Consider the following 144179-nt stretch of genomic DNA (forward strand, 5'->3'; position numbering starts at 1 on the left):
CCCAATTACGTCACAGGAATCGCGCTCGTCGAAATGGAACGCAGAACATGAACCCAGGAACAATGGGATAAAATTATGTTTTCCGATGAGTTGCGATTCGGGTTTAGGCCCGATACAAGAAGGGTGCGAGTGTACCGTCGGCCCGGAAATACTGAAAGGCTCAGGTGCATTCAAGATGTTCATACATACAGCGGCTCAACAGTTATGGTATGGGCGGGTATTATAAAGAACAGGCGAACTGAGCTCGTTTTTGTAAATGGAAACATGAACGCTCAAAATTACATTGAGGATATTCTCAGACCTTATGTCCATCCATTTGCACAAACCTTTGGCTCCAATTTTACGTTAATGCATGACAATACGCGTTTACATACAGCTCGGCGAACCAGTCAATACTTGGCAACGGAGACCGTCCGGGTATTGCCCTGGCCTGCACAATCACCAGACCTCAACCCCATCGAGCACACGTGGGCCATGCTCCAGAGACGTGTTTTGAAGGACTTGGACGGAGTGACAACAACCCAACAGCTGAAGGATTTGCTACAATTCCATTGGGAGCGAATACCGCAAGATGACATAAACAGTCTATTTAATTTAATGAATAATGGTTGCCGACAAGTTCTGAATAGCAGAGGAGGCCATGCTTTGTATTAAATTATGCTATTCTTTCACAATAAATTCATTTTCTTTAGAAAATTCATTTTGTTAAAAAAATGTTTAGTTGCTTATGTACCTTAGTTTTTGCAGTATATTCTAATATTGTTAATTTCAGTTATTAAAAGAACTTATAAAGACAACAGCTGTTATTTTTAAATCATAGGACCCTAAAAATATTATTTTAAAAATAAAATACAACGTTATAATGTGAAAAACCATCCTAAAATTTAAATTAGTACATGTTACTTAGACTTTTTTGATGTGTGTAGTTATGATGTGAAGTTGCTATCGACTACTCTTAAATGGATATTATAATTACACTTAACTATACAGTTACAGGATAGTAATTATCGTTATGAATTTCTACTTTATGAACTCATAATATATCGGCGCTGTTACAAGTGGAGTGGACACAGCGAATGCATATGAATGTTAAACTAATATTGCCAATATGAGCAAACATTTCTATCTACCCTCACTTTGATGTGAATTCGAGTAACAGTTTAATGAACATCCATGAAACCTCAAAACCGGTCATTTCGATGTTGACTCACACATGAAAGATTACATACCATTGAAGTACATTGTGTGCTTTTAAAATATTATTGTAAAAATGAATTAAATTAATAGTAATATTTGCAATACGCACTCTGTTTTTATATCAGTAGAAAAGCAAACAAATTCATAATTATAATTGTGATATCTATTATGATGCTTTGGGTTAGCCTACTCAGTGAAACAATTAATGTTCAATTAGTACACTACACCCGGAGACGTCCGCTCCAAACCAATGACCTCATGGAACTGACGTTGACTTCGGTACTGTGACAGTGACAATGATTGTCAACACACATTTTGAAACTGTTAAGAAATACATAAAGGGATAAATTCATATTTGTGTTATAATACTCTCTTAAATGTCATTGCTTGTGGGGACGTCGTGGGACGGATTGTTTTCTTCCCTAAGACATATCGTTAATTTATAATTTTTCTTTTATTATCACAGTATATACGAATTTTGTCGCTCTAGCTTTCAATATTACTTATTTATTTCAAGGTAATGTGATTATAATTGTTGTGGAATAAAAATATATATTGTGGCCATTTTTTTAATTACGTCTTTTATTATACTAGTTTAATTCTTAATTAATTCGTTATTCTCTCATTTTTACCCAAATAATTTGTGACAACACCTTTTAAGTACCTCGTTCGACCTCAGCCTTGGCCCACTTACTTTTAAGGTAAATCTTGATTCATATACTTATTATAATATACAGTTTCGCAATGTCATTGAAATATAACTCACATAATTAGTAGGTATATAGGACACAGTGTAATATGTTGAGTAGGTATTATTAAAAATTTTACGCTGTAGGCCAATTAAACGGTTCACTTGTGAAGAGAAAAGCATGTGCATCTCTAGCTAGATTTAGAATACAATAAATTACAAAATTTAAAGTGAAATAACAAAGCAAAATAAATATTAAAGGCTGACTGTCTTATTCATATTGACTTAGCGGAGATTTAAAACATCGCTAATATACGCTTATTAAAAATGGTATTCATAATCGCATATTAGAGCTAAAAAGCTCATTATCTCTTCGATAAAGCTGACGTGACTTATAGTAGCTAGGACCCTTGGACTCGAACGCAAAAAAACATGGCCGACATCGATCAGCTGTTCGTTAAATAATATGTTAAATAGCTTCCCGCTCAAACTTGTTGGATATCCGTCATAGATTAACAACCGACAGAGTTCAAAACGTTGATTTTGACCATTGACATTGAAAAGACTGTTTCCATTGACAGTTCCTCGTTAATTAGTTAAAATCATGTTTTTTTATTTGCAACATTGCGTACTATAGTGACATTTTAGTTATGGGAGATTTATGTAACTAATATGAATAAGGAATTTTATCGAAAGTTCGATAGGCTTAAAACACGTCTTAACTAATATAGCTTTATACCTTCGAAAAGCGTTTATTATGAATAAGGCAGTTAAAATAAAACTAACTTAATATAAAATTAATTAACTAATGTATATGCATACTGTTGCGGCAATGACGGTCATCAGATGGCGCTAACTCAGTGCTCAGTGTTAGCTGAACTGGCGTGGCACCAATGTAGCACTGGTTTTCAGAAGCCCCTACAATTGACTCCTGAAGTAGTAACTGATCGTCGTTTCTTTAATTTATAGATATCATTAAAGTACATAATAAATATAATGAAAACAGTGAACGAAAATAAATTAAAACCCTACGTAATACGTCCTTTTAAATATTTTTTGTTTTATATTTAATAATATAAAACATATATATCTTCCATCTATATATATAAAAATGAATTGCTGTTCGTTAGTCTCGCTAAAACTCGAGAACGGCAGGACCGATTTGGCTAATTTTAGTCTTGAATTATTTGTGGAAGTCCAGGGAAGGCTTAAAATGTTTGAATTAACATGAAAATCCTCGGATTTCAATAAAAACAACAATTTTGGTTTTCCTTTGACGTGTCCCCCGTCGTTCAGAAATCAAATAAAAATAATACTTTAAAATGAATTCTTCTTCTTCTTCGGCGTTACACTCTTGTCAGAGTGGTCGTGGTCGTCACGTCGAGGTTAGTGGCCTGTTTCACAATGCGACGCCACTCGTCGCGAACTGCCGCTCTTCTCGTGCATTCATGCAGAGTACCGTCGACAGCTTGCCTCACTTGGTCCGTCCACCTCATCGGGGACCTGCCTCTTGGTCTAGTGCCCTCGACTTTACCCTGCACTATTAAGCGTTCTATGGAGTCGCTTCCACGTCGCGATACATGCCCGAAGAAAGTGAGAATGCGAGCTTGTACGGTAGTGGACAGTCTCTGTTCGATGCCGAGCTCCCGAAGAATGGACTCATTGGTTCGGAATTCGGTCCACGATATACCGAGCATTCTTCTCCAGTACCACATCTCAAGAGCATTGATCTTTTTCTTCTCACTTTCTCGTAGGGTCCATGTCTCAGCAGCGTAGAGGAATATGGGGAATATGAGAGCCCTTACAAGTCGTATTTTTGTGGTTTTAGTGATATTGCGATCCTTCCATATTTTCCTCAATTTATCCATAGCCGATCTGCAGATTGCCATGCGTCGTTTGATTTCGTCTATGCAGCCGCCATTATTTGAAATCAGTGCCCCCAGGTATATGTGAGTAGGCACTACCTTGCAATTTGCTACTTTCTTAACCTCTGGCGAGTTGTTCTTAGCACGGTCGACAATCATCACTTTGGCTGCGTTTAATTCTGAGGCTAAAATCAAGACTAACGTTTTCCAGCCTGTGTAGTAGCTCTTCCATATGAGGGATGCTACTTGCGAAGAGGGTGGTATCATCCGCGTAGCGTAAGTTCGATATGTTTTGTCCTCCAATAGTGATACCGTCTGTCCAACCATCCAAAGCAATTCTCATAATCAGTTCTGTGTAGATGTTAAACAGTATTGGAGAAATTATACATCCTTGTCGGACTCCTGCACTGGGGTGGAAACTGATGGATAGAACCTCATCGGTTCGTACTGAGGCCGTACCATTTTCGTAAAGGTGCCTAAGAAGTGATACCAGATGTTTTGGGGTACCCATTTCTAGGAGAGTATTCCAGAGTTTCGCCCACTTGACAGAGTCAAACGCTTTGGAGAAATCAACAAAACAGATATATGTAGGTTTATTGAATTCTCGGGATTTTTCGATTATCTGGCGGATGGACAGTATCTGCTCCCGTGTACCCTTTCCTTTTACGAACCCAGCCTGCTCAGGCGATATTTCTCTAGATAAATAGGATTTCAGACGCTCATTCAAGATGTGAAGAAGGATTTTGCTAGCATGGGGTATCAGAGCAATCAGGTGGTAGTTGCTGCAGGATTTGGTGGAGCCTTTCTTATGTAGAGGGATTAACACGGTGTGCGCCCAATCGCGAGGCCAAGCGCAGGTCCTCCATATGTTGTTGCACAGCGCGTGGAAGATTTGTACACCATACTCTCCTGACGCCTTGATTGTCTCTATAGGGATAGAATCTCTTCCTATTGCCTTGCCATTTTTGAGATGTTTAATGGCTGCTCTTACTTCATCTTCCAGTATGTCAGGCTCCAGTTCATCGGTATTAGGCTCAGTTGAAGGAAAAGAATGCGATTACGGATGACTAAACAGAGACTGACAGTAGGCCCTCCAGGTCTCGGAAATAACGTCCAGTTCTGTTACCGTTTCTCCCCGGGCATTCTCCATAGCCCACGTTTTGGAAGAGAGGGTTTTCGTGATGGACTTGATCTTGTGGTGAAGGTCTCTGGATTCGTGCTTATCAGCATGAGCTTCTACTTCGTTACATATTTTTTGAAGATGAGTGTTCTTATCTCTCCTGCATGCCTCCTGAATACGTGCTGACTTTGCGTTAAGGTCCCTCACGTTAGCTCCTGAAGCCTTCATCAACCTTCTTTCCTCAACAAGGGTTAAAGTACTGTCACTCATCCAGTGCTGTCGTTTACGTATCCCCGCAGGTGTTTTTGATTCCTTGACAGCTTTGGATATGAGAGATTTCGCCTGATCCCAAAGTATGTCTGAGCTCTCTGTATGGGGATTCAACTCCGTCCATTGACTCCAGTTTTGCTCTAATACAGCTGAAAATTTTGAGACATTGTCTACTATTAAGTTTCAGCTTTATTTTGGAGATCAAAAGTTGGTGGTCAGATCCACAGTCAGCTCCAGGAAGCGTGTGGGCGTTCCTGATTGAGGTTTTCCATCGTGACCTGATTAAGATATAATCTATTTGATTGCGATAATTCCCGTCTGATGAAGTCCAAGTATACAGTCTCCTAGGGTGGTTTTTAAAGAAACTGTTCGCTATAATCAGGTCGTTTTCTGCCGCGAATTGCATCAGGCGTTCTCCTCTCTCATTGCGCTTACCCAGTCCATACTTTCCGGCACAAACGCTTAGTTGATGGGCATTCATACCTATCTTTGAGTTAAAGTCTCCCAGTATAAGCAGAAGTTCTCTTTTGGGTATCTTAGAGGTAGCCGATTCCAGCTTTGTATAAAAGTTCTCCAGATCTTCTTCACTCGCAGTGCTAGTAGGAGCATATGCCTGTATTATGTTTAAGTTCACAGGTGAAGCTTTTAGCTTTATGGTTAGGATTCTGTCACAAATGGGTTCATATCCCACTACACAGTCTTTTCGGTCTTTTGGCAGGACAACAGCGACTCCATTCCTGCTGTGCGTGTCGTTACCGGAGAAATAAACGACATGGGTGTCCGTTGTGAAATGGCCATTTCCTTTCCAGTGGGTTTCACTCAGACCACAGATACTGAGTTTGCAGCGAGTAATTTCTCTTTCAAGAATGTCAAGCTTTCCAGGTTGGAGTAATCCGCGCACGTTCCAAGTACCTATCGTTTGGGTGTGGCACATCTTTACTGAGTTTCCAGTAGTCCATTTTCCATGTGTTGCCTGGTTTCCTACATCCACATGGCCGGTAGCCCATTTCCCACCGACTGCCCCGGACGCAGCACGGCGCCGGTTGGCAAGCGGGTCGCATGGCCACTTATTATTCGTTACTTGTACTGACATGACGACTTTCATGGGAAAATAATCCAGTGGTTTCCCGTTGCCTTCTGCATCAGGCATTTCAGGAGTTATTTAAACTCCTAGGCCGCTGTCACCTCTTCTGACCGGTTGGCCGATCAGGCCCGTTGTGGTTTAAAATCAGAGTTTTCCTTCTCCTAGGCGAGCTGCCTACCATGGCTGACGAGGCCCATCTCCCCGAGCAGTGGTGCTTATATTAAAGGGGCGGCTCCAACTCGCCACTGTCATCTACCGCTTACGAGATTCCGCGCCATTTGTTGGGGTACACCCAGCCACTGGCTCCCCGACGCCTCTACGATAGACCGCTCCGTTGTCCGCGACTGCTTATTGGTTATTCGCAGCTAACCTCCATATCTGAAGGCCGTTCGCTATCGGCAACCTGCGACGCGTGTGGTGGCAATGAGCTCAGCCACTGGAGTGATAATCTCCCCAGAACCACATGTTGATTAAAATGAATAACTAATTAGAATTTTTATATTTTTCTAACATTCTAAGGAGGTAAAAAATAAACTTCCTTAAAACACGGGTAACACTTAAAAAAAGGAGTCCTTTTGTTTATTTTAAGTTTATTTTAAGTTTATTTTATACAAAAGTTTAGGTCTGTTATTTATCGATTAAGGTAGTAGGTGTGGTAGTAGTAGTAGGTGAAGCCTGCCGGGTCAACTAGTAAAATATAAAATTCTCGTGTCATGGTGTTAAACATTGAACTCCTCCAAAACGGCTTGACCGATTCTCATGAAATTTTGAATGCATATTGGGTAGGTCTGAGAATTGGACAACATCTATTTTTCATCCCCCTTAATGTAAAGGGTGGTCCACACGAAATTTTTATTTTAATTTTTTTGACATTTTTTTTTTTTAATTTTGAGTCAGCATTAAAAAATACATTTAACTTCAAATTTTCACTCATCTACGATCAACAATTACTTTTGTATCGCGATTTTAATATCGGCAATACAACGTTTGCTGGGTTAGCTAGTATATACATAACTTAAGTATCTTTTGCGTCATGAATTATATTCTCTCTCTTCTCACTTAGGAAATAATATACTTATAGCCTCGTTCTATAGTCCGGTGGGCTTGGTTGGACGCCTCGCACCAACCAGTCCGGACGATATATCTCTTGCGCATGAACTATAAATATACAATATTCTTCCTCAAAAATTAACAGAATAAGTAGCGCTAGGAAAAGTGTTAAGGTCTTAGTTCTAATATGAAGAATCCACATTTGATTCTTATTTTTATAATGATAATAAGGGACGAGACAAGCAGGACGTTCAGCTGATGGTAATTGATACGTCCTGCCCATTACAATGCAGTAGCGCTCAGAATTATTGAAAAACCCAAAAATTCTGAGATTCACCTTGAGACATAAGTTGTCAAGTCTCATTTGCCCAGTAATTTCACTAGCTACGGCACCCTTCAGACCGGAAAACAGTAATGCTTATACAATACTGCTTCACGACAGAAATAGGCGCTGTTGTGATAACCATAATCTAGCCGGTATCCGGTGCAAAGGAGCCTCCCACTGGTAAATAAAATCGTATCTTATAGTATCGACGACGTGTATAGCCGAGTGGTTAGTGATCCAACCTACTAAGCTAGAGGTCCCGGGTTCGAATCCCGGTAGGTGCAAGCATTTATATGATGAATATGGATGTTTGTTTCCGAGTCATGGATGTTTAAATGTATTTATGTATGTTTATATGAATTTATGTATATTTAAGTAAGTATATTGTATTAAACTTACATTGTCTTGTTACCCATAACACAGGCTATTTATGCTTAACTTGGGGCAAGATAATTTGTGTAAAAAGTGTGTCAATATAATTATTATCTTATAAACTCAAGCTCAACATGAAATCAGATTATGACCTCAGCTTAAATGCTATAGTTAACAATACCATATCTGATATAATTTATATAATTAAGCGACCTAGTAACGCTATCATATATCAAAGGCCGTAACTCGAAATTCAGTTTACTCATAAATAGCCTAATGAAACATGCAAATGTGTGAAACGGTGTATGTACACACTACACTTGCTTAGCAAACGTTGCTCGAACAGAGGCTAGATTATAAGCACACGTGTTCAATGACCGAACCTTTTAAATGAACCATGATCATTGTCTCTCGGCGTGTAAATTTGTAAATCGAGTTTCATTGTTAGAAAAAAACGAGCTTCACTTTGGGATACGTAATAAAGTTGGTAAATAAAACGTAAAAAATCTTCTCATACCAAATACCACAGCGCCTAACAATGCAATGCCACTCAGAATTCTTGAAAACCCCAAACATTTAGAGCGACACTACAACAATTGCGCTCGTCATCTTGAGAGATAAGATGTTAAGTCTCATTTGCCCAATAATTTCACTAGCTGCAGCGCCCTTCAGACCGAAACACAGTAATGCTTAAACATTACTGCTTCACGGCAGAAATAGGCGCCGTTGTGTTACCCATAATCTAGCCGGCATCCTGTGCAAAGGAGCTTCCACTTGACTGTCTTTCAATGCTAGTTTGTCCCGTTCAAATTTAATGGATATGAAACCAAAACTAGCTGTAATTAAGTAAGGTTACTTCGTAGCAATTTGCTTCAAGAAAGCCAAGATTACAACGACCTTTGTGCTAGCAGTGAGCTGTTAAATACTGACTTTTCAATAAACGATTTTAAAAATCCTATCTGTACATTAAATTTAAATAAGCGTACATTAGATATACTTTTCTCAAATAAGTAATTTATAGATGTACGTAAGTACAAAAAAAGGATTTTAGAATTTTTGTCGACTAAGCCGATTTGAATATAATTGGATATGTTGAAGCAAGCTTTCAATTGGTTCACAAGTAAAAAAGATCATCATCATCAGCCGGAAGACGTCCACTGCTGGACAAAGATCTCCATAATGATCAGTCCTGGGTTGCCCTCATCCAACGTATTCTGGCGATCTTGACTAGATCGTCAGTCCATCTTGTGGGGTGCCTACAAACACTGCCTACCAAAAAGGGTCAGTTAATGGAAATTATGCGTATATTTACGCCACCCAATTTGTTTTTTCTGTTTGAAAGGAATATAATAAAATATATAAATACTTTATAGGAATAGGTATATAGGAAATTGTGGTACTATTTCCTACATACCTATTCCTATAAATACCTACCTATACCTACCTAAATCTACGCTAGATTTCAATTGATTTCTGTTGTGATTTCAATTGTCTCCCTGTTGTTATAATGAAATTGTTTCACAGCGGAACTGTCAAACCGTGCGTCACTAAATTCTCTATTAGAAAATATATCCATACAAAACAAATATTGAAAATAAAAATAATTATGGGTCCCAAATCGAAATAAAAACTATCCTATCTCTCAAGTTGGACCAAACTGCACTCCATGAAGTTATCCCCATTAAAATCCGTTCATTAGTTTAGGAGTCCATCGCGGACAAACAACGTGTCCCGTAATTTATATATATTAAGATTATATACTATTCTGCTTGAATATTTGTACGCAATGAATGATCCAGTTATCAATCAACCGATGTAGATACGGCGCGACTAGTATATTTTAGTTATTTTCATAGTATTATGTGCTATGGTATATTGCTATGGGGCAATGCTGCCAATACCATATTTGTGCTGCAGAAGAGGGCTATTCGTGCTATTTATAACCTAGGTCCTAGAGAATCATTGAGAGCAAAATGTAAAGAATTAAACAAAAGAAACATCTTGACTGTTGCTTCTCAATATATTCTAGATAATATTATGTACATACGTAGGCACATAAGTGAATTCGCTAGAAACTGTCATAACCATAATGTTAACACCAGGAAAAAACATAAACTTATAATGCCTACAACTCAGCTAAGTCGAGTAAGTAAGTCTTTTGTGGGGCATTGTATATGGATTTACAACAACATCCCAGAAAATGTTCAAAACAAATGTATTATGCAATTCAGAAGAATTGTTAATTATGTTACGTTACGTTTTCGTCAATTATGTTATAGTTACCTAAAGGTACCTATAACATAATTATCGTTTATTATAATAGTTTCTTAATGATACCATAGAGTGGGAATGGAGCGACCGCTCACAGGCTGATAAATAATACATTTTACATTGAAACCATATTTAACTCTTATCCGCTTGCCCCCTCTTACCTACATATATTCGTTGAAACCATAAATAAAGTATGCGAGAGAGAAGAACATCTATAAAGTGGCAGCAATCGCGTCGCTTGAAGTTTTGTTTATTATATTACGTGTCTAATTTTATTTTTGAGGCATGACGTCATTATGGGCCTCCGTGACACTAACGAACATTTTTGTGCGTAATTTAATAGATAAAGTAATGTTTTTTTTTTTTTTTCGAAAATGTTAGACATGTATCGACATTATAAATGTTGAATCCAAAATCTGTCATCAATTTACCGAACTTTGACGGAGTGAAGTACAGTCCACTGATAGACTAGTTAGTTGGTTATTCCTTGTATATATGATACCACAAATTAGAAATATAATATTACACAAATAAAATTTGAAAACAAAATCTTATGAATCATGCGGGACTCGAACCCACGACCACTCGGGTTCCGTGCGAGCGCTCTTACCAACTGAGCCAACCTTTCGAGTGACGTATCGTTGATAAAGACTTATATGCTTTGTTCATTGTATCATTCTATGATAATATTGGAAATAATAAGTTTTGTTGTACGATAGTACATTGTAAACATATTTAAAAAAAAAGAAGGCTGCTGAGTGTGTTGCGCTCGTTCTTCAGGTCTGAGGCATACTTTTTCGATGGGGTCCTTTCTATAAGTGATATCATATCCTATTTTGAATCATAATATTTAAATTTGAAAATACGAAACTCTAAAAATAAGAAATTAAAGACCTAATTGAGTTTTGCTAAATAATTCCTTGAATTTTTACTGATTTCTCTTCTTTATATGTTAAAAATTTGAGCATTATAATATTATGTTAATTGAATTACTACGGGCTTAATGAAATCTCGTACAAACGTTTCTACACACAGAGATTAAATAAAAGATCTCGCAGTGAATCGAGGCGTAAAATGAAGTTCCATCCATAGATTAGCCTTTTGTCGAGTAAGCTAGGAAATCGCTAGGAAATTGCCTGGAACTATACTCGTGTGTGTGCGCCAGGATTCCTAGTAGTGAAATGCTTATTAAGTTCAATTTAGGAAAATCTAGAGCTACTTATTATTTTTACAGGCACGTGGCATTTGAAAATATATACAAATTAAATTTGTAATCAAAATTTATGAGTGATGTGAGACTCGAACTGTTTCCTTTAAAATTACAATTATATAGATTTGAAAGAGAGACATCTCAAGTTTTATCAGTCAAAATTTCCAAATATGCAATTATTGGGGTTGAGCAGGTTATCAATTCTGTAAAGTAGGTCCTGTAGATGGAGCCACAACCTGAGAGTTGAACTAGACATACCAAAATTTATGAACCATACGTCACTCGAATGGTTGGCTCAGTTCATACGAGTGCTCGTACGGAACCCGAGAGACAAATTTAATTTGTGTCTCTGTATTTGTTCGCAGATTTACGTTTGTTTAAATCATAGCATAGACTCGCCTGATTCAAGATGAAGTAATAAAATACTGCCAATTGAGTATAATATTTTTAAGAACAGTCAGAGCGAAGCATTAAATTACCAAATGCAATTTCATATCTTTTAAATTACTAATTAGGTTTTAATAACTTTATTCTCATTAAGACCTACTGTCACTTACATGAGAAATTAATATTTTAATAATTACAGTAGGTACTTAACAACAATTAACAGAATGCAATACAATGTTAGGCAAGCAGATAAGACAATAAAACAACCTACATAATATTTTATTGAAACATTTAATAATTATTGAGTTTGTGCCTTTGAAGGCTCGCTTTAAAAGAAGTCAATGTTTTGGCATTTCCTATTTCTGAGGGCAGGTTGTTATATATCTGAATTCCCTCAAAGGTTATTGTCTGTTTTCCATAATTACTTCTCACCATTGGCAGCTCAATATGACTAGATCTTCGTGTAACAATTCTGGTTAAATTCTTTTTTTAAAGAAGGGTGTGTTAGTGTGAATTTTTTTATTTAAAACCTTGTAAATGAGTAAGCATGTAGTGTTTGTGTATAATTGTCTGATTAAAGGTAAAAAAGCGGACATTGGACAATCAAAGTCTGTTTCGCAAACCAAGGAGTATGTATGGATGATGTAATAGCAACAACGATTTAGGAAATCATTTATTCATTTCATCTTTTAAGTTTCTGTATCCCTTAGTTGGGGGATTCAAAGTGCATCTCCATCGCGATCGGTCCTGAGCATCTCTCTTAATTTAACTCCAGGTCTTTTCGATGTCTGTTGCTAAAATGACAGTCCGCCACCAGGTTGGCTTTGGAAGAACACATTTGCGTTTTACTTGAGCGTTCCAGAAACAAAAGATTCAGAGAATATGCCTTTTGGAAAATGGTAGTAAGCAGCATAATGTAAGTTTTGCTATTAATTTTATTAAGGCGCTATAATCATAATAACACTCTTCAATATTATTTGGGATGGGTTTAAAAATACTGGTCATTTTCGAAATTTAGTTCAATGCCAAGTACCCGAAGCAAGTAGATTAGGTTAGGATAGTAAATGTATTCAATGTAAATATAATAGTTAATGTTTCAATATAAATGGCTGCTAAATTATAAGACATATGATCAAAGGAGTAAATGGTCATAGGGTTCTATTGACATGTCGTAGTCAAGAACGTCGAGCCACGAGCATCTACGAAGATCTTTCGGTAGGTACTAGTCTTGGCTCGGATGTAATCCGCGTGCGGTACGGGTGTAGTCAACTTCGGGTGCCGGTGCAGCGAGGCAGTCAGTGAAGAACTATCGAGCATTGACTTCATCTACAGGATTGTTTAGATTTGAAAGAGCAAAATCTCAAGTCAATATGCAAATATTGGGGTTGAGCAGGTTATAAACTCTAAAGTCGATCCTGTAGATGAAGCCACAACTTGAGAGTTGAACAAGACGTACAAGATTTATCAAAGATACGTCACTCGAACAGTTGGCTCAGTGGAAGAGCGCTCGCACGGATCGCGAGAGGCCGCGGGTTTGAGTCCCGCATCGTTCATAAACTTTGTTTGAATACTGAGACGTTTATTATTGAAACTAATTGTGACAATATCCCTTACACGAGACCATTTTGCAATTAATTAATACAACGATATCGTTTGTATCAATTTGTGGAAGCTCATAGCAAATCAATTGACTCCCACAGGAAATATAATAGATATTTATCACGCATATGCTGTTGTTATTCAAACAATTGAATGCATACAAATTTCAGGCTATTCTATACTTTAAAGTAGTCGATATTTATCGAATATAAAGTATTGAATTGCATGAAAAGAATTATTCATGTAGGTTTAAAATGACACTTATTAATGTCAAAGCTAAATGACATTTTATGATTTATCGCCACTTCGGAAAAGTTGGACATTAGTGAAATGGCAAAAAACTCACAAGTAAAAATATAAATAAGTAAATATACCTCGAGATTTATTGAGTATTAGTAGAACACACCATCAACCCAAAAATTGTCTAATTTAAAAGAATTATACCATTTTATGGCATATTATAAATTGAATTTGTACCTATATAATATTATTACATACCTACGATCTTACGATATGGCCTTAGATTAAGGAATAGTATCGCTGCTCTCCAACCAGATACCGCAGGCGTAATTGCAACTTGCGGCTACTAATACTACGCCCAAGTGGGCGTACTCGAGCATGTCTTGAACGATATGTGACGTTGACGTGCCACATGTTCTGTTAAACTTTGCTAATAATTGAAACTAAAACGCCGGGTTGCAACTCGCAACTATGGAAAGTAAAACTTTGTAAAATTAATACTACAAGACATAAAAAAGATATCACATATCATCAGTAAGTATTTTGTATTTTATTTTCAATGTAAAATAATACGAAGCGTATGTTACATAATTTGAGAAATGTCATTGAGTGTCAAGATGCCACGCACACAAGCATCTTATAGTTGCCGTAATATAACAGCTATTGTTCTTAGGTAGTGCGGTATCTATTTGGAGCACAGCGGAGTTCAATCCTTAATTAATCTATAAATATGGCATTCATATTTTTTCCAATATATTTTTCTTATTATGGATTATTTGGTAGCATAATTTTTTTGTGTCTGTCTACTTCTCAAGCTGTTGATTGTGAGAGCCACAGGTTGATGTAGGAGTTTTTACTTTACTTAATTTTATAAAACTATATTGGAGATACTTAAAATATAAAATTTAATTAATTTTATTCAAAAGTGGATATTTGTATCACTAATCGCCACCCATTAAAAGATATTCAAGAGTTGAGGAAAATGGGCGCAAGAAACACAGCGGACTCATTTTATATGAAAGGGAAAAATAATATTATTATACTGTGATGAAAATTTTATTTCCTCTTCTTTTATAGCATAATAATAAACGCTAACTTTTGGTATTGTTTACTAAGACTACTTTAAAAGAAATTCCATCCCACGACATATTTTTTTTTAATTTACTTACCATACTTATCCCAACGAAACAATAAAACTCGCCATGAAAAGGTCACGTTCATTCCAGGTATTAAATATTGCTAGAACTAGAATTTCTGGAAAAAATCATTATTGCACAAGCGTAACACGAAAGTAATTATAGTTTTACATATTAAGTAGAGTTTCTAATCTATTTATATATACATATATAAATTAATTACTGTTCGTTAGTCTCGCTAAAACTCGAGAACGCCTAGGACCTATTTGGCTAATTTTGGTCTTGAATTATTTGTGAAAGTCCAGAGAAGATTTAAAAGGTGAATAAATATGAATATGCTCGGAATTAAATAAAAACAACGATTTTGATTTTTCTTTGATGTGTCCCCCATCGTTCAGAAATCAAATTATATACCAGTGGGAGGCTCCTTTGTGAAATTACTAAGCAAATGTGACTTAACTATCTTATGTCTCAGGGTGACGAGCGCAATTGTGGTGTTGCTCAGAATTTTTGGGTTTTTCAAGAATCCTGAGGGAGGCAGGACGTATCAATTACCGTTAGCTGAACGTCCTGCTCGTCTCGTGCCTTATTTTCATAAAGAAAAAAAGTAGTTTAAAATGCGTAACTAATTAGAATATTTAAATCATTCTAACATTCTCAGGGGGTAAAAAATAAACTTAATTTTAGGTAACTGAAGGTAGATTAACTACAGTTGTTAACTATCTATCAGATTAATTTTATGTACATTGATAAATCAATCTTAAGTTTTATCCAAATATAAAATTTCTCGCACCAACAAAATAAAACAAAAAGTTTATCAGAAAGCTTTGAATTGATTAACAGAATGTATCATAATGTGTCTATCAATATCAAATTTAAACCTTATAAATAGTCAGTCTTTCAGGAAAACTCTGTTTTGTAAGTAAGTTATATCGTGTGTGAAAATAATAATAAAATTTCATTCGTACCGAGCATTTTTTTAATTTGTTTTTATAAAAAAGGATTGCTTTTGTTTGTTTTAAGTTTATTTTATACAATAGTTTAGGTATATTATTTGTCGATTGAGGCAGTACGAAGTCTGCCGGGTCAGCTATTAATTAATTAAAATAATTTATATTATTTAAGTTGTCACTAGCATTAAACTAGGCCAAGCCATTTTAATACTAGTATACACATATACTACATTTTATCAAGGATATTATATTGTAAGTCAACAATAACTTTTTTTACGATTTTTAGGACCAAGATTAGACGTAGCGGAATTTTCCACTTCTACAAAACTCAATTGTAACATTGACAGCTTCGCCACATTACGGTGTACTATAAGAGCTTAATATATTATAGTTTAGAATAGTTATTTGTTAAACAATTAATTATAATTATTTTTTGCTGCGAGTGCTGAATTTAGATAGTGACTTGCGGTAGTGAGTTATTTAAAGGCACGAGAAAAAAAATTTGCTCTCGTGTGAAACATACAACTTTTCATCTCGACTAGCGAGAAAAGTGTTATAGGTAAAAGAAACAAATAAGATAATATTACTAGTATTTATTTTAAATATTAAGGCTTTAAAAAGGCAATAGTAAAATTTATAAAACAAATATCGTATAAATTTTTGTGACAATGAGATTATACGTAAGGCTAAAATGAGTTTCGGAACGCACCGGATCGCATTGTTTATTTTTTTCACGCAGAGTAATTCCCGGATGTATGGTCACACAAAACCGCTTTTTGCTGCGAGTTTTCAAGTAGCAATAGCACCTTTTTCGTACTGGAGAGGTGAAAAAAATATTACTAAATTCAAGAAAAAATTGTGATTTGAATTAAATCAGTTCAAGAAGAAAGAATAAATTGTACGTGCCCTTTAATAAGTTAGCTAGAGTAAAGGGCTCCTTCATAACAGTTGGAGGCTCCAAGGCACTTTCTGCCGTGAAGCAGTAATGGTAAGCATTATTGTGTTTTGGTCCGAAGTGGCTAGTGAAATTACTGGGAAAATGAGACTTAACATCTTATGTCTCAAGGTGACGAGCGCAATTGTAGTGCCGCTCAGAACTTTTGGGTTTTTCAAGAATCCTGAGAATTACCATCAGCTTTATTGACTGATTAACATTAATTGACAATTTTGCTTAAATTTGAAATAAATATTATATATTCTTTTTATTATGCCTACCAAACAATATACAGTCCATTTCTTATATCGAACAACTGTTGGTGTTAAGGACGATTGGCTAACAATTATAATCTTTGAAATGTGTTTTAATGTGAAATGTTTTGAAATATTCGTGAAAATTTAATGGAAATCTGTCTAGAGTATAACGTGTACAAATAAACAGATAAAGGGACAGGTTTTTTCAAATTTGTATACTTGTGTTTAGCTACACTTCAACTCTACATTTTTACTACAGTAATTGTATGTACTGTGATTGTAATTCTAATAATATTATAAATGCGAAATTTTGTAAGAATGTATGAATTTATGTTTGTTGCTCTTTCACGCAAAAACTACTAAATGGATTTTAATAAAACTTTGCAATAATATAGCTTAAACATTAGAATATAGGCTATATTTTTTTTATTAAGTTTTGTGTTCTTGACGTCCTAACACTAACAAATGTCTTATATATTCGGCAGATATAAATATCTGAATCTCAAATAACATAGAGAGTAAAGTTAACCATAAAATAAAAAATGGAAATGTTTGCAGAAACTTATAGACCGCAAACTTTTTAAGTGCTGATACATTTTAAAGTGGCGAAGCAACTCTGAGCATAAGAACTGCCAACTATTGTGTTAAGTTTAACCTTAATAACTGCTGTTACTTAAGTAAATAGTTAACTTAACGTAGATTTTCTTCTTGAAATAACAATAGTTCTTATAAATTCAAACTGTACGAAATAATATTAACAGCAAGGTTTCATAAAAGACGAGCGGTCGTCGACGAATTCAATTGTGTAGTTTTCATTTTGTTGGCAATGTGATCATTGATTCGGATTTTGTTTAAAACTTCATTAAAATTAATTAACACACCTTTTATCATTTCCTAAGTAGCTACCTGAGTTACTGGTGGGCCTATGTAATGTATAATATGGGCTGTCTGCCAGTGAAAGTATCGTCAAAACCGGCTCAGCTATTTTGAAGTTCGTTAGCTGTAACAAAGAGATACGGACATAAAGGGTTTTTCTAAAAGAGGCTGTATAAGTATTTGTTGAATTAAACATGTAAAACGAAATATATTTCAAAAGTAATTCAGACCGACTTGTAAGAAAGTATCTCATATATATTATGTATATATAATCACTCCTATCAATTCAATTCTATATATTTAATATTTTATATATAAAATTCTCGAGTCACAATGTTAGGTAACTACCTTACTCCTCCGAAACGGCTTTACTGATTTTTTCCAAATTTTATATGCATATTCAGTAGGTCTGAGAATCGGCTACTTTCTATTTTGCATACCCCTAAGTGATAAGGGTTTTTCACCCTTAACATTAAAAAATACATACGACTTCAAATTTTCACCACCTATTTTTTTCTACGATCAACACCTATTTTTGTGTCGCGATTTTAATGTTGTTCTCTTCCACCCACAGATACGCAATAGAGTTGCAAGATGGCAATCGAATATAATGATTATTGTAGTACGATAAATTTTATTTACGATATATTTAGTAGGTTAAAAAATAATTATTATTGATTTTTTTATATTACTTTATATGGCAATACAACGTTTGCTGTGTCAGCTAGTTTTTATTTAAATTAGAACTCTTTTTCAATTAATTTTTCGTTACTGTAATTTATTTCCTAATTTGAAAGAATCATTAAGAAACTCATTTATGTTATATATATATATATATATATATATTAATTTTCATAGACTAAGTTAGTAATGTAAGTGGTAGTGTTAGTAGTTATTGCACAGAAAAAAAAATGTTGCACTCGTCACCTTGAAATATAAGATGTTAATTCTCATTTGCCCAGTAATTTCACTAGCTACTACCGCCCTTCAGATTGAAACACAGTAATTTTTCTTGCTTCTTCTTCACTGCAGAAATAGGCGCCGTTGTGGTACCCTTAATCTAGCCCGCATCCTGTGCAATGGAGCCTCCCACTTATAAATTCGTTTAGTTCATACTACATTATCATCCGTCCATTCTACATGAATCACCCCAATACTTTATTATTCTTCCAAAAAAAATTGTAGGCAGATTATTTTATTCTGGAGCTGCTAAGATTGGATTACATTATTTATACACACTTGAAGAGCGTATGGTATTAACATTAAAAACAATTTACAAGTAATTATTGTCGAACTTCGTTAGTTAACAACATTATACATGACGAGTGTGGGATGTGAATTTACTAAACAATGCCTGATAATCAATTATGTTAAGAAATGAATAATGAACTTAATATATTTGAAGCTCCATAAATGCTATATATTTATATGAAAATCATTATCTATTCAACACCTAATATCACAAAGAAAGAACCGAAAACTGTCAAAAGAAAATAGTCATGTATGTATATCAACAATTGTAATTACTATGACGGATACTCACGATATATATTTTATTAATTTGATGCCGATATTTCGATCCAAGTGCATGAATCGTGGCCACGACGAAACTGCGGAGGCAGTGAGAAACACTTGACACTTGACACTAATAGTACATCAATCTGTCCACTTGGCGCCTAGTTCGTTTTGGTCTTTGATTCCCAAATTCACGACTGACAACGTCCATACTTTCGGATCATTTTGTTGCATACGTACTGCAGAGAGGGACCACGATATTCCATGTTTGCGCTAGCCAAAAACCATCCTCACTATTAAAATTGTTAGGATGCCTTTTAATTTCTATAGCTTCTCTAACAAGCCGTGGGATCACTCGTGGGCTGTGCAGCTCGATCCAATGGTTGGTACCGGCTTTAATCAAGTGTGCGACTATTGTGGATTTTTTAGGATGGTTATTTTTTACTGCGCTGATCGGTTCCCGCGTTGAGAAATATCTCGTTTTGTTTGTCCGATATAAGAGCTTCCGCAGCTGCAGTCAACTTTATAGACCCAGGCACTGCAATTGGATCGAAATAACGGCATCAAAATTAAAAAATTACACCGTGAATACCCGTCATAATAATAACAATGTTAAAGTTCTGCGATGATAAAAGTTTAAACACATATATATCAACAAATTGCCAGTTGCATATTTTTTTAGTTTACAAATTTAACAAGATTCTAATCACACACGAGAACTCAGTGTACCCTTCTTAGTATTTAGTGACTCACATTCAAATCTAATGGACGTGGAACCAAAACTAACTGTAATTAGCATCCTTTCAGAGGGTTGCCAAGGAACACGACACGGTAGACCTGCGGTTTTCGTAGCAATTTACTTCAAGAAAGCCAAGATTACAAAGTCCTTTGAAATCGCAGCGAACTGAGTAAATACTGACTTTAAAGGAATGTAAACGTAAGTTGTTAGGATATTACATTGTGTTACAGCTCACTGGAAATTCTCAGATAAGATCAGGTATCATTCAATGTTTTTTTTTATTTCAGCTTGATTTATATTTACATGGAGGTCTAGTGTTTTTTTATGAAAATAAGGGACGAGACGAGCAAAACGTTACGCTGATGGTAATTGATACTGCCTGGTAATTAATATTACAATGCAGTGTCGCTCAGGATTATTGAAAAACCCAAAAATTCTCAGCGGCACTACAACTGCGCTTGTCACCTTGAGACATACAATGTCAAGTCTCATTTCCTCAGTAATTTCACTACCTATGGCGCCCTTCTTACCGAAAAACTAATGCTTACACATTACTGCCTCACAGCAGAAATAGGCGCTGTTGTGGCACCCATAATACCCTACCCGGCGTTCGGCTCAAAGGACACCCCACTGGTGAACTGGGCTGTTATTCTATGATTATCAATCCTTTTGAACAAAGCATCAGAAAAAGAGATGATTAGATTAATATATTTGCAATTTTGATCTTAGAACTATAATATTTTCAACATTGAATCTATTTGTAATAAAGTGAAATATTGCTAGCGAGTATTTGCAATCGAAACCTCTAAAAAGGAGGTGAAAATACAAACATGATTTTTAACCGAAGTGCCGGCATCATATACCAATCTGAAATAGTTTTCTACGCATTTACAAGTGTTTTTCTTTCCAAGTGACAATCGTAAAAAAGTATTTAAAACAACTTTTATTTATCCTAAGTCCCTCTGCAAATTCATTTAGCCGTTCGTATTGAGGATTGCTAGATTTATAAGAATCAGTGTAAAGAAATCCTTATCTTCAACTTCTTTTGTAAATACTTTTTCGGTATTTATTTTGTAAACAGAATACTAATGCACACTAAATAGTGATTTTCATTATTATTATTGTTACTAGTAACAAGGGATTGCTCGAAACTAGTTCTAGTAGGCTTCATTAGATACATAATGGCTTTAAGTGTGTATACAGTTTTATAATAAAGTCCCAACCACTATTCCGCCATTATCTATAAATGAATTTAAATATTTTATAAAAAAATGGCTCTGTCGTAACTCCTATTACTGCCTGAGACTAGGTTATGATTATTTTATAGCAATAACAATGTCAGTACAATATTGTACATTTTATTAATAGGAGCGCAAAAAAGAATGCAGGGCGTCATTTGTTTCCGAAGCGGTAGTAGTGTCTATATTAGAAACGACATCAAAAAGAATTCTAAAGGAATCAATTTTGAGAGAATAAATGCTTTTTATGCCTTTTAATATAATCCATTCTCTATTTGTTGAAATATATAATATTATGTGTATTATGGTTAATTTTGATTATAATGAAAAATATTAACAATTGCATATTTCTTGACACACATTGAACAAAATATCATTCATGAAATTATTTTTATCAGTATTTTTTTGTACTGAAACTTCTTTGTGATGAATCGTTGTGATTTGAAACACGATGAAACGAAAAAGCGAGACGAAGAAGCGGTAGTAGTATTTAAAATGACATAACAAACCTTTCTGGACTATACATCACTCACTTATATTATCGTTCGAGATGCGGTTACTGGACAATCCAGATCTGCAAATACTTATAAAACTCAATTACCTTTGTTTTTTGTATTGTTATCTTGTTATGAGTTATGTTTATGTGTGTGATAATTATTTTTTTTTTTCTCGGAGACATTACTGATAATATTTGCTACCTTATCAATCTAAAAATTTCGGGAATCAAGGAAGTGACACAACATTACTAATTAAAAATGTATTTATTGCTTTTCGAAGTATTCTCCGCGAAATTTAACACATTTTTCCATTCGATGGAATCAATCATTGAAGCAACCATGCCATTCGGAAGTTGGGGTCTCCAAAATGGCCGTTTTGTAGGCGTCCACAGCTTCTTCAGGTGATGAAAATCTGTGTCCACGCAATTTATTTTTTATTTTAGGGAAAGTATAGAAATCATTAGGGCTTAGGTCGGGGCTGTACGGTGGATGGTCTAATAATTCTATGTTTTCTTGCTCTAAAAACTCTTTTGTTCTGTGCGCGGTGTGAGAACTCGCATTGTCGTGATGGAGGATGATGCGCCGGTTGCAGTTCTCTTAACGGAGTTCAGGAAAGACCTGTGGCAAACAAATGCTAGCATACCATTCTGTATTAACCGTTCTTTGTCCCTCAAGAGGAAAAGTCGCATAATAACACAACATAACACTCCGTGAACGAACAATTTTTGGTGGCTTTAACTCATTTTCGAACACCCAAACTCGTGACTGGTTTTTTGTTTCGGGTTCGTACGCGTATATCCAGGATTCGTCACCTAATACGATGTTGTATACAGCATTTGAGGATCCTGCGTGGAATCTTTCGAGAGTTCTGACGCACCAAGTAACGCGAGCCGCTTTTTGCTCTTCACAGAGCAAATGCGGTATCCATCGGGAAAACAACTTTTTTACACCTAATTGTTCATGCAAGATTTTTTTTTATTTGGCTCATGCCAATTTCTAAAGTTCCATGAATTTCGTGGTATGTCACATGTCGATTTTCCTCAATCAGCTTACGCACAGCATCAACGTTTTCTTTGGTGACTGCAGTTTTTGGATGACCATTACGGGGATCATCACTGAGCTTGACACGTCCACGTTGAAATTCAGCAAACCAGCGATAAATTGTGGTTTTGGATGGGGCTTCATCACCAAATGCATAAACCATCCGGTCAACACACTGTTTTCATGTTAAACCACTTCGAAAGTCATAATAAATCATCGCTCTAGAATTTTCTAGAGTCAATTCCATTTTCTCAACGACTAAACAAGTTTGACAAGACCTTGTGACAAGACCGAGATTCTTTTTTAAATAAATAAATGGTATTCGATTTTTAAAACCAAGGAGTTTTCAATTAAAAAGATTTTAATATGACAGGAACAGTGGAAATATTCCATTCCCGATAGTTTTAGTGCAGCCTATGTATAGCGGATACATCAATTCACAAACACTGAATATAAATGAAGATATTATGCGAACGGGTTAACAAACATTTGAACTATTGAAGAAAATAAAGCCTTAAATTTAATAACAAAATCAGGGTTAACATGGCAATGCAATATAATGATTTATGAATAAAAAAGATGAGTGCAATTCACACTTGGTAGAAGGGAAAACTTTAAAATCATGAAGAATTTTATTTTAAAAATGATGAAAAAGTCTCTGCAAACGTATATTGCGTACATGCATACAAAACACAACGGTTGTTGTGATGCGTTTTCTCATGCTTTGTACTACGCATGCGCACACAAACACGTATTAACACACGTACATAACGAGTGGAGGGGGTACCAGAACCACGAACACCTACGAACAACAACAACAACGTGTTAGCACTTGTATAATAATTTTGAGATGTGCATTGTGCATGAACCTCTAAACTAGATATGAGGTCCTAGTACATGTTGCTAGGATAACACGTGATTTTAACCGCTATCAAAGACATTATTACTATCACCCCTTCTATATTAATATATATTGTATTATTTTCATTAATATATTTATATATATTGAAACAAAACAAATCTTAAAACCATATTCACAATACTATGACTACGTAAAATTAAAACTATCATTACGTGAAAGCGTACCAAGAATACTGGCAGCATTACCGCGTTGGATAGCAAGTCTGATCCGTTGACCGAAATAGCTGCCAGCGCTTGGGTTTCCAGTAGCCTTATTGGGGCGCGAAGATAGAATTATGAACATTCTCCACGCCTCTGGGCCCCACGAGCCAAGTGTCGACATCAAACGGCACAAAGATGTATGATTCAGTGAGACCAACATATTTGCGACGCTTGCTGTCTTCGGCAGTCGAAGCAGCAGCCCCAGCACCAACTGCCGTAACTTGGACATAAGAAGGAGCCAGAGTGTCGACGCAAGTAGCGTCCCACACCAGCGCCCTTCCCCGTGCCCAAGCCACCAGCGTCATTCCATCAGGAATTGTATTATTGTATATTAATATATATATTAATATATTCTCCCACATTAAATCTCATGAATATATATGTCTATCTCTTTCTCTCACAATGTTACCATTTACCTGTTTGAATCTCTACAGTCTCGATTTTTCGTTTCATCGAGTTTCAAATCACAACGATTCTAAAGAAGTTACACTTCAAAATTTTTAAGTCTTGATTTTAATATCTCTCAATTAAGTCTTATTATCATAATTATTTCACTACCTACGGCGTCCCTGAAAGGTAACGTAGTAAAAAGAACGCTTAAATGCTATTTAACTATTTATATTATTTCCACTTTATTTTATTACAATTTTCTGTATTTATTTAAACTAATTTATGTACTGCATTCAATATGATGCCCATAGATATCTAATGAAAAAGTGTTAATAATAAACTAAATAATTAAATCTATTTAAATTAATTGAATTTTAAGTTTCTGAATGCCTGAAAGTTGAAAAGATAGAATCAAACAAAACCATCCTGCATAACTAAAACGACCGCAAACTCTGTGAAACACGTAAAATTGTAAAAGTTAAACGCCTCCCCTTTCAAAGAAGCTTACGAAACATAAACAGTTCGAAAGTTGTTAATGAAAACCGCACCACGCCTTTGTGAGTGAGATCAATATTGTTTTAATAATATTAAATGACTCCATTACAGTACTTTAAAACTAATTCACTAGAAGAATTTTAATTTCAGTAATGGCTTTGGACTAGCTTTGGAATTTCATTATCTATAATCAAACAGAATTTCTTGCAAGTTTTTGCAATTGGCAAAATTCTTAACGCTATAATTATATTACCATGAATTCCAAATGTGTACAAAATCTGTGCTTACTTGGATCAAAGCACATATATGACTGAATAACAGATTCTCTCATTATACTATTAAGGTGTTAATTTGACAACCCACATAACCCAGTGGTTAAAGACCCAACCTACTGAGCAGCCTACCACTGCTGCAAATATATCATTGATGAATATGTATACTGGAAATCAGAATACTGGGTCTCGAAATATCGAACGATTGCCAATTCCGTGGTCACCTGGAGGACAAAGCCAAATTAGCTACGAAGAAGCTGGGCGTTATAAATACAGCACGGTAATACTTCAATGCGGCCCACATTCTAACGTAGAGTGCTAAAAAAAAGTGCTGTCATCGCTGGTCTGGCGCACCCCAGTATCAGCTCGATCCATTTGACCGCGTGCAACGCTGCATGCGCGGCTGGATCACTTGGCGTTGCGTAGAGACATCGCTTCAATGTGCGTTTATCACGGGGAGTGTTCCTAATTCCACCTTCGCACGACATGCCACAAAATAAGATATCATCCCCACCATCTGGATATGTGACGGTCCTCCATCGTGCGTTTCAAGGAGCTTTCTTCCACGTACTACAAAGCTGTGGAATGAACTTCCTTGTGCGGTGTTTCCGGGACAATACTACATGGGAACCCTCAAAAAAAGCGCGTACACCTTCCTTAAAGGCCGGCAACGCTCCTGTCATTTCTCTGCTGTTGCAAAAGAATGTGGGCAGCTGTGATCACTTAACACCAGGTTACGTACGCTCGTTTGTCCTCCTTTTTCCATAAATATATGTATGGATATTTGTTTCGGAGTCGTGGATGTTTATATATTTAAATATGTATGTAACATTTATTAACAACAAAACGATGTACTATAATGTATATAATTGTATTAAACATATCATTGTTTTGCACCCATATATCAGGCTGTGCCTGCCTAGCTCGGTCCAAGATAGATTTTGTAAGAGTATGCCAATATTTTATTATTATTAATACAAGCTATCATGTTGTACAAGGTGTTAACTGTAAATGTAGTCAAATCGATTTCCATTTAAATGCTAATAAATCATAATATGTCCAATAATATTTATCCAATTATAATGATTGGTTTATTTGTTTGGCGTAGAATAAAAAAAAAACTATAAGAATTCGAATAAAAATTTTAAAACTTTGGTATCCAAAATGATGTAATTTATCTTTTTTTATATATTTGATTTTGAAACAATCAAATTGATTAAAGATAAAACTCAGCTTAATTTACACTCAACTAAAATGACAACATTTGCATATTTAAATAAACTAATTCAATAGAAAAAACTTTAGTAGGCACCCATTTCCAAAGAGATGTTTACGTAAAACATTTAAAAGTTTTTAAAACAAACTACAATTTATGCAGTCATGAAATAAGCAAAGCATGTCTCTTGCAAGGATGAGCCAATTTCATATTTGCAGCTTTGTACAGAGTTCGTGTAAAAGAAGTGTTTGTCAAAGAACATAAAAATTGAGTTTCAATTTTAATATTCGGTTATTATATTCAATTATTAAAAAAAATATAATCAAACATACATTTCGCATCAGTTACGTGTACAACTTGCAAAGAGGATGTAAGTACTACGTAATAATGTAAATACTAAGTAACTTTTTTTTTTTGGCTCATGGCTCCATCTACTGAATATCGACGATTCAGCCAACGTCAAGGTGGAGAGATTTTTATTTAGCTGTTTGAAGTACATAATATAGAACTAATTAAAAGGAAATGATCGGTTGATATAGCTGTGGTTTCCTTTTTTGAACTGAAGAAAACGTAACAAGTTATATTAGCTACCTTGTTAGTATCTAATGGAAATTTAAGGGAGAAATGTGTGAATGCAAGTGGCAATATGTGCCTAATAGAAGCGTAGAAAGTATGGAGGATAGAAATTACAAAGTAATATTATTTCCGGGAATAAATTTGTAAAGAATCTTTATGAAAGGGGAATGTCATAAAATAAGAAGGTCATATAAAGGAATTGACAATTTGTGGCAATAGAAAAAATATGTTCAAGAGTACCTTCCTCAAGACCGCATTCACTAAGGAAAAATTGAAAATTAGTTTAGTGTGAAACGTGCAGTCATTTGACATAAGTTTGAAAAATTAGTAACTACAGAATGGCGATTGGCGACGAAGTATAATCCAGCTAAGTTTGAAAGCGCACAGTTGCTTAAAACGTAATGTATTTCGACTATAAGATTTCCCCCCACAAGATGGTCCGACGATCTGGTCAAGTTCGCCGGAATACGTTGGATAAGGGCAGCGCAGGACCGATCGTCATGGAAATCTTTGGGGGAGGCCTTTGTCCTGCAGGACGTCTTCCGGCTGATGATGATGATGATGATCTATCCTAAGTTTAACTTACGGATACTTCCACCATTTAATGACAAGATGTCAATAGGTTATTGAAATGTAAGTAAGCGTAAAAGGATAGATTTGTCTACCCCTAGTAAATTAAACTAAGGATAGATAGGTTATTGAAAACGGCCGTTAGAGAGCTTCGCTAGGCTGATCTAGCTACAATTCGCTGTTCGTTGTTTTTATAACATTTTCGAGAATATAAGTATTACCCATACAGTCTTTCGGCCAATCGAGATTGGGTAGACTATATCGTTTTTGTAGTAGAAAGTAGCAATGTAAATAAATACTAACTAACGATAACGAACAAATTTAACTATATCAAATAGTTATTGGCATTATTCTTTCAAGCTTAAATAAAATTGTATTCTTTATTGTTAGTATTAAAAATTCTTCATTTAATTAAACGATTTCTTTTGCTTCAACCTAGAACCGCTATACTAACCCTACCCTCGCGTAATGTAAATATCTTAACATGTATTTTTGTGTCTCCAGTTGTGGCTATATTAACAGCATCTAATTAACAGTCTAATAACCTGCTCAACCCTAATTATTGTATTTTTTTTTAATGAAAATAAGGGATGATACGAGCAGGACGTTCAGCTGATGGTAATTGGTACACCGTGCCCATTACAATGCAGTGCCGTTCAGTATTCTTGGAAAACCCAAAACTGTTGAACGGCACTACAATTGCCTTCGTCACCTTGAGACATAAGATGTTAAGTCTCATTTGCCCAGTAATTTCACTAGCTACGGCGCCCTTTTGACCGAAACACAGTAATGTTAACACATTACTGCTTCACGGCAGAAATAGGCGCCGTTCTGGTACCCATAATCTAGCCATACCGGCTGTGCTAAGGAACTTCCCACTGGTATATATTTAACTGGTGCATATTAAGTTATTAGTGTTACACATTAGAGTAAAACACTTTTTAAAGGATTAAAACGAGTGTAATTGTTACTTTGTTTTTACATTAGATTTATGCGTAAAAGTTAAATTTTTGTTATTATTTAAGTTAACCAGACGATTCAAGACCTTTCCAGATCTCGTTTTCACGGGGACTGCAGATGAAATGAGTCAAGATAGCATCTATATATAGCAAATACCACTTCCGAGGTAATAAAAACGCGCTAAACTTATATTGACAACTACCTATGACAAATACTTTTACGCAAAAATCTAACGTGAAAGCAAAATTACGATTACAGGCCTTTTAATCCCTTAAAAAGTGTTATATTAAAATTTTTAGGTTATTAATTTTCCTCAGAACGTTAACTTACGTGTAATTATGACAGAGGCATCCAATCTGCAAACACAGTTTTAAAAACCACGTCATTAAATTTTGTAATGCACCAAATTTTTTAATTTAGAAGTACAACTATGTTTATATCTACATAAAATAGTTTGTTCTATGCCCGAGTAGTTATAGTAGGGGTTCGTGGTTCGAGAGGTTAGTAAATAGAGTGCATTTGCAAAGTTATTTTAAACTCACGCCGCCCCGTACGTTCTTGCCTGTGATAGAAATCGCTTTTTATACATTTCCTGTTAAATTAAGTATTTCAATTGCTTTCCAAGGAGGTAAGTGGAAATTGGAAATTTTAATCAGAACCAAACATATGTATACGCTTTACTGATTAAAAATAAGAATTGTTTCTGGTCAGTGCAAGTCTATTGCGCTCTTTTAATGTACGAAAAGTAAGATATTGCTGTACATTAACTATTTTTTTAAATAACAAATAATACTGGTTGTTATTATGTACCCGAGGCCTTTAGAATTCTTTCTAGATGCTAATCTCAGAAACACCTAAAGCGATTCGAATGCAATTTATGCAAAAGACTGCAAAGTTGCAATAAATCCGTGGATGAAGTATATACCTGGATGTGACAGAGAAATAAAAATACTGTCTATGAACGTGATCACAACGTACAAATTCTGTTAAGTTTATTGGTCACAGTATCCAATTATGACTAAAACATCACACAGTTATTTACGCGGTGACGTTATGTGGTCATTGATAATACGTGATAAATGATTCCTGAATATTAGACATAATATTATGTTAAATATTACCTGAAAAACTTCCGTCACAAAAACGCCTGCCATGCTGCCTCCTATGAAAGCATAATAATAATAATAAGGAAATTTTATTCCGAACTAAAAAACATTTAACATTTGAATAACCAATAATCTTAAACTATAAAGTATAAACTATAAAATGTCTCTTAGTTCGGCGTGCCGATTGGCAAAGGCCTCCTCCGACGATTTCCACTCTTTTCTGTTTTGAGCAACTCTTCTCCAGTTAAGTCCTGCTGTCAATTTTATTTCATCTTCCCACCTTGTGTGCTGTCTTCCTCGTTTTCTTTTGCCATCTCTTGTGTACCATTCTCTAAGTCTCTCGCTCCATTTCCCCACTTTATCTCGCATCATGTGCCCTGACCATCTCCACTTTTGTTGGTCGATTCGTTTGGGTACGTCGGTAAGTTTCGTAAGCATAGCTTCTATCAATGACTGGCTGAATTTGCTTAGCTACCGTAAGGCCTCCGCCCAGGTACTGCATAATAGGTCGAAACGAAGACATGTTAAGAACAAGTGCTCTGCATCTTCACTTACTCCTGGGCAGGACGGGCACATTGGAGATACCTCTTATATTGATGTGTGTGTAATTTCTTGTTGTGTTCTGATTTCATCGCGGTTGGCACCGTTCGAAAGTATGGAGTTAGCGGGAAATTGCAGGGATGGACTTTAGGGTCAACCGTTTTCCTATTTTTTTTAATTGGAGTTTGTCTCTTTCGGGTGAATGCGCTTGGCAAATCCAGTATATACTTCATCGAAAAGTCAACCTAACTACAATTTTTCAAATTGCTTCTGATGGGAGTTCTTTGACAACAACCAAAAACTTTTTTTGCAGTAGGGTAAAAAATTTTAGCTGATTTTAAAGCTAAATTTTAGAGTTGAATGTAAGCATATCAAAGGCTTATGAAATACGTGTATCTATATAATTCATGTTTGATTCTTTATTTATTTCGTTGAGAGAAGACTAACATTCTATTTTATGTAGAAAAATATAGCTTTCATGACATTTTACTCTTTGTTGTCGAAATGAAACAACTTCAAAGTAAATTTGATGCAAGCGTGAATGAAATAATGAAGAAATTGCTGTCGAGACAAATGAAATTGAAATACCTTTGGACTTAACTCGATGTATAGGGTTTTGTAGAACGAAATTCAAGCCGTATTAATGCAATAAAGTCCTTACATTGCATTGTTGTTTTCAATGCTGATAATATTATGCAAAGAGATTAATGTATATAAATAAAATCTTTTTTAGTGGATTACGCGTGTAATTGTAGCTGTACTTATTATTAGTATTATTATTATTATTATACATAAGTTTTTGCGTGACAACAATCCCTCTGAAAACGTGGGGTTAAGAAAAATATAAACGCGTTATAAACCTTAAATAATGTATTTTTTTAATAAATATGTAACACTAGCTTTAAAAGAAAACACTGCATACAAATTACTAATTCAAATATTTTTATTCAAAATAGTGTGCCTCAAATCTAAGATCAACGGGCGCAAGAAACTCAGCGGGCTTTTTTTATAAAAAATATGGATTATAATGTAAGACCGTACAATAATAATTTATAATTAAAGAGCCTGAGTGTGTTTGCATTATTATCATTTATATCATAATACTTATACCACACAAACGTTTTTTTTAACAAGTCTTTATAATCTCGTAACACATATTTTGTTTTGTACATTTTCTGGGATCATGTTGTAATAGTTATTTATGCAACTGTTGTGTAATAATAATAATAATAATAAAGCCTCGTTTAATCCAAAACTCTTTTTACACAAGCGAATTATTAGTAGTATTAGTAGGTAAGATATATTTCTAATAGTTTGGTGTTAGTTAGATTAGTTGCGTATACTTCTATTTATTTGAGTTGTGAATCTCGTTAGAGTAAAGGCCTCCTCCATGTTTTTCCATAGTGTTCGATTTTTGCTTTTATGCATCCAGTCTTTTCCTGCTATCTCTATTAAGTCGTCAGTCCACCGTTTATTTGGTCTGCCAACTCTTCGTTTGCCTAATGTTGGTCCATTCCATCTTGTGGTTAGGATTGTCCATCGATATCGTGAAATATGCCCTGCCCATTGCCACTTAAGCTTCATGGCTCGTTTCAGTGCATCTGTAACTTTTGTTTTTTGTCGTATGGACTCGTTTTCAATTTTTTGTTTTTTGTTTATTTTGAGAATGCTTCTTTCCATTGCTCTCTGCGTAGAAAGTAACCTCTGTTTCACTTTATTTGTGTATGTCCATGTTTGACACCCATATAGTAAACTCGGCAGGAGGCAGGTATCCATTACAGTTCTCTTTATGTTCATACTAAATTTTCTTTTTCCATGTAATATTTATTCTTCTTTCTACCTCTTCTTCGTTGTTTGTTTTTAAAAACGATATTTGTTTTCCTAGATAGATATAGTTAGTTACATATTCCATAAAGTTGTTATTTATCTTGATAGGTATTTTGAGGCTGTAAGTCATTATTTTTGTTTTAGTTTTATTCATTTGTAGGCCTACTTTTTGACTTTCTTGATCTAGTGTACACAGCATAGCTTGTAGTTGTTTGGATGTTTCAGCAAAAATAATTATGTCATCTGCGAACCTGAGGTGACACAATCGACTATCATCATAGTATTACATGAGTGTTTTAATACCTAATTATCAACAGTTGCATACAAGACTTTATCTACACCCAGAATATGAATCCTCTAAAAGATTCTGAAACAGTTAGCTTACTGCTAACATTAAAACAGCCAGTCCTAGTAGTAACCATCATCCATTACTGATTATATACAAATAAACTAAGTATTAATGAAACAATTATTTATTTTAGTAGTAATTTACATTTTGTATAGTGAAATAATTAAAATTCTTTTGGAAATTAATCGCTCATTTTTTGTAAACAAAACAATAAAAATATCGAAGAATAATGGCGGGGATTCGAATAACCTACTTTTTTTACGGCGCGCGACGTTCTGGTAGTGTGGAACGCGCGTAAACCAAACGTTCTTTTTTTGAAATTCATACAGATGCCACGCATCGAGCAATAAGAATGTGGCTGTCTGTTAAAACTCTTTGAGCATGAAGGGAATGAAAAAAAATAGGAGTGTTGTTACGAAATTCAGTACAACATTACAACACTCTTTTGGATGATGAAATGGTTATTAGAACATTGAGTGTTTTAATGTTGGCAATAAGCTAACTGTTTCAGAATCTTTAATAGAGAATTTAAAGCATGGGTGTAGATAAAAGCATATACATCGCCCTATAAAAGACTTACTAACTCGACTTATTATAATCGTAATGACGTAATTGGGTTTTTGAAAATAAAAATTATTGATTTTTTTATGTATTTTCAAACTTTGTTATTAATAATATTGATATTTAATGCAAAAATCTTCAAAAAAAAAATTTCTCAATTCATTATAAACAATTAAAAATTGATGAAATTTAAATAAAAATCACGTGACTATAAACGCGCCATGATTGGTCACCATAGTTGTGACGTCTTAATGTTATAGCTATTTACTAACAGTACAGCGTTTACGGCTAATACACGTGACCAGACAATAATATTTAGTTGAGTTATTAGAGTTGTTAGTTGGTTCCGATTAGCCATGTGTGATAAAGGATTTATTAAGGCAAAGTCTGATAATAAACCTGATGTTGATATATTTATGATCACCGAATTTTAAAAAATTACTTTCGGCTTAATTCTGCTGAAGTTCGAAGTGCCAAGGCATCAAGGTAAGTCTGTTAAAAAATAATGTAATAAATGAAAATATTTAAGTATATTTAATTCTCCAATACATTTAATATAATTATTTATTTCATAAATTGTAGAGTTCAAGTTTAGAGAGTTCAACTAAGTCGTAAAAATAATATTTGTATTGTATAAGGACGGGTATATCCAGAACACCGAGTTCGGAGTAAAGCTTATTCAGTTACTTTAACTATTAATGAAGAGTCAAGAAAAATTCAGAATTTAAGTTTTTTGATGTTGTAAGCAATAATAATCTTTTATTTTGTGTCTACAGGTGGTTGCAAACATGCATTAGCATTACTTATGGACCCATCGTAGAAGTGAAGATCCGACACCAACAAAAGTCGCTTGCTATTGGAAAAAATCTCGATTATCAGGCATTGGTACAGTTATAAATAATAGTTAATAATAATTAATAACAATGGTATTAAGAAATACTTTCATCGAAATGTTCTTCACAACAAAAAAACGTTTCGACGTTTGTCATCTTGGAACATTTAAATATATTTTGTCAGGAGTTGTTTTTGTAGTATTCGTACATAATGGTACAAAACAAGAACGTTAGCTTTTGAGGTTCGACATTTTTAATATAAAATTAAATATTTAACAATGACAACAAAATTAAATAGATCAAAACACTGTATTTATTATTTTTCTATCAACTGCAATGAGTGAAAACTAACATTATGACGTCACACGCGCTCGGGTTTGTTCGGGAGGTGTCGGCGTGTCTTCGGTACTGGATTCAAAAATTAATTTTTATTTTGAAATAACCTTTGAATTATTGCGACTAAAAAATAGTCACACTTTCTCATTCCCCAGCATTCGGATCCATAGAGCAAAGCTGGTCTCACTGCTCGTTTGTACACGGTGCCCTTAATTTTAATTTGCATTGCAATGCATTTTTGCGTCACATAGAACACCGGTAAGAGATCTCCACTTCAGCCATCCTGTTTTTATTCTATTTTGAATATCACTTTCGATATTGGCTTTAGTGTTAATAACGGACCCGAGATATTTGAATTCGTCTACTTTATTCAAGGGGTTTCCCTCGATTGCGGGTGGTGGCTGGGTATATGTGTCGCTTTCAGAGAAAGTTTTTAAGAAAATTAACAAGCGCGAGTTTGACGTACATGATACTATCATTTATTCGGTCTAGTCGATGAGCCATGGTAGTACAGTTGGTAATTTTGAGCAATATTCCTAGATTTCGAGCCTCTCCATTTTATTTCTTGAAAACAGCATATGTTTATATTGCGTCTATGTAAGGTCTGTGCCAATTATTGGCTACGCGCAGTCAGTGAACCAATGTTCCAAGTCCTCGCTTAGGGGGACTGCCCTAGTATGTTTAGCATTCTTCGTATGGGAACTCTGACCGTCGCTTCGGGGGGACACCCTAGTATGTATCTCTTTCCTTTTATGTTTTGCGTTCATTTTTGTATCAGGAGATTGTGTTTTAGCTTTATGTTTTACGGCCGGTTGCCACCTGACGCAAAGACTGTCACCTAAACTTCAGGTGCGAGTGCTGCCGTTGACCCGCTAGGGGTTCATCCGCCGCCAACGCTTCTGCATGCCCCAGTCTAGACATCCAACACTACCCACGACCTCTACTCTGAATACGTCGGAAAAGCCGGTGCAGGGGTTTGTTGACACAGTGTCCTTCTTCGGCCTTGTGGTCCGCGGGAGGTATATTATTTCCCTCCTACCCTATGAAGGTTTGACCTACCATCCAGCATTCCCCTATCCGCCACCTGGGGACGCGTCCTCTAGGGAATTAAGCTACCCCAAGAAATGCTATTACTATTTATATTTTTTTATGTTCATAGGACTTTTTGAAGTGAAAAATTCACTAGCCACGTTGGGTACTTTTGAAAACGTTACGGTTTCCCCTCGCCGACATGATCATGACTGCAGCACGCGATAAATAAATAATTAAAAAAAATGTTGTGTCCACAAAGTACACATGTCAGAAGTGAAACTACTTTTTTGGAAAACTAATTTTTAAATCTCGTTTATATTAATTATCCTTATCTGTTCTCTAAACCAATTATTTTTGTTAATATTAGTAATTATTAGATGTTCTATAAGGTCTATACGGTTTTCGCGGCCGTGCGCTGAACCCTTGAGAACCTCGGATACGATATCAATATTGTTGAAATGATAATTTTGCTCGGCGGTCATCTTGGATTTGAAAAATGTTCCCAAATTCGTTCTCTGCACCCTCGAGAACCTCGGATACGATATCCATAATTTTGTAATCATAATTTTGCGAGGCGGCCATCTTGGATTTAAAAAACAAAAAGACGCGTAACCGAAAATCGTTATGATTTGCTATAAAATTGATAAAGAAGTTTCACTTCAAAAATAAATATATAAATATTTATAATTAGGCACATTTTGCATGGGTGAAATCTCGTGAGTTCGTGTGACCGAATTGTTTATAGCAGTATATCTGTAGCTATACAGCTGACATATTATGGAATATTAGTGCTGTGTATATCTTATAAGTGAAATTTAATGTGTAAATACTGTGCATTGTAGAAATAGTAAGAAAAAGCTTAAAAAAATAAATTTAAATTAATAATTTAATTATTTTCATGCATTATAAAATTTCAAATTTTGATACTGAAAGTTCGAACTTTTCACTTATATCGGCAGTCCCTACAACTACCATTTTTTAAACTTTGGGTCTAAATGATACATACAAATGGATTTCTTGAAATTTTAACCAAAGTCATAGAAAACAGACAATCATATCACTTCACCAATAGAGTTGTCAAGTTTAAACAATATGAAATGAATGCAATAATTCTAACAAAAGATACAATTCTAGAGATTTCCACCGCATTCAATGTCACATACTCCTATAGAATACACAATTGAAACAATCCCTCTTCAGTCCGGGAAAAAACTTGATTTGTGCGAGCTCTCTTGAGAAATTAACAATTTCTTTTCCTGTCAGATAAAACGTACTGGTATGAAACGAATAAGTGAAATAACGAAGAATAAACTTTACTTTTCTTTTTTTGTAAATATTTACAACAACTCTAATGTAAGCTTTAAAGCAAATTTTATAAAACAAGAGATGATTAACATGAAGGCATTTTTCGCATTTTTATTGCGATAATTCGGATATACTCGATGCGTTGTAGTAAAGTACGTCATCATCATCAGCCGGAAGACGTCCACTGCTGGACTAAGGCCTCCCCCAAAGTTTGCCGACGATCAGTCCAACGTCCGGCGATCTTGACCAGATCATCAGTCCATCTTGTGGGGGTCTTCCGGTACGTGGTCAACATTCGAGGACTTTTCTGTCCCACCGGCCATCTATCCGTCAAACTATGTGCCCTGACCACTGCCACGTCAGTTTCGCAATTAATTACGGTACAACAGATGCAAATGTATTCGAATCCAAATATGATAACAATGTACTCACTCACGAACTAAATATCATTATTAGATTAAACGGTAACCTTCGACATTTATCGATGACGTGGTTGGTGCAACTCACCCTAAATACTAGATTGTTATTGTTAAAAAATATAAAAATATATATAAAAATTGTTCTTGTTCCTGATACCACTTAAAAGCACACATACAAAACTGAATCACTGGAAATACGCTCTCAACCAGACAGAAGATGTCTGAGTCGTAAGACCTTGGTAGCATCAGTTCAACATAATCTGGATGATCACATTTCATTATATTCGCTTCATTGTGTGTCTTCTACCGCATTTATCAGTGTTTCGAAGAGCTGTTTCACCTAATTCCTGCCACCTAATTCCACCTTTGCACGACGCGCTACAAATAAGAATATCATCCCCACGATCTGGACATGTGGCGTTCCTCCACAGTGCGGTTTTCAAGGAGCTTTCTACAACGTACAAAGCTGTGGAATGAGCTTACTTGTGCGGTGTCCGGGACGATACGACATAAAAGGTTGGCGACGATGTCCTTTGATTTCACTGGTGTTACAAGAGAACGTGGGCGGCGGTTATCACTTAACACCAGATGACCTGTACGCTCGTTTATCCTCCCATTCCATAAAAACAATATGAATTGAATTGACAAAGACCTTGGCGATCTCTGTCAAGTGCAGCGTATTTCATCAGCGTATATCACACCAGGCCGTCAAACTTCTGCTTATCATATCCACATCCACACATAAAAAAACAGTGCTCCTGTTTTTGGATAGTATAGTCGTAAATAACAAGAATATAAAACACCTCTTATCCCACTACCATTGATAAAGATGACCTCTCGATGAGAAATACTGCTTTACTGTTCTATTTATTTTTATATGTCTACTTTTATAATGAATCATTGCATTATTATCTTATCGTATCATATGATGTGCTTTTGTTTTTATTGATAGTAAAATTAAATTCACTTTATTATTATAACCTACTGAGTAATCTCTACTAAGATAAGATTTATTGATAAGTGTCAAAACTTTTAATACTACTTTGATTGGAGCTTTTAAATATTACAATTTTATCTACATTATTTTATTGTCACGCTGAGTTGTGCTATTTAAGGGCATGAGAACCAGAGCAACCTAAAAGTTTTTTGTACGAAACTAAGTTTATAATTTCTAAGTTAGTTAAAATTAATAATATTGGTAGAACAAAGGATAATTATAAAAGCAATAGGTCGCAACAGTTAGCACTGTTGATCACACCACGGATCCTCCGGTTTGATCCTAGCCACGTGCCAATGCGTGTTTCGGTTCTAGAATTCATATTTTTTTATGAAGATAAGGGACGAGACGAGCAGGACGTTCAGCTGATGAAATGTCCAGAATTCTTGGACAGAGCGGCATTACAACTGCGCCAAAATTATTGCATTGTAAATCGTGTAGTTAGACCGCCATGATTCTCATGGCCATATATTTTGTCGTCGATATTTTACACTGATTAAAATGTAATTATAATTTTTTTCCATCACGAAAGACTCCGTAAATCAGTATTTTCTTTGATTAACGAGAGTATAGCACAATTAAATAAAACAATTTTTAAGGATTTAAGCATGTGTAATTAATTAAAACTGTGTTTTTTTAAAGTAAACGAAGTTAGGTAATTGATAACAAACAAATAAAAATAGTACATATATGACACACTAGCTGACCCGACAGACGTTGTTCTGTTCATAATTAAAAAAAAATTCGTTAAATAATATTCAGTTAAAAGAATATTCCTACCAAATTTCAAGTCTTTAGCTCTAATGGTTCCAGAGATATCGTGATGAGTAGTGATGATGGAATGGAGGATGGATGGATTACGTGGAAATCTCTTATATATATAGATTATGAATTATGATTTGGAATGTATATGAAACAACAAAATGCATATCACTTAACCAATAGAGTTATCAAGTTGAAATGGTAATTAATGTAACAAAAGATACAATTCTAGAGATTTCCACCGCATTCAATATCACATACTCCTATAGAATACACAATTGGAACAATCCCTCTTCAGTCCGGGAAAAAACTTGATTTGTACGAGCTCTCTTGAGAAATTAACAATTTCTTTTCCTGTCAGATAAAACGTACTCGTATGAAACGAATAAGTTAAATTACGTACTTTTCTTTTTTTTCTGAATATTTATGACTACTCTAGGTTTTAAATCAAATTTTACACAAAGTTAATAACAATTTACGTTGCAGCTGATGCAGATGCCTTCGAAAGCAAATATGAAAATTAAATACTTAATCACAAGCTCAATCTCCACAAGAATCTTATAAAGGAACTCTATATCCAAATGAATAATTGAAATAACATGTTATATTTTGCAAATAAATATACAATTGCCAAGACTATTTCAAAGTAATTTTAATTTAGTATTGGGGTGGTTGATACATTTTTATTTTGGCATCGAGGAATGTACTAAGCTGGAGTTACGGTATATATTAATTAAGAGCATAAAGTTATTTTGATAAAGTTCTTTCCCTCGTTATGTAACCGTATAATCAAAATGTATTTTTTATATTTTAACTTTATTCTTTGGGGCCACATTTCAGAAAAAATATATCTTTTATTGTTGTTTATATTATTTATAGCGGTAAATACTATACACTGACGTAATCTTTTTTTTAATAATTTTATCGTCTCGTTTGAAATAAAAATAACAATATGTTAAGACATTAGATATATACGGGAAAAAGGGCTAAAAGAAACTACATACGCATACATTGTTAATATTACATCTCCCAATTGTATATCGGAGCGCCCTGCATGTGTTATGGCACATAAGAAGATCACAATATAGTCGTCTAGATTCACTGTACAACTCTACCATCTTCACCGGACCTCCAACTGCGGGCGGGTCTTGTACGACGTCATTATCTGAAAAAGAAATAACATGAAAAATAGTTCAACATAACTTTGACTTAAATATTTTCATGATTTCTAGACACCCCAAGATTTACACCTTTACTTTGTTCATTGCGAACCGATTGTCCAGATGGTTTGGACACTGGAGTGGCAGTGGACAGGGCACATAGCTCGACCGACAGTTGGCCATTGGGGCAGTAAAGTCCTTGAATGGCGACCACTTACTGCAAGACGTAGTGTTGGTAGGCATTCCACAAGATGGACCGACGATCTGGTCAAGATCGCCGTAATAGGTTGGATGAGGACAGCGCAGGACCTCTCGTCATGGCGATTCCAACAATTACTACAAATAGACAACAATTTCACAAAATTCGATATAAAATTTATTAATTAATATCGAAATTATTTAGAACAGTGAACCTCCACAGTGCGGAAATCAACGAACTTTCTTGAATGTAGAACACAGAACGTGGAATGAACTTCGTCGACGATACAACATGGGTTACCTTCAAAAAAAACACGTAAACCATCCTTAAAGGGCGGCAATGCACCTCTAATTCCTGTGGTGATGCAAGTGAATGTGGGCGGGGGTGATCACATAACACCAGATGACCAGTATGCTCGTTTTTCCGCCTCTTTCATAAACAAAAAATAAACTGAATATGCGATTGTTTTTGAAGTATATCTACTATTCTATACTGAATATAAAGCAGTCCAAATGCAAAACACCATATTACAATAAATAGATACAGGAATAACAGCTTATTTATTGAGTATACTACACAATATTGCACTTATAACTGTATTTACAATACTATGACTGCATTAAATTAAAACTTTCATTACGTGGAAGCGTACCAAGAATACTGGCAGCATTTCCGCATTGGATAGCTAGGCTGATCCTTTGACCGAAATAGCTGCCAGCTCTTGGGTTTCCAGTAGCCTTTTTGAGGCGCGAAGATAGTACTTTGAACATTCTCCGCAAGGCCAAGTCTCTCGATACGAAACGGCACAAAGATGTATGACTCACTGAGACCAACATATTTGCGACGCTTGCTATCTTCGGCAGTAGAAGCAGCGGCCCCAGCACCAACTGACGTAACTTGGACATGAGAAGGAGCCAGAGCACAGGAATTAAAAAATTAGCAAATTTATAAAACAATTATGATAAAATTATTCCACCTTCGCACGACACGCCACAACATAGGATATCATCCCCACCATCTGGATGTGTGGCGGTCCTCCACAGTGCGGTTTTCAAGGAGCTTTCTTCTACGTACTACAAAGCTGTGGAATGAGCTTCCTTGTGCGGTGTTACCGGGACGATACGACATGGGTACCTTCAAAAAAAGCGCGTACACCTTCCTTAAAGGCCGGCAACGCTCTTGTTATTCCTGTGGTGTTGCAAGAGAATGTGGGCGGCGGTGATCACTTAACACCAGATGACCCGTACGCTCGTTTGTCCTCCTATTCCATAAAAAAAAATACTTACCAATAGGAGAGGTGTATGAGAAGCACACACAGGCAAAAAGAACAAAAATAGTTAATACTGTTGTTTTCATTCTTCTGTTCGATACGTTACTTATATGATAGTTCTGGATCCTATTCACTGAACATGTGGAAATGAAAATTTTCGTTAATATATACTTATTTTTATCGATCCATAATCAAGAACATTTGGTATCTAATCGCAGTGCCATAAACAAAAATTACATCGGGGATTCACCTTTTTCGAAGCGTCTGGTTTTTAATTAGTTAATAGGCCATGTACAGTTCAAGCGATCTTACAACCTGATGGTATCGAAGTCACACCTCTACGACTCATAATCTTTTTGACACCAAAAGAATCACTAGGGCGTTATAAAGTATCGAGTGTGCTAAAACCGAAAACACATTTTTTTATAAAATTAAGAGATGAGACGAGCAGGACGTTCAGCTGATGATAGTCCTGCCCGTTACAATGCAGTGCCGCTCAGGATTCTTGACAAACCCCTGATATTCTGTGAAAGATGTTAAGTCTCATTTGCCCAGTAATTTCGCTAGCTACGGCGCCCTTTAGGCCGAAACACAGTAATGTTTACACAGTCATTACTGCTTCACGGCAAAAATAGGTGCCGTTGTGGTACCCATAATCTAGCCGGCTTCCGATGCAAAGGAACCTACCACTGGTAAAGATTTACTTCTTATCTCATTTTTGTTATATAAATCTCGTTTGAGTCAACTCCGTGGTGTGAGACAACGGTTCTACCTCGTGCGCTATTGACGTTTCAAAGTCTATCAAACCTCATGATCAAAAAGTGGCTATTTATTATCAGATGACCGACACAGTGATGTTTCCTAGAATAATCCTTTTTATTATGGTTAAGTAAATACTAGAATATTATTGTAATAAGTCATCCCAAAAGGTGACGGATGCCCTTTCATACATGATCGGGCCTAGTTGTAAAAGGATGAATTTTTGTCAATTAATAACTTATAAATTAACAAAGGATCAGCAAATTTGAGAAAATTCCACAATCTGAAAGCAGAGTCATAGGAGGTTTTGTAAAAGTGAGGTTATGCAATATATTGGCAACAACCTCTATTATACAGCTTAATCGTTAATTTTATGTTAGTGAAAATTTAATTTTAAGGTTTCTCGCATTCTAGATTGTGGATTTTTTAAACCATATCTCACCATATTACATTTTGGCCCAGAAATCCCCATCTCCTTTGAAATTACTGCCTAATGCCTAAAAGAAATAAATATGAAGCCTAATATAATTTAAAGTTTAATATAATTAAATAAGAAGGTACTAATATCTCTTGGTATCACTGAAAATTTTTAGAAAATGAATAACGGCCTAATGTAGAAAGTTTCCAATACTTTTATTGTTTTTCGAAGTAATCTCCGATCCTCTCTACACATCGTCGAATTAGATGGAACCACTGAGAAAAGCCGTGGGCGCATTCTTCCTTAGGGGTCTCTTCTATGGCATTTTCGTACGCTTTCATAATTTTATCTTTAGTTCTTCAAAATAAATAAAAGTCGCAGGGCGCCAGGTCAAGACTGTTAGGCAGATGACTCATTATCTCGACACCTGCCATAGTCAATATTCAACAGTCCGTTATGCGGAGTACGCTGAAGCATTGTCGTGGTGAAGGATGATCCTGCTTCGAGGGCGCTGCTGTCGAATTTTTTCCAAGACAACAGGCAAACACCGATCGACACACTAGTCTCCAGTAAATGTCCTTAAATCTTCTAGCACAACTGTCGCGAAATGACCTTTTCAACCAAAGAATGAGATCTTTTTCCTTGACTTATTCCTTTCTTTACCTTAGTTGGCCGATCCTCGAAAGGAAACACCCACTGAGCTGATTGTCTTTTGGTTTCGGGTTCGTACCATATATCCAGCTTTTATCACCTGTAACGATGTCAAATAAAGCATTTGAGTCACCGTCGTTGAAAAGTTATCTAACATTTGGCGACACCAGTCCATGCGAAGGTGTTTCTGTTCGTCAGTTATAGTATGGGGAATCCATCTGGTGCAAAGCTTCCTGACGCTTAAATATTCGTGTAATATTTTTTTAACTTGACTCATACCAATGCCTAGGCTTGCTCGTATCTGCTGATAGGTCACTCTCTTATCTTCCTCTATCATGAGTCGCACAGCACTGATGTTATCTTTAGTAGTCGCTGTTAAAGGACGTCCCTCACGCGGATCATCATTAAAATTGCTACGTACACGCTTAAACTCGTTAAACCAATTGTAAATACTGGCACAAGATGGGGCTTCATTATGAAATGCTAATCGCAGCCTATCATAGCTTTGTTGTTGAGTAAACCCACAACGAAAGTCAAAATAAATCTAAACCGAAAAATTTCTCGCGTTAGGTTCATTTTAACGTTTAACAAGAGTTTTAGATTTGCCGCAAATTCACAAAAACAAATGACAAATGAATGCAATATACTACATTGGGTAACCAAAGTTTTCAATAGCAATGTTTCTAACTTGCCCATTCCAAACATTTTCTGTGTTACCTACATATAAGTATATTATTGTAATAGAAATAACTCATCCCAAATTTGAAATTATTGCCTAATTCCTACAAGAAATTAATATTCCTATAAGAATCCTATTTAATATAATTAAATAAATATTATTCTAGAATATTATTGTAGTAGTAATAACGTTAATGTTTTAAAAGGTAACTATTAACTAAAAATCTTATAACTATATTTACAATACTATCATTACATAAAAAAACGATCATTACAGAGAAGTGTACTAAGAATACTGGCAGCATTTCCGCGTTGGATATCTAGGCTGATCCGTTGACCGAAATAGCTGCCAGCGCTTGGGTTTTCAGTAGCCCTATTGAGAAGAGAAGATAGTACTTTGTACATTCTTTTAAACCCATCCCAAATTTGAAATTTTTGCCTTATGCCTGAAAGAAATACATTGCTCTATAGATTTTTATGTATATTTTAAGAATAAATTGTTGCATTCTAATCTTATCGTATGTTTTGATGTTCCGTTGTTTTTGTTGATAATTAAATTTATATCAGTTAATAATAATAACCTACTGAGTAATCTCTACTTAGATAAGATTTATTGATTTGTGCCAAATTTTTTGTATAAAATTGATGCACTTTCTTTCAGTTGGAAAGTCGAAACAGACGATCATATACAACAACTATTAAACGAAAAACCGAACAAATATGAAGACCATATCAATTATGTTCATTCTGGCTGCGTTTGTGTGCAGCACAATATCATCACCTATTGGTAAGAAACTTATTACAGTCTCTTGTGTTAAAATGACAATTTACCATTTGTTTACACCTTCCTTAAAGGCCGGCCAACGCTCCTGTGATTCCTCTGGTGTTGCAAGAGAATGTGATTAAATCACTTAACACCAGGAGACCCGTACGCTCGTTTGTCCTCCTATTCCATAGTAAAAAATCGAACTTTGAAAAAGTAAATTAGTGTTTTTGAAAGAATTCTAATTTAAATAACGTTCGTTGTCTTTGAGCATTTAAATAATACAAAGATATTCAATTCAAGATTAAAGATAAAACAAAGAAAGATTCATTGTAAAGAAACACAAATAATTTGTAGCTAAAGCTTAAGAATCTCAAACGCATTTAAATTATAAACAACATTACCATTTTCTAACAATTCAGCCTTTATAGGTTTTATTTGTTACTAGCTGATGCCCACGACTTCGTCCGCGTAGATAAAGGGTTTTTAAAAATAATTAGCAAGTATGGAATTGAAGATTATCTCATGTCCTATTCTAGTTCCGGTTCCCGTTTTCGCTCCTGTTCCTAACATATTGATTGATGTATATAGCTAAGTATATGATATATAGATTGTTATGGCAAACTAAACCTACTATTAATCATGGATTTTTCCGGGATAAAATGTAGCCTATATCCTTTCCCATGCTCTAGTCTATCGCTCTACCAAATTTCATCAAAATCACTACAGTGTTCCTGACGTAAAAGCGTAACATAGAAACTTACGTTCACACTTATAATATTAATAGGCATAAAAATAATTGTTACATAATAAATATTAAAGAGTTCTTTTATCAAAATTTTTATTGGTGTATACAAGCTTCCATTATCTTTAAACTTACAGTCTGTGTGCTACCTTGTACCTCTCTTTGTAATAGAATATTTTAACGTAATTTACACTAAGTTTAAGATTTTTTTTTATGAAAATAAGTTATGATGTTAATTGATTCGTCTTGCCCATTACAATACAGTGCCGCTCACAATTCTTGAATAACCCCAAAAGTTCTAAGCGGCACTGCAATTGCACTCGTTGCCTTGGGACATAAGATGTTAAGTCTCATTTGCCCTGTAAATCCACTAGCTATGGTGCCCTTCAGACCGAAACACAATAATGCTTACACATTACTGCTTCACGGCAGAAATAGGCGCCGTCGTGGTACCCATAACCTAGCCCGCGTCCTGTGCAAAAGAGGCTCCCATTGTCCGAGGCTTGAAAATTCACAAACTTATGAAGGACTAATCACAGTACAATATTCCATACAGCTTGTTGAAAACCTTAATACAACAATGTTTGTTAATCTTTAGAAGGTTCTGCGGTTCATAGCTAAACTAATTATAGTAATTTCAACAGATAAAGCAGAACCTGAGAGCCCCGTAGAGATCAACATGACTCCAGTACAGATTGTGATCAATCCAACTCAGACTCTGTTCTGTACAAACTCATGGTGTCACAATATATGTGTACAACTTGGAACAAGGACCGGTTACTGTAATGCTCAAAATCAATGCCAGTGCACTTTTTAATGGATCTAGGATCTGGATAATAAAATTATAAGATTTAAGCTTTAACTAAATTAAGTACACAATTAAATATTACAAACCACAATCAATAAATAAATACATTTATATATTTGTTTTTCATTAAGTTGATTCCTATGTACTCCTAATCCTATAGGTATGTAAACGCAAATAATTTATTATATACCGACTTTCTTGTTTCATTTTTTTTTAATTTTAATTGAAATATATTTTATTTTAAAAAAAAAAATTAACATTAAAACAACAGATCAAAAAAAATCCATAACAATATAATCATAGATTAACAAATAAATAAATATATTATGCACTTAAAAATAAAAAATAAATTATTGCGTATTCTTCTACAACTTAATAATCAATATAATGTAGTTACAATTATTGTTGTTTATGTAATCGGTGTCCTCCTGCCGCGGCTCCACTCTTGCTTCTTACCTTGTCACGTCGCGCGTGCGACACAAGCACATCTCACCTGCAACTATGAATGTAGTTATAAATCTACCTTGGATGACACCGACTCCAAAAATAACAATAATTTGTAACTACATTTTTATGATAAGTTGAAGAAGAACTCGCAATTATTTTTTTTAGTCTTAAGTAGTAATATTTATTCAAACAAAACAAATCTTTATAACTATACTAGTGCATATTATATTGTGTTGGAATATTTTTTTTGAAGTCGGGAATTTTTTGGTATATTTTTATTTTAAGTGAATCTGTAGTACACTTACTAATTTCCATTGATCATCCATATTTTACTACGACAATTACTAGACCATAACGATATTACGATAGGCGAATCAAATATAAAGCTAGCATATAAAAGATTCGGCCGAGTATCCTTAATTTGCTTCTACGAATTGAAGAATTCCGTTACTTTATCATGGATCCCATAATCAAAACCTTACCAAACTACCTCTGAAATACATCATTTCAAATAAAAAAAGAATCGCTGATATCGGTTGGGGGATACTGAGAAATTCGTCCACATACTTAACGTGGCGCACATACTTAACGCAAATTTAAGACTTATGTGGTTTTCTCATGGATCCCACTGTGAGAATTTACATTGAAGTTTCCAGCTTTCAAATAAAAAAAGAATCATCAAAATTAGTTCACCCAGTCAAAAGTTCTGAGGTAACAAACATAAAAAAAATAGGAAAATAGTTGATCCTAAAGGCCATCCTTGCAACTATCCGCTAATTTCATACCTAAACGGTTTGAATTGTAATTATTACGATTTTAATCTCTTCGAGCTCAAAAATATAATTTGCGTTATTTTGAACTTGATTTTTTAATTTTTTAACCGGCAGTAACTTTTAAATGAATTTTTCGTAGTTTTTTTGAGTTATCTTAAAATCTACCGGTCCGAATCGGTCCGAATTGTATTTAAATTCTAAGTTTGGTCAAGCCCTTTAAAATGGCCAACTGCGGTGAAATCCGTCGAGCCGTTCAAAAGTTATAAGAGGGTCACATACATCCATACACACACACTCACACATAACATACATTCACACAGACGTACGGACACCATCGCAGGAATAGTCAGGGAAGTTTCCCAAGACCTTAAAACGTCGGGATCTGATGAAAACTCGATTTTCCAAAAACGGGGTAAAACCTACGGAACAAAAAAAAACTAGCCAATAACTTCACCGGTTTTTTAAAATTTTCAATCTCTTCCTTTTTTGAATTCAGTTAAAAAGTACAGCAAAAAATATTAAAAATTTTCGGTAGTAACCTCTAAGGAATACTCTACATGACCCATTTAGCATACAGAGTTTCTCTTATGTAGTGAGTTTTTCTATATATATTTACGTGTATAATTAGCGATAAGTAATCATAAGTAAATCATCGCAATTTGAAGATAAACATATTTATTTGTTTATTATAAATCTAAATATGCGATCGTTAAAGGGGAAGTACCTGACAGCCGCGTAGACGAAATCAATTTTAATTTGATAAGAATGTTTTGTTATCTAACTTTTATTATTATATAAATCGATTAATATGCAATTGTGTACAAGCTTTAAATAGATATTTTATATTTATCTTTTGCAATAATATACAAATTCTCAATAACTGACTATTACATTACATTTCTAGTTACAGTAGGCTTCATAAGATACATAATAGCTTTAAGGGCAAATGTATACACTTTTATAAGTCCCAGTCACTGGTCAGGCATTATCTATAAATAAATTTAAAAGTTTTATTAAAAAATGACTTTGTCGTAATTCCTATTACTCCACAGATGATGATTATTTTATAGCGATAGAAATGACTGTACAATATTGTATATTTGTATTGAAAAGAGCGCAAATAAAATGCTGGCAGAGTTTATTGCGCCTCCTCTTCTCTCTCAGAGCGCCATATGTTTCCGAAGCGGTAGTAGTATCTAGTATATTAGAAATGACATCAAAGAGAATTCTAAAGGAATCAATTTTGAGAAAATATTAAATGCCTCATATGCCTTTTATTATAAACTTGCTTCGAAGTCTCCGAAACAATTTGACTCAGCAATATGGTAGAACATAAAAATTAATCAAATTCAAACTGCTCGTTTTAGTGAACTTGTTTATAAATTTCGACTTTTTTAAACATTTGCTATTTAAGTTTCATCAGAGTTGACTATCATGTTAAATAATTTATATATCTAACGAACAATCTTCGCAACTTATATGAGTCGATTTGATTAAATGTAGTTCATTAGTTTGATTACTTATGATCTAAATTTTGTATTGACGACCCCTATAATCCATGGTTAGCGACCCTGCCTACTGAGCTAGAGGACCCGAGTTCGAGTCCCGGTAGGTGCAAACATTTATATATGTAGTATATGAATGCTTGTTTCCGAGTCATGGATGTTTATTAGTATTTATGTATGTTTAAGTATATATATTATATTAAATATATCGTTGTCTTGTGCCCATAGTACAGGCTATGCCTAGTTTGAGGCAAGATAATTTGTGTATGAGTGTGTCAATATTATTATTATTATATTATATAAAGTACAATGATGGCGTCGGTAATTTTAATCCTCAGTAACCACAATAGGTATAGACCTCCATAATATGTCGTTGAAATGGGAGAAATGCTTAAAATCGCGAGTTTTTGTTTCTAGGTAGCCGAGATTAAAAGCTTTTCAGGTTCAAACACATAGAGCTACATTGAAAATGAGATTTGTTCACTAGAAATATAGAAAATCGTGAAACTGTACATCCTTTTTGAACTACTTGGAGTATTTCTTCTAAGTTTTAACTACCATTGCATATGCTTAACCAGGCATGTGCACACGGACAGGAGGCATGGCAGGGAGTACCAGATCGTCACTAGTGATTTAATAAAGCGTTGATTCAAATCCTATAAATTTTAATAAAATATCAGTTATGCATTAGGAAAGCATTTTAATTACGGAATTCTAAATTATTTAAAATAGGTAAACTAAACGAAAATTACATTATATTTGGCGCATGGCATAACGTATTGCGTAAATGCATAAAGCTCTTTTCAGACTACGCTATAAAATAATAGGCATACAGTATATAAGTTCAAAGAACAGCAATATCGCGCACCATTCATTATTATGGACACGTTCACACTCCACTATAAGATATATTCAGTTCATGCTGTGATATATCGTGAGGCGCCCTATTCCTCCTTCTTCCATCTTCAAATCGTTTGAAATCACCACGTTCTCCTCTGAATAAATGGATAGGATAGGATGAAGGAGAGAAGGAGAGGAAGGAGAACATGGATATCAAATGATACTTTATATCATTTGATATCCATGTTCTAGCATTTTTCTTCTTTCGTAGCATTTAAGACAAGATAGTGTCAAATTCCACATTGTCATCATGGATCTTGATTGCGATTTTTTTTTTTTTTTTTTTTTGAGAGGAGGAAATACTGTTACGTATTTACGCCCCGGAACGGGGCGTAATATGTCGGACTCGAGTGTCCGCGTAAGCGGACACCCCATACCGACTAAAACCTCCTCTGTGCTGTTAGCAGCTCTGGCTTTCACAGCGAAGTAGGACGTGGGCCGTGGAGGCCGCAAAGACTATGCAACAACAGTCGCGGGGCGTCTCCTAAGGAGACTCGAACCTCAGACCGGCTGTGTGCTTGTGGGAAGGAAAGAGAATGAAAATGAAGATGAAATGAAGATGGAAGATGAAAAGGTGATAAGAGCACACTCGCCGGCGAGTGTGGTGATGTTTTGTGTAATGTATGTAAGTGTGTATGTATGTGTTTATGATTGCAAGTATGTGTGTTTGTATGTATGTACGTAGTGTAAATGTTTGTGTGCATGTATGTTTGTGTTTGTGTCTGTTTGTTGAGTGTGTTTGTGATTGTGTAAGTGGTGTATGTCAGTCCGTCAGTCATTCCGTGTGTGAGTGAGTGTAGTGAAGCGATTACAGGACGAGGACTAACGTCTCGTCGGGTATCAAAAGAATGTGTGGTGTATCTAGGGTGCGGGCCGCTGGCCATCGTCAGAGTGACGAGTGCCAGTGGTTTGCGGTGGTTGACCGCGCCTACGCCTGCGAAGGCGGTGTGTGCGTGTCTGTGTCGGTGTTTGTGTGGGTGTCGCGTTCGCGATGGTGATGTCGTCATCCGGGTCTACCGTTACGTGTCTGGGACGTCTTATTGGGTTGAGACTATGGTGAAGGGGGGTGTACCCGCATGCCTTCCTAACCAAGATGTTGGGATGGTTAGGCGCCTTGTCAAAGAAGCGTCGCGAGATCTCTTTAAAGTGTTGAGCTATTGTCGGAAGCTCTAGGTCGCGGTGAAGGTCAACGTTTCGGATGAACCACGGGGCTCCGGTTGCCATGCGCGTGAATTTATTTTGAACTACTTGCAAACGACGTAAGTAGCTCGGTCGGGTGTGCGCGAAAACGACGCTTGCGTATGACAGTATGGGCCGTACGATGGTTTTGTACAGCGTCACTTTGTGTTTGAACGGAAGTTTGCTTCGCCCACACACAAGTGGATAAAGGCGACTGAGGACAAATCTGGCTCTATTGCATACCGTATCAATATGTTTCTTGAAGTTCATATTGCTGTTGAACGTGACTCCTAAGTATTTGTAATCCTTCACCCACGGTATGGGTGTTTCATACAGTTTAATAACGTCAGTCGGTTGTTTTTTAGCGCGGATGCTATTCGCGTTACCGAAGAGTACCGCTGCACTCTTGGTGGGGTTCACTTCAATCCGCCATTTTCTGAACCAGTTGCCTAGTTCATCGACGGCGGCTTGAAGCACTTTAATGTTCTTGCTCAAGGTTGAGCGGTTGGAGCCGAAGTAGAGTGCCGTGTCGTCAGCGTACTGAGCGAGCTGGACACTCGGAAACTTGGGAATGTCGCTCGTGAAGAGCGAGAAAAGAGTGGGAGAGAGGACCGAGCCCTGTGGCACGCCAGACCTGATGGGTCTGGGTGAGGATAGGGTGCCCTCTACTCGATATCGGAAGGAGCGATCGGTAAGGTAGGCTCGAATGATGCGCACGAGCCTGTCTGGCACTCCCAGTTGATACAGCTTGAATACTAAGCCGTTGTGCCATACCTTGTCGAAGGCCTTCGCGACATCGAAAAACACGGCTGCCGTGGTAGCGTGAAATTGACGCCGTATGAGAATGTACTCGGTGAGTCGGTGAGCCTGCTGGGGACACGAGTGAGCGGTTCTGAATCCGAACTGTATCTCGGGTATCAGGTTAAGCTCCGCGATGTAATGATTAAGACGCGCGAGAATTAATCTTTCGTAAAGTTTCCCGATCGAGTTAATTAAACTAATAGGCCTATAGCTACTCGGATTAGCTTTAGGTTTATTGGGTTTTGGGATACCGATAACAATGGAATCCTTCCATTGTTCGGGGAACGCGCTGTTAGACAATAGAATATTAAAAATGGTAACCAATAAAGTAATAAGGGTCGAGGGTAGGATTATAAGAACCCTATTGTTTATAGTGTCGGGCCCCGGGGCCTTCTTGGAGTGAAGCTCCTTAATGATTAGTTTCACCTCTTCGTAAGAGGTGGGTTTTATTACGTCGCCTGAAGGGCTCAGAGCTGAGCGACGTTCAACTTCACGATCAACTTCGTCAACGTGTGTCGGGTCGGCTGCTGCATTTGGAGAGCACTGACTCTCGAGACTATCGGCGAGGCATTCAGCCTTCTCATCGTCATCGAGCGCCGGCTGCAGTCCCGGTCTGTCCAAAGGAGGCATGACAGTGGGCGGCTCCTGTTTGAACGCGCGAGGCAGCTTCCAGAAAGCCACATGTGATGGCTTAAGGTTGCCGAGCAAGCGGTCCCAACGTTCGCCGCGGAGTTCCGCGATACGTTCCCGTACCACCCGCTGTAGGTAGCGGAGGTGGCGCCTATTCTCGACCGACGGATACCTGTCGTAAAGTCTAGTGGCTCTGTGCTTCTGTGTGAGTAAGTTCCTGACCTCTGGAGGCAGGTTTAGGCGATGCGGTTGCATCGTTGGAACCTGCCTGGAGCAGGCCTTGATCCTACTCTGTATGTGTGACGTCACATGAGAGATAGCACTGTGAGCCGTGTCGACCGAGTCGATGACGTCCGGTATACGGTCAAGGTCGTCGGACTTGATAGACTCGAGATCCTTTTCCAGCCGTTGCCAGTCGATCACTGTTTTCGTCGGTGGTTGAAAGTTAACCGGTGGGCCTAGATTTAGGACGACGGGCCGGTGGTCTGACTCTAATTCGTGAAAAACTTCGATTGAATTTACATTGAGCGTTACGTTTTTAAGTAACGCAACGTCTAGAATGTCGGGTCGGTGCGCGACGTTATCCGGATAACGTGTTGGTTCGTCGGGTGCTATTACTGAAAAGTTCCGCGTGTCTGTGAGAGAGTCTAATAAAATTCCGTTTCTATTTGTGGCTCTACTGTTCCAGCTAGAGTGTTTGGCGTTAAGATCGCCGCCCACTATGACTGCGGCCCCGTGGCCGAGTAATGCTTCTATATCTGTGTCTAATATTTGTTTGTTCGGCGGAAGATAAGCTGAAATAACAGTGATTGGCTGGTGATTCGCCATACTGACCCGGATGGCAGAGGCCTCGATGTTAGTGAGGACCGGAGGATCTATAGGTATACAGTGTAGAGACCTTTTAAAATAAATGAGGGTGCCGCCCATACGGGTGGTGCGATCATTCCTAACTAAGTTATAATTAGCGATACGCGGATCGCGTATACGTGGTTTTAAAAATGTCTCTTGCACTAAGAATAGGTCTAATTGATGTTCGTGAGCGAACTCCTTCACCAAGTCTAGTTGAGGCTTAAGGCCTTGGGCGTTAAAATACGCTATACGGAGCGTATGTGGTTTGACCCGTCCGCTTACGTAATTAGGCATCGCGAATGTTGTTTTTATACTTTAGCCCTATTTCGGTGAGGGCACGGAATATTTTGCCGTTGTCTGCCATAACTTGCAGGAGCGACGGCGGGTCTTCCCGGACAGCATCGAGCCTGCTGGCCAGGGCTGTTATTTCGTCAATGTCGAACATCTCTGACAGTTCGAACATGAACGCAAAGGTGCTGCCGCCTTTGCTACCTGTTGCCGCGGACGCGGGCGCCGGTGGCCTCGGTCGCGGGACCGACGCCGCCGGGCGGGACGCTAGCGGAGGCCGGAGGGGCGCGGGGGCCGCGAGAGTCGCCTCTGTGGCAGCGTTGGCAGCCGGAGGAGACCTCGCCCAGGCGTTTACCTTCGGAGGCGGCGCAGGTTTGAAGGTTGGAGTGAACTCCACCTTCTCTGCTCTGCCTTGCGGCTGGCGGCGCCCTGGGTGACGCTTGTGTTTGGGTGCCTTGGGACACCCGCGATAGCTCGCGGGGTGCCCCTTCTCCCCGCACAAGACGCAGGCCGGGGGCTCCGCGCATTGCGCTGGTCGAGGGCACTCTGGCGTGCCGTGTTTCCCGAGGCACTTCACACACCTCGGGGTGTGTTCGCAATTTCGTGCCGAGTGCCCGTATAGTTGGCATCTGTGGCACTGACCGGGCCCCCCGCGGTTGCGAGGAGCTTCGGTACGGATGCCCTGAAGGGAACAAACCGATTTTATATTGAAGATTTCCTTTCCCTCTTGCGTGAGGTCGAGGACTACGAGAACCATGTTAAATGGTTGTTTATTGTTGGTTCCGCGCATACGGTGCACCTCGTGTGCAGGGTAACCCTGCTCTTTGAGGTCCGACAGAATGTCGGCCTCGTCTAATTCTTTGGGGACGTTTCTAATAACGACCCTCAGACGCTTCTCCTCAGGCAGGGCGTACGTGTGGAAACCCACACTCAGCTCTCTAAGAAGAGATGTCAGGGCGCGGTGGTCCGCTACCTCTCTGGTCTCTAGTTTGATTAGAGATTGATACGCCCTCGCCTGGAAGGAGAGCGTCTTCGGGATCCTGATTTTGATTGCTAACCATCGGCCTCGGTCCCCTATAAAAATAGGAGGCGGGCGCTTGGTCGGAGGCGGAACGCGGGCTTTAGCGGGCGCGGGCGCGGACGCGGGGGCGGAGCCAGTCGTGGCCGCGGCTTTCTTCGCGGGTGTGCTATCCAGAGAAGGCGATTCACGACCGCGCTTCTTCTTGCGACTGACGGTGATGAAGCCGTCAGCATCCGACGCGACACTCTCCGCTCTCGACGGTAGAGCGGATTCCGGCCGGGCCGGTGAAGCACTGGAAGCCTGAGGGGCTACCGTGCGGTCAGAACTGACCGCGGGGACCTTAGGGGTCACCTGCGCGTCAAAGTATGCCTGAAGGACAGGCGGACGGGCTGATCGGGTGATCACTTTCCTCGGTTGGACCGAGGCCACGGAACTTGCGTCGGACGCATTACCTAACTCCATTTCGGATTCCCCGTCGGAACTCGAAACGTCAGTTGTCGATTTATATTTTTTGGATTTCGCTTTAATAGCGGCATCCACTGTCTCATTTATAGATTCCTTCATTAGCGGAGCGATCTTCTCCGTGAATAGCTTATCTAGCATGGCGCTTAGAAGGCCCTCGTCGGCAACCATTGGTGAAGCCATGGTTGTTATAGATAAGTTAAGCAGGTGACAACCCCCGCTGCCCGAGTCAGGCAGAGGGGGAATATAGTGATAAAGTGGACAACTATAGGTTAGTTGTGCACTTTCACATTAATAAAATACTATTAATAATAATAAAGTATGCAAAATTAAAAGAAATTAATAATAATAATTAAGCCTAACACTTAGCTTTGCTGGATGTAGACTGGCTGGGCCGGAACCCCGATGTACGCTGTGCAGGCCCCCACGGAGAAGACACACACGGCACGATCTGCAACACTCACAACACACACGATTAGCGTGCAGAATCGCGAAACACCGCACAGGTGCTAACTAACACGATCGTAAAACCGGGTAATTAACACTTATAATCACTAAGCTACGTTCCGCGAAGGAACGTAACAGGTGCGAGACTCAAAGAGTCCCGAACAATGGCGCGCGATAACAATAGCTAGCCCAGGTGGCCTGAGCAGATAGTGCGATAACGCAGGTAATAAAGATATTCGAAGGAGGACAGATAACGCGGCACGTGTGCTCGCGTCGCCTGCCTGAATCGAACTGACTTGATTGCGATATGACCTTTTAAGACTACCCAGTATTAAATCCATTGTGTCTATTGTGTGCACACTCTTCAAAGATCGCGGTCAACTGAGCTTGCCATATAGTATAAATACTTGCGATTATATCGCGTAATGTGAACGCCATGCCATATAGAATAATAGGAGAATCCCTCCCCGAGCATTCGCGCTCGGGCTGCCCTTCATATTCTGGGGAGGGCACAGTACCGCATATTTCAAAGGACAAACAGGGCAGAAACACCACGGCACCCGCTCCACGCTTCATGTGGACTTTTGTAACATCAAAGGCATTCACTCCAATTTAAACGCCGTCCACCACCACCTTGAGACGGCGCAGCCGGCGTTGTGTTTCCTTACGGGACGCAGATATCTCGACCCAGCGATACGTCATATTTATCGAACCCCGGGTACAAAATTGAGCATAATTTTTTGCCTCATGCCGAGGTATGTGTGTACGTTAGGGAAGATATCTGCTGTCGCCGTCTCGGCAATTTTGAGGGTAGGGACCTGTCTACTCTCTGGCTCCGCGTAGATTTAGAGGACTGCGTCCACATCTATGCGTGTGTCTACAGGTCCCATAGTGGTAACGCAGAAAATAATCACCTCATGGGCTGCGTTAAAGTGACATTTGATGACGTGCTTGCACAGATCCCCTCCGCTGAAATCGTAGTCTTGGGTGATTTCAACGGGCACAATGCTGAATGGCTTGGATCACGTACCACAGACTACGTAGGGCGATCTGTGCATAATTTTGCATTGGCGTATGGTCTGTCCCAAATCGTTAAGTCGCCAACGCGGCTCCCGGATGTGGATAGACACATGCCGTCCTTATTAGATCTGCTGCTGACTACTCATCCCGATAGTTACCAGGTCTCTGTCGACGCCTGAGGTTTGTTTCCCTTCGGATGATCCTAGTGCCTGCACCGTTGCAGTAGCCGATGTGATACTGCATGACATGGATATTTTTATACCAAGCTCTGTAGTACCAATCGGTGGCAGATCACAGCGCTGGTTCGATGCGTCAGTTAAAGCAGCATCTGACTGCAAAAAATAGGCATATTGAAGTTGGGTTGCGGCGCTGGGCTCAAAGGATCCGAACTGTAAAGTTCAGAAAAGGAAATATAACTGTGCCTACAGATTTTTTAAGCGGCAAAGCACCCGTCGAAGTACGTCGTCAAAATCGGCGAGCAGCTTACCCGACCGGAACACGCAAGTTCTGGTTGTTTTTTTTTATGCAATAAATAAAATTTATTCTTTACATTATTTCCTTTTGACACTTGTCTAACCACTGCTGTGGAATGAAGTCACCACTTAATGCACTACTCTGCTTGATTTCATTAAATAAAACAAGTTGTCGAAAGCTGCTCTTGGTAACTTCAACCAGCCGTCAATGCCGCCGTTGCACATGAGGAATGACACCCTGGCCCATACGGCAAAAGAGGAAGCCGATCTCCTGTACACTCTTTTTACCTCCAAATCCACTCTTGACGACAACGGAAAAACACCGCCAACCATCCCGCGGTGTCAGAGCTCCATGCCTGAAGTACAGTTCAGACAGAAAACTGTTCGGCGAGCTCTGTTTTCGTTGGACGTCAGGAAGTCGAGCGGTCCGGATGGCATTTCTCCAATCGTGCTTAGAACGTGTGCCCCTGAGTTGACGCCGGTGCTAACGCATTTATTCCGGCACTCTTATTCAAAAGGCGTAGTCCCTGACTCATGAAAGTCAGCCCTTGTCCATCCGATCCAAAACTACAGGCATATTGCTATTACCTCCCTGCTCTCCACAATCATGGAGAACATAATTAGCCGCCAGCTCTTGGTAAACCTTGAGGGACACCAGTTGATCAACGACCGGCAGTACGGCGTTCGCCATGATCGGTCAACTAGCGATCTTCTGGTATACCTAACACATATATGGGCGGCGGCTATTGAAAGCAAAGGGGAAGGCCTGTTTAAGAATTATGTATGGCACAAGGCGCTCCTCTCAAAACTTCCATTATTTGGGATTCCCGAGAGCTTATGCAAGTGGACCTCCAGCTTCCTCACTGGGCGCAGCATACAGGTCGTTGGTGACGGTTATTGTTCGAATCCCAAGCCCGTGAACGCTGGAGTGCCCCAAGACTGTATGCTATCTCTAAAGCAGTTTCTTTTACATATCAATGATATGTTGGACACCCCCAACATACATTGCTATGCAGACGACAGCACTGGTGATGGCGTATACACGGGCAATGCAGGTCTCTCTCGGGAAACGTCGACCAGTTACGGGATGAACTTGTGTCATCTATCGAGTCCTCTCTCGAAAAGGCCGCGAAATGGGGTAAATTGAACTTTGTCCAATTGCGCGTTTACCATTAAAAAAAAACCCCATTTGTCGTATCACCGCTCTTCGACAACACTTTCCTTAAAGCCTCGCTTAGTATCGGAATACTGGGTCTCGAAATCTCGAGCGATTGCCAATTCCGTGGCCATCTGGAGGGCAAAGCCAAATGAGCCTCGAAGAAGCTGGGCGTTATTAATAGAGCACGGCAATACTTCTAGCGCTCTACAAAGCACAGGTCCGGCCACACATGGAGTATTCCTGTCATCTCTGGTCTGGCGCACCCCAGTATCAGCTCGATCTATTTGACCGCATGCAATGCAGAGCAGCTCGAATTGTCAGGGACCCAATGTTCTGTAAACGGTTTCATTATGTGTCTTCTACCGCATTTATCACAGGAAGTGTTGCGAAGAGCTGTATAACCTGATTCCTGCCGCCGAATTCCACCTTCGCACAACACGCCACAGGTTTGGATATCGTCCCCACCATCTGGATGTGTGGCGGTACTCCACAGTGCGGTTTTCAAGGAGCTTTCTCCCTCGTACTACAAAGCTGTGGAATGAGCTTCCTTGTGCGGTGTTTCCAGGACCTTCAAAAAAAGCGCGTACACCTTCCTTAAAGGCCGGCAACGCTCTTGTGATTCCTCTGGTGTTGCAAGAGAATGTGGGCGGCGGTGATCACTTAACACTAGGTGACCCGAGCGCTCGTTTGTCTTCCTATTCCATAAAAAATAATATAAAAAAAATAGCATTTGTTCCTTATTTGCTATACTTTCCATGTTTTCAAACAGTGTGTGTTGCCAGTGATTACTAACGGTACGCAGATGTGGTAGCTAACTATGGGCCTTATGAGAAAGCTCATTGTCGCTCAGAGTGCAATTAAGAAGGCTATGCTCGGAGTTTCCCTAGGAGATCCATAGGAGAACCAAAGTTACCGACATAGCACAAAAGATTGCGAAACTGATGTGACAGTGGGCAGTGCACATAGTTCGACGGACAGATGGCCGTTGGGGCAGTAAAGTACTCGAATGGCAACCACGTACCGGCAGACGCAGTGTTGGTAGGCCCTCTACAAATGGACCGACGATCTGTTCGAGATCGCCGGAATACGTTGGATGAGGGCAGCGCAGCACCGATCGTCGAGGAGATCTTTGGGAGAGGCCTATGTCTAGCAGTGGACGTCTTCCGGCTGATAATGATATCACAATAGTATAGCGTCGTCTGAAAAGACCTTTACGCTGTGTCCCCAAAGTAAACGAAGTATAAAAACATCATATGATACACAGCACATTAAATATTGTTATAATAATTACTCAATTTCGCCGGTCAAGAGTCAAGAGCCAAGAGAGCGAAGGAATTGTCTTTTGACAACCGGTGACGATATCTATTGTCGCGGCACAGATACAAAATATAATGTTGCCAAGTATTAGAGCATCGCAAAATAATTATAAATATACGAGCATTACAACTACGAGCTTAAAAATCTAATATAATATGTATCTAATATAATATTACTTGTGAGATAGATTGTGTTTTTAATATAAATATAATTAAAAAAAGATAAACTGTATTTTCACGCGGTGGCTAGGTCAATCTGTTTTTTTTTCTTTTCCGTTTATTTAAGGTCGCTTTTTAACAACAAGGTCATTAGCGACCACGGTATTTTACAAATATTTATATAAATTTATAATTTTTAAAAATTCTAGTGTTCTTATACATCCATCTTGATTTAAACAATCTTTTAAACTATTCGGAAGATTACATTTAATTTTTACATTAGAAAAATAGTTGCACTCAACTAACAGGTGTAAGACAGTTAAGTCTAGTCCACATTTGTTCCTTTCAGATTTCGTAATTAAATGAATGTGAGTTAAATTTGTATGTCCAATACGGAGTCTAGTAATGGCTACTTGGTCATTTCTAGATGGAAAGGCAGTAGGTGGTTTTTCAAAAATAGAATTATTTAAAACATATAATATTTTTAAAATTGATATCGACACTAGATGAGGTTGTTAGGTTAGCTAATTACGTAATTACTTTAGACAGAAAGACCCTAAAGTAGGGGCTAAATAAATAATCTCACAACTTCTTACGGTAGAAGAACTGAGTTGCAAGACTTGGCTTTTTTACAAGTTATGTTTTTTATGGCGTACATTTTGCTAAAAAAAAGTACACGAGATAGTTTTGTGTGAAATACAAAGTTCAAGTGTAATAGGCTGACCCCCATTTATATTAAGGCGCGGACTGACTAAGATTGTAAACGTTACAACCAACCCTACAATATTTGTGTTGATCACGTGGCTAACCTGCAAATGGGCATTTATTTAACAGATTTTCTTTTGTTTATTCAAAATTCACATATTAAATTGAAAAATTTTTCGGTTTAAGATTTAGAAAAGTACTAATTCTATTAAATTCTTTAAAAAAGGAATGTTGTTATAGCTGAAAAGTCGGAGATTTTTGACTCCAAAGTTTATTTTTGGGAAGCAACTTCCAAATTTGTAATTGGATATTACAAATTATATATTAATATTCTATTCGGTTCAAATTTTTCTTTAAGTCCTTCTTTGTGCACTGTATTTTTTTCGTCGGAATATTTTCATTGCGTTATGTTGTAATCGACTCTCTAAGAAAACAATTTTTAATGATATTGAGGTATGACTGCGCCTTAAGGCTATTGAATAAAAAATTTTTTGTATTGTTATTAATTAAGAAAGAGACCCGCTGACTACCTCACACGAGTTCTTCTTAGAGCTGAGACGGTTCAATTGTTTCAATAGTACGGCTAATTGATATTCATATTCATTTGTTTTGTTTATACATAATTAATATTTGTATGTGGTTTTAGTTGTTTCCTGTTCCTTTTATAATTAATAAAGTTTTACACTTTGAAGACCTGTATAGCCGAGTGGTTAGCGATCCTACCTACTAAGATAGAGGTCCCGGGTTCGAATCCCGGTAGGTGCAAGCATTTATATGATGAATATGGATGTTTGTTTCAGAGTCATGGATGTTTATATGTATTTATGTATGTTAAAGTAAGTATATTGTATTAAATATATCGTAGTCCGTGTCGTGTTGTTGTTTACCCATAACACAGGCTATATATGCCTAATATGGGGCAACATAATTCGTGTAAAAAGTGTGTCAATATTATTATTTTTATATTATATTATTATGACACTTTTAAATTAAATAATTTTAAGTATTCCGACGACCTTTTGTACACGGAAAAACTCGTTTGAGTTTATGTATCTACAAGAATTTTGATATTTATAATATGTAATTTGATAAAACGCTTACTAGAGAAGACACTTGAATTGGAATTTATAGATTCGAAAGGACAATTTGATGTAATAAAACTATTGAATTACTAGATGACCCAGCAAACGTTGTATTGCCATATAAAGTAATATGAAAAAAATCAATAATTAAAATTTTTGGGGTACAAAAAATAGATGACGACCGATTCTCAGACCTACCAAATATTAAGGCGTACATAAAATCTACCAACTATAGGTAGCTAAAAGTAAGTTTTTTTAATACCTCCGAAGAAAACTAGAAAGATACAAAGATTTTAATTAATTATTCATTTTAAAATATTCTTTCAATTTGGTCTCTGAACAACGGGGGACACATTAAAGGAAAATCAAAAAAGTTGTTTTTATTTCATTCCGATCATTTTCATATATATTCAATTTTACCTTTTAAACCTTCTCTGGACTTCTACAAATAATTCAAGATCAAAATTAGCCAAATCGATCCAGCCGTTCTTGAGTTTTAGCGTGACTAACGAACAGCTATTCATTTTTATATATATAGATATAGTGAGAAATATATATATTTATTATATTTTATTAAAATTATTTAAGTACTACAATAATAATTAATAAACTATATTTTAATTTAAAAAAAAATAAACTAGAAAGTCGGTGTATTACCTACATTAATTATTTTCGAGTACATACAGGGTTAGGGGCGTGTACATAGGAATTAAAGTAATGAAAAACTAATATTCATATAAAAATGTATTTATTTATTTATTGTGGTTTGTAATATTTAATTGTGTACTTAATTTAGTTAAATCTAATAATTTTATCAGCCATTAAAAGGAGCACTGGCATTGATTTTGAGCATTACAGTAACCGGTCCTTGTTCCAAGTTGTACACATATATTGTGACACCATGAGTTTGTACAGAACAGAGTCTGAGTTGGATTGATCACAATCTGTACTGGGCTCAGGAGGATCTCTACGGGGCTTTCAGGTTCTGCTTTATCTGTGAAAATAATGACAATTAGTAATAAGTGATCCATTTGACCGCGTGCAACGCAGAGCAGCTCGAATTGTCGGGGACCCAGTGCTCTGTGAACGGCTGGAGCACTTGGCGTTGCGTAGAGACGTTGCTTCATTGTGTGTCTTTTACCGCATTTATCACGGGGAGTGTTCCGAAGAGCTGTTTAACCTGATTCCTGCCGCCGAATTCCACCTTCGCACGACACGCCACAATTTAGGATATCATCCCCACCATCTGGATGTGGGGATGGTCCTCCACAGTACGGTTTTCAAGGAGCTTTCTTCCACGTACTACAAAGCTGTGGAATGAGCTTCCTTGTGCGGTGTGTCCGGGACAATACGACTTAGGTACCTTCAAAAAAAGCGCGTACACCTTCCTTAAAGGCCGGCAACGCTCTTGTGATTCCTCTGGTATTGCAAGAGAATGTGGGCGGCGGTGATCACTTAACACCAGGTGACCCGTACGCTCGTTTGTCCTGCTATTCCATAAAAAAAGTACTCAAGCCAGTCTCGAACAATGTGTGACCTTGACGTGCCACATGTTCTTTAAACTTTGCTAATATTTGAAACTAAAATGCCGGTTTGCGTTGTAGCTTGAGTACGCCCACTTGGGCTTAGTTTTATTTGCCGCACTTTGCGACTACGCCTGCGGTATCTAGTTGGAGCACAGCGGAGACCAATCCATAATCTAAGGATGTAACAGATATTGAATAATTTTTAATATTATACTAGATATGACGACATTGTCATAATTAAATAAAAACTGATATATATGAGGTGTTACAACTATGTATAGAAGAAGATCATTGCTTCGTAAGACGTTTCCTATAATATTATTATCTCTGTTGGAACATATATTTCTAGTTTCAATTATTTATATTTCCTATGAAACTCCTACTAAAGGCACTTTCCTGATAATTCTAACAACAATAATATTAAATATAACAATAATATAATTTAGAATAATGACATCCTACATCAATATGTAGTCCCACATTTTGCAAACGGGCAAGAGGCTCACGCGATGGGGAGAGGTGAGCCAACCGCCCATGGACATCCGCATCAATAGGTGTGTCAAAAAATGCGTTGCCGGCCTTTAAGGTGGAAGTATGCTTTTTTCTTGAAGGTCCCTAAGTAGTATCTGTTCGGGAAAACCGCAGCCGGTAATTGATTCCACAAAGTGGCTGTACAAGGCAAGAAATTTCTAACGAAACGCGCGGTTGTGGAATGCCAAATGTTTTACAGTGTTCAAATTTAACTTAAAAACGCCGACTTTCACATTATCATTTAAATAGCTTGATTATTTTAAGTGTTTCTGAGACAAAGAACAAAATTATAGTTAGAAGAGATAGAAATAAAGTTGTACTCTACTTACCAATAGGTGATGATAGTGTAAAGCAAATGAATGCCGCTAATACAAATATAAGTGATAGAGATTTCATTTTGAACTTGGTGAAAGTTTTGAATCCGCTTAAACAGGTGTATATCTGATACTAGTACCATGTAATCAGCGTATTTATATAAAATAATAAGCAAGATATCTTAATTAGCTATCTTATCTAAATAGATATTGTTAAAAAAGTTATTCCCCTAAAAAAGCTGAATCTGGCCTCAGCTGATTGAAAAATAATGATTAAATAACAGATTCAATTTTTGATCGAGCTATAGTTAAACAAACTCGATAAGTATAAACAATTTGTGATCGAGTCCCGCATCGTTCATAAAATATTGTTTTCAAATTTTATTTGTGTAAATAAGTATAATAATAATATTGACACTAACACAAATTATCTTGCCATTAACTAGGCAAAGTCTGTACTATAAGTACAAAACAACGATTTATTTAATACAATATACTTACTTAAACATACGTAAATAAACATCTACTCCGAAACAAACATCCATATACCGGGATTCAAACCGGGAACTCTAGCTCACTCACCTCTGGACTATATGGGTCGTCAAATCTCAAATAATCTGCAAGTTGCAGTGAAGCCATATTAAACATTGTTACTTTGCAAGGAGGAAACGATTTGTAGACGATTACATATTAAAATTGATCTTTGGTGTCTTAAAAATACTTGAACTATCTCGGGAAATAGATCGATTTTGAAAAATGTATTATGCGTGAATATATATGGGGTTGAAAAACCTATCTAGCCTCATCTCTGAACAAAATAACACAGTCTTCTACTTCGAAGAATCCTAAAATTGTATTTATGAAATGAATAAGATGAACAATGATAAGCTATTTATTTTGATAATTACTTACATCTTTAGTAGTAGTAGGTAATATTACGGTCTTGACATGTATATCTCTAAATTCTTATAGAGCGTAAGCAATATGGTAGAACATTAAAATTAATAAAATTCAAACTGTTTGTTTTAGTTGACATGTTTTTAAATTTCGATTTTTTTAAACATTTACTATTTAAGTTTCACCAGAGTTATCATGTTAAATAATTTATATATCTAACGAACAATCTTCGCAACTTATATGAGTCGATTTGATTAAATGTAGATCATTAGTTTGATTACTTATGATCTAAATTTTGTATTGACGACCCCTATAGTCCAGTGGTTAGCGACCCTGCCTACTGAGCTAGAGGACCCGAGTTCGAGTCCCGGTAGGTGGAAAAATTTATATATGTAGTATATGAATGCTTGTTTCCGAGTCATGGATGTTTATAAGTATTTATGTATGTTTAAGTATATATATTGTATTAAATATATCGTTGTCTTGTGCCCATAGTACAGACTATGCCTAGTTTGAGGCAAGATAATTTGTGTATGAGTGTGTCAATATTATAATTATTATATTATATAAAGTACAATGATGGCGTCGGTAATTTTAATCCTCAGTAACCACAATAGGTACAGACCCCCATAATATGTCGTTGAAAGGGGAGAAATGCTTAAAATCGTCTTTTTGGGTTTCTAGGTAGTCGAGATTAAAAGCTCTTCAGGTTCATATACATACTCGTAGCTACATTTAAAATGAGATTTGTTTACTAGAAATATAGGAAATCGTGAAACTGCACATCCTTTTTGAACTAATTGGAGAATATTTCTTCTAAGTTTTAACTACCATTGCATATGCTTAACCAGTCATATACACGGACAGGAGGCATGGCAAGGAGTACCAGGTCGTCACTATCATCAATCCTATAAATTCAAATAAAATATAGGATAGCATTTAAATTATGGAATACTAATTTATTTCAATTTTCAAAATAGGTAAACTAAACTAACATTACTTAATATTGGGCGCATAGCATAACGTACATAATAGGCACATAGTTCATTACACAACAATATCGCGCACCATACATTATTATGGACACGTTCACACTCCACTGTAAGATATATTTCAGTTCATGCTGTGCTATATCGTGAGGCGCCCTCTTCCTCCTTCTTCCATCTTCAAAAAGTTTCAAATCACCACGTTCTCCTCTGAACTTTATATGATTTGATATCCATGGTATTGGCATTTTATTCTTTCGTAGCATTTAAGACAAGATTGTGCCAAATTCCGCATTGTCATCATGGATCGATGAACTTTCAAGACTATCCAATATTAAATCCATTGTGTCGATCGTGTGCACACTCTTCAAAGATCGCGGTCAACGGAGCTTGCCATATACTATAAATACTTGCGACTATATCGCGTGATATGAATGCCGTACTATATAGTGTAATAGCATTAGGTCCTTATTTGCTATACTACATATCAAGACGAAGGTTTTCATTATGTGTGTCAGTGGTGACTTACGGTACGCAGACGTACGGACGGTCACTAACTATGGGCCTTATGAGAAAGCTCATGGTCGCTCAGAGAGCAATGGAGAGAGCTATGCTCGGAGTACGAGTATCCCTGCAAGATCGAATCGAAATGAGGAAATCCATAGGAGAAACAAAGTTACCCACATAGCCCAAATGAATTGCGAAACTGAAGTGGCAGTGGTCAGGGCACGTAGTTCGACTGACACATGGCCGTTGGGCCAGTAAAGTCCTCGAATGGCGACCGCGTACCGGCAGACGCAGTGTTGGTAGGCTCTCTACAAATGGACCAACGATCTGGTCAAGATCGCCGGAATACGTTGGATGAGAGCAGAGCAGGAGCGATCGTCATGGAAATCTTTGGGGGAGGCCTTTGTATAGCAGTGGACGTCTTCCGGCTGATAATGATGATATCACAATAGTATAGCGTAGTCTGAAACCTTTACGCTGTGTCCCCAAAGTAAACGGAGTATAAAAACATCATATGATACACAGCACATAAAATATTGTTATATTATTATATATATAAGTAATTATTTACTCAATTTCGCCGGTCAAGAGTCAAGAGCCAAGAGAGCGAAGGAATTGTCTTTTGACAACCGGTGACGATATCTATTGTCGCGGCACAGATACAAAATATAATGTTGCCAAGTATTAGAGCATCGCAAAATAATTATAAATATACGAACATTACAACTACGAGCTTAAAAATCTAATATAATGTCTATCTAATATAATATTACTTGTGAGATAGATTATGTGTTTAATATAAATATAATTAAAAAAAGATACACTGTATTTTCACGCGGTGGCTAAGTCAATCTGTTTTTTTTCTTTTCCGTTTATTTAAGGTCGCTTTTTAACAACAAGGTCATTAGCGTCCACGGTATTTTACAAATATTTATATAAATTTATAATTTTTAAAAATTCTAGTGTTCTTATACATCCATCTTGATTTAAACAATCTTTTAAACTATTCGGAAGATTACATTTAATTTTTACATTAGAAAAATAATTGCACTCAACTAACAGGTGTAACACAGTTAAGTCTAGTCCACATTTGTTCCTTTCAGATTTCGTAATTAAATGAATGTGAGTTAAATTTGTATGTCCAATACGGAGTCTAGTAATGGCTACTTGGTCATTTCTAATGGAAAGGCAGTAGGTGGTTTTTCAAAAATAGAATTATTTAAAACATATAATATTTTTAATATTGATATCGACACTAGATGAGGTTGTTAGGTTAGCTAATTACGTAATTACTTTAGACAGAAAGACCCTTAAGTAGGGGCTAAATAAATAATCTCACTTCTTACGGTAGAAGAACTGAGTTGCAAGACTTGGCTTTTTTACAAGTTATGTTTTTTATGGCGCACATTTTGCTAAAAAAAAGTACACGAGAAATTTAAAAAGCAATTTGTGTTGATTTTTTTATGGAATAGGAGGACAAACGAGCGTACGGGTCACCTGGTGTTAAGTGATCACCGCCGCCCACATTCTCTTGCAACACCAGAGGAATCACAAGAGCGTTGCCGGCCTTTAAGGAAGGTGTACGCGCTTTTTTTGAAGGTACCCATGTCGTATCGTCCCGGAAACACCGCACAAGGAAGCTCATTCCACAGCTTTGTAGTACGTGGAAGAAAACTCCTTGAAAACCGCACTGTGGAGGACCGCCACACATCCAGATGGTGGGGATGATATCCTAATTTGTGGCGTGTCGTGCGAAGGTGGAATGGTAGGTAGAGGTGTTGCTGATAGTTTTGTGTGAAATACAAAGTTCAAGTGTAATAGACTGACCCCCATTTATATTAAGGCTATTGAATAAAAACATTGTTTTATTGAAATTTATTAAGAAAGAGACCCGCCGTGTACCTCACACGCGTTCTTCTTTTGGCTGACATAGTTCAATTGTTTCAATACTACGCTAATTGATATTCATATTCATTTGTTTTGTTTATATATAATTAATATTTGTATGTGGTGTTAGTTGTTTCCTGTTCCTTTTATAATTAATTAAGTATTACACTTCGACCTTCAGCCGAGTGGTTAGCGATCCTACCTACTAAGCTAGAGGTCCCGGATTCGAATCCCGGTAGGTGCAAGCATTTATATGATGAATATGGATGTTTGTTTCAGAGTCATGGATGTTTATATGTATTTATGTATGTTTAAGTAAGTATATTGTATTAAATATATCGTTGTCCGTGTCGTGTTTTTGTTTACCCATAACACAGGCTATATATGCCTAATTTGGGGCAAGATAATTCGTGTAAAAAGTGTGTCAATATTATTATTATTATATTATATTATTATTACACTTTTAAATTAAATAATTTTAAGTATTCCGACGACCTTCTGTACACGGAAAAATTCGTATGAGTTTATGTATCTACAAGAATTTTGATATTTATAATATGTAATTTGATAAAAGGCTTACTAGAGAGGACACTTGAATTGGAATTTATAGATTCGAAAGGACAATTTGATGTAATAAAACTATTAAATTACTAGATGACCCAGCAAACGTTGTATTGCCATATAAAGTAATATGAAAAAAATCAATAATTAAAATTTTTGGGGTACAAAAAATAGATGACGACCGATTCTCAGACCTACCAAATATTAAGGCGTACATAAAATCTACCAACTACTAGGTAGCTAAAAGTAAGTTTTTTTATTACCTCCGAAGAAAACTAGAAAGATATAAAGATTTTAATTAATTATTCATTTTAAAATATTCTTTCAATTAGGTCTCTGAACAACGGGGGACACATCAACGGAAAATCAAAAAAGTTGTTTTTATTTCACTCCGATCATTTTCATATATATTCCTTTTTACCTTTTAAACCTTCTCTGGACTTCTACAAATAATTCAAGACCAAAATTAGCCAAATCGATCCAGCCGTTCTTGAGTTTTAGCAAGACTAACGAACAGCTATTCATTTTTATGTATATAGATATAGTGAGAAATATATATATTTATTATATTTTATTAAAATTATTTAAGTACTACAATAATAATTAATAAACTATATTTTAATTTAAAAAAAATAAACTAGAAAGTCGGTGTATTACCTACATTAATAATTTTCGAGTACATACAGGGTTAGGGGCGTGTACATAGGAATTAAAGTAATGAAAAACTAATATTCATATAAAAATGTATTTATTTATTTATTGTGGTTTGTAATATTTAATTGTGTACTTAATTTAGTTAAATCTAATAATTTTATCAGCCATTAAAAGGAGCACTGGCATTGATTTTGAGCATTACAGTAGCCGGTCCTTGTTCCAAGTTGTACACAAATATTGTGACACCATGAGTTTGTACAGAACAGAGTCTGAGTTGGATCGATCACAACCTGTACTGGGCTCAGGAGGATCTCTACGGGGCTCTCAGGTTCTGCTTTATCTGCGAAAATAATGACAATTAGTAATAAGTGATCCATTTGACCGCGTGCAACGCAGAGCAGCTCGAATTGTCGGGGACCCAGTGCTCTGTGAACGGCTGGAGCACTTGGCGTTGCGTAGAGACGTCGCTTCATTGTGTGTCTTCTACCGCATTTATCACGGGGAGTGTTCCGAAGAGCTGTTTAACCTGATTCCTGCCGCCGAATTCCACCTTCGCACGACACGCCACAATTTAGGATATCATCCCCACCATCTGGACGTGTGACGGTCCTCCACAGTGCGGTTTTCAAGGAGCTTTCTTCCACGTACTACAAAGCTGTGGAATGAGCTTCCTTGTGCGGTGTTTCCGGGACGATACGACATGGGTACCTTCAAAAAAAGCGCGTACACCTTCCTTAAAGGCCTGCAACGCTCTTGTGATTCCTCTGGTATTGCAAGAGAATGTGGGCGGCGGTGATCACTTAACACCAGGTGACCTGTACGCTCGTTTGTCCTGCTATTCCATAAAAAAAGTACTCAACCCAGTCTCGAACAATGTGTGACCTTGACGTGCCACATGTTCTGTTAAACTATGCTAATACTTGAAACTGAAATGCCGGGTTGCGTTGTAGCTTGAGTACGCCCACTTGGGCTTAGTTTTATTTGCCGCACTTTGCGACTACGCCTGCGGTATCCAGTTGGAGCACAGCGGAGACCAATCCATAATCTAAGGATGTAACAGATATTGAATAATTTTTAATATTATACTAGATATGACGACATTGTCATAATTAAATAAAAACTGATATATATGAGGTGTTATAACTATGTATAGAAGAAGATCATTGCTTCGTAAGACGTTTCCTATAATATTATTATCTCTGTTGGAACATATATTTCTAGTTTCAATTATTTATATTTCCTATGAAACTCCTACTAAAGGCACTTTCCTGATAATTCTAACAACAATAATATTAAATATAACAATAATATAATTTAGAATAATGACATCCTACATCAATATGTAGTCCCACATTTTGCAAACGGGCAAGAGGCTCACGCGGTGGGGAGAGGTGAGCCAACCGCCCATGGACATCCGCAACAATAGGTGTGTCAAGAAATGCGTTGCCGGCCTTTAAGGTGGAAGTATGCTTTTTTCTTGATGGTCCCTAAGTCGTATCTGTTCGGGAAAACCGCAGCCGGTAATTGATTCCACAAAGTGGCTGTACAAGGCAAGAAACTTCTAACGAAACGCGCGGTTGTGCAATGCCAAATGTTTTGCAGTGTTCAAATTTAACTTAAAAACGCCGACTTTCACATTATCATTTAAAAAACTTGATTATTTTAAGTGTTTCTGAGACAAAGAACAAAATTATAGTTAGAAGAGATAGAAATAAAGTTGTACTCTACTTACCAATAGGTGATGATAGTGTAAAGCAAATGAATGCCGCTAATACAAATATAAGTGATAGAGATTTCATTTTGAACTTGGTGAAAGTTTTGAATCCGCTTAAACAGGTGTATATCTGATACTAGTACCATGTAATCAGCGTATTTATATAAAATAATAAGCAAGATATCTTAATTAGCTATCTTATCTAAATAGATATTGTTAAAAAAGTTATTCCCCTAAAAAAGCTGAATCTGGCCTCACCTGATTGAAAAATAATGATTAAATAACAGATTCAATTTTTGATCGAGCTATAGTTAAACAAACTCGATAAGTATCAACAATTTGTTATGTTTTTAAAGTCTTCAAAAAAGTGGTCGGATCGAGTCCCGCATCGTTCATAAAATATTGTTTTCAAATTTTATTTGTGTAAATAAGTATAATAATAATATTGACACTAACACAAATTATCTTGCCATTAACTAAGCATAGTCTGTACTATAAGTACAAAACAACGATTTATTTAATACAATATACTTACTTAAACATACGTAAATAAATATAAACATGCATGACTCCGAAACAAACATCCATATACCGGGATTCAAACCGGGAAAAAAACTCTAGCTCAGTAGGTAGGGTCACTAACCTCTGGACTATATGGTTCGTCAAATCTCAAATAATCTGCAAGTTGCAGTGAACCCATATTAAACATTGTTACTTTGCAAGAAGGAAACGATTTGTAGACGATTACATATTAAAATTGATCTTTGGTGTCTTAAAAATACTTGAACTATCTCGGGAAATAGATCGATTTTGAAAAATGTATTATGCGTGAATATATATGGGGTTGAAAAACCTATCTAGCCTCATCTCTGAACAAAATAACACAGTCTTCTACTTCGAAGAATCCTAAAATTGTATTTATGAAATGAATAAGATGAACAATGATAAGCTATTTATTTTGATAATTACTTACTTCTTTAGTAGTAGTAGGTAATATTACGGTCTTGCCATGTATATCTCTAAATTCTTATAGAGCGTTCTTCCACTGTCGATACGCTCTTGTGATTCCTCTGTTGTTGCAAGAGAATGTGGACGGCGGTGATCACTTAATACCAGGTGACCCGCCCGCTCGTTTGCCCTGCTCTTCCATAAAAAATCACGACAGTTCGAGTGGGTGAATACGAGCAAACCTTCAACACCTCGCCACGCGTATGAGACGCTACCTGCCACACAGAGGGTCCTCGCCTCACGCTTGGACCGTTTCCGATCTCGAGTGGCGATCAAATGAATTATTTTCAACAAAAATGGAGTCGAATGAAATATGTCTATAAAGAAATTCAAAGCCTTCACAACATAGACCAAGTATAGTAACTAGACATCGCTTTGGCGTGGCCAACATGATACATAATATAACACAAGTGTTCTTTCACTATCACTTTTACATCGTAAAACACAACATCGCACTATATTTCCTTCGATTCTACTTAAAATTGTCACTGATGTTGAATAAATAGTGAATATTTCACATGTTTCACAAGTTTTCTGTGCAGCGCTGTCAAGTTTGTTTAGCACACCGGGGTGCTGACCTTGAAAAAACCGGCACGCATGGCGAAACAAAAAATCTAATCACTCTATCTCATTTCTTTACATATGACTCGCATAAGTTTTTCTTTTTCTCGTGTGAGTGTCTAGTTACTATACTTGGTATATGCTTCATAAAAAGTAAATTATGCAGCAAAGGCTATTACAATATCCAAGATTATTTAAATGATAAAGCAGCCTGGGATTGAATTGCTCTACTGAAAACCCAAGCGCTGGCAGCTATTTCGGTCAACGGATCAGCCGTGCTATCCAACGCGGTAATGCTGCCAGTATTCTTGGTACGCTTCCACGTAATGATAGTTTTAATTTTATATAGTCTTAGTATTGTAAATATTGTTATAAGATTTGTTTTGATTAAATATATATTGCTCTACTTAATGTGATTTGTTTTTATGTGATTTTAATTGTTTGATGTTTTTTATTTTCTATGATTTGTTTGATATAAATTTTATCTGTTTGATATTGTTTATTTATTGTTGTGAAATTAAGTGAATGACTGAACTTACGCCATTGTTAATCAATGTTATGAGTTCAAAAAACGTTTTGATTTGATTTGATCTACAATCACGTGGTTGCGTATTTTTACAGTTGTTACACACTCGTGATAATCATTGTCTCGTGGTGATCACCCAACGATAGAAAGGCGGACTCATCACGATGCACTCGATCGTGAAGTTAGCGCCTTCGGTCAATCACAGCAAACCGCTAGCCGTCACTCTGACGATGACCAGCGGCCCGCAAATTAGAAACAACCAGGCACACACATTGGTATGATACCCGACGAGACGTTAGCCCTCGTCCAGTATTCGTTTCACTCGACTCACACTCACACACCGACCTCAAACACGTACATACATTCACACTACTTACATACAAAAAACAAACATATATACACACTTACATACATTACACAATACATCAACGGCGAGTGTGTTCTTACCATTTCTTCTTGCCAAATAAATAAATTTCATCATCATTTTTTATCCTTCTCACAAGCACACAGCTTGTACAACGTTCGAGTCTCCTTAAGAGACGCCCCGCGACTGTTCTTTGCGGCATCCACGGCCCACGTCCTTCAAAGCCTTCAGGGCTGACAGCATAGTGAAGGTTTTTAGTCGGTTGGAGGTCCAACATATGGGCCCCGTGTCGGGGTCATCAATACGTAAATGTATTTTTATTCTCTCCAAAAAAAAAGCAGGCAGTGCCTTATGTATTTTTGTGACTGTCAATTCAAATAAACATCTAGTCATATAAAAAATTAAAGTTATTATAATTTGGTCTATAAAAACCTTAATCAGTAAAGTCAATGACATCTGATTGAAAAGTCAATAAAACTGTATAATAAATTGAAATGATAATGTATACAAATATTTAAGCGATTTTTTTTAGATTACAGTAGTCATCATTTGTAACATCTGACTTGTACCTACTGTAAAATTGAGATGAAATGTATTATTTGAAGCCCATTTATTCGTCATATTATTGGTCGAATATATTCTAACCCCTTATTCATAATGGTCCGCTAACCTTAAATAGCCGCTAAGGAGTGTTTTTTCTCATTCTGACTTAGGTCAATAGAAGAAGACAGAGTGAGAATTAGCAATGCTTTAAGTTAGCAGACTATTATGAATAAGGGGGTAAGTATTGAGATGCGCGTTTGAACTCGTATTTCGTGGTAAATACGCAATAGTGACTTCAATCCTGAAAAATTGAATTGGGTATTATTATGGCCGCTATCCCAAGAAATCGCCAAAATAACGCATATTTGAAACCATACTTTGACGGTTCATATAAAGCTTATATTTTTACAAAAATAAATGTATATCTACAGAATATGAGAAGAAAATTCATTTTATCTTTACATTTCTATTTTTTATAGACAGTGCGAAAAAATATCACCAAAATACCAACATTTACAGTTACATGCTAATGATTCAATCTACATAAAAATTGTTCTAAATTTTTAAATTGTATACCAATACTATTTAACATGACATAGTTTTGTAAGATTTGAAAAGAAAATTGTATTATGGTTGTAATAAATTAAAAATGCTTCTAATTCTGAATTAAATCTATGGCGATCTTGTGCGAGAGAGGTAACCCAGCTCCGCTCGATTCCTTATGGCCGTTGCCTTAATTGCAAATGCATTCTCCTCCTCTTATAGGTTATAGGTTATCACGGGCTATTATCCGCAACTCGACGACTATAGCGCGCCTATTTTGCGTGGTGAGGTGGGCGGCTCATCCTGCCACCCCAGCTCCTCAAGGTATTGTATCAAACCTCTGATGTCACCCATGACCTCGGGGAGAGTCCTCGGTGACCCCAGGTGTTTTGGCCCGGTATGTGGCCACACTCCTACACTCCAGAATGTCGTGACTGTTTCATCTGCCTTCATGCAGGCTCTGCACAGTGGACTGTCGGTGACACCTACATTAAACAGATGTTTGTTTAAAGGGCCGTGACCCGTTAGTACATGAGTTATTTTCCGTAACCTAGGTCGTGGAAGTTTTACTAGCATGCGAGAGAGCTTGGGGTCTATTTGAGGTAGAGCTTCTTTTGCTTGTCTACACACACTCACTTCCATCCAGTACTTATTATGTGATTCCTTGGTGTGTTGACGTATTATCATCGCAGGCCAGCTAGGCGGGAGAGGGATAGTTGGTTCTGGTCCTTTTGCTGTCATGATATATTCTCCTCCTCTTTTTCCCTTTCTCTTTCACACACGTATACACTGTGTTGGCCGACAATGCGTCGTGGTACCAACCCCACGCAAAATGGGTTAAGTAGGTTTGAATATATATTTTTTATTAATTATATAATTAATTCATAACATATTTTATTACTTTGAACACATAAATTGTAAAAGCAGTATTAATAATCTTATTGGGTAAGTACTTACAATATATAAAATAAAAATAAATTTGTTATTTTATGAACCTAAGTTGCCTGAGACATTATTTGAAAAGTATTTGTATTTAGATGACACTTAATCGTAATAGTAAGTACTGGTTTTTCATCATAAAACTATTTAAGAAAAACAATGCACTATCTCACACCCATCATCCCGCCATCACACGCGCACTTGGCAATAAAACAGCGCGTGCATCCTCAGTTTCCTGTTACACATTTTACAAAAAAAAAAGATTATACATAAAAAAAAGATCATAACTTAACATAATATTACACCACTTGGAATAATTTTGGACACATAAAGAAATTCTCAAAGAAGATTACAGCTTGGCACAAAAAAGATTGTGATGGATACATGCCTTCTGCCATGCCTTACATACGGAACTCAAACATGGGCTTACACAAATAAAAGCGAAATTATAAGAAAAAAAAACCAAGCTTTCAGAAGCTCTTGAATATGCTTAACGCAAAAATGGCTTTGGGTTGGACATATGTAGAGTAAAAGACAAAAGATAATAAAATGGAAATGGGCCGATAGGAAAAAGAAAAGTCGGAAGACCCATGAGACGGTGGGTCGATGACATAAAACCGATAGCGGGAAAGGAATGGATGAAAACAGGACAGGATAGGGAACGATGGGAAAATATGGAAGAGTCTTTTAACCGAAAGGGGTCCGAATTAAACCAATAAGTAGTATTAACTGTACTAACTTAGTTTACTTTAGAATGAACTGTTTAAGTTAAAGTTTAAAATCTTATTTATACAAAATGCAAGTGTAAAAAGTGATTCGGAATAAATAAACTTTATTATTATTATTGTTATGATATAACAATAATCAACATAAAATAACCAATCTTACCGAATCTTCCGATAAAAGTGAATCCTATCGATATCGGCGAATGGAACGATTGCATGAAACTCAAAACTATTTCCAGTGTATCTGCAACAGAAAACCCCGAGAAAACCTGTTGAGACCTGAGAAGGCTTAGGAAGACGATATAACCGTTTGTGATGCCAATACAATGAGGTTGTAATTAGGCAGTAAGTAAATATTGAGATAATTTGTTTATAATTATTTATTCCACAAAAGTCATTACTGATTATATTATTAATATCCAAATGTTTTGAGTTTTCTTTAGTGTTAATTCCGCCAATATTTGTCTTTTAAACAATTCGATACGTGTTTCGCCTCTACACGAGGCATCCTTAGGACATCTTGACTCGCCAAAATCTGGCACGAGGCTTGAGTCTTGGCGAAATAAAACTCAAAAAATTTTGATAATTATGGATTTCCGCAAAGTAACGCCTGCTTCAATAAATTTTCTGACTATTTATTTCAATTAATCAGCTGGCATATGTAATGAGCTGTATATAAAATGAAAAAAAAATACTAAGTACTTTAGTTATAACTTTAAAAGCAATTAAAACAGTGAAAAAGTTGATGATTGAAATGAAACAACAGAACGTTGATAGAAATGAGACCAACGTAAATTGCGTTTACCTAGTGATGGTGGTGCAAATCTAATTATTTCATGAATATTTAAAAAATAAATTTGGTCATTATATCGTTAATTTTTAATCAGACTTTTAGGGGATTAACCTATTGCAATCAATATCTAGCAAGATAACATAGCTTAATTTATTAATCAAGCCAATTATTTGATATAAATTTGCTTGTTTTTTGGCATAAACGTCAGATACACGTCCAATCAAGTGGAATCAATACTTAAATAGCATTCATTACTTATATAAATATAAAAATGAAGACTTTATCAGTTGTATTTGTGTTAGCTACATTAGTTTGCTGCACACTATCGTCACCTATTGGTAAGTTTTACATATATAGCCTTAGATTAAGGATTGATCTCCACTACGCTCCAACAAGATACCGCACCACATAAGAACAATAGCTTCCTTATTACAGCAACCATTAGATGCTTGTGTGAGTGGTATCCTGACACTCAATGCATCTTTCAAATTTTGTAACAAACGCTTCGTGTTATTTTACATTGAAATTAATAAAATTCAAAATACTTACTGAAGATATGTGATCCCAGTGTCTTTCTTATTTCTTGGTGTATTATTTTTACAAAATTTTATTTACCCGGCATATTTGTTTCAATTATTTGCAAAGTTTAACAGAACATGTGTCACTACAACGTCACACATTGTCCGAGACTGGCTCGAGTACGCCCACTCGGGCGTAGTATTCGATGCCGCACTTTGCAAATACGCCTGCGGTATCTAGTTGGTGAGAAGCGGTGACCAATCCTTAATCTAAGACCTAGTGACCTAAATAAATTATATTATATATAATTTAATAATGATTTTATAGTTCATTTCTCTAGGTAGATAAATAAGATAATGTAACATAGCATTGATATTTAATTTAAAAGCCTGTTATACCTGTCTTATAACTATGAACTTACCTTATTATATTAAATTTAATTTGGAGGGAATGAGTGAAGAAAGAATGACTTATCGAATATATAAGGCAAGTGTGTGTGGGCAAATCGGTCGCGGGAGACCTCGTAGAATATTCGTCGACCAAAATTGGGGACGTCTTGAGAAAAGGAAAGGTCCGAAGCACCCGCAACCGGCGAGCATGTATGAAAAGAGTAATGAATGTAGTGTGAGGTTTGTAAGGATAGAAGCAAGTGGCATTCTGTTGTCTCTGCCTACCCCAACACAAGGCGTGAGTATGTTTAACTGGGGAGTTGAATTTTAATTGTTAATATTTAAACTTAGAAGATTATAATAAAAACTTGTTTAATAATTGATGTTTATTCCAACAGATAAGGCAGAACCTGAAAGCCCCGTAGAGATCCTCCTGAGCCCAGTACAGGTTGTGATCGATCCAACTCAGACTCTGTTCTGTACAAACTCATGGTGTCACAATATTTGTGTACAACTTGGAACAAGGACCGGCTATTGTAATGCTCAAAATCAATGCCAGTGCTCCTTTTAATATCGTTTTAGTAAATAACATAAATAAATTAAAATAAATAATTAAAATAAATAATTATCACTATTTTAATTGTTTTATTACATTAAATTGTCCTTTCGAATCTATAATACTCTAATTGAAGAGCCTTCTTTAGTAAACTATGCACCCAGTAAGCGCATTGGTGATTTACAAATACTATATACCTTTAAGCGAATCTCGAGTCACTGTGTATGTTCGGGATAAACTCCGGAACTACTTAACCGATTTAAATAACATTACTACACTGAATGTAGTTTGGTCTTTCTTTTAATGAAAATTAGGGACGAGACGAGCAGAACGTTCAGATGATGTTAATTGATATGCCCTACCCATTACAATGCAGTGCCGCTCAGGATTCTAGAAAAACCCAAAAATTCTGAGCGGCACTACAATTGCGCTCGTCACCTGAAGACATAAGATGTTAAGTCTCATTTGTATCAGTAAATTCACTAGCGATGGCGCCCATCAGACTGAAACACAGTAATAATTACACATTTCTGCTTCACGGCAGAATCAGGCGCCGTTGTGGTACCCATAATCTAGCCGGCTTCCTGTGCAAACTAAGTCTAGTCTAAAACTAATCTTATTTTTGTATAAACATTTCGGTGTGATACATTTTTAACGCATGGTTGACGGTCTGCCATGGCATTGTTTTATTATAAGAGAGAGGAACAACGAAATATATGTTGATGTAATTATTGAACCATCATAAATTTAATATTAAACACATAAGGAAAATATCGTTTGTTACACTAAAATTAAATTCATAAGTTATTATTTAAAATTTAAATTTATATAAGGAACTGTCTGAGAACAGCAACTAAATTTTGTATCATTGGAAATGATACAAGGTAGTAATAACAATTATTTTTTGTTCATTATTTAGTATGGAAAAGGAAAAGTCACACAATACCGACAGATATTGAAATGAATTAAGTTTTTATAACAAATGACCATTAATATTTTATAACAGTCAAAACCAGAAATCAGTAATATTCCCGACTTCAATTACAAATGCTTGACCAGGAGACTAAAGATTTGTTGAGTTGCTAGAAAATTCTATAATTTTCTGTGTAGCCGTTTTTAATAACGTATATCTAGTTAAGGATACATTGCTATCACCGTTTAGTGACAAGATCTTATATATCCATAGTTATGTCCAATATAGTTATAGACCAATGCTATCTGTCGATAGGTTATTGAAATTTAAGTATGCGTAAAATGATAGATTTGTCTACCTCTAGTAAGTTAAACTAAGGATAGATAGGTTTTAGAAAACGGCCAATAGTTATATTAGTAGTTTTACGGCCGTTCCCAATTACTATCTGCTACTGTCAGTAATTAGCTGTCAATAATCTGAAGCTGTCCGAATATACCCCATAAGTCATTCTTAGCGCCTATATTATATTGGGACAGAAAAGTCAACGATAGTTACGATATTTATCTCAAGTAAGAGATAGATTGAATATTGGGAACGGCCTTTAGACCAATGCTATCTGTCGATAGGTTATTGAAATGTAAGTAAGCGTAAAAGGATAAATTTAGTCTACCTCTAGTAGATTAAAGTAAGGATAGATAAGTTATTGAAAACGGCCGTAAATGATCTAAGTCTAAAATGCATTCCTCAATATTTTTGTGAGTAAGCATTAAATCTTACAAAACATGTTTTAAGCCTTCACAACACAAACAAATACCAGCAAGAAGATAGCGAAAATGATAAATGTGCTTTTCATCTTTACTATTTACTGTCTTGAATTTATTTCCCAATTGCAATAATATTTTCTACAGCTGAGTTTCAGTATCTGATATTATACTATCATTATCATAAGTACAGTAATGATAAATATATTTTATTCGAACAAAACAAAAAAAAAAAACTATATTTACAATACTAAGACTATATAAAATTAAAAATATCATTACGTGGAAGCGTACCTAAAATACTGGCTGCATTTCCGCGTTGGATAGCTAGGCTGATCCGTTGACCGAGATAGCTGCCAGCGCTTGGGTTTCCAGTAGCCTTATTGAGGCGCGAAAATAGTATTTTGAACATTCTCCGCGCCTCTGGGCCCCACGGGCCAAGTGTCTCGCCACCAAACGGCACAAATATGTATAACTCATTGAGACCATCATATTTGCGACGCTTGCTGTTGTCGGCAGTCGAAGTAGCAGCCCCAGCATCAACTGACGTAACTTAGACATGAGAAGGAGCCAGAGTGTCGATGCATCATAAATACAGGGTGGCGCAATAGAACGTGCATATTTAAAATATTGATTAAAAAATAATTACAAAAGGTATAGTTAAAATAAAACTGAGGTATTATTAAGAAATAACTGAAGTTTATTTTTTAAAAATAACATCGTCTAAATGATGACCCTCTCTACGACGACACTCCTCTAATCGCAAACGGAAGTTATTGAAAACTTTCTCCAGTAATGCTGGTGTAATTAATGCCATTTCACCACGGATATTCTCATTGAGCTGATCGATTTTTTTCGGATTATTGCTGTAGACTTTGTTCTTGAGGTATCCCCACAAAAAAAAGTCAGGAGGAGTCACGTCTGGACTACGTGGGGGCCATGGGATATCACCTCTTTTCGAAATCAGTCTGCTAGGGAGCATCTGTTTCACAACCGCCATGGAGTCATTTGATGTGTGACAGGTAGCTCCGTCTTGTTGAAACCAAGTCCTAGAATTCACTATTCTTGAATTTTCAAGCTCTGGAGCCAAAAAACCTTCCAACATCGCAACATAGCGTTCGGTATTAACAGTGACGTTTTGCCCCCGCGCATTTTCAAAGAAAAACGGTCCAATTATTCCTCTACCAGAGATTGCTGCCCATACTGTTACTTTAGGACTATGCAGTGGTTTCTGGTGCTTGAGTTTGGGATTCTCACTGTTCCAGTAACGACAATTTTGACGGTTTACGAACTCATTGATATGGAAGTGGGCCTCATCTGAGAAAAGGATATTGTCAAAATTGGAAAATCGATTAAGCATTTCATTAGCAAATGCGAGCCTTGCTCTGAAGTCAGACTCTTTCAATTCTTGTGTTAACTGCAGCTTGTAAGGATGCGGTTTAAGATCCAAGTTTAAAATTCGTTGCAAACTTCGTCTCGATAAGTGTAAGACAGACGATCTCTTGCGAGTAGACATTTGTGGATCTCCTCGTACAGACTGCATAACTCTCTGAATATTGTCGTCGGTTCTAGATGTTCTTGGACGACCTTTTGCTTGTGGTTTAAACGTTGAACCAGTCTCTTCAAAACGCTGTACCCATATTTTAATTAAATTAGCACTCGGAGCTTCACTAATTTGCCGTAGTCCATATTCAGAACAATATAAACGCCTAGTAACGATGTATGAACGAGAGTTCTCGTAAAATGCACGCACGCAAAATGCGCGACGCTTCCCGTCCGATGAGCCCGCTACCCAACGATGCAGACTCCCCCCGCCCGCACACTTTCTACCCCGCGAAAAAAGATGATGCAATATGCACGTTCTATTGCGCCACCCGGCCACCCTCAACGAGGTCATCAAGAAGAGCGCCGAGTTCTCGCGCGCGCTGCTGGAGGCGGGCGGCGTCGACCGACTGCTGCACCTCACCAAGCAGCGGACCAGGCACACGCCCAGAGTGCTCAAGTTTGCAGGTAACTATTATATGGCATTACTTGCGGCGGTGGAGTGTGCCGGGTCGTCTCCTTCCCTCAAATATGTCCGAAGGGAACGATGACTGGTCTATGCGTCAACTCGTAAAATGGTGCTGCCAGTTGTTGCCAGTTATAGTTAATAAATTACTGTATTTGTTGGATGCAAATACTAATTATGACAGGAATACCGATCATCATGTTTACGAAGCATCCTTACACAACAATGAATTCAAGCTCTGAAAGTTGATACATCCAAAAATGTATTTTTGTACTGTTTTAATTCTTTATTACTTTTTATGAAATATTGAATATTTAAAACGCTTTTAACTTTGAATACGATTCATATATTGGATGCAGCATCTCACAAATTTGTTTTGTATATTAGAGGTATTCTACAATATTCTATTAATTGAAAAGAGTGGCCATTGAGTTTCTTGTATGTTCTTTGGCTAACATAAAATGGCTTTTTTTATGTTATTATATTTTTATTTTATAAGCGAACGGGTCACCTGGTGCTAAGTGATCACCGCCCCCCACATTCTCTTGCATCACCATAGGAATCACAAGAGCGTTGGCGGCCTTTAAGGAAGGTGTACGCGCTTTTTTTGAAGGTCCTGGAAACACCGCACAAGGAAGCTCATTCCACAGCTTTGTAGTACGAGAAAGAAAGCTCCTTGATAACCATACTGTGGAGGACCGCCACACATCCAGGTGGTGCGAATGATATCCTAACTTGTGGCGTGTCATGCGAAGGTGGAGTTCGGCGGCAGGAATCAGGTTAAACAGCTCTTCGGAACACTCCCCGTGATAAATGCGGTAGAAGACACACAATGAATCGACATCTCTACGCAACGCCAAGTGATCCAGCCGTTCACAGAGCCCCGACAATTCGAGCTGCTCTGCGTTGCACGCGGTCAAATGGATCGAGCTGATACTGGGGTGCGCCAGACCAGAGATGACAGCAATACTCCATGTGTGGCCGGACCTGCGCTTTGTAGAGCGCTAAAATGTGGGCCGGCTTGAAGTATTGCCGTGCTCTATTAATGACGCCCAACTTTTTCGAAGCCAATTTAGAATTGGCAATCGCTCGAGATTTCGAGACCCATTAGTAGCCTCGCCATTAGTATACCGATACTAGTCGAGGCTTTAAGGGAAATTTTATTGTACGATATTATATTGTGACGAAATTTAATTAAAAAAAAACCGCTGATTTTCTTGCGCCAGTTCTTCTCAGGCCTGAGGCATACTTCTTCGAAAGGGATGGTAATTTTAGACGTTCAATAAGTAATTTTAAGTTATATTTATGAATTAAAATATTTAAATTTGAGGAGTTATTTATACTGGTAATTGAGCTCTCAGTTTAATACTGTAAATAAAACTTATCCCTTAGAGTCCTTTTCGTGTCATTTAATATTGACTGCAAAGACGAACAGCAAACTCTGAAGACGTTTGCTGTAATTTTTGTGACGTTTTAGAAATGAAAGCTCAAGTCAGTACGAGGAATTTATTTCGCAGTCGTGAGTTCAAAATGTTGGTCGCTATTGTGACTAACTTGGTAAGAAACACCGGGACATGAGAATTTTATATATTATATAATAAATATATATCTAATTAAGAACTGTTACGACCTAGCCGTCTACTATAATATTATTTTTTACCTTATGTTTTGAGTACTATCATTTATTTATTTATTATTTATTACATAATTATTGCATTTAATAATGGAAGCACTTGTGGCTGTAATCGCGATGGCCGCCTTCTTGAAGGTAGCTACTGAAAATCAGTGTTGGGTGTGGTTAAACCCAACTAATATGCTGAGTACCAAACCTTTTTGGGACATAACACTGCAAACACCACCTTATTATGTTGATATAGAATAAGCCTTACTTTAATTTTTAATGTATGTTAATTTTAATAAGATTAGGCATATTATTGTAAGATATGTTTTTTCATATTATTTCAAATTATATTTTGTAAATGTTCAAGTGTATTTGTAGTGTTTGTTCCAAATACAGATATACTTACTTACTTACTTACTAAGATTATAGTAGGGGCTACTTCTCTACGTTGTCGTGTGGTGCCGTCCCAGATGGCAGTGGAACGCGGCGGGATGGACCTCAGAGCTGGTGGTGAACGCGCTGGTTGACGGTGCATAGGCGATCCGGTTCACTGGACGCCGGCCGGGTGTGGTGAGATCCCTGAAGCCTGTAGAGGATGCCACGTGTAAGCAAGAGCGCAGACAGAAAACCCGATTACACGGGATTTCCATGTTTCACTTTTATCTTTATAAAAGGCATGTATTTTCTCAAAATTGATTCCTTTTGAATTCTTTCTGATGTCATTTCTAATATACTAGATACTACTACCGCTTCGGAAACAAATGGCGCTCTGAGAGAGACGAAGCGGCGCAAGAAACTCTCCCAGCATTTTTTTTATTGCGCTCTTTTTAATCAAATATACAATATTGTATTGTCATTGCTATTGTTATAAAATAATCATAATCTAGTGCCAGGGTGTCGGGTCACTTATATATTCAACTGTGGAGTACTAGGATTTTTATTTTAGGATCAGGAGCCTTTAAAAAAAACATTTAAATTTATTTATAGATAATGCCTGAACAGTGGCTGGGACTTTATGATTGTATATTTACCTTTAAAGCTATTATGTATCTTATGAAGCCTACTATAATAAGTTACACGCCATCCCTTATTTCTAGTGTTATAATAATGAAAATCAATATTAAGAGCAAAAAGGTGACAAGTTTTTGAACGTATATAAAATTTTCATAAATGTACTGACAATGGACAATCATAGATATTTTTTTTTTAATTTTTCCTTGAGAGACTAGATAAGAATTACAATCCGTCGACCAAGAACAGGAACATATCCATATACTGTAATTAATATACTGATTTTAAATAAGGGATCAACGACGGGTGTTCTGTCAAACAAAAGTCATGTCACATCGACTGCCAGCCTGAAGCAGCTGTAACGTGTTCAAACCGGTTCAGACCAGGCGGTCGCTGTAGTCTAGCGCACGAGACGCCCGTTAGTAATAGGTTCGATTAGGTTGAATTATATATGATTATAATATATTATATATTATATAATATTATTATTATAATTATACATGTAACGATTTTACAACGTCACATTTTATATAAATAACTAGCTGTCCCGGCGGACGTTGTTCTGTTAATAGTAAAAAAATATGCAAGTATTCGGGAATAAATGTGGTCTAAAACCATCGGAAATGTGTATTAAAAATTGATGCCGTATTTTTGTAAACAGCTTGTACATTACCGCTTTATAATTGCCAATTTTTTTTAAGTTTTAAAAGGAATATTGTGTCTTATCCTCACGGACGAGTAAAAAAAGAAGGACTCCGCGCCGTGATATTAGCAAGTGAAGCACCTTTATGCTAGTGTGTGTGCGGTGATGGGGGATATCAGTTACATAATATTTTCTCCCTTAAATAATCATATATGGCCACAAATACTTTCATAGTATCGTTTTGACACTTTTTCACAACGCATGACGGCATTTTCAAATGTTTTATTGCAACGCAAACTGATCTGTCACAGATGATGGCAAATCTCATAATGGCGGCCCATCGGCATGTATTAGTGTAAGTGTGTGCGTGGGGCTATGTATTTACTCATTTACCGGCTTGTTTTGGTCCTTCACTGTTTTGTCAGGTTACACGGAGTCCTTCTTTTTTTACTTTTCTGTAGAACTGGTTTTGACACACAATTCCACCATACATTATTTTGTTATATCTCAAAGGGCTTAGACAGTGTTTTTGTAGAAAGACGGCTTATTTTTTGGGACACCTCAAACAAATTATTAAAAACGCGTTGCTTTCCGTAATAGACTGACTTTATTTTATTAGGATGTTACACACAGGATTACATAGTTTTTTTTTTTTATATGAGAGGGGGCAAACGGGCAAGAGGCTCACGGGATGGGGAGAGGTGAGGCAACCGCCCATGGACATCCGCAACAACAGGTGTGTCAAGAATGCGTTGCCGGCCTTTAAGGTGGGAATATGCTTTTTTCTTGAAGGTCCCTAAGTCGTATCCGTTCGGGAAGACCGCTGCCGGTAGTTGATTCCACAAAGTGGCTGTGCGAGGCAAGAAATTTCGAAGAAAACGCGCGGTTGTGGAATGCCAGACGTCTATGTGATGCGGATGCTACTTTGCACGTAATGTCCGCTGGTGGAATTCGGCCGCTGGAATCAACCCGAACAGCTCCTCTGAGCACTCCCCGTGATAAATGCGGTAGAAGATGCAGAGAGAACCCACATCTCTACGCAATGCTAGAGAATCAAGCCGATCGGAGATGACTTGATCGTCGATGATTCGAGCCGCTCTTAAGAACAGTATTCCATGTGAGGCCGAATTTGGGCCTTATAAAGTTGCGGGTGGTGGCTTTTAGTGAAGTACTGTCTCGCCTTACTGAGTACACCAAGCTTTTTAGAGGCCAGTTTGGCCTTCTCTTCCAAATGACCACGGAACTGAACGTCGCTAGTTATCGACGCCAAGTATGCCAATACAGGCTGTGGCAGTTAGAGGAGTGATCTCGAATCGAGGGGATACTACAAAGGGAGACCTTTTAGTGGTGAACGCACAAACTTGTGTCTTCTTGGGGTTGAATTGGACTAAATTTTGTCGGCCCCATTCTGAGACTTTGCAAAGCATAGTCTCGATTTCAGACACAAGTTTGATCCGGTTCTCGTCGACGCTATCCCGGGACATGTTGGCACGGCCGGTGTAGGAAGCATACCCCGTGCTGTCGTCTGCATAGCAATGAATATTGCTGATTTGCAGCATATCATTGATATGCAGAAGAAACAGCGTAGGGGATAGCACACAGCCTTGCGGGACACCAGAGTTTATGGGTTTTAAGTCGGAGCATGCACCGTTGATAACAACCTTGATGCTCCGATCAGCCAAAAAGCTAGTGACCCATTTGCACAACTTCTCGGGAAGCCCATAGGATGGCAGTTTCGCTATAAGCGCTTTATGCCACACCCGATCAAAGGCCTTCGCTATGTCCAAACTCACCGCCAACGCCTCTCCCTTCGACTCAACCGCTTGCGCCCATTTATAGGTAAGGTACGCAAGAAGATCACCAGCTGAGCGACCCTGACGGAAACCGTACTGGCAGTCGCTGATCAGCTGGTGCCCCTCTAGGTATCCCAAGAGCTGGCGGTTGATGATCGACTCCATTACTTTGGAGAAAATGGAGGTAAAGGCAATGGGGCGGTAGTTGCAATGGGGCGGTAGTTGGATGGATCTGAGCGTACACCTTTCTTAGGGATCGGGTGCACTAAAGCCGCCTTCCATAACTTCGGGACTACGCCTGATGAGTAGGAGAGCCGGAAAAGACGGGTAAGGACCGGCGCCAGTTCCGGAGCACATGTCCGCAGCACTATCGGGGGAATGCCATCTGGCCCACTCGATTTGTGAATGTCCAAGGTGAGAAGCGCCTTAAGCACGGCACTATGCCGGATTTTTACCTCCGGCATATATGAATCGCACCGCGGAATATGCGGTGGTGGTGCACCTTGGTCATCCAGAGTCGAGTTGGACGCGAAGAGGGAGCCCAGGAGATCAGCTTTCTCTTTCGCGTCATGGGCCAGCGAGTCATCATCCCTGTTCAGTGGCGGAATGGCTGGCTGGCAGAAGTTTCCTTGGACAGCCTTGGCGAGCGACCAGAACGCACGAGTTCCCGAGGGAAGGCGAGCAAGTCTCTCGCCAATTCTGCCAATGTGCTTCGACTTCGCTTCAGCAATAACTCTTTTGAAGGACCTGGAGGCATGATTGAAGTGTTTTTTAAGTTCGCTGGTAGTAGTACATAGTTGTCGATACTTGACAATATTGGTTTTTTATCTAACTCGTTATTCAAAGCCTTTTAAGGAATAACAGAGGATACAAGCGGATATTTAATCAATAGTACAAGTTATGTCTTAGAGTACGTCACTGCAGCTATTAGAAATTTATTTCTTAAATAAGACTGTTGCTTAAAACATATAAGAATTTATTTGACACATAAAAATAGTGAGCATATTTGTAGAACATTGTACATGGATTTATATTAACGTCTGCAGACACAGATGAGTTGAATGTTGCAGAAGGATATCGGGAATCCGAGTGACTGACACACACTGCGACACAGCGCTGCCGTACAGATACGTTGACGAGAGACTCCCGCGCCACTGAATAGCTCCACTACCTCCGTCGATGAATCAACGACACTCTTCATGTCATGTTGCTCTATATCATCTGGAAAAACGTTAATAGAACTTTAAAACTTTAACTGTTTTTTAGAAGCATTTATGTATAAAAATAATGCAGATTAAGTATATAAATTTAACATTTTTAGACATATATTTTATTTAATAATTAATACGTCTAGATAGACTAGAAAAATAGCACTATTTTTTTAACTAAATAATACTTACTCAAAGGGTTACTCCTGGTAACACAAATTAATGTGACGAGGAAGAAGGCGAGAACGACAAACAAGCTTTTCATTTTCAATATTGTTATTGTTAATATATAATTAGAAAACAAAAATATTTCTTTTTCACTGTATTTCAGTTAGTGATATCTTTAATTAAGTGAAGCCTGTATTTATACAAACAGAAATGATTCTTAGGGTGTTCCCCTGTGTTTTATCTTTCAAAATAAAACAGTATTGCTCAAGATATCAGTATGACATAAATTCAAAGCTATTAAGAGTTATTAGCCTGCGATTTCATTTGCATAAATCTCAAGATAATATAAACTTAACGATTATGCTATACATACATATCCATACAAGATCTCTCACTTTATCTGCCAACTCTATATTATACAAGTGGGAGGCTTCTTTGTATAAAACCAGAAGGCTATCTAGATGGCTAGCAGTAATGGAAACGTTATTGAGTTTCGCTTCTTGTTAAAAGACGTTTATTTAAGTTCGCTTTTTACAAACAAGGTCATTAGCGACCACTATGTTACGATGTTTCACAAATATTTAAATAAATCTATAAATTTCAAAAATATTAGTGTTCTAATTATACATCCATCTTGATTTAATCAATCTTTTATATTATGCGGAAGATTACAATTAATTTTTACATTAGAATAAAAATTACACTCAACTAAAAGACTATTGTGTCCCTATGATTTAAATAAACCAGTGTTTATTAGCTTATTGTATTCGAACAATACCTTAGTTTGATATTTAAATGAAGAAGCTATCCTAAATTTTTAATTATCTAAATATATGTCCTGATGTTTGTCTTCAGTGAACTCGTTAACTAATGAACGGATTTTAATGGATATATTACTTCATGGAGTGCAGTTTAGTCCAACTTACAGGGATGATATTTTACGAAATAATTGTTGATTTTATGAAATATTATTGACAAATTCATAAAATCAGTATTTTATTTATTATGTACAAACAACGTCTGTCGGGTCAGCTAGTTATTATATACATCTCTATATAAAGCGTCTTTTGGGCAACACATGAAAATAAGATAGGTTTATTATATTAGTGTGCATGACAAGATACATCTTACACTCCCCATATATATGTTACTTTGTTTTAACTAGATGCTTAATAATTCAAAGCTATTCTTTCGACGTGTTCACAGCTATTATATCTAGACGTATAAATAATTTTATTTGCCTTATTTTTTTACATAAATGCCTTAAAGAACTTTTAACGATGATATAGAGCAACATGACATGAAGAGTGTCGTTAATTCATCGACGGAGGTAGTGGAGCTATTCAGTGGCGCGGGAGTCTCTCGTCAACGTATCTGTACGACAGCGCTGTGTCGCAGTGTGTGTCAGTCACTCGGATTCCCGATATCCTTCTGTAACATTCAACTCATCTGTGTCTGCAGACGTTAAAATAAATCCATGTACAATGTTCTAGAAATGTGCTCTCTATTTTTATGCGTTAAATAAATTCTTTTATGTTTTAAGCAATAGTCTTATTTAAAAACTCTAATGCTTACACATTACTGCTTCATGGCCAAAATAAGTGCCGTTGTGATAACCATAATCTAGCCGGCATCCTGTGCAAAGCAGCCTCCCACTGTTTTGATTATTAATAACTATTCCTTCACCCATTTCTGGTAATAGTTACTAGTGCTACCGGATCTAAGACTTACACTCTGAGGCTAAACGGTCACATGCAGATATTTTATTTTTAATTTAGTTTTTTTACTATTACTAATGAAAACTTTTTTGAATTTTAATTTTAGAACTCTTTGGTAACCTAATGAGGTATTGCTTTTTTTTGTCATTTGTTTTCGTGTATTGGCGGCAAATCTTAAACTCTTGTTACACGTGAAAATGAACCTAACGCGAGAAAATTTTCGCTCAATGATTTATTATGTCTTTCGTTGTTGGCTTTCTCAACAACAAAGCTATCATAGGCTGCGATTAGCATTTCTTAATGAAGCCCCATCTCGTGCCACAAATTTACAATTGGTTTAACGATTTTAAGTGTGGACGTAGCAATCTCAATGATGATCCGCGTTGGGGACGTACTTTAACAGGGACTACTGAAGATTACATCAGTACTGTGCGACGCATGATAGAGGAAGATAAGAGAGTGACCTATCAGCATATACGGGCAAGCGTAGCCATTGGTATGAGTCAAGTTCAAAAATATTACACGAACATTTAGGCGTCAGGAAGCTTTATACCAGATCGATTCCCCATACTTTAACCGACGACCAGAAACACCTTCGCATGGACTGGTTTCGCCAAATGTTAGATAAGTTCAACGGCGGTGACTCAATTTCTGTATTTGACACAGTCACAGGTGATGAAAGCTGGATATATTGCTACAAACCCGACACCAAAAGACAATCAGCTCAGTGTGATCGGCCAACTAAGGTAAAGAAAGGAAGAAGTCAAGGAAAAAAGATGATTGCCTCATTCTTTGACCGAAAAGGTCATTTCGCGACAGTTGTACTAGAAGATGGAAGGACAGTTACTGCAGGCTGGTATGTCAATCGCTGTTTGCTCGTTGTCTTGGAAAAAATTCGACAGCAGCGCCCTCGAAGTAGGATCCTCCTTCACCACGACAATGCTTCAGCGCACTCCGCAAAAGGGACTGTTGAATATTTGACTATGGCAGATGTCGAAATAATGAGTCATCCGCCATACAGTCCTGGCCTGGCACCCTGCGACTTTATTCGAGGTATTCGCTTTACGAGTCCTGAAGATGCGGTGAAAGCGAACGAAAATGCGATATAAGAGACCCCTAAGAAAGAATAGGCCCACAGCTTTTTTCAGTGGTTCCATCGAATAAGACGCTGTGTAGAGAGAGGAACGGAGATTACTTCAAAAAACAATAAAAGTATTGGCAACTTTCTACATTAAACCGTTTTTTATTTTCCTAACATTTTCAGTGTTACCTAGGTATCAATAACTGAAAAAATTATACTTCCTATACATATTTTGTGATAATTAATTTGCCATCATCATAACAAAGAAACCGCGAAATGTACACTCTTAGATAATTTATACGCCTAGATAGAGTATCTTACTATTTGACAACCGATAAAAACAGGCCAGGAATATAAGTTTAGTGTGCGTGATTTGTATGACAATTTATTTTATGAAAATAAGGGACGAACGAGGATGACGTTCAGCTGATGGTAATTGATACGCCTGCCCACTACAATGCAGTGCCACTCAAGTTTATTGTAAAGAACCCAAAAATTCTAAACGGCACTACAACTGCGCTCGTCACCTTGAGACATAAGATCTAAAGTCTCATTTGCCCAGTAATTTCAATAGCAATAAACTAACTAGTAGTAATTGCTCAAAATATAGGTTAGATTTAAACTCAATTTTTTTTCGACGTTTTCACAGCTGTCATAGTCAATCTAAATATATTAATGATCTAAGGTTACACCAGGCGATCACGTACCGGAAGACGCAGTGTTGGTAGGCCCCCACAAGATGAGGGCAGCGCAGGACCAATCGTCGTAGAAATCTTTGCATGAGGCCTTTGTCCAGGACTGGACATCTTGTGGAGTGGTGGCTTGGAGTGAACTGCGCTCGTCACAATTCCATAATATATTATTTTGTTTTATCTCAAACGGCTTAGACAGTGTTTTTTGTAGAAAGCTCCGAGTAGCTTATTTTTTCCGACACCTCAAACAAATTATTAAAATCGCGTTGCTTTCCTTAAAAGACTTACTTTATTTTATAAAAATGTAGCACACATGATACTTGGCAATTTTGTTATCTGTTTTCTACCACATTATTCAAAGCCTCTTTCTTAGGAATAACACAGCATACAAGTAGTTATTTCATCAAAAGTACAAATTATGTCTTTGTACAGGCAACATAATGTTACGTCACTGCAGCTATTAGAAAATTATTTCTTTAACAAGACTGTTGTTTAAAACATATAAGAATTTATTTGACACATAAAAATAGAGAGCATATTTGTAGAACATTGTACATGGATTTATATTAACGTCTGCAGACACAGATGAGTTGAATGTTGCAGAAGGATATCGGGAATCCGAGTGACTGACACACACTGCGACACAGCGCCGTACAGATACGTTGACGAGAGACTCCCGCGCCACGGAATAGCTCCACTACCTCCGTCGATGAATCAACGACACTCTTCATGTCATGTTGCTCTATATCATCTGAAAAAACGTAAATAGAACTTTAAAACTTTAACTGTTTTTTAGGAATAGTTTGTATTTATACAAACAGAAATGATTCTTAGGGTGTTCCCCTGTGTTTTATCTTTCAAAATAAAACAGTATTGCTCAAGATATCAGTATGACATAAATTCAAAGCTATTAAGAGTTATTAGCCTGCGATTTCATTTGCATAAATCTCAAGATAATATAAACTTAACGATTATGCTATACATACATATCCATACAAGCTCTCACTTTATCTGCCAACTCTATATTATACAAGTGGGAGGCTTCTTTGTATAAAACCAGAAGGCTATCTAGATGGCTAGCAGTAATGGAAACGTTATTGAGTTTCGCTTCTTGTTAAAAGACGTTTATTTAAGTTCGCTTTTTACAAACAAGGTCATTAGCGACCACTATGTTACGGTGTTTCACAAATATTTAAATAAATCTATAAATTTCAAAAATATTAGTGTTCTAATTATACATCCATCTTGATTTAATCAATCTTTTATATTATGCGGAAGATTACAATTAATTTTTACATTAGAATAAAAATTACACTCAACTAAAAGACGTTTATATGGCACAATATATTATAATATAATATAATAATAATATTGACACACTTTTTACTCACATTATCTTGCCCCAAGTTAAGCATATATAGCCTGTGTTATGGGTTACATGACAATGATATATTTAATACAATATACTTACTTTAACATACATAAATTCATATAAACATACATAAATACATTTAAACATCCATGACTCGGAAACAACATTATAATATAAATAATTTTCTTAATGATCCCCCACAGATCCATCAGGCTATTTAAATAAAAAATTTGATTTATCGAAATTTTATTTAAAAAAGAAACAAAGAATATGTCTCAAGGTAAGGAGTGCAATTGCGATGCAGCTAAGAATTTTGGGTTCAGACAAGAATCCTGAGCGGCACTGCACTGTAACTGGCTGGGCGTTTTTACCATCAGAAAAAACATTTAAATATTGGATCCTTCAATCAATTACGCTGCAGGACAAGAAATTTATTTGTTGTTGTGTATTTTTTTTAAGCTGCGTTCATTGATAATAAATATTAAAATATATGTCGCCGAGACGCGTATCAATTACCATCAGCTGACTGTCCTGCTCGTCTTGTCCCTTATTTTCATTAAAAAAAAAAAATTCTACTTCTCTCCTTTTATCTGATAAAATTTAATAACTTTGAATTTATTTCGTAGTGACATCTAGAGTATACTATCTTATTTTGAAAGATAAAACACAGGGGAACACCCTAAGAATCATTTCAATTTGTATAAATACAGACTTCACCTAATTAAAGATATCACTTACTGAAATACAGTGAAAAAGAAATATTATTGTTTTCTAATTATATATTAACAATAACAATATTGAAAATGAAAAGTTTATTTATAGTTCTCGCTGTCTTCCTCGTCACATTAATTTGTGTTACCAGGAGTAACCCTTTGAGTAAGTTTTATTTACAATTCGTTAAATTTTGCCGCAACACCAACAATTGTGTAATTGTAATATATATGTGTTTTTTTTTATTTACAATCACAACATTTTAAATTATGCTTTAATGGATCGTTGTCGTTATCCACTTGTAAAATCTAGAAGAATTTATTCCACCTACATACTACTTTTAAATACAAATATGTTATTTCTAATATGTGGCACTATGATTTAAATAAACAAGTGTTTACTAGGTTATTGGTATTCGTACAGTACCTTAGTTTGGAATTTAAATTAAGAAGCTATCTTAAATTTTAATTATCTTAATATAGATAAATCCACTGTCCTGATGTTTGTCTCAAGGGAACTCCTAAACTAATGGACGGATTTTAATGGGGATTACTTCATGGAGTGCAGTTTAGTCCAGTTTGAGAGATAGGATAGTTTTTATTTCGATGTAGGACCTACAATTTTTTTATTTCTAAAGTTTATTTTATATGGATATATTTTCTATGAGAGAATTTATTCTGCTGTGCAACAATTTCATTATAACAACAAGAGCATATTTTACGAAATTTAATTCTTGATGTTATGAAATATTATTGATAAGTTTATAAAAAACAGTATTTTATTTATTAAGTACAGAACAACGTCTGTCGGGTCAGCTAGTTATTATAAACATCTCTATATAAAGCGTCTTTTGGGCAACACATGAAAATAAGATAGGTTTATTATATTAGTGTGCATGACAAGATACATCTTACACTCCCCATATATATGTTACTTTGTTTTAATTAGATGCTTAATAATTCAAAGCTATTCTTTCGACGTGTTCACATCTATTATATGTAGACGTATAAATACTTTTATTTGCCTTATTTTTGTACATAAATGCCTTAAAGAACTTTTAACGATTTAAAAATCTAAATTCGTTTTTCAGATGATATAGAGCAACATGACATGAAGAGTGTCGTTGATTCATCGACGGAGGTAGTGGAGCTATTCAGTGGCGCGGGAGTCTCTCGTCAACGTATCTGTACGGCAGCGCTGTGTCGCAGTGTGTGTCAGTCACTCGGATTCCCGATATCCTTCTGTAACATTCAACTCATCTGTGTCTGCAGACGTTAATATAAATCCATGTACAATGTTCTACAAAATATGCTCTCTATTTTTATGTGTCAAATAAATTCTTATTTGTTTTAAACAACAGTCTTATTTACAAAATATTTTTAACATACCTTCACTAACTTTTAGATAACAATTTACGTGTTCACTGATCAACGTATAATCAGGGTAACTGGATTGGCCGTTCACAGTATTCCAACGGCACTGGTATAGGGCAGCTGGAATGAAAAATAGACCGTCTATTTAGTCAACTGGACTGGATTGATAACTGGAATGGTACATTCCAGTGCAGGTTTACATTATTCCTACTGGATTATGGAATGCTGCTGAATTCCAGCGCTGGACTGGAATAATGGTCCTTCACCAATTTCTGCCCATAGTTGCTAGTTCTGCAGGATGTAAGACTTACATCCAGGCGCTGAACGGTCACATTACCGATAAATTGTTTTAAATCGCAGATTTTTTAATTAAGTGTTTATTGTTTTTAATTAAGTACACAATGTATGTACCTACATGATATAAATAACTGAAAAAAAATATACTACTTATATATTTTTTGTATTATATTAATTGTTTGTTTGTTATGCCAAATGTTACACTCATAGATAATAATTTATACGTCTAGATTGCTGGTAGACAACCGATAAAAACAGGCCAGGAATACTAGTTTAGTGTGCGTGACAAGCTATGTCTTACACTTGCGATTCGTATGATTTTTTTTTATGAAAATAAGGGACGAAACGAGCTGGACATTCAGCTGATAGTAATTGATACGCCTTGCCCATTACAATGCAGCAATTATTGAAAAACCCAAAAATTCTGAGCGGCACAACAACTGCACTCAACACCTTGAGACATAAGATGTCAAGTCTCATTTGCACAGTAATTTCGGTAGCAATAAACTAACTAGTAATTTGTGTTAGTGTGCGTGAATTGCTCAAAATAGAGGTTAGTCCTAAACTCTTTTTTTCGATGTTTTCACAGCTGTCATAGTCTATCTAAATATATTAATGATCTAAGGTTACACCAGGCGATCACGTACGGAAGACGCAATGTTGGTAGGCCCCCACAAGATGGACTGACGATCTGGTCAAGATCGCCGGAATACGTTGGATGAGGGCAGCGCAGTTCCAATCGTCGTGGAAATCTTTGGGGGAGGCCTTTGTCCAGGATTGGATGTCTTCCGGCTGATGATGAAGATTAACACTGTCGTGACACGCAATCATCTAATTATACTTCCATATCTTATCCGACTTAGTTGATAAAACTGGGACAATAATAAAATACTTTGAGGACGACGTGTCTGTTTAAGTGTAATAAAATGATTAACTTATGATAAGTTATGTTATATGCGAAAAAGGATATGATAATGTATTGATACAGGGATTCCCTTTGTTATAATAATTTGTTCTAACACTCAAACAAAGTTTGAAAACATTTTTTTTATAAACGAGGCGGGACTCGGACCCACGACCTCTCGCGTTCCGTCCGAGTGCTCTCCCAACTGAGCTAACCGTTGGATTGACGGATCGTCATAAAATCTTGTATGCTTTGTTCAACTCTCAGGTTGTTGCATCGTTCATAAAATTTTATTTTCATGTTTTATTTGTTTATTAATCCCAGAAGTGAAGATTATCACTTTAAAAACAATAAATAATTGTTCTAATACTGTTAATCAAGTATTAGCAACAGACATATTATACTGAAAGTTTTTGCGATGCATTTTTTTTAAATGATAATAAGGGACGAGACGAGCAGGACATAGTAATTGCTACGCCCTACCCATTACAATGCCCTGCCACTCAGGATTCTTGAATACACCAAAAATTCTGAGCGGCACTACAATTGCGCTCGTCACCTTGAGACAAAAGATGTTAAGTCTCATTTGCCCAGTAATTTCACTAGCTACGGAGCCCTTCAGACCGAAACATAGTAATGTTTACACATTACTGCTTCACGGCAGAAATAGGCGCCATTGTGGTACCCATAATCTAGCCGGCTTCCTCTGCAAAGGAGCCTCCCACTGGCCCTCCCACATGCATTCTTCATCTACTCGCACAATTCTTACGCACTACTACACAAAAATAACAGTCAACATGAGAGATTCAACTTCAAAAAAGGTGGAAATTCTGAATTCGTCCTTATTTTTTTTGTTTGTTACCTCAGAATTTTCGATTCAAAATATAACACACTAAAAATAATCGAAATATGCAATATGTTTGGTATTTTTTAGTGTATTATGATAACAATTATCTATTGTTATGGAGTAGGCTTTTTAAGTCGGTTGTTTCTGTTGTTAATTCATTTTCAGTAACTCGTTACCTAACTTGTTGAATAAAAGCTAATTTAAAATTCGTAGAGATTGAGTATGTAGATATTAATTTAATAATTGTCATTTTTTTTACGATTTGGCGGCAAATTGAATAATAAAAATAAAGAATAACAAAAATGATCGTAAAGATTCTATAGTCAATTGATAATTTTATTTCCTCAAAATAATTCCACTTCATGCTAAGGCAAATTGTTTTAAATTTAAACGATAAATAGTCGCTCCAAAAATGCAGCCGCCATGATCATGACGTCATTATAACATAAACAAATAAACGTCAAATGTGCAGTGCAATCCTTATTGAATTTTCTAAAAAAAAAAAACGACCTTTTACAGTCCGTTTTGTTGTTGCGTTACTAAGGGTACGAGTATGTTCCGATATGCACTGCGACCACTGTACAGTATAACGTCAATTTAGTATACTGTGAAGCCGTTTTTTATAGCCAATTATACTGGTTACTATTTAAAACGGAATGCAATCCCGTATACTGTCAGCCGCATTTTTGACGCAGCATTCAAATGAGTGTATTAAAGTTTTTTTAGTTCATTAAAAAAAAACTGTTGTTGGAGTACGGTCAAATTAAAAATATTTGGGATTAAACTGTAAGTTTTATTTATAAAACGTTAGGCACTCGAGTGGTTTTGACTGATCACGTGATCAAAGCACTTCGAGCACCTTACCTCGAAAACGGCAGTACTCACAGTAGAATATGGCGGCGATTTATGACGTCATATTCCCCTAGGGTACTGCGGCAGTATACTGGCAGTCCATAACGGAACGAATTTTTCAACAGTGATAGCACTGTGCAGTGCTTGCGTGCGTTTTCGGTCACGTTACATACCTACAGTTAATAGAACTATGAATTTAATTTATATTTTTAATTTATATTTAATATAAATAATTCTCATGTTTTTATAACGAATAAGTATTGGATTCGTACTTCTTATGGTAAAAACTCAATAACTAGCATACTTTCATAATTTAATTTAATAGATGACCTATAGTCTGTGTCACGTGAGCGTGAATTTAAGTTTAACAAACAAGTTATGATAGACTACGATTTAACTTTAACGATGAAGCAGTAATTTACCAGTGGGAGGCTCCTTTGAACAGGAATCCGGCTAGATTATGGGTACCACAACGGCGTCTGTGTAAACATTACTGTGTTTCGATCTGAAGGGCGCCGTAGCTAGTGAAATTACTGGACAATTGAGACTTAACATCTTTTGTCTCAAGGTGACGAGCGCAATTGTAGTGCCGCTCAGAATTTTTGGGTTTTTCAAAGAATCCTGAGCGGCACTGCATTGTAATGGGTAGGGCGTATTAATTACCATCAGCTGAACGTCCTGCGGCCCGATTCACGTAATTTTACATGAGCGATATCGCAGCGACATCTGTCGTTCACCTACGATTCGTATTCACGTGATTTAAATCGCACGTTCGTGAAACGATCCTATCCAAAAATCGCTAAAGCGTATTCACGTCAGCTAGACGGACTTCAATCGTTGTGTCAGTGGTATTCTGCTATCTTTTTACAATCGGTTACAAACGATTTAATGTCAAATCGAACGTCTGAGAAGTCGCTGAACTGAAGTTAGTAATTTGGAGTTGTTGACTGTTGAAAGTTTTTTCATAAACATGAATATCAGCTTGTCTTGGCTACTTTTGGATCTTTCCGAAAGGGAAGACCGGCGGAGAGAACGTCGACGCCGAAATAAAATGAGGATCAACAAATATTTTGCTATCGAAATGACAGATACGGAGTTCGTGAAAACATTTCGATTTACCAAGGATTTAGTCCTTGGTCTTATTGAAGACGTCGTTCCTCTAATTCTATGAGAGCGTAATACTATACTTAGTTTCCTATTTAGGTTGGTAGTTACCAAGAAACATCTTAGTAGGTACATACTGACTTATCTGACTAGATATTTACTATATTTAAGACTTTAATGAAATAAATTATAAAATCATGTGCTTTTTTACATTATAGGTATTAATAGCACTATCATTTTATGCTTCAGGATCTTACCAAACCATTGTTCGTCAGAGTAATTTTAACTCAGTATCTCAACCTACAGTGTCTAGAGCAGTGCGACAGGTGACTAAAGCACTCAATGATGTTGAGTTATTCAAAAAACATATTTATTTTCCTCTTACTCAGGATGGAAGAGAATAGAGATAGAATAAAGAAATGGTATTTATTTACCTTTACCTATGTTTTTGGACTAATTAAATACCTACTTAATTATTTATTAAATATTGTAGGTACTTATTACAGCTTTTATGAAAAAACTAAAATACTTAGCTCAGTAAGTAATTCAAGCTGACGCACGGTTACAATCTTCTTCGAGCTCATTTTGTTTAATGGAACAAAACGAGACGAGAAAGAGTTACCTACTCTTGGGCGAAAATCCAGTTTGACTTTGATGGACGGCGGTTTTTTTTATTACAAGCATTTGGGTATGACTTTTCATTTTCAGCCTATTAATTTCTGTATAAAAATAATTAAACCTTACCTTTTCACTACACTACAGCTTCAAATATTGTTAGGTTGAGTACTAGTAACTGAGCAAAAGACTCTGATATCATAATAAACATATTTAAAAGAATAAGGTAGAAAATAAAGGAATAGTAGAATTAGGCTGGCAATGTCCTATCGCAAGTCGTCGGTAAGTCGCTGAGTTTCAGTCCTATTGAGTTGTCGTCCTATCGAATTAGTACGTGAATACCAATATTGGACCAAGTTTCAATAGGATGACTTCTGAACTACAACGATTTTTGGATCGTTAGAATATTCGTGAATCGGCCTACTGCTCGTCTCGATAATCTGCGTAAGGGACGGCCCTCTACGGTGACGACTGATGATAACATCAGTGTTGTGCGATGGTTACTAGAGAGATAAAAGATAGATCTATCAACAGACTCGACAGACAAGCTGAGGCATCGGTATGAGTCAAGTGCACAAAATCCTTCATGAAAATACCTACGGTAAAGACCTTCTTGACCACTAAATAAGGTAAAGTAAGGTCGTACCCGGTGGATTCTTCATCATTTGACCGAGGCCCAAAAACTCCGTCATCTTGACCGGTGCCGTGAAATGGTTTTAGATTTAATGAAGGTGACTCAAATGCTGATAGACATACTTATGGGTGCCGATTAGGTTTTCTTCTTTGCACAATAAAATGAATATTTTTAATATTTTGCGATATTACTAACATTATGTCCCGCACTGATGTGATATCATCATCAGCCGGAAGAAGCTGCTGGACAAAGGCCTCCCCCAAAGATTTCCACGACGATCGGTCCTACTCTACCCTCATCCTGCCGCTCGATGTGATAAAATGTCGAAATTATTTTAGTGCTCACAATTTCGCTTCCCCTAAATATTCATAACGACCTCTAAACGCTTTTAACGCTTAACTACGTAATGCTTGCAAGCGTTGTGTTAAAACAATTTAAAGCGGGAAGCGACAATCCCGTTAACTGTTTTTATACAACTTTTATTTAACTTCCAAATTCAAATATTTTTATTCAAAAAAAAAATTATCAAAAAACACAACCGACTTCAAAAACACTATTCCAAAACAATAGATATAATGTGCACTAAAAAGTATAAAAATAATTGTGTATTTTTATAAAATCTAATTAATTAATCTAATTCTAGTTACGATTATTGTTATTTTTGGAATCGGTGTTCGTCCGCTGCTTTTTTTTTTTTGAGAGGAGGAAATACTGTTACGTATTTACGCCCCGGAACGGGGCGTAATATGTCGGACTCGAGTGTCCGCGTAAGCGGACGCCCCATACCGACTAAAACCTCCTCTGTGCTGTTAGCAGCCCTAGCTTTCACAGCGAAGTAGGACGTGGGCCGTGGAGGCCGCAAAGACTACGCAACAACAGTCGCGGGGCGTCTCCTAAGGAGACTCGAACCTCAGACCGGCTGTGTGCTTGTGGGAAGGAGAGAGAATGAAAATGAAAATGAAGATGAGAAGAACACACTCGCCAGCGAGTGTGGTGATGTTTAGTGTAATGTATGTGAGTGTGTGTGTATGTGTTTATGATTGTATGTATGTATGTTTGTATGTGTGTAAGTAGTGTAAATGTTAGTGTGCATGTATGTTTGTGTTTTGTGTCTGTTTGTGGAGTGTGTTTGTGGTTGTGTAAGTGGTGTATGTCAGTCCGTCAGTCAGTCCGTGTGTTAGTGAGTGTAGTGAAACGATTACAGGACGAGGACTAACGTCTCGTCGGGTATCAAAACAATGTGTGGTGTATCTACGTGTGTGTGCGGGCCGCTGGCCATCGTCAGAGTGACGAGTGCCAGTGGTTTGCGGTGGTTGACCGCGCCTACGCCTGCGAAGGCGGTGTGTGCGTGTCTGTGTCGGTGTTTGTGTGGGTGTCGCGTTCGCGATGGTGATGTCGTCATCCGGGTCTACCGTTACGTGTCTGGGACGTCTTATTGGGTTGAGACTATGGTGAAGGGGGGTGTACCCGCATGCCTTCCTAACCAAGATGTTGGGATGGTTAGGCGCCTTGTCAAAGAAGCGTCGCGAGATCTCTTTAAAGTGTTGAGCTATCATCGGAAGCTCTAGGTCGCGGTGAAGGTCAACGTTGCGGATGAACCACGGGGCTCCGGTTGCCATGCGCGTGAATTTATTTTGAACTACTTGCAAACGACGTAAGTAGCTCAGTCGGGTGTGCGCGAAAACGACGCTTGCGTATGACAGTATGGGCCGTACGATGGTTTTGTACAGCGTCACTTTGTGTTTGAGCGGAAGTTTGCTTCGCCCACACACAAGTGGATAAAGGCGACTGAGGACAAATCGGGCTCTATTGCATACCGTATCAATATGTTTCTTGAAGTTCATATTGCTGTTGAACGTGACTCCTAAGTATTTGTAATCCTTCACCCACGGTATGGGTGTTTCATACAGTTTAATAACGTCAGTCGGTTGTTTTTTAGCGCGGATGCTATTCGCGTTACCGAAGAGTACCGCTGCACTCTTGGTGGGGTTCACTTCAATCCGCCATTTTCTGAACCAGTTGCCTAGTTCATCGACGGCGGCTTGAAGCACTTTAATGTTCCTGCTCAAGGTTGAGCGGTTCAATAGAGCGGAGCCAAAGTAGAGTGCCGTATCGTCAGCGTACTGAGCGAGCTGGACACTCGGAAACTTGGGAATGTTGCTCGTGAAGAGCGAGAAAAGAGTGGGAGAGAGGACTGAACCCTGTGGCACGCCAGACCTGATGGGTCTGGGTGAGGATAGGGTGCCCTCTACTCGATATCGGAAGGAGCGATCAGTAAGGTAGGCTCGTATGATGCGCACGAGCCTGTCTGGCACTCCCAATTGATACAGCTTGAATACTAAGCCGTTGTGCCATACCTTGTCGAATGCCTTCGCGACATCGAAAAACACGGCTGCCGTGGTAGCGTGAAGTTGACGCCGTACGAGAATGTACTCGGTGAGTCGGTGAGCCTGCTGGGGACACGAGTGAGCGGTTCTGAATCCGAACTGTATGTCGGGTATCAGGTTGAGCTCCGCGATTTAATGATTAAGACGCGCGAGAATTAATCTTTCGTAGAGTTTCCCGATCGAGTTAATTAAGCTAATAGGCCTATAGCTACTCGGATTAGCTTTAGGTTTATTGGGTTTTGGGATAGCGATAACAACGGAATCTTTCCATTGTTCGGGGAACGCGCTATTAGACAATAGAATATTAAAAATGGTAACCAATAAAGTAATAAGAGTCGAGGGTAGGATTTTAAGAACCCTATTGTTTATAGTGTCGGGCCCCGGGGCCTTCTTGGAGTGAAGCTCCTTAATGATTAGCTTCACCTCTTCGTAAGAGGTGGGTTTTATTACATCGCCTGAAGGGCTCAGAGCGGAGCGACGTTCAACTTCACGATCAACTTCGTCAACGTGTGTCGGGTCGGCTGCTGCATTTGGAGAGCACTGACTCTCGAGACTATCGGCGAGGCATTCAGCCTTCTCATCGTCATCGAGTGCCGGCTGCAGTCCCGGTCTGTCCAAAGGAGGCATGACAGTGGGCGGCTCCTGTTTGAACGCGCGAGGCAGCTTCCAGAAAGCCACATGTGATGGCATAAGGTTGCCGAACAAGCGGTCCCAACGTTCACCGCGGAGTTCCGCGATATGTTCCCGTACCACCCGCTGTAGGTAGCGGAGGTGGCGCCTATTCTCGACCGACGGATACCTGTCGTAAAGTCTAGTGGCTCTGTGCTTCTGTGTGAGTAAGTTCCTGACCTTTGGGGGCAGGTTTAGGCGATGCGGTTGCATCGTCGGAACCTGCCTGGAGCAGGCCTTGATCCTATTCTGTATATGTGACGTCACATGAGAGATAGCACTGTGAGCCGTGTCGACCGAGTCGATGACGTCCGGTATAAGGTCAAGGTCGTCGGACTTGATAGACTCGAGATTCTTTTCCAGCCGTTGCCAGTCGATCACTGTTTTCGTCGGTGGTTGAAAGTTAACCGGTGGGCCTAGATTTAGGACGATGGGCCGGTGGTCTGACTCTAAATCGTGAAAAACCTCGATTGAATTTACATTGAGCGTTACGTTCTTAAGTAACGCAACGTCTAGAATGTCGGGTCGGTGCGCGACGTTATCCGGATCCGTCCGCTGCGACCCGCTCTCGCCTCTCGCCTCCTCACGACTCAAGCACATCTCACCTATAACTATGTAGCTACAAACCTATCTTGCATGCCACTGACTCTGAAAATTGCTATTGCTATTGCTACTTCCTTAGAGGAAAATGAATCGTGTTGTTAATAACTAAATAAACATAACAGAAAAGGAAACTGAGATGATGGAAGATGAGATAAGAATACTTTATTGGACTTTTTTGTAAAACAAAATACTGAAAATAAATACCAACGAAAGAGACCGTAGAGCGTCATCTCTTTCTCACACTGTGGACCACAGACAAACTACCTTATTTTTCGGTTCGGTTTCGATGATTCATATGATGAGAAAATGTAAAAAATTTAAGTGAATAGTGATAATATTGAACTGGATAATTTATGAAGTAAAGAATTGGGAAAAAAATAAATGCATTTTTTTAAATCAAATTTATTTATGAGCATACTTCAAATACATACAAACATTATATGAAGTTATATTAACGTCTGCAGACACAGATGCGTTGAATGTTACAGAAGGATATCGGGAATCCGAGTGAATGACACACACTGCGACACAGCGCTGCCGTACAGATACGTTGACGAGAGACTCCCGCGCCACTGAATAGCTCCACTACCTCCGTCGATGAATCAACTACACTCTTCATGTCATGTTGCTCTATATCATCTGAAAGTAAGCAATCTTTAGTGTATTTGATTATCATTTACAGATTTCCGAAAACTATAATACTTTATTTAGTGTAGAGTTTAATATAAAAATAATACATTTAATTGTTTTTTGTTATTTATACACAATATTTTGGTACTAAATACAAGGATATTATAATTTATTATCTTTATTATTCCCAAAGCCCGTTACAGGATGTTTATCAGACTTAAATCATAAATGAAACCAGATTTATACTGGATAGTGAGCAAATATAAAATTCACAAAAATGTATGTTGACATTTACATTAAAAACTTTTCCTTACCCAAAGGGTTGCTCCTGGATAGAGAAATAAATACTACCAGGACGACAGCGAGGATGACAAGAAAGTTTTTCATTTTTACAGTTATAATATAAATTGTATGTCGACGTTAGTTGTGTATCTTTCACTGGGTTTCAGGAAGTGATATTTGTTATTTAGTGAAGATAGTATTTATACAAATCCAAATGACACTTAGGTAGTTCCCCTGTGTCTTATCATTTAGTTATGATTCAAAATAAGATAATATTATTTCAATTATGAGAAAAACAGACATAACATGAAACTTATTATATTATACAACCTATTTACTTGCGATATAGGTTAAAATATTATTAAGGCGTACCTTTTATTTCATCAATTCAAACAAAACAAATCTTATAACAATATATACATTACTATGACTATAGAAAGTTAAAACTATCCTTACGTGGAAGCGTACCAAGAATACTGGCAGCATTTCCGCGTTGGATAGCTAGGCTGATCCGTGGACAAAAATATAGGCCGGCCGTTTATCTGAGTCCTCGCCTGCGGGGTACAGGGGCGCGGGGATATGACGACAAAGGGGACTGAATGAAATGAGGGATTACAAAAATTCGCCCGCCGCCCGCACCTGTCTCAGTCCCCGATGATTTGTAAAACAATTAAAATGTAAATCTTGACTTAAAAGAGTGACAATGAGATTCTTGCTACTTCTTCTCATTAGCACAACCCTTTACGAAGTAGCGGTAAATTCAATAAGAAACAATATTTTTATTTTATTTTTGACATTCATAAGTGTCATTTCCGTGACCTACATGAATAAAGTGTTTTTGAATTTGAATTTGAATTGTCAGTATGTGTATAGCAATAATAGCTTAATGCACCAAATACAATAATTCCTATTTTAGGATAAATCACTAAAAGATTAAATCTTATAACTAGCTGCCCAGAGAGACTTCGTTCAGACAAAAGTTATTAGTAAAAATAAATGTAACGTTCTTCGAGTGATCACGTTATTTATATCTCAACAATAAACAACAATTAATTATTTGTGGAAGTACAGGGAACGTTTAAAAGGAAATTTGAATTTGAATTTGAATAAATAGGAAAATGCTCGGAAATAAATAAAAACAACAAATTTGTTTTTCCTCTGATGCGTAACCCGTCGAATTTATTGACGCAACGGTTTGACAGTTATGCTGTGAAACAGTTTTATTACAACAACAGGGTTCATTTTTACGAAGCAATTCTTGATTTTATGATATATTATTGACAAATTCATAAAAAAACATTATTTTATTTATCATATACAGAACAACGTCTGTCGGGTCAGCTAGTTATTTAATAAAGCCGACGGTATCCCACCGCGGGAGCAGACAACATACAACTGTCCAAAAGATAAGCATTGGTTTTCCAGATTTACGCCGCAAATACTTAAAGACTGACCCAGTGATTTATTTACGGTCATTGCGAAAGCAAGGCGCAGTGGAAATTGGAGTCATTTAAATGTTATACTTATATTATAATAACACATATTCCTAGCGCTCTTATTCTAAATATTTTTTTATGGAATAGGAGGACACCGCCGCCCACATTCTCTTGCAACACCAGACGAATCACAAGAGCGTTGCCGGCCTTAAAGGAAGGTGTACGCGCTTTTTATGAAGGTACCCATGTCGTATCGTCCCGGAAACACCGCACAAGGAAGCTCATTCCACAGCTTTGTAGTACGTAGAAGAAAGCTCCTTGAAAACCGCACTGTGAAGGTGTGAAGGACCGCCACACATCCAGATGGTGGGGATGATATCCTAACTTGTGGCGTGTCGTGCGAAGGTGGAATTCGGCGGCAGGAATCAGGTTAACAGCTCTTCGGAACACTCCCCGTGATAAATGCGGTAGAAGAAACGCTCGACTTCCTGACGTCCAACGAAAACAGACCTCGCCTAACAGTTTTCTGTCTGAACTGTACTTCAGGCATAAAGCTCTGACACCTCGGGATGGATAATGGATGGATGGATAATTATCTCATCATTAAAAGTGCTAGATAAAGGATACAGGGGAACACCCGAAGAATCATTGGATTTATATAAATACGATTTAACAAGTTACAAACATCACTTCCTAATAATCAGTGAAAGATAAACAACAAATTTCTTCAACAAAAATACATTACAATATTTAAAATGAAAACCTTACTCATAATTCTTACTGTTTTCGTGGTAGCTTTAATATCTGTGACCAGGAGCACCCATTTAGGTATGGATAACTATTTACTTTTAACATGTAAATTTTACATAATTAACATTCTCAAGGTGACGAACGCAATTTAGTGCCACTCAGAATTTTTGGTTCTTTCCAGAATCCTGAGCGGCACTGCATTGTAATGGGCAGGGCGTATCAATTAAAATCAGCTTATCAAAAATTATATTGCTTCTATAATTTTTGTGTCACAATATAAAGATCTGAAAATATTTTTTCACTGTCATAACCATTCTGAGTGAAGGTAATTTTTTAAATATAACAAACGTTGGAAAAATTCCTTAAATAAAATGTTAATTTATTTAAAAATACTTTTTATGCCGTTTATTTCATGCTGATATGATTGAGATTGTACCAGATTGTGAAACGTCTCAGGTAATGTGAACCTGAGTCATATTATTTATTTAACATGTTATTTATTTTCAGATTGTGTTGAAAATCCCGTAGAAGGTGTAGTCGATTCATCGACGGAAGTAGTGGAGCTATTCAGTGGCGCGGGAGTCTCTCGTCAACGTATCTGTACGGCAGCGCTGTGTCGCAGTGTGTGTCAGTCACTCGGATTCCCGATATCCTTCTGTAACATTCAACTCATCTGTGTCTGCAGACGTTAATATTACTTCCTTGTTTAATTATAATAATAATTTAATTTATATTATTTATTATTCCTAGTTTGTATGTTCTGCGTTTCTAAATGTCTAATTTACATATTGTTAATTAGTTAATTTATTCGATTAAAAAAATTATATTAAAATGTTCAATGAGTTTTATGCATTAAATAATATAAACCTTCATAAAGTCGTCAGTAGGTAGTTAGTTATATATAGAATATTTTCACATTCGATTAGTTTTATGAGCACAGTGATAGCTGGTCCTTGAATGTCACACTCCTGAATCAGTATTACTTGGTCTATGCCTCCTATTTGTCAAGTTTTTATTGAACTTGCAATTTTCGTTTGTGTGTCGGGTCAAATGTTTCTTATATAAATGACTTGCTTTTTTATCTTTATGATCATAAATATCTGGATTTAAAAGCTGTATTTAATCTATACGAGAGAGAAAGAGCTTTACGGTGATAAAACAAATATTGTGTATTTTGTGTGTTTTAATTTGTATTTAATTTATATGAATATTTATTGTAAGGATTTGGTGAAAAGATTACGACATAACATAAATAACACAATTTAAATACATGCATTTATTTACTTTTATGAAATTTATAAGTATTTGCATAATAAAGAAGAACGCATTTTATATTCATATTCCACATTTTTTCAAATAAATTATGCTATATATAAATATCAAAAAAGAAAAAAAAAAGATTACTAATAAAACTTTTCTATTTTTAATTTCATTACTATGTTCCCGTAATGTATTTATTTGTAATACATTATTCGTAAATCTATTGAGGTAAAAATATGTTTATTTTATATTTAACATCACTTAGCACAAGATATTAAACAAACGATACTTTGTAATCTAATAGGCCTAAATATTAATCGAATAATATTATTATCGAATTAAGTAATATAAGATTTACGGGTGACTTAATAGTTTTTGCCGCCTCTAATTTAAGACTATTGGAAATGATACAAGACCTCAAAAACTAAAATCGTCTAGTGTAGTCTGTCTTTGAATGTTGCAAAAACTAAAGCAATTACAAACAGGACAGAGCAACCAATAATTGTAGTAAGCAGCAATAATATCGAATATGTTCGTCAATACACTTTCCTATGACAAGTTATATCACAAATAGATCAAGGCAAAGAAATAGATACAAGAATAGGACATTCTGCTTCTTCTTCTGCTTAACCTATGGTTGTCAGACTTGGTCGCCATGTCACTTATGCTATAAGATAAAGCTCAAATGCGTCCATTTGGAATATCCGTCAATATGTCTCATCAGACAAACCCATCGGGGTATAGACAAATGGAGAATATAAATCACAGACTGGTTATCCCAGAAACCGAGAAAGGAAATGGGGGGGGGGGACAATACAGTAGATCGTCAGACGAAATAAGGAAGATAGCAGGCAAGACATGGTCTAGCATAGCTAAAGATAGAAAAGAGTGGAAGAATTTGGAAGAGGCCTTTGTAAATAGACAAACAGATAGATACTTAGTTAAGGACAGTATGAAAATGTATAAATTGTAAATTTTACTATCTGAATGAAGGCTTATATTATTATTATTATATTGTAATCTACTGAAGTTGTAATTTCTTGATGATTTGAGATAGTGGCAATGAGTCTCTTTTATGACTTAATTTTTTATTAGAGGGGGTAAGTGCGATACACCCTGCCCATTACAATAAAGTGAAGATCAGTAAAGAGGAAAATCCAACCTATCTAAACATCATCATAATTGCGCTCGTCACTTGGAGACATAAGATGTTAGCTCTCACTAGCACAGTAATATAGCTAACTACGGCGCACTTCAAGGTATCCTATCTAGCTTCCTAGGGATCTTGTGTAAAGAAGCCTCCCTCTGGTAAATGTCTCATACCTTATACTTAAATCTCATATTTCTCAATAACGCTAACGCCTTTTCGGGATTATCGAGCTATGCCGAAAAGGTATAAGCAGTAAGTATTTTTTATACACCTCTACTAACGTACTAAAAGTAATGATGAAAGTTTTCAATCATAACATTTATATGTTTCAATCTTTACCATTATATTTTAGAAATATACAATAATAAGTAATTTAACATTATGGTCTTATATATTATTGTTAAAATTAAAAAGATTCAAATGTGAGATTATGTTAGAAATATCGTTCAATTTCCGCCATTTCACTTATATTTATCGACGTAAATTTATTTATTTATTTATTCAAGGTCCACCAACACAGAATACACAAGACAATTCATTATATTGTAACATAAATTTCAAAAACGTGTTCCTGCAATTACAGGTGAACACATCATGCACATTAACATACTGTGTTCACCTGTAATTGCAGGAACACGATTTTTGAAATTTATGTTACAATCTAAATTTCAAAAATCGTGTTCCTGCTTTTTAAATCAGAATAATAGAATGGGGTGTTAAATACAACAGTACTACAGTTATTTCCCTTGTACGAAGTGATTATGGAGCCGCCTGTCAGTGTTAACACACCAGTCTTATGTTTGTCCATCATGCTATCAATAAAATATATACCAACACATCTTCTATCCAAGTATGCCGTGTGTTGCTAGAACTAATAATACTGTTCATGACAGAATTCTCCTGAATCATATATGAATAAATAATCATCATCAGCCGGAAGACGTTCACTGCTGGACAAAGGCGTCCCACAAATATTTCCACGACGATCCGTCCTGCGCTGCCCACATACAACGTATTCCGGCGATCTTGACCAGATCGTCGATCCATCTTGTAGGGACCTACCAACACTGCGTTTTCCGGTACGTGGTTGCCATTCGAGGACCTTACTACCCCAACGTTCATCTGTCCGTAGAACTATGTGTCCTGCCCACTGCCACTTCAGTATCGCAATCATTTGGACTGTGTCGGTGACATTGGTTCTCCTAAGGATCTCCTCATTTCTGATTCGATCTTGCAGGGAAACTCCGAGGAAAGCCCTCTCCATTGCCCTCTGAGCGACCATGAGCTTGCTCATAAGACCCATAGTTAGTGATAATACGTTATTAGCGATAATATATATTTTATTATTTTATTTTTTACCAATTTTAATTTATTATTATGTAGTAAAGTTGTAGGAAAAAAATTAAATGGAATTGTTTTTTAAAATCAAATTTATTTAGACAGTACAATACAAGTAAATACAACATATTGTATCAAGTTACAATAACGTCTGCAGACACAGATGAGTTGAATGTTACAGAAGGATATCGGGAATCCGAGTGACTGACATACACTGCGACACAGCGCTGCCGTACAGATACGTTGACGAGAGACTCCCGCTCCACTGAATAGCTCCACTACCTCCGTCGATGAATCAACTACACTCTTCATGTCATGTTGCTCTATATCATCTGGAAGTATGAAATATTAAGTGTATTTGAGTAACATATACAGATTTCCAAAAACTAGTATGGTAGGTACTTTATTTAGTGTAAAGTTTAATATATAAATAACAACTTAAAGATATTTTTTATATTTGTAGATAATATTTTGGTACCTTATACTAGGATAGTATAATTTATTATTCTTATTATTCAAAATACCATTACCATACCAGTCCAGGATGTTAATTATGCTTAAATAATAAACGAACACATATTTATTCGATAGCGAGCAAAAATAAAATTCATTTAAATGTTTATTAGCATGTCCTGGACACAGAAATAAAAGCTACCAGGACGACAGCGAGAATAACAAGTGAGTTTTTCATCTTTAAGGTTATAATATAAATTGTATATGGGCGTTAGTTGTATATCTTTCACTGAGTTTCAGAAAGTGATATTTGTAATTTAGTAAAGATAGTATTTATACAAATCTAAATGATTCTTAGGTTGTTCCGCCGTGTCTTATCATTAAGTTATAATTCAAAATAAGATAATACTATTTCAATTATCAGTAAGTCAAACATAACATGAAACTTATTATATACTACCTATTTACTTGTGAATTCTTCTGCGTAATTTACAGATTTATTGGCAGATAAAAACAACACAACAACAAATATGTTTACTTTTTTTTTATGGAATAGGAGGACAAACGAGCGTACGTACGTCACCTGTTGTTAAGTGATCACCGCCGCCCACAATCTCTTGTAACACCAGAGGAATCACAGGAGCGTTGCCGGCCTTTAAGGAAGGTGTACGCGCTTTTTTTTAAGGTACCCATGTCGTATCGTTTCTGAAACACCGCACAAGGAAGCTCATTCCACAGCTTTGTAGTACGTGGAAGAAAGCTCCTTAAAAACCGCACTGTGGAGGACCGCCACACATCCAGATGGTGAGGATGATATCCTAACTTGTGGCGTGTCGTGCGAAGGTGGAATTCGGCGGCAGGAATCAGGTTAAACAGCTCTTCGGAACACTCCCCGTGATAAATGCGGTAGAAGACACACAATGAAGCGACGTCTCTACGCAACGCCAAGTGATCCAGCCGTTCACAGAGCACTGGGTCCCCGGCAATTCGAGCTGCTCAGCGTTGCACGCGGTCAAATGGATCGAGCTGATACTGGGGTGCGCCAGACCAGAGATGACAGCAATACTCCATGTGTGGCCGGACCTGCGCTTTATAGAGCGCTAGTATGTGGGCCGGCTTGAAGTATTGCCGTGCTCTATTAATGACGCCCAGTTTCTTTGAAGCCAATTTGGCTTTCCCTTCTAGATGACCACGAAATTGGCAATCGCTGGAGATTTCGAGACCCAATATTCCGATACTAGGCGCGGCTTTAAGAGAAGTGTTCTCGAAGAGCGGTGATACGACAAATGGGGTTTTTTTAGTGGTGAACGCGCAAACTTGAGTCTTCTGGTGGTAAAATTGGACAAGGTTCAATTTTCCGCGACCTTCTCAAGACATGACTCGATAGAAGACACAAGTTTCTCCCGGCACTGGTCGACGGTTTCCCGAGAGAGACCTGCATGGCCAGTGTATACGGCATCACCAGTGCTATCGTCTGCATAGCAATGAATGTTGGAGGTGTCCAACATATCATTGATATGCAGAAGAAACAGCGTGGGAGACAGCACACAGCCTTGGGGCACTCCAGCAATCACGGGCTTTGGGTTCGAGCAATATCCGTCGACAACGACCTGTATGCTGCGCCCAGTGAGGAAACTGGAGGTCCACTTGCACAAGCTCTCGGGAAGCCCAAATGATGGAAGTTTGTAGAGGAGCACCTTGTGCCATATACCATCAAAGGCCTTCGCTATATCCAGGCTAACTGCCAGGCCTTCCCCCTTGCTTTCAATAGCCGCTGCCCATCTATGTGTTTGGTATACCAGAGGATCACCTGCCGACCGACCATGGCGAAACCCGTATTGTCGGTCGTTGATCAACTGGTGACCCTCTAGATATACCAATAGCTGACGGCTAATTATGCTCTCCATGATTTTGGAGAGTAGGGAGGCAATAGGAATAGGCCTGTAGTTTGCCGGATCCGAACTGTCTCCTTTTTTTTGGATCGGATGGACAAGGGCTGACTTCCATGAGTCAGGGATTACGCCTTTAGAATAAGAGTGCCGGAATAAACGCGTTAGCACCGGCGTCAACTTAGGGGCACACGTTCGAAGCACGATTGGAGAAATGCCATCCGGCCCGCTCGACTTCCTGACGTCCAACGAAAACAGAGCTCGCCTAACAGTTTTTTGTCTGAACTGTACTTCAGGCATAGAGCTCTGACACCGCGGGATGGTCGGCGGTGTTTTTCCGTTGTCGTCAAGAGTCGAGTTGGAGGCGAAAAGAGTGCACAAGAGATCGGCTTTCTCTTTTGCCGTATGGGCCAGGGTGTCATTCCTCATGTGCAACGGTGGCATGGACGGCTGGCTGAAGTTACCAAGAGCAGCTTTCAACAACGACCAGAACTTGCGTGTTCCGGTCGGGTAACTGGAAAGCTGCTCGCCGATTTTGACTACGTGTTTTGACTTTGCACGGGTGATTTGCCGCTTAAAAAATCTGGAGGCACGGTTGTATTTCCTCTTAAGAACTGTGCAGTTCGGATCCTTTGTGCCCAGCGCCGCAACCCAAGTTCGATACGCCTGTTTTTTGCAGTCAGATGCTGCTTTAACAGACGCATCGAACCAGGGCTGTGATCTGCCACCGATGGGTACTACAGAGTTTGGTATAAAAATATCCATACCCTGTAGTATCACATCGGCTACTGCAACGGCGCAGGCACTAGGATCATCCGAAGGGAAACAAACCCTGCCCCAAGGGTAGGATGCAAAAAATTAACGCATCCTATCCCAATCTGCTGACTTGTACTGCCAAACGCGGCGGGTCGCTGGTGGTCTGCGACGTTGGCGTCAGATAGGCACTACACTCCTGAACAGGAAATGGTCGGACGTTCCGAGAGGGGCGTCGACAAAGACCTGGTAACCATCGGGATGTGTAGTCAGCAGAAGATCCAATAAGGACGGCATGTGGCTATCCACATCCGGGAGCCGCGTTGGCGACTCAACCAATTGGGACAGACCATACGCCAATGCAAAATTATGCACAGATCGCCCTGCGTAGTCTGTGGTACGTGATCCAAGCCATTCGGCATTGTGCTCGTTGAAATCACCCAAGACTACGATTTCAGCGGAGGGGATCTGTGCGAGTACGTCGTCAATTGCCGCTTGAACGCAGCCCATGAGGTGATCCGTTTCTACGTTACCACTATGGGACCTGTAGACACACGCATAGATGCGGACGTGGTCCTCCAAATCTACGCGGAGCCAGAGAGTGGACAGGTCCCTACCCTCAAAATTGCCGAGGCGGTGACAGCAGATATCCTCCCTAACGTACACACATACCCCGGCATGAGGCAAAAAATTGTGCTCAATTAATATATATCAATACCCGGGGTACGTTAAATATGACGTATCGCTAGGTCGAGATATCTGCGTCTCAGTAAGGAAACACAAGGCCGGCTGCGCCGTCTCAAGGTGGTGGTGGATGGCGTTTAAATTGGAGTGAATTCCCCTGATATTGCAAAAGTCCACGTTGAGTGTGGAGCGGGGTGCCGTGGTGATACTGCCTCCTTTGTCCTTGGTCATGCGCGGTTCTGTGCCCTCCCCAGAATACGAAGGGCAGCCCGAGCTAGAGTGCCCGGGGAGGGATTCTCCAACTCTGGTAGAGCCGGTACCCTCCTGGGGTAAAATCTTCTTTAGTATCGCTGTCATATTCGGGTGGAGGGGGGGGGTGGAATGGCCACCGGTCCTCGACACTAACCTATGCGAAATATAGCGGCACTAGGCCGCTACTTCACGCCGGTATTCTGTGTGAGTGTGGTAATTAACCCGGACGAGTCTGGCCCGATTGTGCTTATATGTGTATTATATATTACTGTGGTTATATAATTATATATAATATAATTATATATATTATTCATAATAGTATACATGACGTTTATATGCCGAATCCAATTTAATCTATCAACAAGTTAACATGATTCAACGCCAGTTGAAGAAAGCATCCTTTAAGTTAATGTTTCATCAAGTTTAAAGTTTTGACTGATAGTATTTGATATAATGAAACATTATAATATCCTTTTTGCAATTGGCGGTGAGTGACTATAAAAAGCTACTTATAGCGGTGACACGCGCAATTTAATTTACAAAGTTTTCGACTTTTTTTTTTTTAATAAAATACAAAAGAGACTGTTGAACGTGTTGATCATAATAATTATAAGAAAATTGTGTAAATTAGATATTAATTACTTTTTAGCATATAAATTTCCATCTGGTCGCTTTCAATATGAGATCTGTAGTTTAAAATTATAAAGCATTTAGATTTTATGTTATCAATAAATCGATCCTGATTCTGCATCGCATTAAGTCATTTTTAATTTTCAAATTGTAACGAAATCAGGAAAACAGTGTTTGTTACTTTCATAAAAATCCTTTAATAAAAACGATATTCCATAGGTGGTTTGAGAAAATGAATCACCGACACATTACATAGATCGGTTTTTGAAACGCCAAAAACAGGAAAAAGTTTAAAAAAAAGTCTCTACGATCTTCATTTTACGATTGTGATAAAAGTGAAAAATAGAAATAATCCGAAAACAATCTGTTTAAAGACCAGAATATAATATATAGGTATAACCAACAATAATAACTATATCTGAAAGAATGATTCACATTTCACAAAGATACAAATTTCTATTTTCAGAAAAATCCATGAATGATTTTATCTTTTATCTTTAATGCTACAAGAGTTGTGTAATCTGTATTACGAATCTTAACAAATTAAGTTCCGTGTAGGTACGCGACGCGTTATTAGACACACAAAGTAGATCTTAAGAAATAAATTGTCAGAACCTCAAAGCATATTTATCCTTCGAAATATATGAAATCGATATGTTATTGAGTAGATCGTAATTGCCCTTTAAATTTTTCTTCATATTTTATAACAATAGCCTTTTTGTAACCCAAAAAACAAGAGGTAGAATAAAAAAACTCTTCGATCTCCATTTTACGATTGCGGTTGAATGTAGAAATTACCCAAAAAAAATATCTGTTTATGGATTAGAATATAATATATAATAAAAATAATAAATTTATAATTGATATATAATAAATATAATATTATAAAATGATAATGAGGTAAGATATATCGATTCAGGGATTCCCCTTTAAGTAATACTGACATTTTATTATTGACAATAGACAGATGCTTAGGGGCTGTTTCACAATGAACAAGTAAAGTGGCACATTGTCATAGGCTGGATTAAATAATATAAAAATTAACAAAAATCGACCAACCTGCCAATAATTTGTGTAGTAAAGATATAGGAAAACAATTAATAGATTTTTTTATAATATTTTTTTTAAGACAGTACAATTCAAGTAAATACAATATATTGTATGAAGTTATATTAACGTCTGCAGACACAGATGCGTTGATTGTTACAGAAGGATATCGGGAATCCGAGTGACTGACACACACTGCGACACAGCGCTGCCGTACAGATAGAGACTCCCGCGCGATTTCGCAGGGGCGTTTTGCCGCTTAAGAAATCTGGAGGCACGGTTATATTTCCTCTTCCGAACTTTGCAGTTCGGATCCATTGAGCCCAGCGCCGCGACCCATGTTCGATACGCCTGTTTCTTGCAGTCAGATGCTGCTTTAACTGAGGCATCGAACCAGGGCTGTGATCTGCCACCGATCAGTACTACAGAGCTTAGTATAAAAATATCCATCAGCAGTATCACATCGGCTACTGCAACGGCGCAGGCACTAGGATCATCCGAAGGGAATCAAACCTTGCCCCAAGGGTAGGATACAAAAAGGAACGCATCCTATCCGAATCTGCTGACTTGTAGTGCTAATCGCGGCGGGTCGCTGGAGATCTGCGATAATGGCGTCGGATAGGCACTACACTCCTGACCAGGCAATGGTCGCACGTTCCAAGAGGGGCGTCGACAGAGACCTGGTGACCATCGGGATGTATAGTCAGCAGAAGATCTAATAAGGATGGCATATGGCTGTCCACATCCGGGAGCCGCGTTGGCGACTCAACCAAATGGGACAGACCATATGCCAATGCAAAATTATGCACAGATCGCCCTGCGTTATCTATGGTACGTGATCCAAGCCATTCGGCATTGTGCCCGTTGAAATCACCCAAAACTACGATTTGAGCGGAGGTGATCTGTGCAAGCACGTCATCAAATGCCGCGTGAACGCAGCCCATGAGGTGATCCGTTTCTGCGTTACCTCCAAATCTACGCGGAGCCAGAGAGTAGACAGGTGCCTACCCTCAAAATTACCGAGACGGCGACAGCAGATATCCTCCCTAACGTACACACATACCCCGGCTTGAGGCATGAAATTATGCTCAATTTCGTTTCCGGGGTACGTTAAATATGACGTATCCCTAGGTCGAGAAATCTGCGTCTCCGTAAGGAACAACAAGGCCGGCTGCGCCGTCTCAAGGTGGTGGTGGACGGCGATTAAATTGGAGTGAATTCTCCTGATGTTACAAAAGTACACATTAAGCGTGGCCGCTCCACGTGTCGTGGTGTTGCTGCCCCGTTTGTCCTGTGAAATGCGCTGTACTGCGCTCTCCCCAGAATACGAGGGGCAGCCCGAGCGCGAAGGCTCGGGGAGGGATTCTCCGACTCTGCTAGAGGTGGTACCCTCCTGGGGTATGGGGGGGGAGGGATGGCCTGGCCTCCGGTCTTCAATAAGAATAATAGAATGGGGGTGTTAAAGAATTACAGTTGCCTTATACAAACTGATTATGGAGCTGTCTGTTAGTTTCAAGACACCAGTCGTATGTTTATAATATCATACTATTGATAAATATAACAACACATTCTCCGGAATTGTATTAATAAATAAATAATTTATTTCGAGTGAAATAAAGATTCCCGCTAGGACTATTTCCCGTATCATCATAGAAGAGCCTGAAGCTTGGTGCTCATCGCTGATAACTCTATGTTCTACCAAAGTACTCGCTATCCTGATATGTGGGTGCAAAGTACACAATAGTATTTTATTTAAGTTTAAATAAATTATAATTTTTAAATAAGTCAACAATGATAATTTTGATCTACATAATTTACTGAGTAAAGATTTAGGAAAAAATAAATGGAATGGTTATTATAATCATATTTATTTAGGCAGTATAATTCAAGTAAATACAATATATTGTATGAAGTTAAGCATATTTGTAGAACATTGTACATGGATTTATATTAACGTCTGCAGACACAGATGCGTTGATTGTTACAGAAGGATATCGGGAATCCGAGTGACTGACACACACTGCGACACAGCGCTGCCGTACAGATACGTTGACGAGAGACTCCCGCGCCACTGAATAGCTCCACTACCTCCGTCGATGAATCAACGACACTCTTCATGTCATGTTGCTCTATATCATCTGAAAGTAAGCAATCTTTAGTGTATTTAATTAACATTTACAGATTTCCAAACTAGTATACTTTATTTAGTGTAGAGTTAAATATATATTATGTAATAAATTCAAGAGATTTTATTTTGTTATTTGTACACAATATTTTGGCTACCAAAATTTTAATAATAAAGTACTTAATATTCAAGTACTTAATACATGGATATTATAATTTATTCTTTTTGTTATTCCAAAATACCGTTCCAGGATATTAATTAGACTTAAATAATAACTGATTTATATTGGATAGCGAGCAAATAGAAAATTCAGTTTTAATGTTTATTGGCATTTATATTAAAAAGTTAACCTTACCCAAAGGGTTGCTCCTGGACACAGAAATAAATGCTACAAGGACGACAGCAAGAGTGACAAGAAAGTTTTTCATTTTCGAAGTTATAATATTAATTGTATGTGGACGTTAGTTGTATATCTTTCACTGGGTTTCAGAAAGTGATATTTGTTATTTAGTCAAGATAGTATTTATACAAATCTAAATGATTCTTAGGTTGTTCCCCTGTGTCTTATCACTTAGGTATGATTCAAAATAAGATAATATTATTCCAATTATCAGTAAGACAGACGAAATATGAAACTTATTTTATACAACCTATTTCCTTCTGACTTCTTCTATGTAAGTTTCAGACAGTTTCAATTCAGGTCTATACGCTTTACGCTCTACTCAATAAAGTATGGATTTCAAATATTTCGAATTATAAAAATGCTTTCAGATTCTGAGAATTTTTTTCTTAAAATGTACTTTGTGTCTAATAATATGTACTTACAAATCTGAAACTAAATCTGTTATTTGATAATTAACAAATAAAACCAATTAGTAATGTACTCGTAGATTACACAAATTTTATTAGCATTAATAATAAAATATACAAAGCTTTTATAGATTTTTTTGTAAATAAATGTTATTATATTATTCAAATATGAATCATTCTTTTAGATTTAAATTAAGATTTAAAAGATTTGACCCTCTGACAGTGAAAAAACTGACACTAAATTAATACCTAGCATAATTAACTTTGTGGACCCATATAAAATATATGAGATTACAAAGTTATTTATGCATTTCTTGTTTCTAGAAAACTTGACTGAAATTGCATTAAATAATACACTCATATGTATGTAAGGGAATATTTGAACATGATCTTTACGTAAAATAATTTTATAACTATATTTACAATACTATGACTACATAAAATTAAAACGATCATTACGTGGAAGCGTACCAAGAATACTGGCGGCATTTCAGCGCTGGATAGCTAGGCTAGCTAGGTTGATCCGTTGACCGAAGTAGCTGCCAGCGCTTGGGTTTCCAGTATCCGTATTGAGGCACGAAGATAGTATTTTGAACATTCTCCGCGCCTCTGGGCTCCACGGGCCAAGTGTCTCGACAACAAACGGAACAAAGATGTATGACTCACTCACTGAGACTGACATATTTGCGACGCTTGCTGTCTTCGGCGGCTATGTACGCTTACGGCCGTTCTCAATATTCAGTCTATCTCTTACTTTAGATATAAATCGTTACTATCGTTGACTTTTGTGTTCCAATAAACTTATCGACGAAAACTCACCTTATCCGCGCACGCTGTCTGTTAATGGGACGACATATAGCTTACCAGCATATAAAGTTTGTATGTAAATTGCAATTCACGCGTCCCAATATAAGGCGATAAGAATACCATATCGGGTATATTGGGACAGCTACAGATTATTGACAGGTAATTACTGACAGTAGAACGTAGTAATTTAACTCTATCTGTAGACAGTATATTGGGAACGGCCGTTAAGAGATAGGGCGAATATAATTGTGTTTGAGCTATTTTTACGTACAATGCTACATCATTGATTCTTATACATTTTACCAATAATGCTTACCCGTTTAATATTTTTACAGTAAGTGTATATAAAAACGTATAGGTAAGAAAATTAAAAAAATATAACTATTGCAAAAATATTTTAAGGTCACTGTAAAAATAAATGATTGAAAAATAGTAAATTGATAATTAATAGTATTGGTGATTATAAGATTAGGTATATCGATTCAGGGATTCCCCTTTAAGTAATACTGAAATTTAATTATTGAAAAAATACAAGTAAAGTGGCACATTGTCATAGGCTGGATAAAATGATATAAAAAATATGATAATTAAGAAAAATAGACCAACCTGACTATCTTTATTCGGTAATCTCGCACTCAATAATACTATTTGACCAAATGAAAATATTAAAGAAAAAACTGTTTATTTTACGAAATATCGTAACACAAGTTTAATGGCTTTTAATTAAAATTTTTAAATAAAAATAAACATATTTTAAATACATGCATTTATTCACTATAATGAAACTTATAAGAGAGCAGATTAAATAAGGAAAATGCGTTTATATTTAATATTTTTTGTAATTAATTATGTGTTATATGAATTTCCAAAAAAACGTATTAATATTAAAAGTTTTCTATTTTTAATTTAATTTCTATGTTCACATAATATATTTATTTGGAGTGTGGCGTAACGTATTATACTACTTTTTAGTATTTTTATAATGTTTAACATTAACATTCATAAAAAGCAAATTGAATAAATTTTTACAAAAGTCATAAATCATTTATTAATTAATTAGATTGTATAAGAATACGCATTTATTTTTATACTTTTTAGTGCAATATATACGTAGGTAATTGTTTAGCGTAACTTAAAAAAATGTTATTACCAAAATATTATGTTTAAAGCTTTTCAAAATACTCTCCTTTACATTTTAAGCATTCTTTTCAAAATTTTACTCGAAGAATTAGAATAGTAGTCCTGGAATTGTCGCATAGGTTTTTCGCGGGTTTTCTCCAATTAGCCGCTTAACAGAAGCCTCTCTCAAATTCAGCAAACCATCACCTTACGGTGCTCAAGCAAGGTGCTTCTATCAAAAGGGAGAGAAGCACCTTGTACTTTTTATGTTGAAGACAAGCGGCACAGTCTTGTGGCGAGAGAGAACTTTTGAAATCATAAAAAATCATCGCTCTACAATCTTTAAATCGACTTAATTCCATTTTCGTTGCGTAGAACTTTGATGTGTGATAAAAACAATTGACAAATGATTTCTCGCCTACTGTTTTTTTTTATTACTAAGAAGGTTGCAAAGTTTCAAAAAATATAACATTCGAAATTCAAATAGTTCCGATTAGCTCGAAGTGCAAAACTTTTAGTGTGCTCCATGGATATTATTTTAGAATAGTGTTTTTGAATGCGGTTTTTTTTTTCGTTTCAGTCTTGGATATAATTCGTTAGGGAATTCCATTGATCATCATATTCGACTACGATAATTACTTGAACATAACAGCGTTACGGTAGATGACTCAAATATCCGTATAGCAAAAAAAGATGCGGCCGTGTATCATTAATTGCTCCTAAGAATTTAAGAGTTCCGTTACTTTGTCATCGCACAGTCAGAACCTTCGTTAACTCCACCAAGCTACCTTTGAAGTATATATCCTTTCCAATAAAAAAAGAATGATCGAAATCGGTTGGCGCGCAATTGAGTTGTTCGTAAATTTGTCGCGCACATACTTATAGCAAATTTGAGACTTTTATGGGTTTCTCATGTTTGCCACCAGATCTGGACCAAATTGCAATTGGACCAGTTTTCAAAAAAAAAAAAAAAGAATTATCAAAATTGGTTAACCAGTCGAAAGTCCTGTGGTATAAATACAAACATAAAAAAAAACCTCCATCTTTTTTGGAAGTTGGTTAAAAATCTGGGTGGCCGTATGTTGCTAGAACTAATAAAACTGTTATAGACGGAATTCTCCGAAATCATATAAATATTTTTTTTTATAGAGAAATAAAGATTCCCGCTAGCACTATTTCGTGTATCACCAAAGAAGAACCTAAAGCTTGGTGCTTATCGTCGATATCAAAATAGTCCTTATCCTGATAAGTGAGTGAAAAGAAAACTAGTATTTTATTATTTAATATTAAATAAATTATATTTTCTATTTAACTTAACAGTGATGATTTTGATCTGGATAATTTATGAAGTAAAGATGATGAAGTAAGAGATGTAAAGGAAAAATTAAATGCAATTGTTTTTTATAATCAAATTTATTTTGAGAGCATAATTCAAATACATACAAACATTATATGAAGTTATATTAACGTCTGCAGACACAGATGCGTTGAATGTTACAGAAGGATATCGGGAATCCGAGTGACTGACACACACTGCGACACAGCGCTGCCGTACAGATACGTTGACGAGAGACTCCCGCGCCACTGAATAGCTCCACTACCTCCGTCGATGAATCAACTACACTCTTCATGTCATGTTGCTCTATATCATCTGAAAGTAAGAAATATTTAGTGTATTTTATGTACATTTACAGATTTCCGAAAAGTATTATTATTATTATAGTGTAGAGTTTAATAAATAAATAATAAATTTACAATTTGTTTTTGTTGATATTTTGGATCTTAATATTAGGATATTATAATGTATTCTAGTTGTTATTCCAGAAAACCGTTTCAGGATGTTTATTACGCTTAAATAATAACCGAAAATAGATTTGTATTTGATAGCAAGCAAAAATAAAATTAATTTTAATGTTTAATGGCATTTGCATTAAAAAGTTATCCTTACCCAAAGGGTTGCTCCTGGACACAGAAATAAAAGCTACCAGGACGACAGCGAGAATAACAAGTGAGTTTTTCATTTTTAATGTTATAATAAAAATTGTATGTGGACGTTAGTTGTCTATCTTTCACTGGGTTTCAGGAAGTGATATTTGTTATTTAGTGAAGATAGTATTTATACAAATCTAAATGATTCTTAGGTTGTTCCCCTGTGTCTTATCATTCAGGTATGATTCAAAATGAGATAATATTATTCCAATTATCAGTAAGACAGATGAAATATGAAACTTATTTTATTCCACCTATTTCCTTCTGACTTCTATGTAAGTTTCAGACAGTTTCAATTCAGGTCTTAATTATTACTTTGACTTATATAGAAATTACGTTTTACGCTCTACTCAATAAAATATGGATTTCATATATTTCGAATTATAAAAATGCTTTCAGATTCTGAGATTTTTCATCTTAAAATGTACTTTTTGGCTAATAATATGTACTTACTAATCTGAAACTAAATCTGTTATTTGATAATTAACAAATAAAACGAATTAGTAATGTAGATTACACAAATATTTTAGCATTTAAAATAAAATATACTAACCTTTTATTGATTTTTTTTTAAATAAATGGTTTTTATATTAGTTAAATATGAATATTTTTTTAAGATTTAAATTAAGATTTAAAAGATTTGACCCTCTGACTGTGAAAAAACTGACACTAAATTAATACCTAGCATAATTAACTTTGTGGACCCATATAAAATATATGAGATTTCAAAGTTATTTAGGCAGTTCTTGTTTCTAGAAAACTTGACTGAAATTGCAATAAGTCGTAAATTAATTTTATAACAATATTTACAATACTATGACTACATAAAATTAAAACAATCATTACGTGGAAACGTACCAAGAATACTGGCGACATTTCAGCGCTGGATAGCTAGGCTAGCTAGGCTGATCCGTTGACCGAAATAGCTGCCAGCGCTTGGGTTTCCAGTAGCCGTATTGAGGCACGAAGATAGTATTTTGAACATTCTCCGCACCTCCCAGAGGTGGGAGAATGCCTCCCACGGGCCAAGTGTCTCAACAACAAACGGAACAAAGATGTATGACTCACTGAGACTGACATATTTGCGACGCTTGCTGTCTTCGGCAGTCGAAGCAGCAGCCCCAGCACCAACTGACGTAGCTTGGACATGAAAAGGAGCCAGAGTGTCGACGCAAGTCGCGTTCCACACCAACGCCCTTCCCCGTGCCCAAGCCACCAGAGTCATTTCATCAGGACGCTTGCCATCGAAGCGGGTAATACCATTTGGCTCTAAAACAGCTGGTAAATTATGAGCGACAAATGCCCTGCGGATGACTTCATTAATGCTGGCGTGACGACTGATACGGCCTGCCGATGTAAGGCAGGGTAACCCGTGAAGCCCAAGAGCACCTGAATGTGGTTCATTCAGTTTTATACCTAGCCGGAGTGATAGGCATATTGACAATGTCATATTGTCAAGTATCGTTCCAATCAGCGCAGAAAGCAAGGCTTGTAACCAAAAGCCCGACTAATTTTGTGTCACGGCCAAAAGACGAACACGCTCTGTTCTGTCAGTAGATGAGATCAAAAGATCATCAAAGGCTGACTCACAAAGAAGTACGTCCCATGCTTTTTGACACTTTAAATCGTCTGGTAAATTTTGAATATTTGCATTATTTAGCCAAGCATTATTAGCTTTGTTCAAATATATATTATCTCTGAGTTACCTGGTACATTTTTGTATGTGCATAAAAATCTATAATCACATCCCAAAAATAATAAGAGAGGTATCGAAATAAGAAAAATAAGAATTTCTCATCTAAATTGAAAATATACCTTAATAAAAACTGCTTATATTCATTAGACGAATATTTTCAACTAAAAACTTGACTATATATTTTATAATACAGCTAATAATCTTTTGCTAAATTGATATTATTGTTACTAATGATTTAGAAATGTATTTTATAAAATTTGCACGTCATAAATGTGGCAAACATGTACTTTATAATATTTATGTAACATCAATCTAACATGTTTATGCAAATAAAAACTTTGACTTTGACATGATTTACAATTCTAGTAACCAAAGGCTGCGCACTATGAACTGAAGATACTAGATATACTGGCATATACACTATTTATTCACTAAACTCTATTTGTACACTAAATTTGAAGCTTCTATGTCGGCTAGAGGTGCCTTAAACATTTGCTGATCGGTCAGTCAGTCAGTCAGTGAGTGACAATATTAAGAAACTTTGGCTAGTTATAATACTTAAACTATTGATTCAAATTTAATGAATTGAAAATTAAAATTGACATATTGAGATGCAGATTCAGGATCGATTAAGGTATGATATAAGATTTGAATTCTATGAATTTGAAAAAAAATTCAAATTTGAAAACATTGCGGGACTCTGACGACCTCTCGTTCCGTGCGAGTGGTCGTGGTGCGTCTTCCAACTGAGCTAACCGTTTGAGTGGCAAATAATCATAAAATTAAAAAAATTGAATTAAAAGAGTTGAATAAAGCATATAAGAAAATCCTTCGTTCAACTCTGAGGTTGTGGCTTCATCTACAGGATCTACTTTACAGTTGATAACCTGCTCAACCCCAATATTTGCATGTTAGGAAATTGACTTGAGATGTTGCTCTTGTAAATCTAAGCAATTTGTTATGTTTTTAAAGTGGATCATCACTTCTAGGATTAATATGATAATAATAAGCCACGACCTCTCACGTTCCTTGCGAGTGCTCTTTTAACTTCTTCCTTCCTTACTTCTTCCCAACTGCGAGTATGTAATTATGTAATTGACACAAATTTATAATCATTTTGATCAACATATTCAAAAGTCACTTTATTTTTTTTAAATTGGTAGAATAAATAGTCGAAAGCTGAGTAAATTAAAATGCACGAGCAACCGCAATAAGTAGATTTTTTTATTTCCATAATCTCGTCAACTTGTTTATTGATTAATTTAAAATCATCACATACGTCGTACATACATTACTAATATTATATTCGCAGTAAATAAATGTTTTTTCTGTCTATCAATCTGAAATTTACGTAGAAGAAGTCACAAGTAAATAGATAGTACATAATAAATTTCATGTTATGTTTGTCTTACTGATAATTGAAATAATGTTATCTTATTTTGAATCATAACTTAATGATAAGACACAGGGGAACTACCTAAGAGTCATTTGGATTTGTATAAATACTATCTTGACTAAATTACAAATATCACTTCCTGAAACCCAGTGAAAGATAGACAACTAACGTCCATATACAATTAATATTAAAACCTTAAAAATGAAAAACTCACTTGTTATTCTCGCTGTCGTCCTGGTGGCTTTTATTTCTGTGTCCAGGAGCAACCCTTTGGGTAAGAATAACTTTTCAATGCAAATGCCAATAAACATTAAAATGAATTTTATATTTGCTTTATTAAATATAAATCTGTTTTCGGTTATTATTTATCCGTAATAAACATCCTGAAACGGATTACTGGAATAATAAATAGAACAATTATAATATTCTAATATTAAGATCCAAAATATTGCGAAACATCAACAAAAAGAAATTGTAAATTTATTATTTATTTATTAAACTCTACACTATAATAATAATACTTTTCGGAAATCTGTAAATGTACATAAAATACAATAAATATTTCCTACTTTCAGATGATATAGAGCAACATGACATGAAGAGTGTCGTTGATTCATCGACGGAGGTAGTGGAGCTATTCAGTGGCGCGGGAGTCTCTCGTCAACGTATCTGTACGGCAGCGCTGTGTCGCAGTGTGTGTCAGTCACTCGGATTCCCGATATCCTTCTGTAACATTCAACGCATCTGTGTCTGCAGACGTTAATGTAACTTCATACAATATATTGTATTTACATGAATTAAGCTCTCTAAATAAATTTGTTTACAAAAACAATTTTTTTTTCTTATTTCTCACTAAATAATGAATTCATACCAAAATTGTCACAGTTGACCTATTTAGAAATGATTATATATTTATTAATAAACAAAATATCTGAGTGCTTTTTAACCGCGTGTTGAGACAGCAAGCATAATAATCGTGAATACAGATACCGACGATAAGTACCGAGGTTCAGGTCTTCTTTTATCATACACTCGCTTGGATACCCGATATCCTTCTGTAACATTGAACTCATCTGTGTCTGCAGACGTTAACATAACTTAATAGAATGTATTGTATCTTTAAAATATGATAAATAAAAATTTTAAAAGCATTTCCATTCAGTATTTCCTAATTCTCTACTACACAAATTATCCAGATCAAAATTATCACAGTTGACTCATATATAAATTATAATTTACTTATATATAAACCATTAACCTATTTGTGTACTTTTTACGATAGTGAGTACTTTGATAGAACATACAGGTATCAGCGATAAGCACCAAGCTTCAGACTCTTCCTTGATGACACACAAGCTCTTACAAATTATTTACCTCTTCTATTATTTACCAGTGGGAGGCACCTTGCACCGGATGGTGGCTAGATTAAGGGTACCATAACGGTGCCAATTTCTGCCGTGAAGCAGTAATGTGTAAGCATTACTGTGTTTCGGTCGGAAGGGCGCCATATCTAGTGAACTTACTGGGCAAATGAGACTTGACAACTTATTTTTTAAGGTGACGAGCGCAATTGTAGTGCTGATCAGAATTTTTGTGTTTTTGCACTGCATTGTAATAGGCAGGGCGTATCAATTAACATCAGCTGAACGTCCTGCTCATCTCGTCCCGTATTTTCATAAAAAAATCATAATAGTGAGTAAATGTATGTATTTAAAATATGTATCTTTTTATTTAAAAGTTTTCATTAAAAGCAACAATTTTTTTCTATAATGAAAATATTCACCTGGTCATACGGGACTACCGAGTGCGAGGTTGCGAAACCAACCTGCCCATTTCTATATTATCTTATCCAGCCTGTGACAATATGCCACTTTACTTGTACATTGTGAAACAGCACCTGAGTATCTGTCTATTGTCAATAATACATTTTATTTAAAGTGGAATCCCTGAATCGATGCATCTTATCTAATTATTACAAATAATATTAAATATCAATTTATTATTTTTAAATAATTTCTTGAAACAGCGACCTGAATATTTTTTTGCAATTGTTATAAAAAACATCTAACTTTATTTAATATTCATTTTTATATATACCTACTATAAGTATTAAATGGGTTATCATTATTCGTCAAATGTATAAGACCTAGTCCACATGCGTAGACAAACGGTTTACGTTAAGTTTCACTCGTGTTGCCACACATATTTTTTTTACCGCTTTTATTAACAATACTAGCTGACCCGGCAAACGTTGTTTTGCCATATAAAGTATAATTTACGTGATAGTTTTATAAGTAATAAATTATAGCCTGTACATCATTTTGTTCTATTGTCAATAGTTTTTGCAGCGCACGCAAAAATAGGTTTTCGATTTTACACCTTGTGTTACAAAATAGCAATTTTATTACAGATCCCTAATTTTGAAAAAAAAAACATAGCATATAGCCTTCCTCGATAAATGGACTGCCCAACACTGAAAGAATCATTCAAATCGGACCAGTAGTACCAGAGATTAGCGCGTTCAAACAAACAAACAAACACTGCAGCTTTATAATATTAGTATAGATTAGGGAATATTTTATCTCATCATCCGAGTTCCTTCTGTATGCTTATGACATGAAGGTATTTAAAAAAAATTGTACTATCAATGCCTGTCAGGAGAACAACAAGACCTTCTTAGCCTGAAACATTACTGTGATAGTAACAAACTTTCACTTAATTTATCCAAATGATTCGCAATAACGTTTACTCACAAGCCTAAATTCATCGAATATAATTATTAGCCACTGAAGGGCACCCAGCTTAATAGAGTAAGTGAAATAAGTGATTTAGGTGTGCCAATGACAATAGACTTTCCTGTGATAAACATGTTGACAACATAGTTAAGAAAGGAAATAAGTGTTTGAGAATCATCAATCGTTCTTATGTCCAATTCAATAGTATTTAAGTCATGAAAATCTTATATTGTTCGTATGTACGCAGCACCAGTGGGAGGCTCCTTTGCACGGTTTCTGCCGTAAAGCAGTGATGATCGAAACACAGTTAGCATTACTGTATTTCGGTCTGAAGGGTGCCGTAGCCCGTTAAATTACTGGGCAAATGAGACTTAACATATTTTATCTCAAGGTGACGAGCGCAGTTGTAGTGCCGCTCAGAATTTTTGGTTTTTTCATGAATCCTGAGCGGCACTGCATTGTAATGGGCTGGGCGTATCAATAACCATCAGCGGAACGTCCTGCTCGTCTCGTCCCTTATTTTCATAAAAAAGAGCGTTAGCAGAATATATAATAACAATATATATACATTAAACATATATATAGACTATCAGATATAAGAAAAACTTACTGTAAAATTGCTAAATCTTAATATGAATCAATCTTTATATCAATTTATAAATATACTGTAACAAAAATGTTCTAGCCATAAAATATGTAAAAAATAAAAAAAAAACAACATTTTTTATTCAAATATGGAACGCGTTCATTTTGCTAGAAACTTCAATGGTCTTAGCAACCATAATAATAGGAGTGTTAATGAAATCAGAATTCTGGTGATTTACATTGTACAAAGTAGGTATGGAGCCGTCTGTAACTAACAAGACATTTTAAATGCTAGTTGTCAGTCCCATGTTCGTATTTCGTATCACTATGTAAATCAACACATCCTCAGAAACAAATCCGGGCAAACTTATGCTGCTTGATTTACAAATGCTGTTAATGGTATTTAAAACAGAATTCACGATAATCATAAAAATAAACAAAAAAAATTTATCGCGAGAAATGAAAATTCCTGCTAGGACTCTTTACGTGTATGATAAAAGAAGACCTGAACCTCGGTACTTATCGTCGGTATCTGTGTTCACGATTCTATAATTATATATAATACTTGCTGTCTGAATACGCGGGTAATAAGCACACAGATATTTTGTTAATTCATAAATATACGATCATTAAACTGGGACCATTTTGGTGTGAATAATTTATATTCTTTTTGCTCTTATTAGAGAAATAAGGGATTGCTTGTAACTAATTATAGTAGGCTTCATAAGGTACATAATAGCTTTATAATAATAATAATAATAAATCATTTATTTCAGAGCAAGTCCATATCACAAAATAAAATTACAAATAAGATATACTTAAATATAAGTGAAGTTTAAAACATAAGATATAAAATATAAAACAAAAGTGTACAATTAAAAATAATAAAATTCCACACGGTCATATTTGATTCTCGCTGTGGTACACGGACAACCAATGCCTGAAGAAATGACTATCTGGGCAATCACCGATGGTTCGAAGGATACGATTCTGAGCGCCGCGCAGACGACTCCAGAACGACTCGATGCGGAGACGCATTATCGCAAAAAAATCGGCAACTCCTGCCTGGGCGAACATGCCCGATGCGCTACAGTAAGGAGGTTTTTTCATTAATATTCGAAAAGCGTTATTGTACTGTATTCTGAGTGAGCTATATGATTTTCTGTTATATGATGACCAAATTTGACAGGTGTAAAAATTTTGACAAAAAGTTGTAAACAAAGTAAGTTTAACCTGATCATTACATTTGGCGAACCTCCGCGCGAGCATGTTGCACCGTACTGACAGGGCTCGCCTTTCCCATTCCATGTCCTGGTCGTCCTTCAAATCATCGGTAAGTATGTGCCCCAAGTATTTAAAGGACCCTACAACTCGCACTGGCGTGCCATCTAAACAAACTTCCGGTATCCTCTCCGGGCCTCTTTTCCATTTAAATATCACCATTTCTGTCTTCTTGGCGTTGTATTTAAGACCATGTGATTCAGCATATTTAACACATACACCAAGAAGTTTTCGGAGACCTCTGATCGATGGACTGAGGAGGACCATATCGTCAGCGTAATTCAGGTTATTTACACACAAATCCCCGATATGACATCCGACTCCGGTCCTCCTCAGTTCAGAGATCAGGTCATTTATATACAAATTGAAAAGGTCGGGAGAGGTCAACCCCCCCTGCCGCACACCGCAAGCTAGCCTATAATCACTAGAGAGCGTGTCGGCCCATCTAACATTGTTAATTTGGTTCTCGAACCAGTACCGCAACAGATCCACAATACTGTCATCAACATCCGTTTTAGCAAGTTTCGACCAAAGTAAATCATAGTTTACAAGATCGAAAGCACGGCTAAGGTCTAGGAAACATGCATATACAGAGGTTTCTCGAGCAACGTAATAATTAACGGTATGCTTCAAGCTAAATATTGCGGAATCTGTCCCGAGACCAGTACGAAAACCAAATTGAGCATCATCTATCTCGATCTCCCTTACCAGTGCGGGTTGTAGCAGTCTCTCGAGTATCTTACCAATAATAGTTCCAAGTGAAATAGGGCGATAATTATTATGGGTAAATGTATACACTTTTATAATAAAGTCGCAGCCACTGCTCAGGCATTATCTATAAATAAATTGAAATATTTTATAAAAAAATAGCCCTGTCGTAAATCCTACTACTCCACAACTGAATATCTAAGTGATCTGACAGCCTGGGACTAGATTATGATTATTTTATAGCAATAGCAATGTCAGACCGCAAATTAAGAATGCTGGGATAGTTTCTGACGCCGCTTCCGAAGCGGTAATTGTATCAAGTATATTAGAAATGACATCAAAACGAATTCTAAAAGAATCAATTTTGAGAAAATAAATGCCTTGTATGCCTTTTAGTGAGAATTAAGAAAAAATTATTGTTTTTATAAACACATTTATTTAGAGAGCATTATCCATGTAAATACAATATATTGTATGAAGTAATATTAACGTCTGCAGACACAGATGAGTTGAATGTTACAGAAGGATATCGGGAATCCGAGTGACTGACACACACTGCGACACAGCGCTGCCGTACAGATACGTTGACGAGAGACTCCCGCGCCACTGAATAGCTCCACAACCTCCGTCGATGAATCGACTACACCTTCTACGGGGTACTCAACACCATCTGAAAATAAATAATAACATGTTATCTAATACGAATCAAGTTCATAATTACATTAATTATAAGAATAAATTTAAATTTTCAATATCGTGAAAGGATTTCCTAAGTTGTATTATTATTGTATTTCGCATAAAAGTACGAGAAGACGATTCAAAAGATATTAAGAGGAATTAACTGCTCTTCATTTTGTCAATATGATCTTAGTGATAACGCGACACAAAACGACCTTAGGCGTAGCACAATACAATACAATCTTGATCTTATCAGATTGTGCTCGTCAGACACCGCGACACTTACAGTAATTTGTTTAAATAGATTTCAATTAAAATTACAATCGACTTTCTTTATATTTTGTCCATTTTTCGTTATATTTTCAAAATTACATTTGCTCAGACTGATTATGAAGAATAATAAAAACGTAAAAAAAAATCAGATTGTGATGTAAAACAAAAATTATTGAAGCAATCTAATAATGTTAATGACTCAGGTATTACCTACCTAAATGGTTGCTCCTGGTGACAGATATTAAAGCTACCATGAAAATAGCGAGAATTACAAGTAAGGTTTTCATTTTAAATGTTATAATATACTTTTATAGCAGAAATATTTTGTTGTTTATCTTTCACTGAGTTTCAGGAAGTGATGTTTGTAACTTATTAAAGGTTATATTTATACAAATCCAAATGATTCTTAGGGTGTTCCCCCGTGTCCCTTATCTGTCACTTTTCATGATAAGATAATTTTATTTCAATTATCGAGGACACTTAATCTATCAAACTTATTTAATACTAACTTTTTCTTCCGATTTGGTCTGCTTAAGACTTAAAATAGAAGCCAGAAGAGCAAGTGTGGTATTGTATTAAATATATAAATGATAGAATAAGAAATATAAAAACTTTAGGTCATATTTAATAATATTAACATGTCAAAACCGATTAAAACCCAATTCAATCAAAAAACACGGATTTTCAATAAAATACTCATTAGAGCGCCACGTGCTTTGTGGCAGCTTATCACCTCAGGGGTAAGAATAATAACAACATGACTATATGAGTCGCAGGATCAACGAATTTTTGTGTTTAGAGTTCAAATGTTGTTTGATTTTATTGAAAATTTATAGATTATTAGGCGTTATTTTGCGAAAATCCATAATTATCCAAATGTTTCGAGTTTTCTTGAATGTTCATTCCGCCAATATTCGTTTTCAAACAATTCGACACGTGCTTCGACACTTCACGAGCCATACTCAGGAGATGTTGACTCACTGAACTCTGTCACGTGTCAGTGAATTGAAGAATATTGGCGGAAATAACATTCATGAAAACTAGAAACATTTGGACTTCATTTTCATTTTTTTTTTTTTGAATAACATCAGATTGAGAATTTTCTTAAGGATACGGATATTACGTCTCTAGCGCTCTTACTTAACCGGTGTTGCCGGTGAGCTGACCATCCCTATGAGGACCATGTGCAAATCTCAGTATGATGATCATGTGTAGATCTCATTATGTCTATCGAACTCAATCCAAATTGATATTTGTATCAAAAGTGAAGGAAATTTTCATAGTAATAAATAAAGCTTACTACACATTATTGTATTATTATTGTACTCGTTCTTATTATATTTTTATATATATTATACTAACTAAAAATAACAAGCAAGTTTGGAAATGAAGATTATCTCATGTCGCTTTCAAGTTCCGGTTCCCGTTTTCGCTCCCGTTTATTATTATATGAATCTTATTTCGAGGAAGACTGCTATGGGAAACTAATCCTACTGTGGATAAAGTTATAGCTCATCGACTTGAATTACAGATTTTAACAAATCCCGCGGGAACCATGGATTTTTTCGGGATAAAATGTAGCGTAAGTCCATTCTCAAGCTCTAGTCTATCACTGTACCAAATTTCATCAAAATCGTTTCAGTAGCTACGGCATAAAAACGTAACAAACAAACATACATTCACATTTATAATATTAGTAGGGATATTAGGGCAGAAGTCATCACGGTATTCTATATTCATGTAAGATTAATATACATGTATAGATTGAAATTGGGACAAATATAAGATATTAATTCAGGCCAATTTAAATGCAAAAACATAATAAAATACATTGATAATAATGTGATAATTGATATGACAGATAATAAAGGATTTGAAAAATAATGCAGGAATATAAATACTGCATATTCATAACAGACAACAGACAGATACTGAAACTCACCACAATACGTCTTTCATCTGCAATACGCATTACATTAAAAAAACATCCAACATGAGGAGTTTATTTTTCATTCTTAGCATCTTCCTTATTGCTTACGTTTGTGTTACAAAAGCTGATTTTTTAGGTGAGTTTTTTAAAATAAGTATTACTTTAAAAAAAAGGAGAGTCTCTTAATTCATGGTATATTTTTTTTTTATATTTGTTTCTACAGAACTTAGTCTTTTACGAGCTAATTTGTACAGTTCTTAAGTTGAAAGTATATTTTCCAGTTTAGTCTCAGTTCAAAAATGTTTAATTGAATAATCGAATCCATAAGTGATTTAGGAATTCTTTCGATTATAAATAATTTCACATTTAAAATCGAAACATATGAGAAGAATAATACAAGTACTTTTGTTGACACAAAACTGATGAAGAAGACCACATATGATAGGGTTGTCATCCCTTTGATAGAAAAGATTATTTAGTGACCATAACCAATTAAATAAAAAAGTATTTATGAAATCTAAATACATACTTATGCTATGTATTCTAACCGTGTCTGTTGTTATTGGATTATTGTATGGCACTTATTGAAAAACTAAGTATATGGGCATGAAATTAAACAAAAGAATTTCTGTAATTACTGATTACAACATTAATCACTTGTATCACTACGAAGTATTACGTCCGTTCTGTACACCAAGCTACAGAGTAATGCGCAACAGAGTAAGCTACTTTTATAGCGGTGGCGTGAGGTAGGTAAAATAAAAATGATAGTTGTCACTCTTACTGTATGTTGACATTTGACAACCTATTTTCATAAAGATTATTTTTTGCATATTAAAATAAAATAAACCCACAGCACTACTCACCGCACGTCACAATTCACGCCAAAATCGCTTCATTTTTGTTTGCATTTTAATATGAAGATATTAAAAACAAAAAAGCGGCCAAGTGCGAGACGGTCGCGCCCATGAAGGGTTCTGTAGCAGCAAATATTTATTTTATAATTGAGTTGATTGCATGAAAGGTAAATTGCGGTTTACGATTTATGACGAATTTATAAACTACTTATTAGACCTTGTTCAAACTAATTGTCGCGGTCGGTGGAAGTTACATCATATATTTTTTTTTGTTTCATCTTTCTTCTATTTTAGAAGTTACAGGGGGGGGACACTTTTAACCACTTTGAAAGTGTCTCTCGCGCACACTATTCAAATTAGAAAAATATATATATTAAAAAACCTCCAAAATTTATTGTTTTTTTTTCTATTTTTATGTAAAAATCTCAATGCGGTTCACAGAATACTTCTACCAAGTTTCAACAGTATGGTTCTTATAGTTTCGGAAAAAAAGTTGCTGTGACATACGGACGGACAGATACATGACGAATCCTTAAGGGTTCCGTTTATTGCCATTTGACTACGGAACCCTAAAAACGGGTAGAGCAAACTTTTGCCGTATCCTCTCCAAACACTGTATTGATATTGCGAGCTATTTCAGCTGAGTTAGTTCCACTCTGAAATTCATATTTAAAATAAGGTACTCTAGTTTTTACTTTTCAGGCAGGATAAAGAACAATTGAAAATCAAGCTCAAAAAACCTTCGCACAAAACGCCATAAGTTAGGATATCATCCCCATCTGGATGTGTGGCGGTCCTGCACAGTACGGTTTTCAAGGAGCTTTCTTCCACGCACTACAAAGCTGTGGAATGAGCTTCCTTGTGCGGTGTTTCCGGGACGATACGACATGGGTACCTTCAAAAAAACGCATACAGCTTCCTTAAAGGCCAGTATCGCTCCTGTGATTCCTCTGGTGTTGCGAGAGAATGTGGGCGGCGGTGATTACTTAACACTAGATGACCCGTACGCTCGTTTGTCCTCCTATTCCATAAAGAAAAAAAAACTATTAAAATATGTTGTACATTTTTCAATCTTAAATATTCTAGCTGTCACGTGAAACAAGTTACACTCTAAAATCTCACACCAGTGAAGATTTATTTAAATCCCAAGTAACCAGTACGCTAAAACAATATAAGTTCATTTATTTTCATTTAAAGCATGGTAATTAAAATCTAAACAGTCATATTGTCTTAAAAATTTGATGTCGTTGTCAAATTATGAAATATTTTTCTACGGTAAAGGAGTTATTCGATTTCTTAATTTATCACTTTATACACTTTCAACTGAACGTAAATATTTAAGTAACTAAAGTGCTGATAATTTGCATGTGATTCTTTCAGCCGAAGAGCAGTTTCCAATGGAGGATGTAGCAAGTTCATCGACGGAGGTAGTGGAGCTATTCAGTGGCGCGGGAGTCTCTCGTCAACGTATCTGTACGGCAGCGCTGTGTCGCAGTGTGTGTCAGTCACTCGGATTCCCGATATCCTTCTGTAACATTCAACTAATCTGTGTCTGCAGACGTTAATATAATTTCATCTATTACAATGTACTAGAAATATATGAGCTCTCTAATTTTATTTTGTTATCTTTGTACTTAATGTATTTTTATTAATTAATAAAGCTATGATTAAGAGACTATCTTCCTTGCTTCCTATCATAACCTTTTACCAGTGGAAGGCTCCTTTACACAGGATGCCGGCTAGATTATGGGCTCCTTTTTCTAGCGTGAAGCAGTAATGTGTAAGCATTATTGTGTTTCGGTCTGAAGGGCGCCGTAGCTAGTGAAATTAATTACTGGGCAAATAAAAATTAACATCTTATATCTCTAGTTGACGAGCGCTGTAATATTGCTACTCAATTGACTTGCTAAGTCAATGCATATTAGAGAAATAATTAAAAATGCTTCAAATAAAATAAAAATGACTTGGAAAGTTATTAACTGGGAATCTAGAAGAGCGAAAGACTGCAAGTTTGATTATAATCTAATAATAAACAATACAAAAATCCACTCTGAGCAGGAAGTAGCTTCTGCTTTTGAGAAATTTTTTTCTGACATTCCAGTTTCCATCTCAAGCACCCTTGTCTCCTCCACCAGTGTGGCCGAGTCACTTCTTTTGGAAAATGTTAAGGAATGTAAACAAAATTTCAAATTCAGATCCTTAGAAATGAAAAAGACTGCTTATATATGGGGCATATCTGTAAAAATAATAAGTTCTGTTATTGACGTCATAGCACCATATCTAGCACTAGTTTTTAATAGCTGTATTGAACATGGCGTGTTTCCTGACCTTCTGAAGTATAGTAAAATTACACCAATATTTAAATCGGAACTCACTTCTGACCCGAATAACTATCGCCCTGTCTCGGTGTTGCCGAAGATTTTAAAAAACTCAAAAAAACTACGAAAATTTATTTTTTCATAATATAAGGTTGTTTGCAATAATGCTTTTAGACGGCTTTACCGATTGATTCCAAAAACTCGATTGATTGAAAGATCGGTTGATACATTCATGAGTTATCGTTGACGAAAGAAAAGCGATAAAAGTGTTTTTTCGGAATTGCTTTGAAACTCCGAGTTCCATCAATTGAAACTCAAAGATTCTTTATAAGGCTCAAAAAACTACGTCAAATTCTTCGTGAAAATCGCTTCACTCATTCAAAAGATATTGCAGTTTGAAAATCCTAAAAATTATTAAACTTTTATCAGACATGATATTCAGAATGTTTTTTTCAAATTACTCCGACATTGAATATCTGATCAAATGCATGTTCTGAGTCATTTTATAAACAGCTCAAAACATAGAACAGCTCACTGTTTGAGCTCCAAGAGCTCAAAACAACACAAATTATATTTTTGAGCTCGAAGGCATTGACTTGATTGAAGGCATGCTTGTAACTTCCCGTTACAGGGATGGTCTTTAGGGTCAACCGTTTCCCTAATTTTTTTTTATAAACAGGCTACAAAAATATATTAAGCACGAAGGTCCCCAATTTGCCTGTATTTTTATATTACCCGATTTGTCCCTAAATTAGTAACCTAAGGGACGGTCTGGGCTCCAGACTTTGACACTATGCGAAATATAGCGGCACTGGCCGCTACTTCACGCCGGTATTCTGTGCGAGTGTGGTAATGAATCCAGACGAGTGTGGCCAGTTCATGGTGATGTCATAAATTGGCAGCGTGAGTCTGCCACTTCTAAAAGCCCTTGGTCACCTCTTATAACACACTTTGCCTGAGACTCACCTATTCTTTTTTCCCCCGACAAAGCACAGGCCTAAAATACTTGTGTGTATCTGCTGCTCATGCAGGTGATAATGACATATGGGGCCATAGTGATGGTAGATCTGTTTTGCCCCCTTACCAAAAGACAATTATAAACTATCAAGATTTAATATCCACGAATATTAAATTAATAAATAAATTTGAATTCGTTGTGCGGTTCAAACGCAGTAGCCAGATTTGCTCTCAGAGGCCGACTTATTAGAACAACCCTTGTTTTCGCTGCAGTTGGCTATGCGTTTGTTGCTTTGCTTTTTGTTGTGGCAAACTATAGTGCAGATAGATTCCTGTATGTAATAGAGAGATACCTATAGACAACAGATCTATCTGATTGGCTAATCTAATGCCAATTGTGACTCTGGAGAGGTTAACCCTAATCAATTGTCACCGGGAACCAGCACAGTAACATCGCATCAAATTACTCGGTATAACGCATTCATTCACCAAACGCCGAGCGGACACACACTTTAGCACCTCAAGAAAGTTCCTAAAGAATTAGCGAGGGCCCCCAGCAGACCATCTTTTCCTCGGAAACTCAGGTATGTGTATGTCTATTGTTTCACCATAACGAATTTTCATTTTTAATATCATATGTTTTCCTACGCACGCAGACTACCCTTTAAGACCAATTAAATCGTTATACATATAAATATGAAAGAAATATTTAAACAGAAGTTGCGCTTTTTATACACTAAAAGAGGCGAACGATGTTTAACTAAAAGTAACTTAATATTTTATGATTACTGAAAATTAATGTCTCAAATATTAAATGTCGACAATTTATATCTTTAAGTTCCCCCAAAATATTCATAACGACCTCTTTTATAACGCTAAATTATATGTTGATGTGACAAAGTACGTCTTTAAACTGGAAAAATTATGACATCATTTCAAATTAGCTTCACTTCATTTTGTAAATCTTTAACACTTAACAGTAGCTACAATACTCATAATATTAATCTTAATATATATAAATTACATGACACGTTGTTTGTCTGCGATGGACTCTTGATGGACTAATGAACGGATTTTAATGGGAATTACTTCATGCAGTGCAGTTTATTCCAACTTGAGAGATAGGATAGTTTTTATTTCGATTTGGGAGCCATAATTATTTTTATTTTTAAAATTTGTTTTGTATGGACATATTTCTCTGAGAGAATTGAGTGACGCACGGTTTGACAGTTCCACTGTAAAACAATTTCAGTATAGCAACAGGGAGCATTTTTTACGAAATAATTCTTGATGTTTTAAAATATCATAGGCAAATTCCTAACAGTATCTTTTTATTATCTACAGAACAACGTCTGTCGGGTCAGCTAGTATATAATATAAAACCATTGTCCTGATGTTTGTTTCCAGTGAACTCCTAAACTAATGAACAGAATTTAATGGCAATTACTTCATGGAGTGCAGTTTAGTCCAACTTAAGGATAGCTTTTTTTTTTATTTGGGACCAATGAACTTCTTATGTACATACGTTTTTACCTTCAATATTTGTTTTGTTCGAACATATTTTCCTATGAGGGAATTTATTGACGCACAGTTTGACAGTTCTGCTGTAAAACAATTTCGTTATAACAACAGGATGCATATTTTACGGAATAAATCTTTCTTGATGTTATGAAACGTTATTGAAAAATTCATAAAAATAGTATTTTATTTATTACTAGCTGACCCGGCAAACGCCGTTTTGCCACATAAATTATTTTTAGAGTTAGACCGTTTCTTGGACATTGATTTGATTGATTGGACAACTTAATTTTCTAAAATAAACGTAGCCAAGTTACTCCTTATTACATCAGCTACCATGCAATGAAAGTTCCGTCAAAATCGGTCCAGCCATGTCAGACATTACAAACAGACAGACAAACAGACTACAATACATATAGGTATTACAAACAGACACTCCAATATTATTTATATGTATTATAGATGTACAGAACTACGTCTGTCGGGTCAGCTAGTAGTTAATAACAAACACAAAATGCATACATTATTTGCAACTACCTGCAACTAACAAATCATTTGTGTGTCATCTTTAAGGCAGCGTTCGTAACAAACGCTTTCGTACGACCGTTTTTTTCTGACTTACTTTGCAAATCCGACTACCACGGAAAATCTTTGTATTTTTTGAGGTTAATATTAATTATGGATAGCCTATGACACTCATAAAAAATGTGGCTTTCTACTAGTGTGGTTAGCGATCCTACCTACTAAGGTAGAGGTCCCGGGTTCGAATCCCGGTAGGTGCAAGCATTTATATAATGAATATTGATGTTTGTTTCCGAGTCATAGATTTTTATATGTATTTATGTATGTTTAAGTAAGTATATTGTATTAAATATATCGTTATCTTGTAACCCATAACACAGGCTATATGCTTAATTTGGGGCAAGATAATTTGTGTAACAGTGTGTCCATATTATTATTGTTATTATTGGTAACAGATTTTTCAAAATCGGTTCAGTAGATCCAGATGTTACTCCCACAACCTCTTAAAGTCAAAATTTACCTCGATGAAATAATAATAGTCTTGTAATTGTAACAATGCTTCATTGAATAGTTAACTAACTAACAAATCTGTCCACTAATCTGACCACCGCAATCTCTAATCACCTAATCATTGTAATTGTAAAATCGAGCGGCTAATTATCTTGGCTAACCGATCATCCATTGCGGTTAGATAGACAATATCATTAAGCATTTATCTTAAAGCATTTACTGCTTGCATCTTGTGTGTTCTATGGATTTGTATTTGTATTCAATTAATTAATGAAAATTACATTTCATTTACGTATCTCTCTATATATATCTAATCTATCTATTTATCTATAGTATCTACAGATAACGCGCGAGTTCAATGCAGAGTTCAGGAATGCGATAGTGATGTGACCTAACTAGAATTGTTGACCATAATATGATCATTAGTGTGCCGTTAAATTTAAACAATGCGTCAAGTTTAGCATTTTCACCATATAATCGTTCTTTTTAACGGCACCTGATAGACTCAAATCAGTCACTATTAAAATAAAACAATCACAACTTTAGTATCAACGAAAAGAAAAACTAACGACTGCATTCAACTCGTGCGATATCTTTAGCTAAAACTTTAAAAAAAAACTTGTCAAACACGCCCTATATGCTCGATAAAATGACGCTAGATGTCGCTTTCAATACAGTACCCGCGACATATTTAAACACTGCAAAAGACTTCAAAAAAAGTTAAAACGTTATCACTTTGCGTCTATCTTGGTAATGTTTGTTACCTTATTACCCTTAACTACGTCGATTCTCTATTGGTTTGGACTTTTTTAAATTGTATTATTTTAGTTCAATCCTTTATAGTTAATATTCAAGATTTTGTAATGAAATATGTAAGTAATAACATTTCAAAGCTCCTTTACGCACGAAAAAAGCGGCGAGCTGTAATTTATCACTATTTTACACCTTGTAATGAACTTGGCCTGTTGTCATGCCTAACAGCAAGAGGCTCTACCTCTCTAGACTTATAAGTTATATGGCATTAAATAATGAAAAAATACATTTTATTTATTTCTGTGTTCGTTAAATATAGATTTGAAGTTTTATTATTGAATATTTACAAGCCAACGTACAATGAAACTGGATATTGTTCATATCCCAATCGTTACTTTAGACTAACATTACCTTACCTCTACAAATGGTAACAAATCATAATAATCTGCATTTGCACCATAATAATAGATGTCTTGCCTGACGTCTTCCTAACTCTAAAGTCAATTACATCTTACAAGTTTTAACCATATTTTATTAATTAGGCAAACCTACCATACGCATTTATTACATTATTATTGTTATAATTGTTCCATTTTTTCGGTTTGAGGAAACCAACTTCAGTAAATAAATATGTACATTGGCATTCAAGCAATTTTTATATTTTATTTAAAGTTTATAACACTAACCTTAGATTAAGGATTGCCGTTCTGGCGCTTCGTTCCAACTAGATACCGCAATACCTAAGAACAATAGCTTTCTTATTACGGCAACTTTTATATGCTATGTATGCGTGGCATCTTGACACTAAATGGCATCTTTCAAATTTTGTAACAAACGCTTCGTGTTATTTTACATTGAAATTAATAAAATACAAAATACTTACTTATAATAAGTTATCCCAGTGTCTTTTTTATTTCTTATAGTATTATTTTTAGAAAGTTTTACTACGCAACCTGGCATTTTAGTTTCAAATATTAGCAAAGTTTAACAAAACGTCACACATTGTTCAAGACTGGCTCGAGTACGCTTACTTGAGCGTAGTATTAGTTGCCGCAATTTGCGACTACACCTGTGGTATCTATTTGGAGCGCAGCGGAGACCAATCCTTAATGTAAGGCATAAACATTATTTTGCGATCGCAAAACCGTGCCTGGTTAAAACATGTTACTGACAAAATAAGTAAATAGAAGGTTTGTTAACTGTCGTGAAGTAAATTAAATAAAAGAAAATTAAATTTATAAATTAGTTTTAATTATCCTTTTTATCAATACAGTCTTAACGATATGTTTGTCGACGCAAACCGCTTGGTTGACAATCAAATTAATTAAATAAATTAAATTGGATTCTCTTTCAATTCAGAAAATGAACACAAGCTTTATACTTTTAGCAGATTAATTCGTTATTTTTTTCAGAATTGTATTATAATTTGTATGTGTGGCCAATACATACACTATACCTACTCATACACTTACACAACACATAACTTATTGTGTTACCCCCTTATTCATAATGGTCCGCTAACTAAAAACGTACGCTATGAAGTGCTTTTTCTCATTCTGACTTAGGTCAATAGAAGAAGACAGAGTGAGATTTAGCAATGCCTTAAGTTAGCCGACTATTATGAATAAGGGGGTTAGACTTAAGTTAATTAGTTTTATTCAATCACAACTTAAACCAACATTGACCATACCACAACTGATAGCCACCAACGACCATATGTGTTTTTGGTATGTCTAGTATACTATTAAATTGAATCTTTACTGTAAAGATATAGTATTTAAAACTTTTTTTTTTTAAATTCCATTTGCTGTAAATTTCATTGATATTATAG

General features: G+C 36.5%; 12 long non-coding RNA genes across 12 annotated transcripts; 6 read left to right on the plus strand and 6 right to left on the minus strand.

Moving 5' to 3' along the window:
- Positions 1–39134: 39134 nt before the first annotated feature.
- LOC126976990 (uncharacterized) lies at positions 39135–41300 on the minus strand. Its single transcript, XR_007732070.1, has 2 exons — positions 41178–41300; positions 39135–39697 (listed from the first exon to the last, which is right to left on the minus strand). It is a non-coding gene; the product is annotated as an uncharacterized LOC126976990 (long non-coding RNA).
- Positions 41301–44320: 3020 nt separating this feature from the next.
- LOC126976983 (uncharacterized) lies at positions 44321–46096 on the plus strand. The gene is made up of 2 exons (XR_007732063.1): positions 44321–44454; positions 45820–46096. It is a non-coding gene; the product is annotated as an uncharacterized LOC126976983 (long non-coding RNA).
- Positions 46097–61930: 15834 nt separating this feature from the next.
- Positions 61931–63855, minus strand: LOC126976988 (uncharacterized). The gene is made up of 2 exons (XR_007732068.1): positions 63586–63855; positions 61931–62193 (listed from the first exon to the last, which is right to left on the minus strand). It is a non-coding gene; the product is annotated as an uncharacterized LOC126976988 (long non-coding RNA).
- Positions 63856–69139: 5284 nt separating this feature from the next.
- On the minus strand, positions 69140–71327 carry LOC126976981 (uncharacterized). Its single transcript, XR_007732061.1, has 2 exons — positions 70795–71327; positions 69140–69402 (listed from the first exon to the last, which is right to left on the minus strand). It is a non-coding gene; the product is annotated as an uncharacterized LOC126976981 (long non-coding RNA).
- Positions 71328–76977: 5650 nt separating this feature from the next.
- LOC126976987 (uncharacterized) lies at positions 76978–78320 on the plus strand. The gene is made up of 2 exons (XR_007732067.1): positions 76978–77116; positions 78085–78320. It is a non-coding gene; the product is annotated as an uncharacterized LOC126976987 (long non-coding RNA).
- Positions 78321–87951: 9631 nt separating this feature from the next.
- Positions 87952–88541, minus strand: LOC126976984 (uncharacterized). Its single transcript, XR_007732064.1, has 2 exons — positions 88393–88541; positions 87952–88213 (listed from the first exon to the last, which is right to left on the minus strand). It is a non-coding gene; the product is annotated as an uncharacterized LOC126976984 (long non-coding RNA).
- Positions 88542–93968: 5427 nt separating this feature from the next.
- Positions 93969–95299, plus strand: LOC126976985 (uncharacterized). The gene is made up of 2 exons (XR_007732065.1): positions 93969–94107; positions 95033–95299. It is a non-coding gene; the product is annotated as an uncharacterized LOC126976985 (long non-coding RNA).
- An 11964-nt stretch (positions 95300–107263) lies between these two features.
- Positions 107264–108164, plus strand: LOC126976989 (uncharacterized). Its single transcript, XR_007732069.1, has 2 exons — positions 107264–107403; positions 107833–108164. It is a non-coding gene; the product is annotated as an uncharacterized LOC126976989 (long non-coding RNA).
- Positions 108165–118630: 10466 nt separating this feature from the next.
- LOC126976978 (uncharacterized) lies at positions 118631–123728 on the minus strand. Its single transcript, XR_007732058.1, has 2 exons — positions 123591–123728; positions 118631–118919 (listed from the first exon to the last, which is right to left on the minus strand). It is a non-coding gene; the product is annotated as an uncharacterized LOC126976978 (long non-coding RNA).
- A 3130-nt stretch (positions 123729–126858) lies between these two features.
- On the plus strand, positions 126859–127555 carry LOC126976980 (uncharacterized). Its single transcript, XR_007732060.1, has 2 exons — positions 126859–126997; positions 127299–127555. It is a non-coding gene; the product is annotated as an uncharacterized LOC126976980 (long non-coding RNA).
- Positions 127556–132445: 4890 nt separating this feature from the next.
- On the minus strand, positions 132446–133336 carry LOC126976979 (uncharacterized). The gene is made up of 2 exons (XR_007732059.1): positions 133198–133336; positions 132446–132702 (listed from the first exon to the last, which is right to left on the minus strand). It is a non-coding gene; the product is annotated as an uncharacterized LOC126976979 (long non-coding RNA).
- A 1562-nt stretch (positions 133337–134898) lies between these two features.
- On the plus strand, positions 134899–137448 carry LOC126976982 (uncharacterized). Its single transcript, XR_007732062.1, has 2 exons — positions 134899–135049; positions 137151–137448. It is a non-coding gene; the product is annotated as an uncharacterized LOC126976982 (long non-coding RNA).
- The last annotated feature ends 6731 nt before the right edge of the window (positions 137449–144179 follow it).

Source organism: Leptidea sinapis, chromosome 43 (assembly GCF_905404315.1).
Source record: "Leptidea sinapis chromosome 43, ilLepSina1.1, whole genome shotgun sequence".
NCBI lineage: Eukaryota > Metazoa > Arthropoda > Insecta > Lepidoptera > Pieridae > Leptidea > Leptidea sinapis.